Source organism: Pristis pectinata, chromosome 4, assembly GCF_009764475.1.
Source record: "Pristis pectinata isolate sPriPec2 chromosome 4, sPriPec2.1.pri, whole genome shotgun sequence".
NCBI classification, from domain to species: Eukaryota; Metazoa; Chordata; class Chondrichthyes; order Rhinopristiformes; family Pristidae; genus Pristis; species Pristis pectinata.
The window spans coordinates 98,446,646-98,590,824 of NC_067408.1; the positions used below are offsets into that span (position 1 = coordinate 98,446,646).

Here is a 144,179-nt window from a genome sequence, read left to right on the forward strand (position 1 = left end):
TGCAGGCTGCCATTGAATGTTCTTGTATCACTTTGCAGGTAACACCGGCAACATGGAGATTTATTACACACAGAGGGATCTCACTCCATCACTGCCCAGCTGATGAGTGCCTTACACAGCAAATCATGCAGGTCAGTGCCCAGCAATCTGACAGCAGTCATGATGATTTCATTCTGCGTCAGTCTGCTAAGTGATTTGCATCTGAACAAACCATAGTGCGGCTAATGGTTCACATGGCTCTTGCACAACCCAAGCACATGTGGGCACTAAGGATACTACCAAATGTAATATGATAGGATGGACTATTGATGTGCTCAAATAATAAATCCAATGCCTAGACTGCTTTGAAAGGTCCCTGCGATAACCCACAGAGGGGGTCTCATGATTGGTGCAGGTCTGATTTATACAGTGCATTGTTGCAACCACATGGGCTCAGCCATCCGTTAGCAACTGTGAAGCAGAGGAGGAAGGTGCGAGCGTAGGTGGTGCAGGGGAGAAGGGGGAAGAAGGCAAAGGGACTTACACAGTCTGCCTGGGCCGTCCCATGGGCAACTGATCCTGCTGAAGTCTGAATGAACACCACGCCAATCTCCCATTCAGCAACAATCACTCATCTTGCCGTCTCACTTGCCCTGAAGGATGACTTTAAGCGGTGGCCTAGCTGCCCGACTTTGGACCACGCTCACAGCATGAGCTGCAGCAGTCTGGGCTCGCTGGTGGACTGGTAACAGCAAGGGCTCTGGCAGTGTGGCAATGCTGGGATCTTCAGGAGAGCCAATTTGTGCTGTACTCAACCACAGCCGCTCCCTGACTCAGCAAACCCAATGTTCCGGTGGAATGAACTGCGGTGATACTATGCAGGCCACTTTGAACACAGGTGCCTGTAGCAATGATACAGTGTATCCAAGCTTCCAGAACTAAACTCATGATGGTCAGAACTTATGCAATTTCCTCCCTTGCTGTTTTTAACAGCCTCTGATATATTTTATCTGGGCCTGGTGAATTAGCCACATCCAAACATGATACAGTAAAACCCTGGTAATCCATTATCTGGCCATTCTGAAATCCTGAGTGTTCAGCATCTGGCTCACCCAAGTGATGTTTACCATGTAGCCCATACACTCACCGGGGCCTTGGTTCCCATGCCCCCTTCTACTTATGGAGGCCTGGGTTCCCGCATTTCCTTCCATTCACTGGGACTCCACTTCCCTTGCTCCCCTGAAGATTACCTGGTTCTTTTTCCCATGCTCCCTTTAAACTTACCAAGTTCACTAGAAAAATTAAGTACAAAAGTTAGGATGTCATTGTACAGCTGTACAAGACAACACTTGCTATATTGTGTGCAGTTCTGGTTGCCATACTATGGGAAGAGTGTAAGTAAGCAAGAAAGGGTGCAGAAAAAATTCATGAGGATGTTGCTGGGACTGGAGGGCTTGAGTTATAAAGAGAGACTGGATAGGCTGGGACTGATTTTCATGGAGCGAAGGAGACTGAGAGGTGACCTTATAGAGGTTTATAAAATCATGCATAGATCAGGTAGATTGTCAAGAGTCTTTTTCCTAGTGGAGGAGGTCTAAAACTATAGTTGAGAGGGGAATAATTCAAAGGGAACCTGAGGGACAGGTTTTTCACACAGAGGGTGGTGGGTACGTGGAATGAGCTGCCAGAAGAAGAGGTAGAGGTGGGTACAATTACAATGTTTAAAAGATGCTTGGACTGAATGGAGGCAAATGGGACTTGCTCAGGAGGGCACGTTGGGTGGTATGGACTGGTTGGGCCGAAGGGCCTGTTTCTGTACTGTATAATTCTATGATTGCTTCCTTTGCTGCATTCAAACATTGTGTGCCTGCCACTCGTGCTACAAAAGAAGCTGTGACATTGACCACTGGTTGATGTGTTGGGGTTGGGTCCACATGTGCGCCAATGGGGTTGCTCACCAGTTCTGTGCTGGAAAAGATGGACTCTGAGCTCGTTACAAGCTGTTTGCAATAACATTGCTGAATTCCCCCTGCTCCTTGACTTTAAATGTAGGCTTTATGGCAGTTCTGCCAATGCAGCAAACATTTCATTCTGCATACCCATCAGCTTACATCACGATGAGTACACCGTCTGCAATATATGAATCAGAAGGGACTGCAGAATGATTGGGATGAGAGAAGGAGGATTATTTTGAGAATACTGTCAACATGTACAGTTTCTGCCCAGACAAACCCCATCACAGCCAGTTCAATTACATCCAGCACTGGCCCTTCCGTAGACAGGACATGCAAGTATACCTAATCCCCTCTGGTTACCTCCTGCTGTCTCAGTTCATACACAACCTTACCATGCAATTGAGAGGGAAGTGTGTTGAAAGGTGCAGTGGAGGAGGTACCTGTTGCCATTGACTAGCTGCCAGTCTGTGCAAGCTATGAAACTTGAGTGTGAGGTTTGCGGTAGTGTAAGAGGATACTATATCCAGATTTTCAACAGACTGTCTGATAGGTTTTCTATAGTAGATTATCACACGAGGTCAGAGAATGCAGAGTGAGGGGATGAATAGCTGAATGGGTTGCTATCTGGCCACAGGAGAGAAAGCAGAGAGTGGGAGAAGAGGGCAGCCGTTCCTGGTGGAACATGGTAAGTAGTGATGTTCACAAGAATCAGTGCTGGAAATACCACTGTTCACAGTCAATAATTTAGACCCTTTAATCCAAGTTTGTAAATGTTACCAAACTGTGGGAATAGTCAATACTGAGAAGAGATTAACAAATTACAAGAGGACATTAATACATTTAGTGAATGGCAAACAATTGGTAACTAAAATTCAACATAGATAAATGCATTGTAGTACATTTTGGTGGAAGAATGGTGAGGTCACTTTACCTGGAAGTTAGGAGTCAGGTAGGGCAGAGGAACAAAGGGATTTCAACAAGGCCATATAAAACTAAAACTGCATTGAAATTTTGTTAGACCACGGTACCAGTACTGCTTATTGTCCTGGTAACAAAATCATAAAATGGAATAGAGGCACTGGAGAGGATAGAGTGAAGATTTATGAGGATAATACCAGAAATTTGCAGTTATACATATTAGGAACCGACGAACAGACTGGGTCTCTTTTCTCTTAAGGAAGGAAGAGTGAGAAGTGACCCTAACAGAGGTAACACAGGCTTATATCATTCCTGTATATCTAATAGGGAATTTCTTGTCCAAAGACTGGTGAGAATGTTGAACATAGTGCCTCAGGGAGTGGTTGAAGCAACTAGAATAGGTGCATTTAATTGGAGGCTGAAAAAGCACTTGAGGGAGAGAATATACAGATAAATTTAAATGAGGAAAGGCAGAAGGAGGCTTGAGTAAAGCATAAATGCTGCCATGGATTGGTTGGGCCAAATAGCCTGTTTGTGTACTGTTTATCCTATATCCTATGTTTGTACAAGGTAAAGGTCACAGCATAGGAGGGTAAAATTGTCTTATAAATGTGTAACCAGAGCAGTCCAGGCCTGGACTAATTGTTGCTGTGCCACACCATAAGAAATGCTGTCAAATGGTGAACTTACAATAAACGTCATATTGTTGCTGCTAGAGTTAGACTGCAAGTTGAAGAGAGTGATTCACAGGGTCCAGATGAGGATGTCACATAGTCGGGCTACCCAGGCTGGATAATCACTGATGTTGTTCAAACCATAATATTTCATTGTCATTTCCATTTCTCATTACTGCTGCAGCACACAGATAATCAGACCTTCTAGGGTCTATTAAGGAACAGAGATTGATCTCTGAGCAAGTCTGTTGATATGCATTGCAAGGTTATGGCTATAGAGGAATGCAACCATCCCTTTGCCTTCATAGATGCTGCTTGAGATTTTCCAACGGTTTGTTTTTTGCTCCAGATTCCATCATCTCCAGTCTCTTGTGTCTCCAACATGGAGATTCTGGCAATAGAACATAGAACAGTACAGCACAGGAAAGGGCCCTTCGGCCTACGATGTCTGTGCTGACCATGATGCCAATACAAACTAATCCCATCTGCTGCATGTGGTTTAATATCCTTCCATTCCCTGCCTGTTCTTGTGCCTGTCTATATTCCTTTTAAACATTGCTATCATATATGCTTCCACCACCTCCCCTGGCAGTGCGTTCCAGGCACCAATCACTTTCTGTGTAAAGTACTTGCCTCGTAAAACTCTTTTCAACTTTCCCAATCTAGGAATAAACAGCTTTTAGAGTTTATAAAGTTTGAAACAACAATGACTATCACAGAAATCTTGCAAGAAGTATTATCATTCAAATTTTAACACTGAACCACATCTGGAGATTTACTGCAAATAAGCAACAGCATCATCAATGAGTGACTGGAATTATAAAAGCACTCAGCTTTAAGGTTGTTTATTTATTCAAGCAGACAGACAACCTTGTATTGATTCAATATATATTCCATCTTTGGCATGTAAAAGATTTGTTTCAATAAAATGCTACAATTCGGTCAGATATTACAAGGTTGGACTTAAAGAAAGTTAATTTCCTAAGTGTAAGGGGTAATTAGCTGTAGATTGGTAAACTAGATTATAAGGTTTAACAATACATAAGAAATGGGAAATATTTAAGAAAACACATTATAATTCTCAATGGTTGTGTATTCCATTGAAAAATAAAAAACTTAGTGGATAATAATTACCCATCCATGGCAACTAAAGGAATACTGTTAGCTTAAAGTCTGAGCTTTCATTTGCTGGGAAGCATAATAATTGAACCAGTAGCAGATGACCAAAAATTAGCGAAGAGAGAGATAATGGAACATGATTGTAAACTCACAAGAAATATGAAAAAAGTATGTAAGAGCTTCCAAGCCTTTGGTTAAAGGAAGACAGTAACAAAAATAAAAGTAGTTCTGTAGATACAAGGGCAAAAGAAATTACAAGGGAGATAAAATGCCTGAGCCATTATCAGAAGAAAACCGTATCTGACACATTTTTGAGAGTGTTACTAGCAAGTGGTGTGGGGGAATCGAGTGAACATAATATATCTGAATTTTCAAAAGGCATGTGGTAAGGCTTTTCACAGAAGGCTGCCACATAAATTCTCATTTGGGTTTGGGGCAGTTTCTTAGCATGAATCGGGAATTAGTTAAAAGATGGAGGGAGGAGAAATAAATGTCATTTTCATGTTATACGGCTGTTACTAATGTAATTAATACTTAACTCTGAGATACGTATTGCTAACTTAGATGAAAATACAGAGTGTAAAATATCCAAGCTTGTGGTTGATGTAAAGCTAGGAAGGAAAATGAGCTGTGAGGAAGAAACAAACAACCAGCAAAAGGATACAGACAGGTTAAGTGAGTGGGTAGCATGGTGGCAGATGGAACAAAATGTGGAAAAATATGAGGCGAGAACCAAAACAACAGAATACTTTATAAGTAGTGAGAAACTAGTAAACTATCTCAGCCATGACATTATTAATGGTGGAGTAGGCTCAAGAGACCACATGTCTCAACACGTGCTCATATTTCTAATGTTCTTATGTTCTTAGACATGTTGGTGCAAAGAGAGAGATCAGTGCATGCTGTTTCATGAAACACTCAAAAGTAACACGATGATATTTTAAACAATTAGGAAGTCAAATGGCATGCTGGCCTTCATTGGAAAATGGACTGATAGAGAAAAAAACTATTTCTGCAATTGTACAGATGTCTTTGGTAAGACTATACCTGCAGTACTGTGTGTTCTAGTCCACATACCCAACAAGGAATAAATTTGCCTTCAGGGTGGGGCAGTGTAAATTTGCTAGATTGATTTCTGAGATGAGAGATTGAATTAGATAAGAAACAGAGCAGGAGTAGGCCATTTGGACCCTCACACCTGTCTGCCATTCTTTTACCTCAATGTTATTTTCCTGTGCTAACCCCTTAATGTCCAAACAGCAATCATTCGCTGAGTTGAATAATCTCACTAACTGTACTTCCACACCCACCTTGGGTAGAGAATTTAAAAGATATACTATCCTCTGGATGAAGAACCTTCTTCTTATTTCAGTCTTAAATGGCTGATACCTTATTTTGAGACTGTGCCTCGTGTTTCAAGATGCCCCATACGGGCAAATATCATTCCTGTACATAGTCTGTCGAGCCCTTAAGAATTTTGCATGTTTCAAAAAGATCACCTCTCATTCTTCTGAACTATGTAAAATATATAGGCCAAGTGTGCTGAATCACTCTTCATATGGAAAGCCTCCCATCTCCAGAATTAATCTGGTGGTCCTTCATTGCAAGTATATCCTGGTTTAGGTAGGCTAGACCAGTACACAATGGGTTTGTTTTTGTTGGAGAACAGGAAGCTGAGGGGGGAGCTGATAGAGATATATATAATTATGAGGGGCATAGAGAGTGTAGATGGCAGGAAACATTTCCCTATGGCAGAGGTATCTATAACCAGAAGACATAGCTGTAGGGTAAGAGGTTTAGAATAGATCTGAGGAAGAATTTTTTCATCAAGGGGATGGTTGGAATCTGGAATGCATTACCTGAATGGGGTGTTGGAGGCAGGTACTCTCACAATATTTAAGAAATATCTGGACAGGCACTTGAAACATCAAGGCATAGAAGGTTACGGACCAAGAGCTGGTAAATGGGATAAGTATAGATGGGTTCTTAATGGTCAGCATGGACGTGGTGGGCTAAAGGGCCTGTTTTGGTGCTCTATGACTCTATGACAATAATCCAGATGCAGTCTCACTAGGGCCCAACATCATTTCAATAAGACATCTTTACTCTGTATTCAAATCCTCCTGTGATAAGGTTCAACATACTATCTACCTTCTCAATTGCTTGCTGTATCTGCATATTAACTATTAGTGATCCATGTACAAGAACACACAGTTCATCTGAACACCGATACCTTTTAGTCTCACACCATTTTTAAAACAAGCTCCATCTTTCTGTCTTTTTAACCAAAATGGGTGAACACACATTTTTCAAATAACATTCCAACCACCATGTTCATTCCATTCACAGCTGTCTATATTCCCCTGAGACCCACAACCCACACTGCCATCTAGCTTAGTGTCATCAGCAAACATGAATTTGATCCATTCATCCAAATTACTGAATAGATTGTGATCAGCTGGAACCTTGGCACTGATCCTGGTGGTACCCTACCAGTCAGAAACTCCCAACTCAAAACTGATCCATTTATTCCTACTCTGTTTTCTGTATGTTAACTAGACCTCCACACTGGTAAATTATCACCAATCCATGTGCTAACGTTATTTATTAATCTTTTGTATGGCACCTTCTGAATGTCGAAACACACCATGTCCACTGATTTTCCCCGAATCTGTTCCGACAGTTACAACCTCAGGTGTAATTTCCCTTTCATAAATCCATGTTAAATCTGCTCAATCATGTAGATTTCCAGCATTTCCCCACTGCTAATGTCAGGCTAACTGGTTGTACTTCAATGTTTTCTTTCTCTTTCCTTTCTTAAATAGGATTACGTTTCTATTTTCCAAGCTGTGAGAGTTGTTCTAAAATCCATGGGAATTTGGAAGATGGACAGCACCACTGCACAGCAGGTTTGACTCTGCCCTCTGGCCCTGTCTTTGTGGAATTTGCTCATTCCCTCTGCTATCTCATTGGTTCTCCCAGGTGCTCCAGTTTCATGGAACATTACAACACAGTACAGGCCCTTCAGCCCATGATGTTGTGCCAACATTTTATCCTGTTCTAAGATCTATCTAACCCTTTCTTCCCATATAGCCCTCCACTTTTCTATCATTCATGTGCTTATCTAAGAGTCTCTTAGATGTCGTTAATGTATCTGCCTCCACCACCTCTGCCAGTAGGGTGATCCATGCGCCCACCACTCTCTGTGTAAAAAACTTGTCTCTGACGTCCCCCCCATACCTTTCTCCAATCACCTTAAAATCATGCCCCCTCGTGTGAGCCATTTTCACCCTGGGAAAAAGTCTCTGTCAACTCTATCTATGCCTCTTATCATCTTGTACACCTCTACCAAGTCACTTCTCATCCTCCTTCGCTCCAAAGAGAAAAGCCCTAGCTCGCTCAACCTATCCTCATGCTCTCCAATCCAGGCAACATCCTGGTAAATCTCCTCTGCGCCCTCTCTAAAACTTCCACATCCTTCCTATAATGAGGCGACCAGAACTGAACACAATACTCCGAGTGTGGTCTAATCAGAGTTTTATAGAGCTGCAACATTACCTCACAGCTCTTGAACTCAATACCCTGACTAATGAAGGCCAAACACACCATACGACTTCTGACAACCCTATCAACCTTGAGGGATCTATGGACGTGGACCCTAAGATCCCTCTGTTCCTCCACACTGCTAAGAGTCTGCCATTAACTTGTATTCTGCCTTCAAATTCAATCTTCCAAAGTGTATCACTTCACACTTTTCCGGGTTGGACTCCATCTGCCACTTTTCAGCCCAGCTCTGGCATCCTATCAATGTCCTGTTTGTAACCTACAGCAACCTTCTATACTATCCACAACACCACGAACCTTTGTGTTATCTGCAAACTTACTAACCTACCCTTCCACATCCTCATCCAAGTCATTTATAAAAAATCACAAAGAGTAGGGGTCCCAGAACAGATTCATATGGAACACCACTGGTCACCGACCTCCAGGCAGAATATGCTCCATCTACAACTACCCTCTGTCTTTTATGGGCGAGCCAATTCTGAATCCACACAGCCAGTGTCCCTGGATCCCGTGCCTCCAGACTTTCATGAATGAGCCTTCCATGAGGAACCTTATCAAGCGCCTTACTAAAATCCATATACACCACATCCACTGCTCTACCTTCCTTAATGGACTATTTCTACGTTGTAAAAAAGTAAAGAAGATAACCAGTATATGCACCATCAACAAACCATCTCTTAAAAAATCTTCTGATGTAGGTCATCAGGTTCTGGGGATTTATTGGCTTTATGTACCCTTCATTTCTCCAATAATATTTTCTCTGTAATGCTAATTTCTTTCTGCTCCTCATTCACTCTTGTCTACACAATTGGCTTTTACATACTGGGGATTAGAAGAATGAAAGGTTATCTCAATAGAGTCTATAAAGCCCTGAGAGGAGTTGCTGAGATATTGTTTCTTCAGGCAGCAGAATTCAAAAGTAGGTTGCCTGATCTCAGTATAATAGTGTCCATTTAAGATTGAGTTGCATATTTTCAAAATTCTCACCCAAAAGAGAGCTGTAGATGCTTTGTCAATGAATACATTAAAGAATGAAAATGAGACTTTGGACTCTAGGGAAATCTGGGGATTGTTCAGGAAAGTGGACTTTAAGGTATGGGTTTAACAATTATTTTATTAATTAGAAGAGCAAGCTCATGGAATCAAGAAGCTAGGCTACTTCTGCTTTAATTGTTTATGTTCTGAATAATTTTACCTTTGTGTGATTGCTCCATTAACCACTGAATAAAGTATCAGTTTACACCTCCTGCCATTATGAAAAGTTCTGATGAAGGATCTTCAGCCTGAAATGTTAGCTCCATTTCTCTTTCCACAGATGCTGCCTGACCTGCTGAATGTTTCCAGCAATTTTTGCTTTTATTATGAAGCTACTTGATTCTTGATTTTGAGCTAAAAAGGCCAGATTTAATCTTTCAGCAGTAAGTACTTACATTTCACTGTTTAGATTTACATTACTTTCCATGATTAACTAATTTGTGACACTGTAGTCAATCACGCATGATAATACATCAAGTAATTGCCTGGATATTTGTGAGACAGACAGATTTTGCTCATAATTGCTGAGTATTTGGCTTTGTAGGTTATTTTGTTGGTTGCTCGTGGCCATTTAATGAAAAACAAAAGTTTATTTACTTCAGCCTTGTGATTTATGTCAAACATTTTATGCCAGCTATAATAAAGTCAGGACAACATGCAGAGTAAAGTAAAATCACTCGATCCACAAGTGCCACCCCCCCACCCTGACACACACAGAAAAAAATGGTAGCTTTAAGCTATATATCATTGGAAGTTTAAAAGGTCAAGCCGCCCTCTGCCAACGTGAAAGTGATTAAGTTTAGTGGACCTGGAAATGTTAAGCTGTTTGTACTGTGGCAGCAGATGGTGAATACTCTCCTGAGAATACTGTTTTGCTTTCCCAAATTTCCTATAAAGTAGGGGCTCTATAGCAATAACAAAAGAGTATGTATGTTTACTGGTACTTTGTAACCTCCCTATCTACGGGCTGCTTATTACCTACTTTGTATACACACACAAAAACTTAGGCCCCCCTGCCCAATACTTATTCATCAACCAACGTCACTAAAGTAAGATTGTCTGGCCATAATCACTTTTACTGTTTGAGGGAGTTTGTTTTGGACAAATTGGCTGTCATGTTGCCTACATTATATTTCAAAAAAATTTTCATTGGCTCTAAAGAACTTTGGGATATCCTGAGATCATAAACAGCCTATTAAAATGCATACTTGAATTCATTATCAATTTTTACCAATAACATCCTTTGAAAATATGTATCATTGGCAAAGCTAGTATTACAGTCAATCCCTATTTACCCTTGAAAAGACAGTGGTGAAATTTCCCTTGAACTTATGCAGTTGTGTGGTGAATGTGCTCCAATCAGTAGTCCCAGGATATTGAAATAATAAGGATAAGGCAACAATCAAATATGTCAAAGTCCTGTAAGGAATAGGAGCAGAAGTGAGCCATGGGGCTGCTCAAACCTTTACTATCTACATGCCTGGAAGGTACTGTGCTTCTAGACATCTGCTATTCTTACCTTTCCATGCAGGAGGTTATGAAAGTGCTGTCAATGAAATTTGAGTGAATTGAATCAGTGCATCCTGTGAACAGTACACAATGCAACCACAGTTTATAGGAATACCAAGCAAATTACCAAACATGGCAGAAAATCCTGGAATTAGTCAGTAGGTCAGACAACATCCGTGGAGCAAGAAATAGAGTTAATGTTCCAAGTCAATGACCTTTCATTAAAACAGATCAATATTTTAAGTAACCTGCCCACATTGGTGCAGTTTCTCTTATTATCTTTACTGAACAAAATGATTGTTCTGACTGTTCTGTCTTATTAGGGGAGGTTAAGTAGACTCTTGAGTTTTCATTCTCTTGAGTTTTGAAAAATAAGAGGTGAACTCATTGATCTTATGGGCTTCACGAGGCAGACACAGGATGACATTTTGCCTGAAAAACAACAGGTCGGACAGCATCTGTAGAAAGAAAAACAGAGTTAACGTTTCACCTCAAAGACTCTTCAGAACAGAGTTCTTGACCTAAGTCATCAACTCTGCTTTTCAGATGCTGGCTGACTGGCTGAGTGTTTCCAGAATTTTCTGTTTTTGCTTTAGATTTCCTGCATATACAGCTTTTTTGATTTTCAGAGGTCACAGTCTCAAAGTAAAATGGCTGGCCAATCAAGACGTGTCTCCACCTAGAATGTAATGAATGCTTTGAATTTACTTTCCAAGGGGCTGTAGAGGCTCAGTGACTGAATATATTCAAGACAAAGATCCATAGATTTTTAGATATTAAGGAATATCTGGTTAGTGCAAGAAATAGGCACTGAGGTGATAGATCAGCCATAAGATATATTTCACTGTGTGTTTCGATATACATGTGACTAATAAAGATATCTTATATCATCTTATATATTATTTAATGGGAAAGTAGACATGAGGGACCAAATGGCATACTCCTGCTTCTTTTTCTAATGTGAAATTGTAAGATCGATGTTTCAACTTCCTACTCTGCCACCCCTTCTAAATATGATCTAAATGAAAGGAACTAGTTCAGTTTGATTTTTTTTAACCAGCATCTTCAGTATTTTGCTTTTGAGTTGCAGATATGTTGGTCCAATATAACAATTTCAGGCAGTGAGGTTCTTCTACATTCTGCTTTCCTGGATCTTTCAGGAGCCAACATAAGCCATTCTTTCCTTTTTCCGTTCACTTCTTACACAGTGGAAGGTAGCTTCTGAATGTTTCTTGAGAAAGTTTGGTTCACCTTGATCTTCCTCACCCCTGCCAACCTCCACTCCACAATGCTCCGGATCCTCCACCTCTTTCGCAGGTTGGACCCCCAATGACCTGAGACTTCATTTTAAAAAAGAGGGAAAAAAATAACAAACCCTGAGCTTTGTGGGGATTTAGAGGATTTGGGAGTGCTAAATTGGATAGAACTTTGGAATAAGAGAAGGTTGATCACTTTGCTGGGATTATACTATAGGCTTCCCAGTAGTCAGAGGGAATTAGAAGAACAGGTATTTAACCAAATCACAGAAAGGAAAAGAGCAATAGGGTTATAATAGTGGGCGATCTTAACTTTCCCGATATTGATTGGAATTGCCTTAATGCAAGGGGCTTAGATTGTATGAAATTTGTTAAGGGTATCCAAGAAAGTTTTTTGAGGCAATTTGGAGATAGTCCTTCTGGAGACAGAGTATTACTCAACCTTATCTTAGTAAATGAAACTAAGTAGGTGGCGGATATATCAGTGAGGGAACACTTTTGGAACAGGTTGTTATGCAGAGAGATAAGATTGTCCCTCAAGTTAAGGACTTGAATTGGGAGAAGGCTGATTTCAATAGCGTAGGAAAGGACTTGGCGTAAGTAGATTGGGAGCAGATGCATGCAGGTAAAATGACAGTTGACAAGTATTTTGAAAGAGAATTAGTTAGAGTTCAGGACTAGCCTGTTCCGGTAAGGGTGAAAGGCAAAGATGGTAAGATTAGGGAACCTTAAATGACAAATGACAAAGGTTTGATTAAGGGGAAAAGAAAAGAAACATATGGCAGGTATAGGCAACAGGAATTGAGGGAGTGTCTTGGGAATATAGAGTGTGTAGGAGATAACTTAAGAAAGAAATTAAGAGGGGGAAAAGGGGCCATAAAATATCCTTGGCAAGCATGATTAAGGAGAATCCCAAGACATTCTGTAAGTATATCAGAAGCAAGAGGGTAGCCAAGGAAAGAGTGGGTCTATGTGTGGAGCCAAGCAAAGTCTGTGAAGTCCAAAGTGAAAACTACTCGTATGTATTCACCAAGGAAAAGGACATGGAAGATAGTGAGTTCCGTGTTAGGAAGGAGATTGTTAGATGTCATGGGACACATAAGGGTTGATAAATCCCCAGGGCTGGGTGAGATCCATCCCACATTGCAAATGGGAAGCAAGGGAGGAAGATAGCTGGGGGCCCTGAAGGAGATTTTTTACATTAGTCACAGGTGAGGTGCCAGAAGACCTGGAGGATGGCTAATGTTGTTCCTTCATTTAAGAAGGGCAGTAGGGATAATCCAGATAACTACAGGCTGGTGAGCCTAATTGTTGGAGAAACTCCTAAGGGATTTATGTACATTTGGAAAGGCAGGGGTTAATCAGGGATAGTCAGCATGGCTTTGTGTAGGGAAATCCTGTCTCACTATCTGAGTTTTTTGATTGGGTAACTAAGAGACTGATGAAGGTAGAGCGGTAGACGTTAGTAAGGCATTTGACAAGCTCCTGCATGGTAGGCTCGTCTAGTAGGTTAAGGTACATTGGATCCAAGGTGAGCTGTCTAATTGGTTTTATAATTGGCTTGCTGACAGGAGGCAGAGGGTTGTGGTGGAAGGATGCTTTTCTATTCACCAGAGGGATGCTTGTCGTTTGTGATTAATATCAACAACGTGGTTGTGAATGTAGGAGATATGATTCATCAGTTTGCCAATGACACAAAAGTTGGTGGTGTTATGGATGGAGAGGAAGGTTGTCTAAGGCTACAGGAGGAGATGTATAAGATTGAACATTGGTCAGAGCATCAGCAGAGGACATTTAATCCTGACAAATGTGAGGTGGTGCATTTTGGGAAGTGAAATAAGGGTAGGACATATACAGTCAATGGTACAGCAATAAGGAATGTTGATGAACAGAGGGACTTTGCAGTTCGAGCCCATAGTTCTCTGAAAGGGCAGCACAGGTAGATGGGTGGTGAAGAAGGCATATGGCATACTTTGCCTTCATCAGGGCATAGAATAAAATAAAATATACAAGTTGAGATGTTGCACTTTACAGAACACTGGTCGGACTTGGAGTATTATGTGCAGTTCTGGTCACTACATTATAGGACGAGTGTGGTCATCCTGGAGAGAATGCAGAGGAAATGTTGCCTGAATTGGGGGACTTCAGTTATGGGGAGAGATTAGATAGGCTGGAGCGAATGAGACTGAGGGGTGACCTGATAGAGATACATGAAGGCACAGATAGGGTAGATAGTCAGGATGTTTTTCCCATGGGAGGAGTATCAAAAACCAAAGTCTTCAAGGTGAGAGAAAGGAGTTTTAAAGGGAATTTGAGAGGATAGTTTTTTTTACACCGAGAATGATTGATATCTGGAACTCGCTGCCAGAGGAGGTGGAGGAGTCAAATATTATCATTATGTTTAAGAGACATTTATTCAGTCATTTAAATAGGCAAATCACAGAAGAATACAGACCTAATGCAGGCAAAGGGGATTACTGCAGATGGCAAAAAGGTTGGCAAAGATGTAGTGGAGCAAAGGACCCGTTTCTGTGCTGTAGAATCACCAGTCGTAGAATTATACATTTCGCTAAGATTCACTAGATACAAGCTTTTCCTCTTGCATGGGGTTCTGGATAGGTTTGTCCCACTGAGACAGGGAAAGGATGGTAGAGTGAAGGATCCATGATTGACAAGAGAGGTGAAACATTTAGTCAAGAGGAAGAAGGAAGCATACTTAAGAATTTAGGAAGCAAAAATCAGACAGGGCTCTTGAGACTTATAAGGTAGCCAGGAAGGACCTTAAGAAGGGACTTAGGAGAGCTAGAAGGGGACATGAGAAAGCCTTGGTGAGTAGGATTAAGGAAAACCCCAAGGCATTCTACAAATACGTGAGGAACAGGAGGATGACTAGAGTGAGGGTAAAACCACTCAGGGATAAAGGGGGAAACATGTGCCTGTGGAGACAGAGGAGGTAGTGGAGGTCCTTAATGGATACTTTGCTTCAGTGTTTACGAGGGAGAGGGACTTTGACGAATGTGACGTCAGTGTAGCAGATTAGCCTGTTCTGGAGCATGTCAAGGTTGAGAAAGTGGCAGTGTTGGAGCTTCTGAAAAACAATAGGATAGATAAGTCCCCGAGGTTGGATGGAATATACCCAGGTTACTACAGGAAGCAAGGTAAGAGATTATTGGAGTATTGAAAATGATCTTTGCGTCCTCCCTGGCCACAAGAATGGTACCAGAGGATAGGAGGATGGCAAATGTTGTTCTGTTGTTCAAGACAGGTAATAGGGATAATCCTGGGAATTATAGACAAGTGAGTCTTGTGTCAGTGGTGGGCAAACTATTAGAGAGGATTCTTAGGGACAGGATTTACAAGCATTTGGAGAAGCATAGTCTTATTGGGGATATTCAGCATGGCTTTGTGAGGGGCAGGTCATGCCTCACGAGCCTCATTGAATTCTTTGAGAATGTGACAAAGCACATTGATGAAGGTAGAGCAGTGGATGTGGTGTATGTGGATTATAGTATGGCATTTGATGAGGTTCCTCATGGAAGGCTCATTCAGAAAGTCAGGAGGCATGGGATCTGGGGAAGCTTGGCTGTGTGGATTCATAATTGGCTTGCCCACAGAAGGCAGAGGGTGGTAGTAGATGGAGCGTATTCTGCCTGGAGGTCGGTGACTAGCGGTGTTCTGCAGGGATCTGTTCTGGGACTCCTACCCTTTGTAAAGTTAATAAATGACTTGGATGAGGAAGTGGAAGGGTGGGTTAGTAAGTTTGCAGATGACACGAAGGTTGGTGGTGTCGTGGATAGTGTAGAATGTTGTCGTAGGTTACAACGGGATATAGATAGGATGCAGAGTTGGACAGAGAAGTAGCAAATGGAGTTCAATCCGGAAAAGTGTGAAGTGATACACTTTGGAAGATTGAACTTGAAGGCAGAATACAAGGTTAATCGCAGGATTCTTAGCAGTGTGGAGGAACAGGAGGGATCTGGGGTCCAAGTCCATAGATCCCTCAAAGTTTCCGTGCAAGTTGATAGAGTGGTTAAGAAGTCATATGGTGTGCTGGCCTTCATTAGTCAGGGTATTGAGTTCAAGAGCCACGAGGTAATGTTGCAGCTCTATAAAACTCTGGTTAGACCGCACTTAGGGTATTGTATTCGGTTCTGGTCGCCTCATGAGAGGAAGGATGTGGAAGCTTTAGAGAATGTGCAGAGGAGGTTTACCAGGATGCCACCTGGATTAGAGAATATGTCATATGAGGAAAGGTTGATTGAGCTAGGGGTTTCCTCTTTGGACCATAGGAGGATGAGAGGCGACTTGATAAAAGTTATAAGATTATGAGAGGCATAGATAGAGTGGACAGCCAGCACCTTTTCCCCAGGGTGGCATCCATTTAAGGTCAGAGGAGGAAAGTTTAGGGGAGATGTCAGAGGTAGGTTTTTTTGCAGAGTGGTGGGTATCTGGAACACACTGCCAGGGTGGTGGTAGAGGTTGATACAATAGGGGGATTTAAGAGACTCTTAGATAGGCACATGGATGTAAGAAAAATGGAGGGTTGTGGGATGTATAGGAGGGAAGGGTTAGATTGATTGTGGAATAGGTTTATATAGGTCGGTACAACATCGTGGGCTAAAGGGCCCATCTTGTGCTTGACTGTTCTTTGTTCATATCTTGAGGCTCTGTGATCAAATTGCTTGATAAACTGAGAGGAGTACTTTTACAAATAACCCAGGCTGATGTTATAGAATCCTAGAGTTATACAGCACAAAAGCAGGCCCTTTGGCTCACTGGGTCTGCAATAACCATCAAACACCCACCTAAACCAATCCTATATTAATCCTAATTTTTTTATTCTCCCCACATTCCCATCAACTCCCCCAGATTCTACCGTTCACCTTCAGACTAGGGCCAAATTAACCTACCAAGCTGATGGCCTTGAGATGTGGGAGGAAATTGGAGCACCTGGAGGAAATCCAGCAGTCACAGGGAAAGTGTACAAGCTCTAAACAGACAATGCCTGAGGTTGTGTCACTGTTCTATTATTCCTAATTTTGAACAGGCATTTCAGAAAAATTGCACACACAATATTTCAATTAATAGTTGTTAATGCCTACAGAGTTAAAATTACCTATGATATTTTTTAAAGGTACTCTATAACTTGTACCATAACTGTGCAGAATTGCAGAGATCATTCCAGGAAGTGGTGCCACGATAAAATTCTCCAACTAATTAACATACTCAAGGGACAGAATAATGGTGGTGAGATTTGCTGGTTTAGAGTTACTTACTGAGAAATATAGAATATGCAGCTCTGCTACAGGCCATTTAGACCAGCCAATCTGTGCCTGCTCATTGACCAGCAAATATTCTTGATAATTCAATGTGTTCAGATTGTTTGGCAGATAGAATGGGATACACATCAAGGAAAGGGGCAGTTGTGGCAATTCATACATTGATTTATCGGACAGCACAGGATGGAATACAATCCATTAACAGCTTGTGGCAGCATGCATTTGAAATCACAGTTGGATGGCTGCCAATCCTAATGTGGCTATTATTTCAATTAGCACTATTTTGGAACAAATAAATGAACCAAAGTTTTGCCACATTAAGAGGATCAATCCAATAACAATAAAGCCCTTCCTTGTTTTGCTTAAACTATTTGTTCTGAGGGAAGAAAACTAAAAGTTTCTGAACTAAAATGTTGACATATTTATATTGTTACAGGAAGTAGTCATGCATTATACAGAACAAAAGTTTTCCTGTATTACTGTGCAACTACTGTAGCTTAATGGTTGTAAGTGAATGGGAAGCTATTAGATGCAATCTTTCAAATGTTACTGAATTCAATTTTTATGAGACAATATTAATATAATTAATCTCACAATTTTTCAAAACCTAGCTCAACATTTTGTTTAATTACAGACTTTCTCTTTTGGATATTGGTGAGGGTGATTGTTCCTCGGGAGTGCAGCTGGAGTCAGCTGCACCAGAGGAAGAAAGAAGAGCGGGAAAACAATAGTGACAGGGGATTTAATAGAATAGACAAGTGTTTCTGTGGCCATAGATGTGAGATGTAATGTCATTTCCCCGATTCCAAGGTCAAGGGTGTCTTGGAATGACTGTAGATCACACTGACGGGAGCATATGGTCCACAATGGTATTGACCACCAAGATAGAAAGGGGCATGAAGTCATTCAAGCAGATTTTGGGGAGGTAGGAAGATGTTTAAAAACCCTGATTTAAAAATTTGTAATCGCAGGAATACTTCCATTGCCATCTGAAAGTGGAAGTTAGAAATGTACAAAGCAAACAGGGTCACAATATGAAAAAATATTAAAAAGTCAAATTTAAAGGCATTATATGTAGCACACTCTGCATCTGTAACAAGCTGAATGATTTAGTAGCACGAATAATTGAAACTGGATATGATGTAATTACTCATACAGAAATATGGGTGCAGGGTGACCAAAGCTGGGAACTAAGTATTCCAAGGTACTCCTGGACAGGCAAAAAAGAAGAGGAGATGGGATAGCATTGTTAATACATCAGTACAGTGTTCATGATTTTGGCTGTGCAGACCATGGAATAGAATGAGGGTACTAGTTAAGATCAGATTAAGCTTCTTTGTCTGCGTAATGTGTTGCCAATGGCAAAGCCATGGGACATGCCCAGTAGGCCAGACTACACAACTAAGAAGAAATATTAAAAAACTGAGCCAAAATGATGACAAGCAGGAATAGCCTATTCTGATACAGACAGAAAGAGAGAGTGAGTTACTTAGATTTGGAGAATTCAATATTGAGTCCTGTAGGATGCCCAGATGGAAGATGAGGTGTTGTTCCTCAAGCTTTTGTTGTAACAGTGCAGGATGCCACAGACAGAAAGGTCAGAGTGGAAGTGGGATGGGGAACTGAAGGGCAGGCAACCAGAAACTCAGAGTCACCCAATCTGCATTTGGTTCCTCCACACTATAGGAAGGATATGGTTGCACTGGAGAGAGTGTAGAGGAGATTTATCAGGATGTTGGAGGATGTTAGTTATGGGGAGAGATTGGAAAAGCTGGACTTGTTTTCCCTGGAGTGAAGGAGGCTGAGTGGTGACCTGATAGAGATATAAGGGCATATATAGGGTAGATAATCAGAATCTTTTTTCCCTTGGTTGGGGTATCAAAAACAAAAAAACATATGCTTAAGGTGAGAGGAAGAAGTTTTAAAGGGGATTTGAAGGTAAGGTTTTTTTTACATAGAGGGTAGTTGACATTTGGAACTCACTGCCAGAGGAGGTGGTGGAATCAGATAAAATCACTACGTTTAAAAGACATTTAAGATGTGTGCTTAAATAGGTAAGGCATAGAAGAACATGGACCTAGGGCAGGTAAATGGCATTAGTATAGGTGGGCAAAAGTGTTAACATGGATGTGGTGGGCCGAAGGACCCATTTCTGTGCCCTCATGACTTCCGTGTAGAGGAAACCACATTGTGAACTCTGAATGCAGGACACTAGATTGGAAGAAGTGCAACTGATTCACCGCTTCATCTGGAAAGACTGTTTGGGTCCCTGGGTGGAGGGAAGAGGTAAAAATCCTGATGTTGCACCTTCTGCAGTTGAATGGGAAAGTGCCACAAGAAGGGGAGTGGTAGGCAGGAGTGGAAGAGTAGATCAGGAAGTCATACAGGGAGAAATCTCTTCAAAATGCTGAAAGGGCAGGGATACGTGTCTGGTGGTGGAACCTTGGAGCTGGTGGAAATTGCAAGGGATGAGCCATTGAATATGGAGGCCCATGGGGTGGAAGGTAAGGACCACCGGAACTCTGATCTTGCTCTGTCCAGGAAGTGAAGGGGGAGAGCGGAAGTGTGGAAAATAAGTGAGATTCTATCGAGAGCGCTGTCCACAGAGATAGTAGGGAAGACACAATTCAGGAAGAAGGAAGATGGTTTAGAAGCACCCATGTGAAAGGCCTCATCATCAAAGCAAATGTGATGGACAATATTCAAAGTACTGCGGGAGTCTGTGGGCTGGTATTGGATGTTGGAAACACAAGAAACTGCAGATGCTGGATCTGGGGTAAAGAAACAACCTAGTGGAGGAACTCAGATGAAGGGTCTCGACCCAAAATGTCGACTGTCCATTTCCCTCCACAGGTACTGCCTGACCAGCTGAGTTCCTCCAGCAGTTTATTTTATGTTTTGGATGTTGGTGGTTAGCCTATCCTCTGAAGTAGACTGGCCATCATTACTCACTACAAAATGATAACCGGCCAGTTGTGCCTATCATCATTTTGGCTCAGTTTTCCTTTTTTTTGATTGTGTGGTTTGGCCTGCTGCACTTGTCCCACAGTCTTACTATTAACAACATAGGCAAAGAAGCTTAATCTGATTTTTAACTGTCACAGTAGGTTGTGGAGTATAGCACTGGGACCCATTTCAAAATAAGAGATAAGTAATTTAAGACAGAGTGAGGAGCAATTCTTCACTCAGAAGTTGGTGGATCATTGGAATCTTCTGCCCTGGATGGTGGTAGAGACTCAGTTATTGATTATATTCAAAAAGAGATTGATGGATTTCTGGATATTAGAAGAATCATACGATGTGGGGATAGGGCAGGGAAATGGTGTTGAGGTAGAAGATTACCCATGAATGGTGGAGCAGGCCCAAATCATCAGATGGCCTACTCCTGCTCCAATTTCTTATGTTCTTAATTAATCCTTGTCATTTGCGTTTTTCTCTTAATATTTTGTGTTAATGTTCAACAGCCTTTTTAATTGACTGCCATTTGCACTTGCCATTAGTTCCTCGCTTTGTAACCTTCTCCAGCCCGTTAATCTATGCACTTCTTCTATTCTTGTTTTTTGAGCATTCTTGGTGTTAACAGTTGCATTGGCCCTAAGCTTTGGAACTTACTCCTGAATTTATCTTCCACATTTTCTACTTTTATGGCACTACTTTAAACCCTTTTTGATCATGATTTTAATGACCAAGATGTCAACCCTAGCAAGTGTCTTGACATAGTTTACTACATTAAAGAAATAGGGAAATTGGATGATATTTCCAGGGTCCAACAAGGGTACTAAGGGTAATTCACTTCCAATGTAGCCCAAAATATCATGCCAGAAAATCTCCTCCACCACCCATGGTTTGGGTTCTGTCGGTACTCCCCATCTAGTTGCGTTTCTCAGATTGCTATCAGCAGGTTACCACAGCATTATAACATTTTTATATTGCTTAAGAAAAGGTAAATGAAATAAATACAGACAATGCTGGAAACTCTCAGCAGGTCAGGCAGCATCTATGAAAAGGGAAACAGAACTACTGTTTCAGACGAAGGGTCTTCGATCTGAAACATTAACACCGATTCTTTTTTCCATAGCTGCTGCCTGGCCCGCTGAGCGTTTCCAGTATTTTCTGCCTTTATTTCAGTTTACAATATCTGCAGTTTTTAAAAAAAATCTATTAGAGGTGATAATTTCTGCACCATTCCCCAAGAACTGAGGGATGGCTTGCACAGATGTAGCCCTGTTACAGAGCATCTGGGAACAAGGAGAGGGGGGGGGCGAGGATGGCACACCATGTCCAACCTGGAGGAGTGTGTCCAGCAGACGGGCTGCATTGTGGGATGGGCGGAAGCGGAGGAAGTGGTTGACCAGTGATTGAATGTGATTGAGAAGTGAGTGCGGACCCCGCCAGCCAGCGAGCGAGCGGGCGAGTGAGCGCAGACAGCTGCAGCGCGATCGCTGAACCACTCCGCCGCATTATGCCTTCCCTTCCCCTCTCGGCATGGAGGCTGGCACCGTGAGAGGAAAACACAACAGAAAGACCGGTATCTTTCTCTGCTTGATTGCGACATTGAGCAGCGCGGTCGGCCAGAAAGGTGGGTCCCATATAGAGCCAGCGTGTGTAAAACTCCGGGCTCTTCTTCCCCTCCTAGTTTTCCAGTCGGTGGGTAATTGGGGTGGGCTGCTGATGAGTTTTATTTTACTTCATTTGAGTGCAGTTTGTGCTTTTTCCAAACTGGTATTTCTGCACTTTTATCTCTCCCTTCCTCCCCCCCCCCCCCCGGTGAAATTGAAGTGAGCTTTTTTGGAAGAGTTGAGAGATTGAGCAAAAGCGGGGGATGGGGCTCTTCTGAACATTTAAAGTAGTAGGATCTGTTTTCTTTTTATGGCCTATAGGCCAATTTTCTCTTTCCAGTTCTCAGGCTTTCTGCTTGAGTCTCATTTGTGGGCTGTTACATGGTGGAGGTGTGTTATATCTGAACGGTGTCGTTTTAAGGTTTGTGGCCATCATTGTTTGGTTAATAACTTGTCAAAGGTAATTAATCTACAACTTATCTGTACCTGCTTTCCTTTTCTACGGTGTCACAATCAGTACGCCAATTCTAGAAAACAGGTTTTCAGTGGATTAGTTTTGAGTAAGGTTTCCTGCATTATAACAGTGATTACACACAAGCGGAATGTTATTCAATGTAAACACATAGCATTTTTGACACCCTGAAAGGGATATGAAGTGGCATGTATATGAAAATCCGTCTTTTCATTTGAGATGCTATAAGGGAATGCATTGTCAAACTGTAATTAAATAACATCTCAATGATTCAGATTCTGACATACACTGCAGTTAAATATATGCAGTCTAAATATAAATGTGGCTTGAAGTATGTTAAGATAGGTTACATTTTGTCCCAAATATGCTTTTGGTGGCATTGTTCTGCTGTAGAACTGGAACTGTTGTCAAGAATCAGTAATGCATATGTCAGCCATGGCAATTTTAAAGGCATGATAACATGTACAAGAGGAAAAAAAATGTCAGTGTGGGTGTGACATTTAGCTACTATCCAGATACTGGATTAACTCTTTGTAATGAGCAATACGTTAAAAGGATAAATTTTGTACTTTGTGTCTATAAGTATTCCATTCTTTCAGCTCCCCCGTTCCGTCCAATATGCTAAGGCTTCCCTCTTGACTCCAGTTCACCAATCTTCATTTCCATATCTGCACGTAGCTAGCAGCTGTGACTTGATTAGTAGTACAGTCGCTGTTGAGTCGGAGGGGCATTGGTTCAAATTTCCATTTCAAAGACTTACACAAAACTTAAGCTGATACTCTAGTGCCTTGTATGCCAAAATCTGCACATGCTGGAAATCTGAAATAAAAACACAAATCCTGGAAACCCTTGCCAAGTCAAGCAGCCTGGAAGACAGAGTTAATGTTTCAGGGCAAAAACCCTGTGTCAGAGTTTTTGACTCCTGGATGATGTCTTAAACCAAAGCCCTACCTACCTCCTTAAGTAGACAGAAAGATCTAAAGGGACTGTTTGAAGAAGAGCACACTCCCTCCCCTTCCCAGTTCTATTTTCTGGCCATATTTTATGTCTTATTCAATGGCTCCAATAAAGAGTACTTGGTCATTATTATTATTTCTGTTGTGCACAACTTAGTCTTCATATTTCACATGAACAGTGATTGTGCATCTTCAAAAGTATCTCCTTGGCAGTAAGTTGTATTGGAGTGCTCTTAGGTTGCGAAAGGTGCTGTATAAATATAAATCTTTATTTTTCTTTTACAGTTTTTCAGCTATTCTGGTATCTTCTTTCTGTCTAGGTACCTTGAAAGTTCATTTGCTTTTGCTGTACTCTGACTCCCACTCAGCTGATGGCAGGTGCACTTGGGCTTATCTAGGTCCTGATCTCCATCTTTATGCCATCAAACTATTGCTCCCCTCTATAAACCAACTCCCTAACCCTCAACCTCTGACATTGTAGTTTGCTGGATCAGTTTCTTTGACACACCTGTATGTTTCAAGCCAAAGGAAACATAACCTCTACTCCTGCTTTCGACCATCTCACACTACAGCAGACGTGGAATCATTATTGCAGATCTGCAGCAGATTCATTTACGGTACATCTGCTCTACTCTGCTGCAGCCAAATTAAACTGGTACTTGCATACAAACAACAATGCCTCATACTCCAGAATCTTTTGACACTACCTAATTCTGAGTTGTGTGACTGTACTTGTTTTATGAGAGTTTTGATTCAGTGGCCAAGAAACTGCAGGAGACACTAATTCAGAAAACCCTGCCAATTTCACTTGCTGTTATGTCAACTACTTTTTTTTGCAAATGATTTCACAATTTAAAGTAAATTGCTGACTTTTTCAAAATAGTTTTAAAATTATTTTAAAGTAAGACTTGTTCAGTGCTGCAACCCTGAAGTGGCATGCCTAAAGTTACAAGCTTTAAGATTCAACTCCTTGAAGTCTGCTCTATATTATTCCTGTTGTCCCCAGCACACTATTTTGAAAGAGCTTAGAGAACAGCTGCATTACACTTTCCTTGTACACAGTCTTTAAATTGCGAGAATAATTAACTCAGTAGCTAACTACATTAAAAAGTAATTAAATTGCACATTGCATTCCAACAGTTTATAATACATTTAAAAATCTGTATGTGCAGTACATTGCCCCAAAATTTTCTGTAACTGGAGAACAAGTAATGTCTACCATTAGCTTCTCTTGGTTTAATCTCCATGTTACTTTATCCTGCAGGTGGCTGTAAGGTAAAATAATTTATTCTCAAATCAGGCACAAAAAAGTGCAGGAATGTGGTGAAGGGAATTGGTAGGAGTGTTGGTTTCAAGCAGAGGTGTTGATAGCAAAGAAAGAAGAGTTTTGTGGAAGGTTAAGGTTTGGCGTACTGTTCCATGTATCTGAGTTGGTTGTGGACTTTTAATGGGCAATTATAATGTCAAGAGAAAGAAAGTATGGCATTTTTAAGCCAGAAAATAGAATAATTCAGAAACACAGATAATTTGTTTAATATAAACTTATCAAAAAGCTGGATTACTAAACTACACAGGAAAACATTGTTGAGTACTTTCTGGATGTTAAGAGGGAGATCATAACTTTTTCACCAGGATTGACCTCCTATAAGAATTTCAATGTTTTCACTATATAACACATTGAATTAATTTTAATATGATTCAATGGCTCTGAATATTTTGATACTGTTAAACATTTATTACACATCCCTCTAAACCTGTCGGTTGAATGGCATCTAAAAATATATTAAAGTGTTGTGAGTACATCAGCTTTAAAAAAAAATCGAGCCAAGCTGGCCATCAAGCAAAAGAGTTGGAGTGGGAGCAGTATTTTAAGATTTACCAATTATGGAGAGGCTGAAACACAATTTTGAATACATTAGGTGAATTGCATTACTAACAATGGATATTTGCTCTAAACATTGCATGTTTGATATCACATCCAAGTACCTTAGGAACCATGTAAATAATATTCCATTCTGTATTTGTGTAAGAGTATTTCACATGTAACTGGTTCAATGTCAAATATATTTGCCACAAAAGTGCACTGAATCTGATAGGTTATTCTTCTTTGTTTTGTGGGCAAATTCTTCGTATTTTCCATTGAATCTTGATTTAGAGGAAAGAATTTTAAATTTTTAAATTTTTATTTACAGCGTGGTAACAGGCCCTTCCGGCCCAATGAGTCCTCACCACCCATTTTAAACCCAAATAAACCTACCCGTACGTCTTTGCAATGTGGGAGGAAACCGGAGCACCCGGAGGAAACCCACGCAGACACGGGAGAACGTACAAACTCCTTACAGACAGCGATGGGAATCGAACCCCGATCGCTGGCGCTGTAATAGCATCACGCTAACTGCTACGCTACCGTCATTTGGCCTTAGAACATACACCCTACTATTTGTGAGCTCTCACTGACTGCAGGAAATGGTGGTTGCTAGATTAACATTAATGTTCATTTATCTAATGTGGTGTGAATTTCATACCATTACAATATTAAACTTAAATTCAGCATTTTTCTTGGGAATCATGTTCATGTGGGGGCTAACAACTGAAAAAAAATGGTATAACAGAATATAATACAAAAGCAAAAACTACAGATGATGGAAGTCTGAAATTAAAACAATGCTAGAAATACTTGACAGGTAAGTCTGCATCTGTGGAGAGAGAAACAGTTAATGTTTCAGGTCAATGACCTTTCTTCAGAACTGGGAATAGTTAGAGATGAAACAAATTTTGAAATGTGAAGCAGAGAAGAGAACTAAAGGGAAGGTGAAAAGCAGGAGAGGTGATGGAGCAAGGTGAATGAAGATCAAATCAGTGGTGATAGAGTTATATTGTCATAAAGCATGGAAACAGACCTTTTGGCTGAAAAGCCTGTGATGACCATCAAGCACTCACTTACGCTAATTCCATTTTTTATTCATCCCATATTCCCATCACCTCCCATTAGATCTTACCGCTCACTGAGGGCAATTTACAGTGGTCAATTAACCTTTATGATGTAATTGCAAAATAATCAAAATTACTGGAGGGAAGAGTAGAAGCTGGAAATCCAGAATAAAAATGCACGTTATGATCATTATATGAAATTGGTGAATTGTCTGGCAGACTGTAATACAGCTCTTTAGAAGATAAGATGTTCTTCATTGAGCTTTTATTGAGCTGCTTTGGAACAGAGTACTGTGAAGAGGGCAGAGATCAGAGTGGGATTAATATAGAACGTTAATGTGACAGGCAGCTGGAAGCTCAGAGTCATGCTTGTGGTCGGCAAGTGGGCATCCAATCATTGAATAAGATAAGAACTCTGTACAGTGCACTGTAATATACAGGAGTATAGTTCTGAGTCTCTTGGTGTTCAAGATCTGATTGTTTGAGATAACATCTTCCCAGATATAAGCACATACTCAAGTCTGAATCTTCTAAAGGGAGAAAGGTTTCACCATATTATATTTACTTAAAAAAAAAGCCATGAGTGATGCAATATCCTGCAATTCATCCATTATTCTTTGGTAATATATACCTTAGGCTATGGGAAACAGAGGCAAGGCAACTATGATAAAGTAATAAATTTGAAGATATGCTGTCCATCTATTTCAACCACAAGTAGCAGGCCAGAATAGAGGAAAGAAAAAAAGGATGACAGGCAGAAATGGGGTTTGTTATATATAGAAAGGAAGAAAGAGCATGTATTCTGAAGTTACTGGACAAAAGTAGATGCAGGGCGAGGAAGAGGAATGCATACAGTGTGGCAGCGATCCAGATTGTTTCTGCAGGCTTGGAGGAGCAGGTCAAAAATATTAAAAAAATTTTCTGCTGAGCTCTCCTATGGTTGGACTGCCAGTGGGTGTTGGTTTAATTAACTTGTCTGCCTCTGAAACCCATTGCTGCCTTGTTATCCATTATTCCAGTACTCTCCTGGCTGACCATCTACCCTCCCTAATCCGTGTGTTGCCTGCTTGTTCACATCAAATGTTCACTCGCCATGACTGTTATACTTCACTTTCTTTCCCCAGTTGTACAATTCTTATCTGTTGTTTAAATCCCTAATGGTGTTTCCCTTTCGCCCAAAACTAGTTGAGCCCTGCAACCTTTGTAATTACTGACATTTTGTGTGTCCCCCAATTTCCTTTACTCCATCATTGGTGGCTAACCCTTCAACTGCCTAATCCCTAAACTCTGAAAATCCCTTATTTAATCTCTTTTATGTTACTTTTAAGGTGCTTTTTAAAATGTTCCTTTTTGACCAGTCTTTTAGACTGATATTTCTTCATGTTCCACGTTATCCAATTTTGTTCAATATCACTTGCATGAAGCTCCTTGGAACTTGCTGCTGTATTAAGTATGGTATTTTGCCATTGTTTGATCATGATTAAAATCTAAACTATCTGTTTTGCAGCCCAGCTAACTTTTCTTTTCCATTGATTCAGTGGGGGGTGGGGGGGGGGCAGAAAACATCTATGATAAGCATCACAGGGTTTCAGTCTGGGGAGATAGCACAGCACAGGATTTGCCTATTGCTGTTCTAACATGACAATCCACTTTTTTTTGCTTCTGGTTAAACAGATGTTTATCCCTTTGATTCATACGGGTCATGTTTGGAATTTGGGGCGGAATAAGCATCTGCCTTCAACATCATTCCAACTGGAGCACACCCAGTAACAATTATATTAAAGTCATCTGTATGAAATATCTTATTAACTATGAGGAACTGTTAAACTGTTCCATACAACCAAAAACAGCTTATTAAGCAGCCCAGTGGCATTTTATTGAATATATTATTTTATTAAATTGAAAGGGATACACTGCAGCTGCCATCTTTTTTTTTAGAGAGCTAGCTATTCAGCTCATGGGATCAGGCACATTATTCACTTATCTTCAGAGAAACAGCAACAGAATAGACATTGCTTGAAAACACATAGCTCTTTCTAAAGTAGTCAAGCACCCTCATGCCAGTTTTCATCTGGTGTCATTGATGCCATGATTTCAACTGGAGAGTTAAAAGTAATCATGCAGTTGACATCAAGTGATTGTTTGAGGAGGCTACCAGTGAAGACAGAGTTACAGGAAGTGACTGATCTTTGCTGAATACTGTTCCTTGAAAGCCAGATTGAGTCTGATGTGCAGTGGAGCATGGGCTATTTCTTCTCAGCTTGTGGTGACTTGTTCCTCACAACCAACATAAGGGAGAAAGAAGTGAGGCACCAGGCAGCTCCAGGGAATCCTTAGCAAAAGACCAGACCATGCAGGAAGTGGACACGTTCATCTATCTTGAGACTACATTTTCATGTGCAATGTACATAAATCAGCTCCAGAATTGATAAAACCAATGTGGCTATCAACAAACTATGGGCAAGTGTGTGGAAGTGCAGTGGAATCCGTCAACTAGCAAAACTGAAAGTCTACAAAGCTATTTCATTGTTAGGATGTACAAACGTAAACTCTGGGTAGTGAATAGATGCCACACTTTAAATATGAATTACTTTCACATGGGCTCCCTGAGGAATCTAATGAGGATAAAGAGGTAAGGTAAATTATCAGACACTTAGGTTCTCACATGAGTAGAAGTTCCAAGCATTTGCACTACAGATTGATGAGATGAGCAGGCTACGTCACCAAGATGGCAGATTACCGACTGCCAAGGAAACACTTCCATTGCAAAATAAAATGAGGGAAAGCATTCTTAGGGCAGCCAGAGAAACACTTCATAGACTCCCCAGTTTTGAAACCATCTTTGAAGTCTTTCAAAATTGACTGGGAAGTTGGGAGATTGGGGGGCCAGGGAGGTGGTGGGGGGGGGGGGCCGCAGGGGTGTTGGCAATAATATTGCTCGTAATCATTTCCCTTGGCAAAGCATCATCCACACTGAATGGATTGCTGAGGCTGAGCTGATGCACAAATAGCACAGGTTTTACGACACTGGTATTTCTTCTGTTAGTCACGCAACCTAAATCTGTATCTCTTGCTTAATGTGTCACAAACAGTTCAAAGTACAAATTGGCCTGATCATCACAGTCATCCTTCAATTCAAAGAGCAAGCAAAAGAAAATTTTATATGATTGGCTATCATGCATTGAAAATGCAATATCTTTCTATTAAATTGATCAGTGATCTTAAAAAGGGCAGTGAACTAAATCATGAAGATTATATATACTGTTGGATTTGTGTCTGCCGATTTTCTAAACTGTATCAGGTTTGTTAAAAAATTTCTTGATGAAGAAGGTCTAAGGTCCAACTTTACTATCCTGGTAAAGAGTGGCAGCAGGAATGAGGCTGGAGGTTTAAATCATTATAGCAGTCTATCTCTATTAAGGAAATTACAACACATAAATGATAAGAGGAAAGCTGTTTGCAGACCTAAAGTATATTGTTTCTTCAGAGCTTACCACACTATCAACAGCAAATTATGTAAGGTTTTTAATGTACCATAGCATTTCACAAGAGCATTATCAAACAAAATGATCTTAATCTGCAAAAGCTTGGTAGTTCTCAAAATGTACATAAATACTGTAAGGAAAAGTAGGTGGAGAGGAGGAGCCATGTCTTGAGGGAGCTCCCGTGGGGGAGCGGCCAGAATTGAAGGATCACAGATGTCCTAGAGATTTGTAGACATGGAGGAGACTGCCGAAATAAACGGGAAGAAGATGCGGAGGGATTGGAAAACACAAATGAAAAATTTTAAATCGTTTAGCTGGGAAGTGATGTAAGTCAGTGACCACAGGGATGAAGGGTGAGGGATGAGTTGGACCCTTGCCACCCAACGCGAGCTTGACAATCCCTAACTCTCTGCTGGTTTGAGTTGGGTATCAATATAATTATAGGTTCCTGGACTCACATTGGATTTTAATCTTATATCCAAACATTCCTCCAGTGTAAGCTATGACACAGGCAGGAGAGCTTTGATTCTGCTCGTGTTTACACGTCATGTTACAATTTACATTTGTGCCGTAGGAAGCATCCTATCTAGATGCATCACAGCATGGTGTTGCAACTGCTCTGTCCAAGACCACAAGAAATTTCAAAGAGTTGTGAATGCAGTCCAGTCCATCATGCAACCAGTGTCCCCTCCATTGACTCTGAATAGTGTGAATATTCCTGTTGCCTTGGGAAAGCAGCCAACATAATCAAGGACCTGTCCCAACCCATCGTTCTCTCTTCTCCCTTCTCTTGTCGGGCAGAAGATACAAAAGCTCAAAAGCGTGCACCACCTGACTCAAGGACAGCTTCTATCCCGTTGCTATCATATGGTAAAGATGAATTCTTGATCTCCCAGTGTACCTCATCATGGCCCTTGCATTTTATTTGTTTACCTATACTGTTCTTTCTCTGTTGTTGCAGCATTATATTCTGCATTCTTTTTCTTTTCCCTACCTCAATGTACTTATGGCATGATCTACCTGGATGGCATATAAAGTTTTTTCACTGTATCTCAGTACATGTGACAGTAATAACCAATACCATATATACAGCCAATATGTCACTTGAATGAAATTTTGCCTATTTTTTATTTGAATCAGTAATAACTGCTTCCACCATCTCACCAGTGGGCCACTCCTATAACTTGTGTTATTGCATACTTTGCTATTACACCCACAGATTGAATTTACCCCTTTCAAATCACTGTGCTCTAGTTCTTTTGTTAACAATGTGATATAGGTTGCTATACCTCATATTATCTGCAGACTCTTAAAAGTAGCATTTTGCGACATCTGTCAACATAATTAATCCTGATAGTATAATTCATTGATCATCTGTCATTCGAGTAAGTTGTGTGTTCTTTCACTAGCTGCAATATCACTTCAGTCCTTCAGTGAGTAGAATACTACAATATTCCAAGTAATGTTGTACCAGTGATTTATAAACTGGCAGCATGATCTTACTATTTTGGCTCAAAATGACTTTTTAATGCATCGCAGCAACAGGTAAGTTATGCTCACTGCCACTGAGACTTTTGTACCATAACTTGAATTTATCGCAAATCAGTACTCCTAGATCGCTTATTTTCCATGCATGTTATTTTCTTTCCACTTAAGTATTAAATCTTTCTGATCTTTATGTCCCCTTTTAAAACTGGCATTTGTCTACAGTGCCTTTCATCTTCTACATGTCTGCCCAGTCATCAAATTTGTATAGATCCACTTGCAGTCTATTCCGTTAAGTTCTGCAGCCTGGTGTCTACATCTGCATGGAATTTCCTGGGAGCTAGCTCCAGTGTGGTCAGCTCTATCATCACTACTTTGTTTTTTTTATAATTCACTGCTGTCTGGATACAAAAGTACTTCTTGCCCATATGTTGTTGCCATTCTTTTAGAAGGTTTTAGCTACATTTTGTCTATACTTTACACATGCTGGGACAGGAAGGGCTGTAGTTTGGTGGTGCAGGAAGGGGGTGTGTTGATTCCTGTATATGGTGACATAGTTTATAAGCTAGTGTCATTTGAGCTGGTGTCTATAAGCAACATTCACAAGTCCGATGAGGTTTGAGCAGGGGTTTTTATTCCTATTTTTTGATGTGGCATCACTGATAAGGCTAGCAGTTATCGTCCATCAATAATTGTCCTTGAGAGGGTGCTGTAGTTCCACTGGTGAAAATACTGCCAAATGCTCTCTGGGAGGGAGTTCCAGGATTTAGACCCAGCAATTATGAAAGAACAGCAATATATTTTCAAGCCAGGATGGAGTGTGGCTGGGAGAGAAACTTACTGGTGATGATATTCCCATATATCTGCTCAACTGATAGCATCAAGGTTGCAGGTCTGTGCGATGCTATTGGAGTAGCCTAGGTGATGAGATAAGATATTTATTAGTCACATGTACATCGAAACACACAGTGAAATACATATTTTCGCGTTACTGAGAATGTGCTGGGGGCAGCCTACAAGTGTCGCCACTCTTCCAGTGCCAACATAGCATGCCCACAGCTCCTAACCTGTACGTCTTTGGAATGTGGGAGGAAACCAGAGCACCCAGAGGAAACCCATGCAGATGTGGGCAGAACGTACAAACTCCTTACAGACAGCGGTGGGAATTGAGCCCGGATCGCTGGTGCTGTAATAGCGTTACCAATGGCATGCAGTGTTGCTGTGGTGTGATAATAGAGAAGGGAATGGATGTTTAGGTTTGTGGCTGGGTACCAGTCAAATGTTCTGCTTTATTCTGGATAATGTTAATTCCTGAATGTTGGGACTTTTATTCATCTGACAAGTGGAGGGTATTCTGACACTCCTAACTTGTCTTGAAGATGGTGGAATGGCTTTGTCAGGAAGTGAATCACTCATGATAGGGCAGGCATGGTAGCATAGTGGTTAACATAATGCTTTACAGCGCCAGAGACCCGGGTTCAACTCCTCCACGCCAACCAAACTTGTCCCATTTGGCCCATAACTCTCTTGTAGCATAATAAATTTGCATAGTCCACAGAGAGGGGATAGATAGTACCCTCTAGGTGATAATGATAGATGAATGAAGAGAAGGTACCCAGAGAAATTCTGAGCTCAAATTCAAACCTTCAGGGAAGAGTGCCATCACTGAGCAAAGACTGACTGAGGCACTTTGCGCACTTAAGGGGTAAGCCAGGATTTATTGCTGCATTTTCTTTACTGCATGATGTTGAGAATTCTCAGTGATACTGAGTTGCATTCATTGCTCTCCCACTATTATCTACATATCTGACAATATTAATATATTGAGGGAGCTTCCATTGCATGGTGTGTTGATTTCCTATGTTTTGTAACTTATTTGTTAGGACATTTATTATTTGTTTTTTCTCAGGTGATGGTTGTGGACACACTGTTCTTGGTCCGGAGAGTGGAACATTTGCATCGATAAATTATCCACAGACATATCCCAATAACACAGTTTGTGTGTGGGAGATTCGTGTACAGCCCAACCAGAGAATTATTTTTAAATTTGGAGACTTTGACATTGAAGACTCTACCTCTTGTCACTTGAGTTACCTAAGACTTTACAATGGGATTGGTTCAGGCCGAAGTGAAATTGGTAAGTAAAACGTAACCTGTTAATGCTTGACTAATCTAAGAGTAACATCTGCAGTATACATAGGGCATACTTAACAATTATGAGATCAGAATGTCTGAACAGGTTTACTGTGAGAGAGTCTTAAAAGGATAAAAGTACTTGGTAGAAATTCAGTTGCATTATGCTGGTTTATATGTACATAATACAGTTGGAAATTGCTTTTCACAGTGAAATATAATAAGTGCAGTTATGGGTCACTTTGTGTCACTCTGGAAATTTGACTGGGCACTTTCTGGGAAACCCTTGACATGATTTCCATGTTGAGGTGCATGCAATAGTGTCACTCTCTATGCAGTGGTCATTTTGGAGCATTGCAAGAGAACCTGGACAGCATTGGCCCAGGACCATCTTGTTGTTGGACACTCTGGAGAGAATCTGATCCTTGTAGTGGGGTACTGAACTAGGATGCTTGTCAGCTAAATGAATTACCTACTTTCATCCTCCCCAATATCACTTAAAACCTGTTAGGTTCTTCCAGTCGTACCTGCTAATCCCCAATCCATCCACTCTCTAAATTCCCATATCCAGAAATGCCAGTCCTGATCCATTCCTCCCCACCAGTAAAATGCTGGTTCCTGGCGCCATCTATCTTAACCATAGCACAGGCTCATTTTGACCCTCTACTAACTCTCTTACCCTCTCAAAACCACCCATTGAAAGGAGTACCAGGCCAAAAATGCAATGGAATAAAGTTCTTAGCGGAGAACTGGTTACCAAGATGTTGTGCCCAGCTGGCATGCTCATTTGGCTGCATTAGTTTCTGGCTAAATGCAAGCAAGATTACAACAGATGTAAAATATCCTTTCGATGTCACCAAAGCTATTTTAAAAAATATTACCACATTAACACTCTTAAAGATATTTCATTAGCTAAATACTTTCTATATTGTGGATAGAAGTCTTTCAAATTTTGTAAAAATGTTAATGTTAGTGTTAAATCAGCAGAGAGACGAATTTGACAGAATGCATAAAGAATCTCTTTATTGAAATTTCATATCCTACCAAATGTTTGGATTGCACAAAAAAAGGTATCACCGATAATGACCAACCTTTTTGTAGGGAAGAATGATTGACAATCCCAAAGGTCCGAGGGCCGCTCGGGTAAACGTGCAAGTCCCAAACTTTGAGAGGCCCTCACACCATCATTCTGACTGCTCTGTGAACTTGGACTCGTGAATTCAGAGTCACAGATTGATTAAAGCACAAAAGTAGACGTTCATCCATTGAGACTGATGCCCACTCTGGGTAAGAGCGATCCATCTCATCCCACATTTCTACCCTTTACTCATGGCCCTGCATATGTGTTCCTTTCAGGTAATCTTCCTGCTCCCATTTGAATTCTACAATTGAATCCGCCTTCACCACTACCTCAGCCAGTGCATTCTAGACCTTAACCACTCAGTGTAACAAAAAAGTGGCATGACTTTTGATTCTTTTGTCAATCATCTTATCATATTAGATCCCGAAGTTCTTGATCCATTGGCCAGTGAGAATGGTTTCTCTCTATCTGCTCTGTCTGTATCCCTCATGATTTTAAATACCTCTATCTGATTTCCTTGCAACTGCTTGTATTCCAAGGACAACAAACACAGAATTTCCAGTTCATCCACAAATTCACAGTTCCTCAAACCTGGATTTTGGTAACTCTCTTCTGCACCCTCTCCAAAGCCTTCATTTTTTTTCCATAAAGTGTGGTGCCTGGAACTGGACACAATATCCACTTATGGCTGAACAATTGTTTTACAAATGTTCGTCATGACTTACTTTTGTATTCTGTGCCTCTATTCATAAAGCTCAGGATGCCAGATACTTTTTAAACCACTTTCTTGACCTGCCCTGCCACTTTAAATGAACTATCCTCATTTACCCCCTGATCTCCCTGTTCTTGAACCTCTTTTAATATTGGCTTCGCCAGTTTTCATTGCTCTTCTCATTCTTCCTATCAAGATATAAGATTTCACATTTCTCAGTATTGTTTCATCTGCTACTGCTCCACCCATTGCACCAGCAACTACACTGGAAACCTGCCTACTATTTCACGCCTCCATTCATTTCAAAGCAGAGAAATACTATAGAAGATGTAGGTAATTTTCAGGCCATTTGCATTGTTTTGACTTTATCAAGTTGACATCAATGTATTTGACTGTGTTTTGTGTTTCTTCAATTATTTTTAAGAACTTTTAATTTCTAAACTTTTAATATTTTTATTTAATAGTATGGTTAATTTTAAATACATGTGAGTGCCAAGGACATATAGAATATTTTGTCAAATTTGATTGGGGGGGGGAGGGGTGGAGGGTGGGGAATGGCTTAGCCGGTTGCTGAAGAGGGAGGCTTTCTATTTTCAGCCTGGGCTTTATGCTCCCTAGATCCTGGCCAATCAGGAATTGGCCTTGGGTTCAGTTGTTAGTCCAGGTAACAGCAAGTAATAGAGTGGGTCAATGCAGATGTTGCCCACTCACTAACATAAGCCTGGTGGGGCCATACCATTGGCCATATGATGTGCACCATGGCTTTACTCTTTCTTTCCTGTGTGTTACTCTTAAATCCTAGTGAAGGAGAGGCAATGTTGACTTTCATCTTCAAGGTGCTGATTGTGAAGCTAAATGATCAGTGTTTACAGATTCAAAAATGGAAGGACGGCCATGAAAGATTGGATTATTATGTCTCATATTCTTACATCATCATGATACAAGTGTTGCTGTCAGATGGTGTAATGGCTAAATACGGTAGCTCCTGAGGCTCCTTTGAGAAAAATGTTTGAATTCAATTCTGTATTCCAGTGAATTCTTCGTGTGTGCATTAAGCGTAAGCAGCTTGCCTCATCAAACTCCTGAATAACAAAGCAGGAAGTCTAATTTTAGCACTAATCTTATTGGTAAATGTCATTATTAAGTTGGAGGGAAATCAGGATCTTTATTCAACTAAAAAAAATAAATAGCTGAAAGCAACATTAACGTAAAGTATCCGAGGGCTTTCAAGAATCTTGAGTTTGAAAAGAGCAATACTTTTGTTTTCAATTGAAAATGTTGGTTAGAATTTTAGATCATAAGACATAGGAGCAGAATTGGGATAATCGGCCCATCAAGTCTGCTCTGCCATTCGATCATGGCTGATTTATTTTTCCCTCTCAACCCCATTCTCCTGCCTTCTCCCCGTAACCTTTGATGCTCTTACTAATCAAGAACCTATCAACCTCCGCTTTAAATATACCCAATGACTTGGCCTCCACAGCCGTCTGTGGCAATGAATTCCACAGATTCACCACCCTCTGGCTAAAGAAATTCCTTCTCATCTCTATTCTAAAGGGACGTCCTTCTATTCTGAGGCTGTGCCCTCTGGTCCTAATTTTATTTGCATTTAGTTTTATGCTTTTTAACGCAACAGAATATTCAACAGGTGCATCTAATTCTTGTGGAGATTTGCAGAGAGTTTTGCTGTATCAGTTACTGAAATCTGATTGAAGATGAACAGAGTGGGTCTTCATTTATTGCCTTCTCCTTTGATTATAAGACCATACTTTGTAAAATGTTTTGTCTCCTCACTGTTAGTCAATGATTTGAAATCCAAAATAATGTTTTGTAGCAAAAATTGAATTATGCAGCATTTTGATTTAAGTAATTCCAGTTAATAGGACACGAACTATTTTTTGCTTGGAAGGTAATTTAAATATACTGGCTTTGAGGTAGAAAAAATAGACTTCTACATAAGTTGACCAAAGTGGAGCTGACATTGCCTTAGTCTATAGCAGAGTCTTGGCACTGTTTGGCCAATAATTTTGGTGCATGGATCATCTAAATATTTCAAATATGAATTGAGTATTTAAAGTGTCCCAGAGTATTTCAGCTGAGTATATTCAAGGGAAACTTTTGGCTTTTCATGAAGCAATCCTGAGTGGTCTATAAACTGGGTAATTACTTTTTTTATATTGTATTAAAGCTAGTCTGCAGTGTTTACATGATATTAGCAAAAGCATAGCTCATTGTAATATTAAAGCATACAATCTGCATGATTTGGGTTCAGTTCCTATTCTGCACTGAGCTGTTGATCTCAATTAATGGAATCTTATTATATTATATTTACCCCAGGCTAATGAAAGTTAAACATTTGGGTGTGATTACTAGTCCTGGCTGATGCCCAGTGTCTTGGTTGAAGATGTATTTTGGTAACAAGTCAATCAAATTCTGTGCCCCTGTGATTAAGTAGTCTGCCAGTGTTCTTCCTGAAGTCATATTTTTTTGACTGTTTTCTTCAGTGAGAGATTGGAATCAATTCAAAACTAAGAAGAACTCTATGCAGAAAAAGGTCAATAATTTTGGGAACAGAGGGACAGAGATGTTGGTGTGGAAAAAGTTAGTGACCTTCTGCATAACTTATTCATTTGTACCATGAGCTTTTGGATTTTCCTTCACGTTTTTTTTAAACTAAGCTTCAGGCTTGATTAATATAATAAAAGAGTTTCTACACTGATTTATGATCGTTACAACTGTAATTGAAAACTATTTCTTTTTGTCTTTTGCCTGAAATGTAATGCAATCAGTTTGTTTTCAAAAGTTTTTTTATTCATCTCTTGTTGATTTTCCAGGTAAATACTGTGGACCTGGAATTCAGCGAGAAAAGGTTATAGAATCAGAGAACAATGAAGTCACTGTTCAGTTTATGAGTGGGATTCACATCTCTGGTCGAGGGTTCCTTGTATCATACTCTACATCAAATGAATCAGGTATTTTAGGAGTATTTTATATTTTGATTTTTCCTGTTTAAACCATTTCCAGGACTGATTTATTACACTTATGTTCTTGATCACAAAATCTCAGGGGTGACAAAATCTCTAGCCCAGTGTCTTCCAGGGACTAAGAATTTTAGTCAGAAACATATTTCAGTGAATTAATTAATGCCAAGAATGGTGAGATTCAAATTGTGCATAAAAGTACCCAAATTTTACTTCAGATAGTGGAGTTCCTATCTTAATGGGTTTGTACTGTGGCCTGCTGTCTGTGGGGAAGAACAGGATCTGAGGCAGTACACAAGTTTTATTCACTGCGGCTTCTGCTACATGATTTATTGTAACTACTGTTAAATGGTTCAAGCACAGTAGTGCTTTCAAATGTAAACAGCAATCTTGCAACATGAGATTAAATTAGGAATAAAGTCTGCTGGGACTGAAAATTGAAATGGGTTAAGTAGATAAAATCTAGAAATAACGATAGCTGCCTCATTTTACCTTATCACAATGAAATGCTTCAAAGTGCTTTATATTATAACTATTATGTAAGAAAACAAAGAATCCATTTTATACCAGCATGGTGCTGCAAACAGTGGAAAAGATGAATAATTGGTTAATTTTAGTCATTTTAATATTATAAGGGAGAATAATAAGCAAGAGGCAATGCCAGCAAGAATAGAGTCTGGTAGCAGGACAAACTAACAGAACATTCACAGAAGTCCAGGAATTAATGGCCATTAAAGTAGCTAAATGCCAACAGGCCTGGAACAAAATGATCTAGTCTACTGTCTTTCAGGCCTGGATTCTCCTAAACATGTTCAAGTTATGATTTGGGGTGACTAGGTGCTGGATTTTCCAGTCAGATATCTAGCGTGGCCTTATTTACACTTAGAATTATTGAATGATCTTTATTTTCTTAGAACCTTGCAATCTTTCACCTACCAACCATATCAATTCATTGTTGACTGGAAACTTTTCATTGCTAAGAACTGTATGAACCATTTATAAGTATTGATAACACTTCGACAAATCTAACAAGCTTGACTTAATTGTTATAAGAACAGAAAATGCTGGAAACACTTAGCGAGACAGGCAGCATGGACAGGCAGCATCTGCAGAAAGGGAAATTAAAGGGAAGTTAATGTTTCATGTCCGAATTGGAAATGAGAAAATAAGTTGGTTTTCAGTAGCAGAGAAGGTAGGGAAGGAACATCTTGAGTGTTTACAGCATTTTTTGTTTTTGCATCAATTTTCCAGCATCTGCAATTTCTTTTTGATTTTCATTCATTTATTTTGCAATTGTTTTTTCTATGATTGGAAGGAGTACAGGCAAGGCAGTAATTCCTCTGTGGCAGTTTTCTTTCAGAATTTTAATGCAACCTTGCAATGTTAGTCTGCTTTTATCCCTGAAGTGACTCACTGCAGTGTTTTGCTGCTATTAAATTATATTGCAGTGTACTATCAAGTCTTGAGGCAATTAAAATTAACATGAAGTACAATGTACTTGAAGGCAAATTGTGATTACACAGTATGTAGCCTTGAAACCATTAATGTACTTATGGTGCACCACATCCTAATGTGTAGTTGTTGAGTTTTCCCTGCACTGTAACCATATCCACAATTACATGCTGTGTTGGACATTCACAGCTGCTGAAATCCAGCTGGACTTTCTTCATTCACACCCATTCCTTTCACACCGATTTCTAATTGCCACATCTCTAGGCATCTCATAAGACATCAAATCAGAAATTATATCCTAGTCTCTGAATGTTCAGATTCACAGATGGAATGCATAAGCTTGTTATTAGCATTGTTGCATTGTTCATCTTGTGTTATAAGATACTACAAATGAGTTGGATGAAGTTCATTGTAATCTTTCCAGGCAAAACTGGATCCTGGAACTCTTGTGTTGGGTATTGTACATAATCCACTTACTTTTTCATGTTCAAAGGACATTTTTTGAAGATTAAAAACATAAATACCTTGATCATTACAGGTCAGCCCAATAGATTTTCTGGTTTTGTTTTTAAGGTATTACCAAGTGGGATTTAAGGGCCCCCTCAGAATTAGAACCTTTAGATAAACATATCTTCAGTGAAATTACTACAGTTTGTATGGTAGATGTTTAAACTGGATTTCATGTGCAGATTCAGGGAGATGTGGAGCATCAGATTTCTTTGCTGTTATCTGTAATCATGGTAACGCAAGAAACTGCATCAGGAGTATGTCAGTCAGCCTCTTATGCCTGCACCACCATTCAGTAAAATCATGGTTAATCCAGTCATGGTCTCAACACTATTTTCCTGCCCACTCTCCATATCCACTGTCTCCTTGGTAGTTTAAATGTCTGTCAATCTTGATGCCCATGGCTTTGTGGAGTAGACAACTGCAAAGATTCATAATCCTGAAAGAATAAATTCCCCCTCAGCTCCCTCTGAAAAGGACAACCCTTTATTCTGAAACTATACCTCCAAGATATAAAGGAAACATCCCTTCAGCATCCACCTCGTCAATCTCCTTCAGAATCTTATATGTTTAATTAAATCACCTCTCATTCCTCTATACCAATGAGTCTATGCACAACCTTCCTATGCCATCCCTTTCATCTCAGGAATTAACATTCTCTGCACTTCCAATGGAAGAATATCATTCCTTAATTATGGAGACCAAAATTGTAAATTGTGCGCTCTCACCAGCATCCTGTAAAGTGGTATCAAAACTTCCCTACTTTTAAATAATGGTGATACACTGGTGGAAGTTACCAGACCAGTAATCCAGAGACCTGGATGCACAATCCAGATACCCGGATGCACAATCCAGATACCCAAGTTCAAATTCCACGTAGCAACTGTGGAATTTAAATTAGATTAATAGTATGGAATTTGGAAAGTTTGTAATAAAGTTATAACCAGAATGATTTAAACATCTTTATATGTACTTGAAAAGGAATGAATATAGAATTTAAAGAAAGTCACGTTATAGTTTCTAATTAAATAAAACTTTAAAAACTACTTTAAAATTTGCAATGTATTTTACTTAGCTGGTCACAATGTACTTCTCCAATGAAAGCACCTCTGACTCCTATTCAAGTTCCACATCTTTTTTTTAGGCTGGCTGTACTACCAGTAGTTTCAGGTAGAAATAAAGCCTGGTATCAAATTATGCCCACCAGTCTTTTAATTTGTGGCTGTCTAAAGTTCCTGAATATCCATCTCCAACAGTACAAATGACATCTGTGTGGTTTCTACAATGATATGCTGACATATGGCTCAAAAAAACCCTGATCTTGCTCCATTAGGCACTTAAATGCATCTGTAAGCAGATGTTCAAATGAGAGGGAACCCAGGCCAAGTGACTATTTCTTGACTCATTTTTGAGAGCCAGAAAAGTGCATGATCTGAATAAATATTTGCTACTTTTCAGTAAGATGACTTGGAGCAAACAGAACATTCTTTCACTTTGAAATGACTAATAGCATCAAGCTTGCTTATCGGTGGCATTAAATGTATTGCTGATGGTCACTCAGCTGCAAATTGATTTGACATTAGAAGGAAATCTCTGCAGTAACACCATGACTTTCCCATTTCCTGTATTGACTGTCCTGTGACCTCTCTGAGCTTGAACTGCATTATTAGTGCTAATTGAGGCATATTTAACAGCAGTGTTTAGAGCTGATGTCCACTGGGAACTAAATTCAGACTGAGCAACTTATGCCTTAACAGCTGCAGTAACTCTGACAGATGGGATACAATCAGCTGCTTCCAGAGGCAAACCCATATCACTCAAACACAAGAAAGCACACTACACCCTTCCCTTATATTTTTTTTTCTATTTGAATGATGCAATAAAGCAAAATGCAACATTTTTTTAAAAATAATGTTGACGTGTATTTGATGAGAGTACTGAACAGCTTAAGTAGTAAAATAAAACAATGGTGAACCACCCAGTTGTTTAAACAATATGAATAAGACTAATTTGTACTTTGGCTCTCCTCAGAATATATGATGATAGCCTAGGCATTCTTCCCTCTGAGTTAGAAGATTGTCTGTACCATTCCAAAATCTTGAACACTGAAGAAATATGATCTGCAAAGGAATTTGGGCATCAGCTTTTCATTTAGATTTCCAGCCTCTGCAGTATTTTGTTTTTGTAATCTAATTTATACTTCAGTGAACTGTCTGGGACGTAACAAATATCTGGGATGTAACATGCTTTTGAAGATCTCATCTTTCACATGAGATATTAACTTGAAGCCCCATTTACCCAGGTAGGTGAATGCAACCAATCCTCATGAATTTTGAAGAGCAAGGAATTCCATCCATCCCTCACCATCCCTTCTTTTCCCACCTGGTGTTCTGGTCGGCTTTTACCCCTCAAACAGCATCAGTAAAAAAAAAAAAAAAAAATTTTGGTCAAAAATCTCAAGGCTGCTTCTGGAAACTGCTTTGCAGAAATTGAATGTTAAATCTCATTTCGTTATTACAGTGATTATGTATCTTGTGTATTTCATTGACTGAAGATATTTGGGATGTCTTGAGGGAGTGCATATAAAGACAAGTTGATTCTGTGTCAGCTTAGCTTTACTAACTGATTTGCTATGTATCTTCTCTTTTTTTAACTTCTGTTACTTAGTTCAGACTTGCATTTCACTTTTGTTTTTATAAAGGCTTCATCTCCTTGATTGTGGTCTTCTCAGCTTTGCACAATGTAGCCTAGGCTGTGATTGCCTGTAGTTTATTTGTGTGGAGCATTACAGTCTTGACAAGGGGCTTGGAAGCTGGGGAATATTTGCTGGATAATTGTTTTCCATTACTCTCCTTACATTAGGGATGCTCAGATCTTTGAAACATTACTGCCACCTTGACTGAGGTCATCTCACTCACATTGTATGATTATATTCTCTATGAAATTGTAAACTTACAGTGAAAGGCTAGGTAGTTTTGAAATGTTTTCAACCAAAACTTTAACATTTGCTGACCTTCCTGTAGAAATTTATTGCTTGATAAGAGCTCAAATTCATTCAATGTAAAGCACCTTTTTGGGTGCTTGAAAAAAATTGTTATTTTAAAATTGATGTTGATTAGTTAGTTCACTGGAGTGGTGCACAGGCCCGAATATTCTGTGCCCTGGAGGAGTAATATGCAGGGTTATACAGTCACACAGCGTGAAACCAGCCCTTTGATCCAGTGAGTCTGTGCTAGCCATCAAACACCCAGTTACACTAATTTCATTTTACTCTCTTCACATGTGCCCTTCAACTCCACCCAAATTCTATCACCCACCTACAAAATAGGGGCAGTTTAACGTGGCCAGTTAACCTACCAACACCTACATTTTTAGGTGTAGGAGAAAACTGGAGTACCTGGAGAAAACCCATGTAATCACAGGGAAGACATGTAAATTCCAAGATCAGGATTGTACTTGGAGCATTGAGCTGATGTTTTCCCAATAGTGAGGGACTTGCGTTGTGCTGAACCAGACATTGTATTAAAGGACAAGCTACAAGATTGGAACTCTTGGGCATTCAAAATTACTTGGTCATCAGGAAAATGTAAGCAGGCAGTGATTAGCAAATGTACTCCAATTCTCATTTCCCACTGGGAAATTACTAGGGCAAGCAGAAGTGCTGATTTTTGTTTTATTCTCTTTCTGCTTTGAATACACTTTAATTCTTCTCCCAGTCTTTCCAGAATAATGCAAAACAAGCAGGGTTTTGCTAGCTGGGAAATATCAGAAACAGCAGTTTTTTTAATCCATTGGGGCATGTGTGTTGCGTTGAAATTTATTTTGATCTTGTATATATTCTACTAACTGAGGAGTATGTACAAAGTTATCTCTCAGTCTAAATCCTAATGTTTTACTTTCAAAACTTTTCTTTACGTTATGTTTTATTTGCAGGTCGGGGCTTCTGTCAGTGGAAAATGTATTTGTTGTGCACAATTGTTGGACTTTACATTAAGAGCAAACAGTTTGTGTCAGTCAGACTGATCGGCAGTTGTGAAATGTGAGCACATCCAGACATGTGCAGCTTCCATATAGCAATACAACTTAGTCACTCTGACATTGTCCTGTAGGTAGGAAATATGGGAAGATTTAAATTCCACCCATTAACAGTGTAATCTCAGAGCCCTGTCTGACCTTGCATTAGCAATATTGGTTGCTTGTCATTTTATTTAAAGTGTCTCAATTTATCATTTTGTTCTATGATACCTTTGCTATTCTACTGGGAAACTGAATTATACTGTGTATTTTTTTTAGAAAGCACCGAAGTATAAAATGAAGTATACTTGTATTTTGTACTAAAAGTATATGATTCGTGGTTGCTTTTCTTTTTCCACATATCTTTTTCATATGCTATATTCGTGCTCACAGCCTTTCACAACTGCTTTTGGAGTAAGTGTTGAAAGAAGTGTAGCGTGACGTTATGTGACTGCTGTTCTGCTGCCTCTTTTGTTTAACTCCAATTGATGGAAGATTGGAAATACATTGTGTGAAAGGTTGAAGGCCCAGAAATTGGATCAGACTGTACTGTTTTATGTAGACCTGCTAAGTTTGCAGTGTATTTAGCAGAAATGATGAGCCTATTTCGAGCAGAAATGAATCATGCATTACGTGGGTGAGGACAAAAGAGGTGTCCTTGAACAACAAGTCCTTTGTATATACAATTAAGAAGCTAGTTGAGTTTATCTTCTGTAAGGTTGGTTTACCAAGCCCAAGGGTAATGCCTGCACCAAAGAAGCTAAATAACTTTGCTGAACATGAGGAGCATGAGTCTTCCTCTTAATCCCAGATCAAACAATCCAATCAGCTCTCATGACTTGCATCACTTCCAGTCCCTTCACATCTGTCATAACCCCATCACTGTCCACCTTGGGCCTAATTTACAACAATAGTGACCATTGCAGCAAGCACACATGGACAGTTCTTTATTAATGAACTCTTCACACTTTGTCAGAAACTTTATATTCAGGCCTGAGGCTCAATTTCTGGAAAGCCTCAAGTTTACTATTTAGATGGGCTGAGAACAAATTAAACCCTGTTAGGGCCATTGTTTTTTTAAAATCTGTATTAATGATGTAGATTTGGGGGTGCGACCTGCAATTACTAAGTTTGCAAATGACACAAAACTTGGCAGTATTGTGAGCAACGAGGAGGTTAGTGATAGAATTGCAGCAGAATGTGAAGAACTAGTGGAAAGGGCAGATGAAGTTTAATGCGCAGAAATGCAAAGTAATATATTTTTATAAGAAGAATGAGAAGAGGCAATATAGAATAAAGAATACTGTCCTAAAAGTGGAATCTGGGGGTCTGTGTTTATTGAGAGTGGGAGGGCAGGTTGAGAAAGCAGTTCAAAAGACATATGCAATTTTGGGTTTTCAATAGAGGCATGGAGTATAAAAGCAAGAAAATCAGGCTGAATCTTTATAGAACACTAGTTTGGCTTCAGTTGGAGGATTTTGTTCAATTCTGGTTGTCACATAATAGGAAGGAAGGAAGGTTGTTAAAAATATACCAGAATGGTTCCTGAGATGAAGAACAAGAGTTACAAGGGCAGATTAGAAGGGATGGGACTGTTTTCTTGGGAGTATGGAAGACTGAGTGGAGAGCTGATAAGAGGGATGGAAAATAATGATGGGCCTGGACTGCATGGATCATGGGAGGCTGTTCCCTTTGGTGGAGGGTTGAGGACTAGAGGTCACAAGTATAAAATAAAAGGAAAAATAAGTGACATGAGGAACAAGCTCTTTGTACAGCATGTGGTTGGAATCTGGAAAGCACTGCCAACAGATGTGGAGGCAGGTTCCTTTGTGATTTCAAGAGGGAATTGGATAAATATTGTGTGAAGAAAAATGTGCAGGTCCATGGGGAGAGAGGACCAGGGGATGGAACCAGTGAGTTGCTCTGGCAGAGAGCCTGCATGGACATGATGGGCTGAGTGACTGATTTAACCATTCCATGATTCTATACATCAGCTCAAGGTGTCATTGAAATCATTCAGACCTGCCTGAGAACTTTGTTTAAGGTCAGTTTAGCATAGGAAAGCAAGTAGTATATGTAGAATGATTTGAATTTCAAGACTGTCATAATATGAATATAAACTGCATACACAGTTACAATAATATTTCATAAATGAATGCAAGAAAAGAGCATAACAAAGGCAAAAAAAAAACTGTTGCCTGTGTGTGGATGCAGAAGTCTAAGATTCTGAATGAATTTTTGCCTTTGTCTTTGTAGAAGAGAGGGCTGATTATATATTTTCGCATGCAAGAAGAAGAAGAAGAATGTGAAGTATTGGAAATAATATTTTTTTATTTGAATGAGAACACACTTGAGAAAAGCCAGACTTTGTCATCCATTAGCTTTCAGCTGCATGAAAATATGGAGTATGAAGGCAGGCTCATTAGTCCAGCGAATCTGCTGGCTGCCAGCCAGTTGAGAAGTTACCAGGATATGTGGCTTGCCTGCCAAATCCTCTGTGGGTGTCTCTTTGTTTGGATATCAGGATTTGCCATCATTGAGGAAAATTTATATACCTTAATAGGAATAAGCTTGACTCTGTAAACCCTTAAGGACCATTGTGTTTCAATTAGCAGAAGATGAAGAAGCACCAGCGGTTTCAAAGCTATTGTTTCAAACAGTAAAATAACTACTACTGCTGAAATTCTAAATCAAATGACATTAGAAATTGATAGAAAAGGACAGGTACTTCTTTCAAAATCTATCTTGGTTTGGTTGTGATTAAAGTGTGGATAAGAACTGACGAGCGTTCTGATGGAATATCTTCCATCAGTCCTTATGAACATTCTAAGTTGAAGCTTTGAAGTGCCAAAAAAGCTTGGGGGCTGAGGCTATATATAGGTAGGAGTATGTTGCTCAGGTCTGCATCAACTTGTCAAACATTACCCTAGAATGGGAATCAACCAAATGGTATGCCTGTCTCTTTGTCACTTTGCCATAAATGAGGATATAAGTTCAATATCATTTAGCACAGAAATTGGTCTTCAGAGTGTTGTTGGCTGGTGCAATCAAGCTGCCTTGTGTAAGATCTTGAATTCTACTGATCGAAGATGCCTAGGAGTGAGAAAATTGAGCCTTACGCTAACCTATGCTAGAAGGTTACCCGATGGTCCTAACCTGAAAACCAGAAATCCAGGTGTTGTTTTAGTTGCAGCGAAGTAAGCATTTATTATTGGAACCTCAATATGGTGTATGTCCATGCCCTAAGAGGGAGGATGATGGCAAGGTATATGCACATCTTGTGTAAATTGTGCTCTTCACCATGCCATCTAAAGTCTGCTATTCACGGGGAGATGCTCAAATCCATATTTGTCAGTACTTTGAAAATCAGCTGCTGACTTCCTAGGAACAAACTAATTGGGGATGGGAAAATAGGCAGGTCTCTTTGGGCTAATCTGATATTGGACTTTGCTGGTTCACAGTTAGTGATTGACCAACTAGCTGACTCACTGATAAAACCTGAGAGAAAATGTTGTTAACTGGAGCCAGGACTCTCTCTATTGCAAAGCAGGCAGCCTTTTGAAACAAATTTTTCAATGGGTTAACTGCATGGAAACCATGAGATCCCATCATTCCTGCATAATCTGTATGGTATTTCGTGCAGCTGTTTTCAGTTCTGTTTCCTTTCTCCATCCCAATGACCGTCATCCGTGGTATTTCAAGATGTTTGTAGTCTGAATCCTGGAGGATTATTATATATCTCCATTAATTTGAGTTCTTGCTTGCTCTTTCCATTTGTGGACATAGCATGTTTCATGATATCAATGGGATCTGAGTATATTAACAAGGTCCTTTAATTCCTAACCTTGTGATCTAAGCTACGTCATGGGTGATCGTCAAGTACAGGCAATAATTATTGGAAGCTCCATCCCTCAGACTTTGGAAGCCTGGCAGCTAAAGGGATGGAGGCATTCCCAGTTCAAAAAAGTATGCTTCTGGTCCTGCACCTCAAGTAAATCAGCTCCATTTTTCTCAAACCGTAAAGAGCTCTCCATGATCAACTGATACTTTATGGTTGCTTACATTTCACCCTGTTCAGTTCTGAGTTGCCACTGGAGAATATTTACTGTGATAGATCTGTGGTTTAAGAATCTGTTGTGTCCCTGAATAGGGGTTGCTTGTTTAGAAGACTTGGCCAGATTTCTTGTTGCATTCTTCAGTCTCAACTACGCAGGAGATCTCTAGATTTACTCCAATGCTTTGTGCTTTAGAAATTAGTAATAAATCTGGAAGTAAACATTTCAAAATTAATTTATAATTCATTGACTAAATCCTGTTGTAGTATTTCAGCCCTGTTACAATGTCAACCAGTCACACATGTTGTATGAATGTTCTGTCAGCACAATTTGTCCCACAGTTTAAAATCAAATGTTAAAATAGTTTCTTTAATTTATAGTTTCAGAAAGATAAAATTTTTTTACTTTCAAAGATGGATCTATTTTCAAATTTTTAGAAAAAACATCATGACATACCAAAAGTATATTAGGATTCTGGCTTATCATTTTTTTTATCCTAATTAAACAGAAATACTTAAGAATTCCTTCACAATATCCTACTGTTCTAGATCCATATATGAAACTGGAGGATGCCTGATCAAACACACTAACTGTAGGTACCTCTGAAGTAAGGAATATGAGCTTGGACCTTTTGAGCCTGGTCTGCCATGCTTCTGCCGCATTACCATTTTTCAGTGCTATCCACTCATCCCTTGATTCACTTTAATGCCCAGAAATCTGTCAATCTTATTTTGAATGAACACAGCAACTGAGCTTCAATAGCCATCCTGGGTGGAGAATTCCAAAGATTCACCATTCTGTGAGTGAAGAAATTTCTCATCTCAGTCCCAAATTATCAAAACATGCCCCCTGGTTTTAGACTCCTCAGTCCTCCCTCCCTCTAGCCCATGAAAACCTTCAAGAAGTTTCAATGAGATGCTTCTAAACTCTTAAAGAATGCAGTCCCATTCACTTAATCTCTCCTCGTACGCCGGGCTTGCCGTTCCTGAAGCCCACCTCGTGAACCTTTGTTGCACTCTCTCCATAACAAGTACATCCTTTCCTAGCTTAGGAGACCAAAACTGGATTGAGATGTAGAATAAAATTCATTCTCACAGAGTTTGTGTGTGGGGGCAGAAAAATCAACACAAAATTTATTTTCTTCCAACTTGTATTTCTTGATGTATGTGCAGATGACGCAGCTCTGCATCATCGCAATATGTCCCATTTTCTAGGAATGCAACCACCTCCCCAATGCGGAAGTCACATTTGATTTTAACATTTGATTTAACATTTAACATTTGATTTAAAAGCACTGATAATCTGCTATCCAACTATTTGGAAATCCCAATGCTTTGGCATTTAGTTCACCAGGTGATGTTTCCCTTGCTCTCTTGAAATTCACTATTGGCCCCAATTCCCTTGCTCCCTTGAAACTCATTGGGGCCCCAGTTCCCATGCTTCCTTGAAACTCATTGGGGCTCCAGTTCCCATGCTTCCTTAAACTTATCAGGTTTACTAGAAGGTTTATTAAAATACTGTATCACATCTAAAAAGATGAATTAAAAGTGTGTTGAGATATTAATAGGAATAATATGTAATAGTCAAGAAAATCTGCATTCCAGCACAAAAGTCCTGAGGGTGCCACATTATCGGAGCTATACAATGAATGACCCCACATTTTCCCATATTATATTCCATCTTTCATATCCTTGCCCACTCACTCAGCTTGTTCATTTCTCTCTTCCATACTCCTACTCCCACCTTCAGTATTATCAGCAGAGTTTATGAAAACGCTGTAGTACCCTAATATCACAGTCACGTAGTTTGAGAACAGTCTGTTTACTTCCACTGTTTTCTGTCCAATAACCGATTCTCAATCAATGTCAAAATGTTACCCCAATTCTGTAATCAACCTCCTGTTTAGGACCTTGTAGAAAGCTTCCAGAAGTCTAAGTCCACCATATTCTCACATTCTTCTGTTTTATTTCCCCCCCCCCCACCCTATCTCCTTTATCTATTCTACTAGTCACATCCTCACAATGAAATCTAACAGATTAGTCAAGCATAGTAATCCTTTCATAAATCCACGTGCACTCTGCTCAATCCTATTGTTCTTTTCAAGGTGTTCTATTATTACATTCTTCAAAAATAAATTCCAGCATTTTCCCTACCACTGTTAGGCTGACAGTTTCAGTAATTCACTTACTTTCTTTCTCCTTTCTTAGATAAATTTGCTACCCTCCAGGAACAATTTCATAATCTACAAAACCTTGGAAGACCAGTGCTTCTTGTATCTCCATAGCCACCTCTTGTAGAACTCTGGGTTGTAGATCATCACATCCTAGGGATTTACCAGCCTTCAAATTCACCAATTTCTCTGACTTTTTTCTTTGACTGATAGTTATTTCCTTCAGTTCCTCATTCTCTTCAGAACCTCAATTCTCTAATATATCTGGCAGGTTCTGAGCAACATGGCTTTTCAATGTCTTACTTTTTGGCGTCCATGCAGCAAACCAAGGTGATTCAGTGATACATCTGTTAAGTAAACCATTGGGATCACCTTCTTATGTGGTTAGGATGAAACCACATATATCAACTACTCCATTACAACGTGGCCCTATTAATTCAGTTTAATGTTTCCATCTCCCCTGTATAATATCAGTAGTCAGTACATGCAGTGTACGGCTTGGCCATTCTGAGGCAACCAGGTTAAGTGCATAATGCATGTTATATTCAAAGTGAACTGTTTGAGGTGGATATCAGAAATTCCCCAAGTTCCTGTCCTGGGCATTACATCATTACACATGAAACTGTGATGTGGCTAAATGGGCCATTCCCTTCATGATAATATACAGATGAAAGTTCTAGTTAGACTACATTAAGCAGAGCATCTGCCAAGACAGCTTTACTGGAGTGTTACAAGAGGGACTGAACCCTCAAGTGACTGCCGTTTTAAAGAAATAGACGTTGAAAATATACATAGGTACTACCTATGTTATGCTGGACAACCCCACCTCTAACTTTCTAACAGTCAAAAATTTAGGCTGAAATCACAGTGAAGTATACAGGGAAGTTACATGGTTAGATGTGCTATTGCTAAGTTAAATCATTAAACCAAGGCTCTGTAGACCCTCTTTGTTGGATGTAAAAATTCATATGACATTATTTCAATGGACAGCAGGATTGTTATCCAGTTACACTGTACAATATCTATCATTGTTTAAAAAATGTTTATATGGTCATTAACATATTCTGCTGCGGAACCTTACTCTGTGCAAATGGCTGCTGCATTTCGTATATTGCAATAATAGGCATTCAAAGCGCTTCATTAACTAAAATACTTCGGAATGTCCTGAGGTTGCCTAAACTGCTAAATAATTACAAATCCTTTTGTTGAAACCAGGCAGTGTAAAGTTGGCTGTGTTGCAGTCAGCGGCCTCAGGCAAATCCCACATTAATTTCCCTTATCTGTTTATAGCCGATATTGAAGTTAGATTTTGATTTGGAAGAAGAAGACGTATATTCCTGTTCTCTAACCCAGAATGCTTCTCAAAAATATAAAAATAGTGGTATAGTAGCTTACTAAATGTTGAATGCTTCTTTGCTCAGTTCTGTTTCTGTGGTTGTTTCAAACAATAACATTTGTACCTGTACATTCTAGTGTGTGCCCCACAATGTCTGAGTTAACTAGTACACTGTTGCAACAATAATAGCAGTCATTCTGAAATTCACGTTTGGAGTATCTAAGTACTAGAAGAACTTCCATCTGTATATTTTCCCTCCTCTAAAGGAGTTCCTTTTTGTGGCAAACACTGTTATGTTTCTCCCATGCAGGGGAATTAATACCTAATGACAGTAATTTTTTGATGGTTAGTTAGATGTCTCATAGCAAAGATGAAAATTGAAATTTAAAGCGTGCTGCACTAGACATCTAATATATAGCCAGTCACTCTCCTAACTAAATTTTACATTCCCTATCATCTGGAATGTTCTTTTTCTTGCCTAAAATAAAGCTTAATGATCCAGGAACTATAACAGATTGTTCCTGCATGCTGGGACGTGGCTCTCATCTGTGTTCAAAGACAGGCAGATTGTCAAACCATCTCCATGTACCCTCATTCTGCCTTAAATCTGTGAGATTGAGGGCTTCAATCAAAGTTGTTCCCTTTGATATGTGAGCATGAGGTTCACAAATGTATACTTCCTCAGCTGTTGTATGAAGGGAATGCAAGAATGGAATGTTTAATATATCAAGAGGAAATGAGAGACCAGTGCCACAGGATAGGGGAAAAATCAGAATCAGGTTTATTATCACTGACATATGTTGTGCAATTTGTTGTTTTGCGGCATGCAAAACATAAGAGCTACTATGTTACAAAAATAAATAAATAGTGCAAAAGAAGAATAATGAGGTAGTGTTCATGGGTTCATGGATTGTTCAGAAATCTGATGGCAGAGGGGAAGAAGCTGTTCCTAAAGCGTCGGGTGTAGGTCTTCAGGCTCCTGTACCTCTTCCCCAATGGTAGTAACACAAAAAGGGCATGTCCTGGATGGTAAGGGTCCTTAATGATGGATGCTGCCTTCTTGAGGAACCACCTCTTGAAATGTCCTCTGTGGTGGGGAGGGTTGTGCCCGTGATGGAGCTGGCTGAGTCTACAACCCTCTGCAGCCTCTTTTGATCCTGCGCATTGGAGCCTCCATACCAGGCAGTGAGGCAACCAGTCAGAATGCTCTCCACCGTACAGCTGTAGAAATTTGCTAGAGTCTGGTGACATACCAAATCTCCTCAAACTCCTAACTGAAGTAGAACCACTAGCGTGCCTTCTTTGTGATTGCATCAATGTGACAATTGTATCAAATTGACAAGCAAAGAGTGACAGGTTGGGGCAGAAAATGAAAACAAAAGTATGCAGCACACAGAAAATCCAGAGGTAGTAAAGACTGTAAGACTCAAAGCTTGGCAGTCTTTATTCGAATGCATGTAGTATTTGCAGTCAGATAGCTATGTTGATAGGGCAGATAGTTATTACGGAAATGTGCTTGCAAGATAACCAGGATGGTATATTCAATATTTCAGGTTATATGTTATTCCAAAAGAATGTGCCAAAAGAGAAGAAAGGCAGAATAGCGTTGTTAATAAAGGAAGGTACCAGCACCGTGTTCTGCCATGATATTGAGGCAGTAGATAGTAATGTAGAATCAGTTTGGGTTGAAATCATGAATAGCAGGAGAAAGAAGACACAGTTGGGAGTAGTCTACAGGCCCCCAAAATATGGCCCCTTGATAGGCTGGAGCATAAATGGGGACATATTGAGGGCATGTTTGAAAGGAATTACAATAATCAAGAGAGATTTTAATTTATGTATGGATTGGATGAAACAAACTGGCAAGGGTGTCATAGAAGAAGAATTTGTGACTACGTCAGAGATTGCTTCTTAGAACAATGTTTTGGAATCTGCCCAGGAACAGGCTATTTTAGATTTGGTCACAAGTAATGAGGAAGAGATCCTGTGGTTAAAGATCTGCTATGACCACCATATCACAGAATTCCAGATGCATTTTGTGGGTAAACAAACACCACAGGACTGAAACCACTGTCTTCAACTTAAATAAGGGCAATTATAATGGTGTTGTCTATGGTGGATTGGAAAATAAGCTAAGAGACAGGTTAATAGCTGAACATTGGCAGATATTCAAACAACTGGTCCATAATCCTCAACAGGAATTTATCCCAATTACCAAAAGGGATTCCACAAGTAAGAGGCACAATCTGTGATTGACAAAGGAGATCAAGGATAATGTTACACTGAAAAATATTGCATACAAAGTGGCAAGGGCTGGTGGTAGGCCAGGGGACTGGGAAGTTTTTTTTGGATTCAGCAATGAAAGAATAAAAAGCTTATAAGAAGGGAGTGTATAATATTAAAGCAAATCGTAATAATTTCTGTGGATATACAACTGGGAAGAAGGCAGCTAAAGTAGGTTTGGGACCTCTGGAGAACAAGCCTGGAGGATTAATAGCAGGAAACAAAGAAATGGCAGATATGTTAAATCAATGTTTTGCGTCAGTCTTCACCTTCTTGACTTATTAGATTCTAGAATCTGTAGCCTCTTGTGTCTCCACTTGTCACCTTCCAGCCTCTATCTCTTCCTCTACTCTTCCCTACACCCCCCACCCACTTCTATCACCAACCATCCACTGTCTCCCAATAACAATCCTCTCTCTCCCTGCTACCACCTCCCCCCCCCCAACCTGAGTCCATCTGCCCATCATCATCATCCTCCTCACCTGTTTCCACCTATCACCTTCCAACCCCTGCCTCAACCCTCCCTCTCGCCTCTTTATACTTGCTATCTGCCCTCTACACCCTCTTCTTGATGCAGGGTCTTGACCTGAAACATTGACCGTCCTTCTGCCTCCACAGATACTGCCTGACCTGCTGAGTACCTCCAGCAGTTTGTTTTTGGCTCTTCCCAGGATTCAACAAGCTAAATCCTGGGAAGAGAATGCTCTCCTATCAGGAGAGACTAGACAGTTGGGATCTGTATTCCTGGGGGTTTAGAAGAATGCAGAGTGACCTCATTCAAATGTACAAGATCCTAAAGGGTCTTGACAAGCCAGATGTTGAGATGTTTTCACCAGTGGAAGAGTCACCAACAGGGGGATATAGCTACAAGATAAGGGGCCTGTTGTTTAAGACTGAGTTGTGTCAAAAGTTCTTTTCTCAGAAGGTACTGAATCTCTGGAATGCTTTGCCCCTGAAGGTGATGGAGGCCAAGTCATTGGATGTATTTAAGGTGGAGATATTTGAAGGATTGAGGAATTGAGAGTTATGGGGAACTGGCACAGAAGAGAGTTATAGCCAGCATAGATCAGTCATGATCATATTAAATGGCAGGGCAGGCTTGAGAGGCCTAATGACCTACTTTATTTTCTTGTGTTCTTCTTTTCAATGACGTGGGCCCCTATGTGTTGCAAAGAGCACTCCATCACCATGGTCTGAAATTCTTGTGTTTATACTTAGCAATCCTACCTTTGTTTACAAATTTGCTTCTTTGTCATTTTTGTAACCAATCTGGTCTTGACAGTAAATTAATTGCTGAGAGAAATTGATAATTTTTAAGCCAAAAAAAATGTAGATTAAAAATCTACTTCAACCAAAGCTGATAAAATATAAATCAACAGCATCTTGCATAAAGTAAAACAGATCCAGAGGCAGCTACGTCAAGGACTGATGCAATTGAAAGTTCACCATATTAACTGTTCCACATGGCAGTCTCTCTGATGGTATGAAGCGTGCACTTATCATTTCCATGGTCAGTGCTATTTGCCTGTAATCCTGCTGAATACTACATTTTGAACTTCCTGTCAGTAGGTTATTTGGCTCATGTTATTCAAAAAGCTCTCGTTGCTTGTTTAACCTACAAGCAGATGTTTTCAGCTAGATAGACCACAATAAATGTGCTTTTGGCTAGAGGTTGGACCACAGATTTGAACAGAAAAGAAGCTTTACTGCAAGATATTTTACTGACCTTTCCTCGACCTACCAACCCTTTGTTTGTGTCCTGGTGGAAGACCAAATCTGAGTGAAGCCAGTTGGCAATGGCTGGATCTTTTTCAGCCTGGGGCTAAACTGTAATAAAAGCACAGCAGCATGCTGTAATAGTTTTGTGTATGCTTCCACTGCTTTGCCCGTGATATCAAATGTTTACATGCAGTTGTGATGGTGTGACTTTTTTTTCTGTAACCCTGTGGATGGACCAGTCCTAATCCAGTGTCCCAGTGGCAAGCTACAGCATGAAATATTTCCACTGGGCGTTCACAGGTGGGTTATCATTTTAATGCCTGCCTCTTTCATCCTGATGTTGTGACAATGTCCATATCTGTTTACTTTTAGCTCATTGCCAGAACTTTTGGGAATCTATTTGCATTATGGTCCTTAATATAAATTCTCATATTTGGAGTTAGAATTTAGTAAATACTTTGTGTAGTTATGATCCTGAGCAACATTTCTCAATTTTTCTAATAAGCAAACGAAACACAGTAAAAAAAAAATTTACTGGATGAAAAATTCTGTCAGTTTTGCCTTGTTTGTTAATTGACATAAAAGTGCTGATGTGTCACTTGATGGAAAGAGGTGGGAATGAGGGATTTTATTACTGAATCCCATTTCTGTGTAGGTCTGCATTTCACATTTAGTTAACAGCTGGTGCTATCCTAAAGCCAACCATGATGTCAGCTGTCTTTCTTCCTCCAAGCCTGTCCCTCAGAAGCAAAGATGAACTGCTTTAACCTTGGTTCTATAGGTTCTGAGCCTCTATCACAGATGGGATAGAAGTGTCTCATGGGACAGATATTTGGGTAGTTTGTGAGGTTGTGCATTCTTTGTGTTTTACACTGGGCTTTCATGTGGTCCTAATGGATAGATGAGGTTCTCAGTGAAATTCTGAATGCAAAATAGTTGCTGTCTGGTGGTGATTATTGAGTAGTTTAGTTGTGGAGAAAGTATGCACTGAGGTTACAGTCTTAATTAGCTCAGTCTGGAAAGTCCTCGTTGCTTGAATGAATAATAAAAAAAAACATTGGAGAAAAATAGTTGATTTTTTTTGTTTAGTTTTTAAAACAGGTGACTTGAAAATGTTGCCTCTTCAGTAAAGTATAAAATGGAAGACATGCAGCATAAAAATCTCTTGTTTTTAACCAAGCACCAAAATGAATCCCAGACCATTGTAAGACCCTTCAACATACCACTCCACATGGAAGACTTGGCAGCAGTGGCTACTCTGGAGGAACTGATGCAAATTCTAATGGATAATATGATGCTACCAGTTTGTCCTGATGATATCTACATGGAAAGAAGGCTGAACACAGGAATTAGAAACCTCCTCCTTGCAAAGTTAATATCAAGAATAAATGGGCAAAAAGATTGGCATGGACATGGTAGGCAGAAAGGCTTTTTTCTATGCTGTAGAACTCTATAACTGTAAAAGTGATAGAAAACTATTTTGGTCTAACCACCCAGATTATGCTGTTGCCCCTATCCATGTTCAGAGAGCTTGGACCTAGACCTTTTAGCAGACAGTAAGCTTGTGAGTTATTTTTTCATATTCTGGGATGACCGGAGGGAGAACCTAATGGGAACTCCTCATATTCTTGAACAAGCAACTTACTGTGATACAGAATGGATTGTTAGTTTTGGTTCTATATCATTTTTCAGTCATTCCAGCGTCATGGGCATTGTTGTCAAGGGCAAAGTTTATTGCCCATCCTTCGTTGGCCTTGAGAAAAGTCTAGCAGTAAACAGAAGAAAGTATTGGAGAGAGCAGGAAAATCAGACTGCAATATTGTATGTTCTGGAAAGAAGGTTTGTCTCTGGTCATATACAAAATGCAAATTACACTATTAGGCACCAGCTATAATCACTACTGCATGTTTGGCTTTAACTTCAGTGGAACTAACTACTGGTTGGAGAGCAGAACCACTGGTCAATACTCTTGCCATGCTTTGCACTGGTGACTGAAAACACATTTCTCCCCTTCATGTTTCATATCCAGAACATTGCCATATTGAATCTAGACTGAAGTATCACATAGAAGAAAGGTATTCATAGAGCTGAGAATAATCCAGAGTTTCTGCTATCTGTTTTGTCAGTATTTTAACATGTTGCATGAGCTGTTGGCATCTTATACTGGTGACAAACTGCCACCAAAGGATATTGGGGTCAGAGGATTAAAGACTAAAGGCACATAGATCTCAAAGTCAAAATCAAAACCAAAGATAAAACTGGAAAACAGGGTGTCAAGGTAAATATTTTAGTGCTTAAAGCAAAGGTGTGTCTTCACAAACTTTAAGCTCACAGCATGTGTGCACAGCTTCGAGCTGCTTTGTGGTGTAATAAAATAAAATTACACCACAAAGCATTTACATTTACTCACCCTAAGTTACTCTAACAGCAGCTCCCAAACCTATGACTGGCACTACCAAGGAAGACGAGCAACAGCCTGATTTTTTTTTTCCCCTCCGAGTCTCATACTGTGTTGATTGAGAAATATATTGGCAGTCATTCATTGTCACTGGGTCTAAATCCTTTCCAGCTCTAAGGGAGTACCAACACCAGAAGGGCTGCAGTGGTTTAAGAAAGCTGCTCACCATTACCTTGTGGGCAAATAAAGATGAGTAATAATTGCTGGTCATGCCAGCAACATTCAGAACCTGATAAATGAACAAATAAATCAAAAATTAACAGTTGGGCTTGGTTTTGTGTCAGAAGTCTTACTTGAAAATTCTAAACATATTAACCACGAGCAGTCCACCTCAGAACTTGAGCTGGGACTTTAAATCCTATATTCTATATTCATTCAATTAAAGGATTTGTAAAAGAAGTGCACTCTCCAGCTTCTACAATTTAAAAAAAATTTCTGTGGGCTGGGCGTGAGCACAATTTGCACAGATCTCCTAGTAGGAGAAGAAACAGAATGCTCAAGTACTCAGGAGGCCAGGCAGCATCTTTGGAAAGATAAACAAATATTATTTAAGTTTGACCTTTCATCAGAATCACTTGCAGAGGAGGATCTGCTGTAGGAATTGGGCTCAATATCACTTTCCTGTTGGTAAGCTTGTGGGGAGATATACCGGGACTTACAAATCACTGGAGCTCTAATGTTACTCAAGTATAACACTGACCTTTTAGCATTATTGGCAGTAATGGAGCTTGTTAATTAGCTAACCAGTCATTTAACTATATTGCACAGAGAGTGGAAAAATCTGTTTTCTTTCTTTTTCAATCTTTTTATTAATTTTCAAATTAGTACAAAATAATATATATAACATTAGTAATTATACATATGGTGCTAAGAGATCAGGATAGCAATCATAACAGTTAAAACATATAATCACAAGGAGTAAAAAAAAATCTAGACTTCCCGTTCTCTTATTAAGTGAACAAATACAAAAGGAAAGATTGAAAAGAAATAAAATTTAATTATATGAAAGAAGAATCCCCAAATCAAAAAAAAAATTGGTAATAAACCAAAAAAAACCCAGAAACTTAAAAAAAAAACCTGGACTGATATTTCTTCAATTAAAAAGAAACAATACTATGTTGTCAACTCCTCTCCTCTGCATTCAAGGGTTATTGAGAGGGATCTGAAAAAGGTCAGCTTATATCATATGGAAATATTGAGTAAATGGACTCCAAACTTCCTCAAATTTAAGCGAAGGATCAATGGTACCATTCTTAATTTTTTCTAAGTTTAAACATGCTATAGTTTGAGAAAACCACTGAAAAGTGGTGGGAGGCATTGGATCCTTCCATTTGAACAAAATGGATCAATTGGCCATTAATGTGACAAAGGCGATCATACGACAAGCAGAAGCAGACAAATGGCGAGATTCCATCATTGGTAACCCAAAAATTGTAGTAATAGGATGAGGTTGTAAATCAATATTCGATACAGATGAAATCATGTTAAAAATATTTTTCCAAAAGGGGACAGGACCAAAACATATGTGTCAGGGAAGCCACCTTTGAATTACATCTGTCACATATAGGATTTATATGATGATAGAAACAGGCTAACTTGTCCTTGGACATATGTGTCCTGTGAACCACCTTAAACTGTATCAAAGAGTGTCTAGCACACATAGAAGATGTATTAACTAATTGAAGAATTTTCTTCCATGTCTCTGTAGGTAAAGGTATCTGGAGTTCTCTTTCCCATTCGTTCTTAATTTTATCAAGTTCCTCTGAGTGTTATTTTCATAATCCGATCATAAATTATTGCTATCAGGCCCTTCTGATAAGGATTAAAACCTAAAATTTTTTCCGAAATTTCAATTTTATATGGTGTCAGAAAAGAAGGTAAAGTAACTTTTTAAAAATTTCTAATCTGTAAATATCAAAAAAAAAAATGTGATCTAGGCAAATTGTATTTATTAGACAACTTTTCAAAAGATAAAAAACAATTGTCAATGAATAAATCTCGAAAACATGTTATACCCTTCATTTTCCATAAGAAAAAAGATGACTCAATTCTAAATGGTTGAAAGAAAAAATTAGATTGAATAGGACTTGATAAATTAAATTTATTCAATCCAAAGAATTTACGAAATTGAAACTATATCCGTATTGTATGTTTAACTATTGGATTAGTCACTTGTTTACTCAATATAGTAAATGCAAAAGGGAATGAAGCTCCTAAAATAGAAACCAATGAAAATCCCTGCACTGATTCACACTCAAGGTGTACCCAACAGGGACATTGAGTTGCATCTAAATCTTGTGCCCAGAAAATTAAGTATCTTATATTAACTGCCCAATAGTAAAATCTAAAATTAGGCAAAGCCATACCAACACCCTTTTTTAATCTTTGTAAATATTTCTTACTTAACCTTGGGTTTTTATTCTGCCATATATATGAAAGAATTCTGGAATCAATAGTGTCGAAAAAGGATTTCGAAATAAAGGTTGGAATCGCCTGAAATAGATACAAAAATTTTGGTAAAATATTCATCTTAACTGCATTAATTCGGCCAATCAATGATAAAGAGTATGGGGACCATTTAGTGAATAATTGTTTAACGCAATTAATTAAAGGTAAAAATGTCACTTTAAATAAGTCCTTGTGTTTCTTGGTAATTTTAACACCCAGGTATGAAAAATAATCAGTCACTAGTCTAAATGGTACTTGCCTATAAATTGGGACTTGCATGTTTAATGAGAAAAGTTCACTCTTATTAAGATTTAATCTATAACCAGAGAAAACACTAAACTGAGCAAGTAGTGATAATACTGCTGGAATAGATTTCTCCGGGTTAGAGATATAAAGTAACAGGTCATCTGCATAAAGAGATATCTTATGAGTCCCCTTTCCATGAGTAATACCAAATATGTTAAGAATAATGCCCAATGGCAATTGCCAAAGGTTCCAAAGCAATATTAAATAATAAAGGACTCAAAGGGCAACCTTGTCTAGTACCTCGAAAAAGCCTGAAGAGAGGGGATCTCTGATTATTAGTAAGTATTGAAGCCATAGGTTTGTGGTAAATCAATTTGATCGTGGATATGAAATTTGAACTAAAATTAAATTTCTCAAGCATGTTAAATAAATATTCCCATTTGACTCTATCAAACGCCTTCTCGGTATCCAACGAAATAACACATTCTGGAATTACAGATGTTGTTTAAACCCTTCGATAGATAGATCTGTGTCGAATCTTGCACTTCCTAACAAATCTGCTGTTTTTATCAACTCCTTTTAGAATTTTAGAAGTTTGGAGATTTCTACACCCAAATGATAAAGAGTTTTCGTTCTTTTTTCATGTTTATCATAATTACTCTAGGATTGATTACTTTTTTCTTGATGCATGATTAGTTCCACTTGTTACTGACTGTAAGTACAATGCAATTGCCATTTCGGATCATGCGCCATTGAAATTATCAGTTAAATTAATGGTGCTAGACAATGGCGACTCAATCCTTCTTTATTGCAAGATTTAGACTTTGTTCATTTTATTAAAGAACAGATTTCCTTTTTCTTCTCAACTAATTTTACTGAAGAAATTTACAGTGGGATATTATGGGATACTTTTAAAGCTTATAGCTGCGGTCAAATTATTTCGTACTCTGCTGGACTGAAAAAACGAACTAATAATGAATTACGTATATTGGTTGATAAGATTAAAGAAATCGATTTTAAAAAAAATACTCTGTCCCTAGTTTGGAGCTCTAGAAAATGAGAACAGAACTTCAATTACAACACAGTTTGTTATTAACATCTCCAATTGAAAATCAATTACTCAAAACCAAAAGTCAGTTTTATATACATGGTGATAAATCTGGTAAATGGTTGACCAACCAACTGAAAGCTGTTTCAACTAAACGTCAGACTATTAAAGTTTGTAAACGAGATGGTAACTACACGGTAGACCATGATCAAATTAACAAATCTTTTCAAGTATTTTATACTTCTTTATATCAATCAGAATCTCCGGAGGATTCTACATTAATGTATGAATTTTTAAGGAATTTGAAGACTCCGAAATTATCACTTAATGAACGTTTATTATTAGATGCACCAATTTTGGAGGAAGAAATAAAGAAAGTAATTTCTTCAATGAATTCGGGTAAAACACCCGGACCTGATGGGTATACAGCTGAATTTTTAAAATCCTTTTCTGACCTTCTCTCTCCCTGGTTAGGTAAAATTTTTAAAGACGCCCTATCAGTGGGTAAATTACCACAATCTTTTTATGAAGCAACTATTTCTTTAATTCTTAACAAGAAAAATCTGTTTTCTGACATGATGTAACTTTGATGTGCTGAACACTATCAGGATCGGATCAGTTAACGTTGTTCTTCACCGTAAATTTGTGACACAAAATCCTTCAGTTTAACACTCGGTGAGGAACTTCCATATGAAATTGTATGATAGATGAAACAAGGTTGTAACATTACCTGATGGATTTCAGTAATGCTCAGAAAGGTATGCCGAACAGTCACCTACTTATGTTTCCCGTAATATACAAAATATTATTGCATTCTGTTATGGGATATTTGAATTTTTTATTCTTGTTCACAGTAAAATCTAAATAATCTACGATGAGGCAATTTATTTGAATGCATGCAGTGTTGTGCAAAGATCATACAAAGGCTCATATTCACTCGACTACAAATATGTACCTGTTCTCAGTTTCAGTGGTGTCTGCTTCTGTTTTACTGAAGGGAATAGGTGAACCAAATAGTTTCAGTTCTCAAACTGATATTGCAGCCATATTATTGTCAATGAAACACACTTTAGGCATCACCTTCAACTGTCCTATTCCTTAGGTATAAGTAGCCTCACAGCAGTATCGTCTACAACCATAGGTCATCTTCCATATATCCATTGATATCGTGCATTTACATCTCACTGGCTCCAGCATTGATTTGACAGCCTCTACCTACTGTCTAACAGTGTGTCATTAAATTCTGGATAAGGCAGAAATTAATATTTAAGAGCCTACATATATAGCTTCCATTAGTAGACTGAGAGCTTGATTTAGTACATGGGACTATGATATTGTGGCTATTACAGAGACATGGCTGACATCAGGGCAGGAATGGATATTGAATATTCCTGGTTTTCAGTGTTTTAAAAGGGATAGGGAGGTGGGGAGAAGAGGAGGAGGGGACATGATACTGGTCAGGGACACTGTTACAGCTGCAGAAAGGGTAGATAATGTAGAAGGATCCTCTCTAGAGTCAATGTGGGTGGAAGTTAGGAACAAGAAAGGGGCAGTTACCCTTCTTGGAGTATTCTATCGGCCCCCTGGTAGCAGTAGGGATACTGAGGAGCAGATTGGGAGGCAGTTTTGGGAAAGATGCGAAAATAACAGGGTTATTATAATGGGAGACTTCAACTTTCCAAATATTGATTGGCACCTACTTAGTGCCAAGGGTTTAGACAGGGCACAGTTTGTTAGGTGTGTCCAGGACGGATTCCTGACACAGTATGTTGACAGGCCGACAAGAGGGAATGCCATATTAGATCTAGTTTTAGATAATGAACTGGGACAGGTGACAGATCTATCGGTGGATGAGCATTTGGGGGACAGTGACCATTGCTCCACAACCTTTTGAATGGTCATGGACGGGGATAGGAGCAAAGAGGACGGGAAGATATTTAATTGGGGAAAGGTGAATTATGACGCTATAAGGCAAGAACTTGGGAGTGTAAATTGGGGTGACATTTTTGAAGGGAAATGTACTATGGAGATGTGGTCCATGTTCAGGGATCTTTTGCAGGATGTTAGGGATAAATTTGTTCTGGTGAGGCAGAGAAGGAATGGTAGGGTGAAGGAACCGTGGGTGACGAGAGAGATGGAACAACTAGTTAGGAATAAGAAGGCAGCATACATAAGGTGTAAGCAGCAAGGATCAGACAGGGCTCGTGAGGAATGTAGAGTAGCAAGGAGGGAACTTAAGAAAGGGCTGAGGAAAGCGAGAAAGGGACATGAAAAGGCTTTGGCGAGTAGGGTTAAGGAGAATCCCAAGGCTTTTTCTCGTACGTGAAGAGCAGAAGGATGGCTAGAGTAAAGGTAAGTCCGATTAAAGACAAAGGTGGGAAGCTGTGCCTGGAAGCTGTGGAAGTGGGTGAGGTTCTCAACGAATACTTCTCTTCAGTATTCACCAAGGAGAGGGGTCTTGATGATGCTGAGGACAGTATTGGTGAGGGTAATGTTCTAGAGTATGTAGATATTAAGAGAGAGGATGTGTTGGAGCTGTTAGAAAATATTAGGACAGATAAGTCCCCGGGGCCTGACAGAATATTCCCCAGGCTGCTTTGTGAGGCGAGGGAGGAGATTGCTGAACCGTTGGTTAGGATCTTTGAGTCCTCGTTGTCCACGGGGACAGTACCGGAGGATTGGAGGGTGGGGAATATTGTCCCCTTATTCAAGAAAGGTAGTAGGGATAGTCCAGGGAATTACAGGCCAGTGAGCCTTACATCTGTGGTGGGTAAGCTGTTAGAAAGGATTCTAAGAGATAGGATCTATGAGCATTTAGAGAATCATGGACTGATTAGGGACAGCCAGCATGGCTTTGTGAAGGGAAGATCTTGCCTCACAAGCCTGATAGGGTTCTTTGAGGATGTGAGCAGGAAGACTGATGAGGGTCGTGCAGTGGATGTGGTCTACATGGATTTTAGTAAGGTGTTTGACAAGGTTCCGCATGGTAGGCTTCTTCAGAAGGTCAGAGGCCAAGGGATCCAGGGAGGCTTGGCCGTGTGGATTCAGAATTGGCTTGCCTGTAGAAAGCAGAGGGTTGTGGTGGAGGGAGTGCACTTGGATTGGAGGGCTGTGACTAAGTGGTGTCCCACAGGGATCGGTTCTGGGACCTCTACTTTTTGTGATATTTATTAATGACTTAGATGAGGGGGTGGAAGGCTGGGTTGGCAAGTTTGCAGATGACACAAAGATTAGTAGTGTTGTGGATAGTGTGGAGGGCTGTCGAAGCTTGCAGAGGGATATTGATAGGATGCAGAGCTGGGCTGACAAGTGGCAGATGGAGTTCAATCCAGAGAAGTGTGAGGTAGTACACTTTGGAAGGACAAACTCCAAGGTGGAGTACAAGGTAAATGGCAGAATTCTGGGCAGTGTGGAGGAGCAGAGGGATCTGGGGGTTCATATCCATGGATCACTGAAAGTCGCCTCACTGGTAGATAGGGTAGTTAAGAAAGCTTATGGGATGTTAACTTTCATAAGTCGGGGGATCGAGTTTAAGAGCCGCGAAGTGATGATGCAGCTTTACAAAACTCTGGTTAGGCCACACAGAGTACTGTGTCCAGTTCTGGTCGCCTCATTATAGGAAGGATGTGGAGGCATTGGAAAGGGTGCAGCCTGGATTAGAGAGTGTGGTTTATGAGGAGAGACTAAAGGAGCTAGGGCTGTTCTCACTGGAGAGAAGGAGGATGAGCGGAGACATGATAGAGGTATACAAGACATTGAGAGGAATAGATAGAGTGGACAGCCAGTGCCTCTTTTCCAGGGCACCAATGCTCAAAACAAGAGGGCATGGCTTTAAGGTAATGGGTGGGAAGTTCAAAGGAGATGTCAGAGGGAGGTTTTTCACCCAGAGAGTGGTTGGTGCATGGAATGCGCTGCCTGGGGTGATGATGGAGGCTGATACATTGGACAAGTTCAAGAGATTGTTAGATAAGCATATGGAGGAATTTAAGATATGTGGGAGGAAGGGGTTAGATAGTCTTAGGTGTGGTTTGAAGGGCGGCACAACATGGTGGGCCAAAGTGCCTCTATTGTGCTGTATTGTTCTATGGTTCTATAGTAGCATTGTATCTTGCTCCTAAGATACCACTGTTGTTTTCCCAGGCTACTGACTGGCATGGTGAATGTGGGTATGAAAATCATGTGATGCTGTTTTAAATTTTGAATTGTAATATTGGAAATTCATTTATAATTTTAGATATGTGTGTGTGTACTCATTCTATAAGATGCAAATAATGGTTGCAATTCCTGTGTTGGTTTTGCTTAGTTTTAAATAATGGATTTTCTTCCCCACAGATCTAATTACCTGCTTAGACAAGGGGAGCCATTTTTCAGAGCCTGAATTCAGGTAAGGATTAATTTAGTGGATGGTACAAGGGTTTAGTTTTGAATTCCTTTCAAATAAATAAGCTGCAAACATTTTAAAACTGACTAATGGTTTGGTTCAACTTTCTATAATGTGCTCCATTAATATGAGCAGCAGTAGTTATTATTTACTGAATTACATTGAATTCACGACACAGAATCAAGACCTTTTGGGGTTTTCCACCATGTGAGCAATCTTATCTGCCTTCTCTATTCCCATGTGTCTCTTGCTTCCCTTTCCCCATCTATAGACCTAAATGGTGAAATGTTTTCTGTTTCCCTGGTAGACCATTCAAGGTCTTCAGTGTTATACGGGTGTCTCCAGATTTATTTTCTATATATGTTACATTTAGGCTTATAAATATTAGTTGGCATTCTAGTTATCTCAGCCTTTCTATTTCTTTCTGCCTTTTCCTTCAAAATGTTAATCCAATTTTATCAAAGTGCTCTATTATCTCACAGCTGTAATTAAATAACTCCAGGTTTACAGCTTCTGAGTCCAATGAGCTGTTATGCCGGGCAGTGCCAAGTGAAAGGTGATATGATGTATGAAAAACGTGGCCTCTGTGAATGTCTGGGGAGAGGTGTTCAGCAGTTATACTGGGTCTATCTCAAGGAGGAAGATGAAATGATCACCAGGCACTCCTTCACATTACCCAGTATTGGTTCAAGTTTTATTTAGTCATTGATGAAACATGGCTGTCACTAGCAATGTAATTGCTTCCCCCTCCCTTGAACATAGCTTGCCATTTCAGGCGGCAATAGGTGAGTCAGAACGGATAAGAATGACAGATTTCCTTTGTAACGCTTTTACATCGCCAGCGACCTGGGTTCAATTCTGCCGCTGTCTGTAAGGAGTTCGTACATTCTCCCCTTGTTTCCTCCCACATTCCAAAGACGTACAGGTTAGGAGCTGTGGGCATGCTATGTTGCTGCCAGAAGAGTGGCGACACTTGCGGGCTGCCCCCAGCACATTCTCAGTAACGCAAAAAGACGCATTTCACTGTGTGTTTCGATGTACATGTGATTAATAAATAAATATCTTGTGTCGATATGGTGGTCACCATAGGTGATATCACCTGCCATGGTGGATAATTGAAAATGATTCTAGTGCATTAACTTAACAAGTGTGCTACTATAACAATGCAAGATTGACTGTCACACTTGGGGAATTCTCAGGACAGAGCAAAAAACACAGCCAAAAAATTGCAATTTTTGTATTTGAACCTATCGTACAGACAGTGATGCTAACTGTACTTGTGGTCTTCACTTCACCATCATTATGTGTTCAGAATCCAGTTGTATTAGAATTGTAAATCCAGAGTTCTCATTCATTGTGTATTGATATCCAGAATTTTGACTTTTTCATTTTTGAGATCAATGAGTTGCAGGCACTTATGGGAATTGATTTATTATTGTCACGTGTACAGAGGTACAGTGGAAAAACTCCTTTTGCATACTGTTCATACAGATCAATTCATTACACAGTGCATTGAGGTAGTACAAGGTTAAACAATAACAGAATGCAGAATAAAGTGTAACAGCTACAGAGAAAGTGCAGTGCAGGTAGACAATAAGGTGCAAGGTCATAACAAGGTAGATTGTGAGGTCAAGAGTCCATCTTATCATACTAGGGAATTGTTCAGTAGTCTTATAACAGCAGGGTAGAAGCATCCCTGATTGCTCTCGATAAGGTGATTGTGAGCTGCCTCCCTGGATTCTTTCTGGTGAAAGTTCTGGGGAGGGATTTGGTTATTTGGATCCAGTGATGATGAGGGACCAGCAATACACATTTCCTTGTCAGGGCGATGTGTAACCTGGATAGGAACCTCCCAGGTGTTGGTGTTCCAATACACCTACTGCCCCTCTCTTCTTGCTGGTAGAGGTCGCAGGTCTAGGAGGTATTGAGAGAGGAGACTGGACAAATAACTGCAGTGCAGCCACTGTGCATCAATTGTAGAAGGAATGGATATTAAGGCTGGTTGATGGAGTGTCAATCAAGCAGGCTGCTTTGTCCTCAATGGTGTTGATCTTCTTGTGAGTTCTGGCGTTGCACTCAGCTGAACAAATAGAGAATGTTTCATGCTCCTGACTTGTGCCTTGGTGGAAAGATCTTGAAGTGTCAGGAGATGAGTTACTTGTTACAGGATACCCAGCTTCTGGCCTGTTTCCAAACCCACGGTATTCATGTGGCTGCTTCATTGAATTTCTGATTAATGGTTACGCTAAGGATATTGGTGGGTGGTCAGCAGTGGTAATTCTATTAATGTGATTTTGAAGTATAGGTGGTTAGGTCACTCTTGTTGGAATAAGTCATGGCCTGGCACTTGCGTGGTATGGGTGTTACTTGCCACTTATCAGTTTATGCCTGGATGTTGTCTCGGGTTGTCGGCACTGAGGCATGAGTTGTTTCATTCGCTGAGAAGATGCGAATAGAATTGAATATTGTGCAAACATCAGCAATTTTGACTTTATGGTGGAAAGAAGGCTCTTGACGAAGCAGCTGACGATGGTCGGGCCTACCACGTTGCCTTGAAAGCCTCCTGCAGTGATGTCCTGATGCTGGGATAATTGACCTATGACAACCGTAAGCTATCCTCCTTTGTGCAAGTTGTGATTCCAATCACTGGAGTGTTTTTCCTTTGATACCCTTTGATTTCAGGGACCTTGATGCCAAAATCAATCAAATGCTGGCTTGATTCATAGGGCAGTCACATTCACTTCATCTCTGGAATTCAGCTTATTGATCTGCTTTTGGACCAAAGTTATGGTGAGGTCTGGAGCCTAACGATACTGGTAAAACCTAGACTGGGCTTTGTTGAGTAGTTTATTGGTGATTTGAGTACTGCTTAACAACAATGTTGGCGACAACCTTCATCATTTTGTTGATGATTGAGAGTAGACTGATTGGGCAGTAATTGGCTGGATTGTATTTGTCCATCCTTTTGTGAACAAGACATACCTAGGTAATTTTACTCATTGGGTGGATACCAGTGTTGTGACTATAGAATTACTTGGCTAAAAGTGCAACTAATTCTGGAGCCCAGGTCTCCAGTATCACAACTGGAATATTGTTTGGACCTGTAGCCTTTGGTGTATCGAGTGCATTCAGCTATTTTTTTTGATAATATGAGCAGTGTATTGAATTGACTGGAGACAGGCTTCTGTGATGGTGGGAATCTCCAGAGGACACAGATGGCTGATCTGTTTGGCATTTCTGGCCAAACAAAATTGCAAATGCTTCAATATTTCAATATCCAAAATGCTTCTAGTATTCATGTGAGGATTGAGACGTTCTTGGAGCCTCCTTCTATTAATTGTTTAATTGTCCACCACTCGTCACAACTTGATATGGCCTGCAGGGTTTTGATATGATCCATTGGTCGTGAGATTGCTTAGCTCTTCCATTGTCTGTTTTTTCTACTGTTTGGTACACTGATAGTCATCCATTCCAGCTTCACTGGGCTGGCACTTCATTTTCAGGTATTTCTGGTGCTGTTTCTGGCTACCAATTCTGCACTCATTGAACCAGGGCTGACACTTTATTCTGATAGTAATGGGTGAGGGTTATGGCAAACCATGAGTTTACAGATGTGGTGATGTGCATTTCTGCTACAGTTGATGGTCCACAGTCCTGAAGGATGCCCAGTTTTGAGCTGCCAGCTCTGTTCTGATTCTATCCCATTTAGCATAATTGTGGTGCCACACAACACAATGGAGGGTGTGAACTGGGGCCTTGTCTCCATGAGGACTGTGTGGTGGTTACCAGTACTCTCATAGACAGATGCATCTGTTATAGGTGGATTCACAAGGAAAAAGTCAAGTTTAGTCAAATAAAATTAAATGGATGAGCACGTATTTTTCTGAAAGAATTGTTAATGATATCTGCTAACAGTTACCTACAACAGACCCAATCTGGCAACTGTGTCCTTTCATACCCAGCCAGCTTGAATGCAAGGTGACATTATTGAAATGTATTCACATTTCAGATTCTAGTGAATTGGAGTCAGGATATGCATTGTCACCAAGTAGATTACATTTGATATTAATATGAATAAGAATCAGATTTATTATTGCTGACTTATATGCCATGAAATTTGTTGTTTTGCGGCAGCAGTACAGTGCAAGGACATAAAATTACTATAAATTACAAAACAAATAAATAGTGCAAAAAAAGGAATAATGAAGTAGTGTTCATGGTTTCATGGACCAGATAGGAATAGTTTGATATTATAAAACATTAGTGAGTAGCTGTTAAATATTGGACACATATTCCAATAAACATAAAAAATAGGAGCATGAGGAGGTGAATACCCTGCCGTTCAAAAAGATCATGACTGATTGACCATGGCCTCCAGTTTCCTGTCTGTTCCTAGAACCCATGACTCGCCTGTAGTCTAAAAATCTATCTCATCCTTGAAAACGTTCAATGACTTCACCTCCACAGTCCTCTGGCGAGAGAATTCCAAAGAATCATAATCCTTTGAAAGATTTCCTCTTTATCTCCCATCTTAAATGGACAATCTTTTATTCTGAATCTATGTCCCCTAGTGCTAGATTTCCTTTCGAGGGAAAACTATCTTCTGAGCATCTGCACTGTAAAGCCTTCTCAGAACCTTACACGAGTCACTGTTACAGGAAGAAAAAGTTAAATGGATTAGCATGTTTTTTTTAAAAAATCTGCTACTGATATCTGCTGAAATAAATTAGTGGTAGTATTCTTTCCACTGAAATGTGGAACTAGTTACTGTGATTGAGCAATGTGTGGTTATTTTGTACTTGGTCTGCACTCAAGTCATTGAACTCTCTTGTAACTGATGTGCAAGAGTCTGGTTAAAGCTATAAAAATTATAGAAATTGAACTTGCTGCAATTTTCAACGATTTCTCTACAAATGAGTTGGAGTTCTTTGAGGTCCCATAAACTGGTCAGCATGGAACGCCCTTTCTAAACCTGTGCCATACATGTTTAGTATTATTTTACGATTTGGTACACACACATTTGGCAAAAGTAATTTTTTTTATTTGGTTGATCTTTTTTTATTTTATTTTGATTTGCTTATATTTTTTTCTCATCAAAGCATCAGAGAGCTTTGAACTCATTTCAGACAGATTGGTTTTTCAACTGCCATTCATCTGAAATTCCTCCCTCCCTCGGGAAATTTTGAGGATAAGGAGAAGTTGCTGAGGGAGGTCCAACTGACTGAGTTGGGCTGGTGGGTTGCATAAATCTGATATTTCTTCTATAAGCCCTAACTGAGTCACTTAGACATTACAAAAGAGATTTGATTTGCTCCCAGCACTTAAGAGCATGGAATTGCCAGATAAAAAAAGGCCTGTCCATCCAGTTTGGCTTTTTGTATCACAGAATTATTAAGGATATAATGGGCAGTTGACTTGCAACAGCTATCAACCTTCTTCATTTAGTTTACATCAGTCACAGAAACAATGAGGTAACTCCAAAAGTGGAAATCTTCAGGAACCATGTACAACATTACCCATTCCTCCCACACACACGACATTTACAGATTAACCAGGGACTCATTTCCTCAGCTCAGATTTGTGTCCTCAAATCATGTGTCCTCTGTGTATGTAGAGGAACAACAATATGCTGAACAACTTTGATCCTGACTTACGACCCTGAAATTAGATTGTGTTACAGGAGATAGAGCTTAGTGGAATGGTGTCATGACATCAACCTTTCCCTCAATGTCAGCAAAACTAAAGAGCTGGTCATTGACTTCAGGAAAGGGGGCGGTGTACATGCACCTGTCTACATCAATGGTGCTGAGGTCGAGAGGGTTGAGAGCTTCGAGTTCCTGGGAGTGAACATCACCAACAGCCTGTCCTGGTCAAATCATGTTGATGCCACGGCCGAGAAAGCTCACTAGCGCCTCTACTTCCTCAGGAGGCTAAAGAAATTTGGTTTGTCCCCTTTGACTCTCACCAACTTTTACCGATGCACCATAGAAAGCATCCTATCTGGATGCATCACAGCTTGGTGCGGCAACTGCTCTGCCCGGAACCGCAAGAAACTGCAGAGAGTTGTGGACACAGCCCAGCGAATCATGGACACCAGCTTCCCCTCCTTGGACTCTGTCTTTACCTCTTGTTGTCTTGGTGTAGCAGCCAGCATAGTCAAAGACCCCACCTACCCAGGTCATTCTCTCTTCTCTCCTTTTCCATTGGGTCAAAGATACAGGAGCCTGAGGGCACGTACCACCAGACTTAAGGACAGCTTCTACCCCACTGTGATAAGACTATTGAACGGTTCCTTTATACACTGAGATGGACTATGACCTCACGATCTACCTTGTTGTGACCTTGCACCTTATTGCACTGCACTTTCTCTGTAGCTGTGACACTTTACTCTGTACTGTTACTGTTTTTACCTGTACTCTGTACTAACTCAATGTAACTGCCCTGTTTAATGAATTGACCTGTACGATCGGTTTGTAAGGCAAGCTTTTCGTTGTACCTAGGTACAAGTGACAATAATATACCAATACCAATACCAATCAGGTTTCTTATTACTGACATATGTTGTGAAGTTTGTTGTTTTGCAGCAGCAGTACCGTGCAAGACATAAAAATTACTATAAGTCACAAAAGTAAATAAATAATGCAAATGATGAATAACATTGACAGAGGGTGTAATCTTCTTGGAGAATCTGACTGCTGTAAAAAATCTCAACGGGTCTCCAGCTAATTTCTCTGGGATTGTAATGTCTCAGCAGACAAGAAGGCGGTTTCTTCTTTCAGATCTTATTTTCTTCTGTGGCAATTTTTTTAAATGACTATTTCATTCCCTATTTAAGGAGTTATTGCAGCAATAGTTAGCAAACAGTGAATTTTATATTCTAGCTATTCATTGTGTAAAGAATCTTTTTTTCTAATTCCCTGCTTTGTTCTGGTGATTTGTTTAAAATGTGCCTTCTTTGTCAGCATTATTTCTTGATTATCTCCTTAAGGACTACCTGGTTGACATTTTGTTTGTTCCTTATTTTCAGCAGGTACTGCCCTGCTGGATGCTTGACTCCTTTTGGTGACATCTCTGGAACTATCCCTCATGGCTATCGTGATGTAAGTATAGGAAGAGAGAGCAAGCTTATGGTGAAATCCTCCATACATAGTGCACCACTTGGACATCCATCTGTACTATGATACCTGCAGTTGAGTTGGTTATTGTTAAGAAAATATAGATCATGCCTTTCTTTTTGATATTCTTTTTGCAATCTGTAGCTGAATGTTGCTTTGTAACATTACATTTTTAAATAACTGGGATGCCATAAATCTCACTACAGAATGTAAATTGTACCCTTGAGGATCAGATCACATCAGTCCAAAATTTGTGTGTTTTTTTTTACTATCATTCATCTGTGTCCTTTTGCCCTGCTCTCATTATAAATTGCATGGTTTCTGTTTTTTTCTGTTTACATATGAGGTAAGGGAAAAGTTAATTGGCAATAAAATCACCCAGAGAATAGGTAGGTGTTAGAGCCTAATGGCCTTTCCTTGACCTGGGTTCAAAAGCAGAAATAGTCATTTAGATCCTTTTTCATTTCATGTTGGCAAGGTTGATGTTCATTTTCTCCCCTCTTCCCTGTGTTTTATTGCTGACATATGTGACAGAGCAATTAGAGTTGTTTGTCTAGATATGCAGCTTCTCCTTTCTACTGTAAAAAAAAATGCACAATGCATAGGTATGGTCTAACTGCATACATTGTGACTTGCATTCTGCTATTTTGGCTAAAAGGCTCAGCTTTCTGTTTTGTGACTGCCTCTCTCTCGCACTCAAATATGTTAAGAGTCTCATTCACATAATATTTTATAAGAAACAATCTATGTGGTTAATTATATTGAAGTGAGGTGATTATTGTGTTTCCCCCATTAAGTCCAATGACAATAGTTGGGTAGGTTCATTTGCAACCCACATGATTTCAAATATTTGTTGTGTTCAGCTGAAGTAATGACCTAAGAAGTCTCTCCCTTAATGTTTTCTACAGCTTGTGACACATGCAACTTTACTCACTGTTAGAGAGCTTAGCTTACACCCCAAGGAGCATAAAATGAATTTTGTCACCCATACATTTGTTGTTGTGAGTTCTTGTTAAGGGCAATGTGACTGTCAATACACAAAAAGTGCTGGAGGAACTCAGCAGGTCAGGCAGCATCCATGGAGGGAAATAAACAGTCGACTTTTCAGGCCGAGACCCTTCATCAGGACTGGAAAGGAAGAGGGCAGAAGCCAGAAGGTGGGGGGAGGGGTAGGAGTACACGCAGGCAGGGGATATTTGAGATCAGGTGATAGGCGAGTTTAGGTGAGAGGGAGAAGGTAGTGGGAGGGGGAGAAGATGTAATAATCTGAGAGGTGATAGGTAGAAGAGGCCGAGCGCTGAAGGAGGAGGAATCCGGTAGGAGAGGGCAGTGGACCATGGAATGGGGGAGGGGAGGAGAGGAGATGGACAGATCATCAAGGGAAGGGAGCCTTGGGAATAAGGGAAGACAAAGGGGGGGGGGGGGGGGGGGGGGGGGGGGGGGGGGGGGGGGGGGGGGGGGGGGGGGGGCGTGAGAAAAAGAAGGGGTGGGTTACCGGAAGTTAGAGAAATCGATGTTAAGGCCATCAGGTTGGAGACACCCAAGGCAGAATATCTGACTGTCACATTGCTTTAATACTCCATAAAAAAGCAAATCAAATTCGGCTAACAGTCAGTGCACACATTTAATCATATAATTTAGTTCATGGGAGCTGAAGTTAATGATGCTTTAAGATTAATAAATTATATTTAAATTTTGGAGAATGGTAACTTTCAAGTTTCCTTAAAGTAATCCAGGATCAGGCACCTTTGTTAATTTTTCTGTTAAAATTGCTCTTTCCTGTTGACCATTTCCCTCTACCCCTCCCATTCCTCCCTCCACCACCACCATTTTTAAGCCTTGAAACATTTGGAACTGAAAACTTCTTGAAAATTACATCAGTGACAACTGACCTCCCACAGGATATTCCCAGCAACATCCACTGTTTTACTTCTATTTTACTTCTATTACTGGTGCAGTAGGGAAATGGGTTTTAATGAAGAAATGCAAGTATTTCAATACCCTGTAGCAGCACCCATTAGAGGGATCCTTGGGCAAACCCAAAATTAGCATGACAAACTATTAGGACTCGTATCTTAAATGAGAACAATATAGCATAGGAACAGGTCCTTTGGCCCACAGTGTCTGTGCTGGCCATTCAAACTACTCCCACCTGCCTGCACATTGTATTGGTTTATTATTGTCACTTGTACTGAGGTACAGTGAAAAACTTGTCTTGCATACCATTCATACAGATCAATTCATTACACAGTGAAATGAGGTAGTAGAGGGTAAAAACAATAACAGAATACAGAGAAAAGTGTCACAGTTACAGAGGAAGTGCGGTGCAGGTAGATAATAAGGTGCAAGGTCATAAAAAGATAGATTGTGAAGTCAAGAGTCCATCTCATCGTATAAGGGAACTGTGCAATAGCCTTATAACAACAGGATAGAAGCTGTCCTTAAGGCTGGTGGTATGTGCCCTCAGGCTCCTGTATTTTCTGCCAGATGTGAGAAGGGAGAAGAGAGAATGTCCCGGGTGGGTGGGGTTTTTGATTATGCTGGCTGTTTCACCAAGGCAGTGAGAGATATGGATAGAGTCCATGGAGGGGAGGATGGTTTCAGTGAGGTGCTGGGCTGTGTCCACAACTCTCTGCAGTCTCTTGCGGCTCTGGGCAGAGCGGTTGCCATACCAAGCCGTGATGCATCCAGGTAGGACGCTTTCTATCGTACATTGATAAAAGTTGGTGAGTGTCAAAGGGGACATGTCAAATTTCTTTAGCCTTATGAGGAAGTAGAGGCGCTGGTGAGCTTTCTTGGCCATGTCATCTACGTGGTTGGACCAGGAAAGGCTATTGGTGATGTTCACTCCTAGGAACTTGAAGCTCTCAACCCTCTTGACATCAGCACCATTGATGTCGACAGGTGCATGTACACCGCCCCCTTTCCTGAGGTCAATGACCAGCTCTTTGTTTTTCTGACATTGAGGGAAAGGTTGTTGTCATGACACCATGTCACTAAGCTCTCTATCTCCTTCCTGTACTCTGACTCGTCGTTGTTTGAGATACGGCCCACTACGGTGGTATCATCTGCAAACTTGTAGATGAAGTTAGAGCAGAATCTGGCCACGCAGTTATTCCCTGTCTGTTCATATGCCTGTTTAAATGCTGCTTAAATTTTGCTGCTATATCTGTTTCCACTATTTTCTTCAGCAGTGCATTCCAGGCACCGATCACTTTCTGTGTAAAAAAAAACATTTGCCTCGTAAATATCTTTTAAACGTTCCCCCGTTAGCTTAAAGCTATGCCCTCTAGTATTTGACATTTCCACCTTGGGGGGAAAAAGACTCTTGACTATCTACCCTATGTCATAATGTTATATACTTCCATCAAGTCAACCTTCAGCCTCTGACGCTTCAGAGAAAACAACTCAAGTTTGTCCAACCTCTCTTTATAGCTAATACTCTCTAATCCAGGCAACGTCCTGCTGAACCTCTTCTGCACCTTCTCCAAAACCTTCACATCCTTCCTATAATCTGGTGAGCAGAACTGCACACACATGTGGCCTAACCAAAATTTAATACAACTGCAACATGACTTCCTGACTTTTATACTCCAGACCCTGACCGACGCTGTACACCTCCTTTACCACCCCATCTACTTGTGTTGCCACTTTCGGGGAACTATGGACTTGCAACCCAAGATCCTGCTATACATCAGTGCTCCTAAGGGTGCTGCCATTTACTGTATACTTCCCTCTTACATTTGACCTTTCAAAGTGCAACACCTCACACTTGTGCGGATTAAAAAATAAATCTGCCATTTCCCAGCCCACACTTCCAACTGGTGTATATCCTGCTGAATGTTTTAGACAACCTTCCTTACTACCCACAACTCCAGCAATTTTTGATGTCTTATCTTTTCCACATAGTGGCACATAGTTGGGAAACTTTGAGAATTCAGCAAAGGAGGACAAAGGTATTGATCAGGAAAGGAAACGCATTAACGAGAGTTGTGTAGCAAGAAACATGAAAAGAGATTGTAAGAGCTTCTGAAAAGGAAAAGATCAGCAAGTTAATGTGGATCCCTTACCAGTTGGGACATAAGAAATTATATTGGTGAATAAGCTGAGAGCACATCTGGAATATTGGAAGGGTATATTTGCAAAGGAAATTGATTGATTTCTGGGTTGCCAGTTTCTCATTTGAGGACAGATCAATCAGACTGGCTCTCTATTCTTGAACTTAGAAGAGTGGAGGAGTGATCTGATTGAAACATACTAAATTTTTACAGGGCTTGAAAGGTAGATGCGGAGCTGATTGTCACAATCTCAAAGAAAGGAGTTGATTTTTCAGGACTCTGAGAAATTTCTTCACCCAGAGGGTAGTAAATTTCTATAATTCTGTACTTAAGAGGGCTCTGAAACCTCAGTTGCTGAGTGTATACAAAACAGAGATCTGCTTTTTAGATATTAAGGGAATCAAGGGATCTAGCAGGTAAGTGCCACTTTGGTAAAATATTAGTTGTGATCTTATTGAATGGTGGACACACTTGAGGGCCTAAATGGCCTGCTCCAGCTTCTGTTTCATATATTCTTATGTTCTACCTTCAAATGTCTTAAAAGAGTATCCTGGGCATCTCATTGACTCTACGAAGTGTCTTCAGAATTCCTAAACAAAAGAAAATCCCTTTCATGTTGTGTTCAGTTCTGGTCACCTCATTATAGGAAGGATGTGGAAGCTTTTGAGAGGGTGCAGAGGTGATTACCAGGATGCTGCCTGGATTGGAAAGCATGTCTTATGAGGATAGGTTGAGTGAGCTAGGGCTTTTCTCTTTGGAGCGAAGGAGAATGAGAGGTGACTTGATAGAGGTGTACAAGATGATAAGAGGCATAGATCAAGTGGACAGTCAGAGACTTTTTCCCAGGGCGGAAATGGCTAACACGAGGGGGCATAATTTTAAAGTGATTGGAGGAAGATATAAGGGGGATGTCGGGGGTAAGTTTTTTTTACACAGAGAGTGGTGGGTGCATGGATTGCACTGCCTGCAGAGGTTGTGGGGGCAGATACATTAGGGACATTTAAGACACTTAGATACATGAATGATAGAGACATGGAGGGCTATGTGGGAGGGAAGAGTTAGATAGATATCAAAGCAGGATAAAAGGCCGCCACAACATCGTGGGTGGAAGGGTTTGTACTGTGCTGTAATGTTCTTTGTTTAGCCAAGAGTGGCTTTCTAACATTGCCCTGCATAGGTAAAAGAGAATATTTATACCAGAGATAAAAGAAAATACTTCAAAATATTTGATGTGTCTACCATTCAGTCTGTGGAATAATGAATTTGAATCACTTTCATTTGTGAGTAAAATGATGAATATACTGGAATCAAGTTGGTCTTCAACATCAGCACATCTATAGTGAACTGTGGTAGCTGATGGTGATCTGAGCAATTGGAGCATTTATTTAAGCTATACAGAAGCACTCACGATGAGGTTTATCAGATCCTGCTTCAGAACTTGCACAGAGCCAGCTGGACTCCAGCAATTTGCAGGCTTGAATGAGTCAATTGAGCTGAGGGTATTGATTTTGCCCAGACTTCCCGAGAGCTTATTTCACACATTCCAGAGACTGGACACATCAGCTGCATTCATGAAATACCCAAAGAGCATTCAAAGGTTAATCAAATACCAAACCAATGGTGTCATTTTAATCATTTCTTTATTCAGAAGCTCTGAAGAATATCCCCAATGAATTCACTTAGTGGTACTAACCCTTAGAAATAAATCGTACAAAAACTACCCAAATATCTCCTTTGGAAAACAATAAAATTTTCTAGTAAAAGAATACTTTGAAGTCTGTGAAGTCCCTGCTGTCCTGCACTGAATGTGCCTATTCCTCTGCTCTTTCATCTTCAACTTCTTGCAGCAGCTGATTAGTCCAAATCATGATTTTCATGTAACTGTAGTTCCCAGCCAGTGGACATGGCGATAACAGCATTTATGTATTGGATCTGTCCTTGGGTGAGATGTACTGCACTACACTGGCAAATGTACGTTTTGATATTGTGTCTGATTCTGTGTGTTACTCAGTCTTGCCATTTTAGTTCCTTAACTACTGGCCTGCTGAGAATAAGTGACATTTAATGATTTATCATAATGAAATGTCAATGCTTTATGTAGAGTGAACTACGCTTTAAAATTCATAATTGTTATTGTAGAAGAGTGGAACCAACATACAGCAGGCTATTTGGCTTGGTGCCTCTTTAGAGGAAATCTCCATTTAGTTCCTTTTTTACTTTTAAACCTATATCTCAGAATCAGAATTAGATTTATTATCACTGACTTGCATGACGTGAAATTTGTTGTTTTGTGGCAGCAGTACAGTGCAAAGTTATAAAATTACTATAAATTACAAAAATAAATAGTGCAAGAAGAATCTCTTCATCGTGGGCCGAAGGGACTGTACTATTGCTGTACTGTTCTTAAAAAAAAGGAATAACATACAACAGTACAGCACAGAACAGGTTCTTCTGCCCACAATGTTGTGCTGACTTAGCTAATCCATCCTACCTACAGAATGCCCATATCCCTCTATTTTCCTCTCATTCATGTGCCCATCCAAGCCCCTCTTAAAAGCCCCCAATGAATTTGCCTCCACCACCCTATCAGGCAGTGCATTCCAGGCATCCACCACTTTCTCTCTGAGTGAAAAACATACCCCTCACGTCTGTTCTGAACCTACCCCCTCTCACCTTAAATACATGCCCTCTGGTATTGGATCACTCAGTAATGGGAAAAAGATATTGCTTGTCCACCCTATCTATGGCCCCTCATAATTTTATACACCCCTCAGTCTCCGCCGCTCCAGAGAAAAGACCCCAAGCTTGTCCAGCCTCTCCTGATAGCACCTGCCCTCTAATCCGGGCAGCATCCTAGTAAACCTCCTCTGCACCCTCTCTAAAGCCTCAATGTCCTTTCTATAGTGAGGTGATCAGAATTGCATGCAATACTCTAAATGTAGCCTGACCAGAGTTCTGAGGTAGTGTTCATGGACCATTCAGAAATCTGATGGCGGTTTGTTTCTGAATCATTGAGTGTGGGTCTTCATGTTCCTGTACCACCTCCCAGATGGTAGTAACGAGAAGAGAGCATGTCCTGGATGTTGAGGATCCTTAGTGATGGATGCCACTTTCTTGAGGCACCGCCTCTTAAAGATGTCCTCGATGGTGGGGAGGGTTGTGCCTGTGATGGAGCTGGCTGCGTCTACAACCCTCTGCAGCCTCTTACAATCCTGTGCATTGGAGCCTCCATACCAGGCTGTGATGCAACCAGTCAGAATGCTCTCCACTGTACATTTATAGAAATTTTTAAGTGTTTTTGGTGACAAACCAAATCTCTTCAAACTCCTAATGAAGTAGAGCCACTGGCATGCCTTCTTTGTGACTCCATTAATGTGGGCCTGGGATAGATCCTCTGAGATGTTGACACTCAGGAATATGAAGCTGCTCACCCTTTCCATCGGTGACCCCTCAGTGAGGACTGGTGTGTTCTCCCAACTTCCCCTTCCTGAAGTCCACAATCAATCCATTGGTCTTGCTGATGTTGAGTGTGAGGTGGTTGTTGCGACACCACTCAACCAGCCAGTCTTTCTCACTCCTGTACGCCTCCTCATCGTGTCTGAGATTCTACCAACAACAGTGGTGCCATCGGCAGACTTCATCTCCATCATCTCTGAAATTGTCACCTCTGAAAGTTTCTATGTAATTAGCTACTTCCCTGTTGTTAATTACCACAGAATCTCCTTCCAGCACTGCGAGACAGTATTTTTCAGATAATTACAACTTCCTGCATAAAATAACTTGTATTTTCCCTCTTCTGCCCCTCTCCACCCCACTTTATTGCTTTGCCAATTATTTTAAATCAGTGCCCTTGAGCTAATGACCTTCCTGCCAATGGAAACAGTTTCTCATGATTAAAACCAAATTGTAATATTTTTGAACATCACAATTAAATCTCCTTCATTGTTGTTCTGGGGAAAGCTATCCTATTTTCTCTAATTCCTTCACACAGCTGAAGACCATTTTGACCGCACTCCCTCCTCTTTCAAAGAGTGCATTTTTAAGTACTATTTAAAATTTCATGCAAACTAACTATTTGCAATTTCAATTCTAAATAATATTTACTGATTGAAAACTCCGTTATATTTCAAATCTTCCATCGGGTAGAAGATACACTTGCCTGAGGGCACATACCACTAGACTTGAGGACAGCTTCTACCCCATTGTGATAAGACTATTGAATGGTTCCTTTATACAATGAGATGGACTATGACCTCACGATCTACCTTGTTGTGACCTTGCACCTTATTGCACTGCACTTCTTCTGTAACTGTGACACTTTACTCTGTACTGTTACTGTTTTTACCTGTACTGCATCAATGCACTCTGTACGAACTCAATGTAACTGCACTGTGTAATGAATTGACCTGTACGATTGGTTTGTAAGACAAGCTTTTCACTGTACCTAGGTACAAGTGACAATAATAAACCAATACCAATACCAAATGGAGCAAATTGAAAAATGTTAAAATCTGAGGGGAGAAAAGTTAAAAGCGTTTTAAACTGGATCTGATAAACCCAACAGAAAAGTGAAGACGGCAGGCAAACACATCAAGTACAGCAGAACCAGCTGAGTCAGAAGCTTCCAATCTGTTGGGTCATTTCAGAGTGGAAAATGCAATAGTGTGTAATTCAAATTCTGCCATTACTCACTCTGATATGATGCTTGTTTATTCTAGATGTGGTTTCTTATAAATGTGATGATACAGTGACTGGTTCTGTTCAGCCCAATGATATGTGGTCACACTTGCTAACTAGCAACATTCCTTGGAGAAACAGCCTGTTTCAAATCTTTGTTTGAATCATTCCCAGTGGTGAGACTCAATGCAAATAATTTATCTTGCGTTTTGACAGTGTTACTGCAGATTGGTTTATGGACATCTGGAGAAGATGCACTGCAGTTTATCATATTCCCTTCACCAGCTCATTCAGTGAAATTTAAAATAAATGGCTTAACTCCTGCCTTAAAATAGCAGACAAATGAGTGTCATGTGAATGCATGTGTTTATCCTCATTACAGTAATTTCTGCCCTTGATTTAGGAAAATTTTCTTTTTCATCTGACCTGCAAAAATCCAGTGTGGCCAGAGGGAATATGATGCAAATGCAATAAAATTTCAATGCAGTAATATTTAAGACTAACAGAAAAGGGTGCATGTTAGAATTTTCGGTCTGCAAATGTTTGGAACCAAGCCTCATTACATGCAGAGCAAATTCTAGTCCATATTTTCAATGTGGGAGTTAAAAAGTTAACTCCCACATTAAAAACATCTCACACAGGAATGTTAAGTGCTCTTACACATTGTTTGCTTATTGTCTCTTTTTGTCAGCATTCTGATACTGTGAAACTGGGCTAAGGCATGAACAATACTGTTGTGAAATGTCTTTGTCCAGGAAAATGCAAGACCGTGACCTTCTCTAGTAAGGCGATTCTAACCATATCTTCCTAATACCCAATGGTACTGAATTTTCCATCATCAATATCCTGTAGGATCTCCATTGAATAGAAGCATAGATTAAATACTGTGGCACCAAACACAGTGTAGAGGTTTGGTATTCTGCCCTGTCTTACCTCTAGAGCCCCTAAAGCTTTTCAAAAACCTTTCCGTCTACCAGGTATAAATCAGGGGTATGATTGAATGAGTTGGGCCGAAGAGCTTGTTTCCGTGCTGTATAACTATGACTGTACTTCTATGAATATACTGCATGCCTGGGTGAGTGTAACTGCAATAACCATTTAGCTCAACACCATGTCTGGATCCAGTGACTCTAAGTTGACACTGCATCCATCAGTGGTATTAACTCGACCACTATTACACTGTGTCTGCTATATGTACGTTTGTAACAGTTTACCAGGGCTTGCATAATAGTGCCATCTAGATTCATGTCGAGCACGTGTAGATGGCGCTATCTGCAAATTTCTTCCCGGTCATGCAATGTTCTGACTTGAAAATATAAACCTATCCCTACATTATTGCTGGTGCTCCCACCTAACAACATTATGGAGTGCCTCCATTCAGATTGAAGGAGGCAGCTAACCATCACATTCTCAAGAGCAATTAATGCATCAATTTTTTTTAAACAAAATTGCCATGTAGCTTTGTTACAACCTCCTTGCCCCAGTCTCGGTTGCACAAATGCTTTTGTCTGCCTTGCATATGTTGTTCTTTCTGCATTTTAGAGTTGATCTCAGAGTTGAAATGATAAAAAAAACAAAGGCCAACTAGTTGTGTGTTTTTTTCTTCCCCAGCCTCTCAAACCAATTTTAATTGTTGTTTGTCCTAGAAACTTGCATGCAAGTAGTCGGTTGAAATGGTAATTTCAGCAATTTCAAGAGTTAGCATTCATTCCGTCCACCACCAGTGTACAATGGCAGCTGAAAGAATGAATGCTAACAGTTACAAAATGCATGTAATTACTTGCCCAGGCAAGTCCAACATCGTCTTCCAAATCTACAGCCTATATCATCAAGAAGAACAAAGGCAGCAGCTGCACAAGAACACCACCACCTACAGATTGCCCTCCAAGATACACATCATCCTATCTTGGAAATGTATCACTGATCCTCCTTCATTGCTGGGTTTAAGTCTGGAACTCCCTCTCCAACAGCACCACGGGAGTACATTCACACCGCAGCTGTTCAAGAAGGTGGTTCACGACCACCTTCTCAATTGATGGGATTGACAATAAATTCTGCCTTGCCAGCAATGCCTGGATCCCGAAAATGAATAAATGAGTAAGAAAGTTTTAAAAAATCAATTCCACAAGATTATACTTCACTCTCACCAACCACAACAAATAGTTACTGAAGTAATTGCAGACTTTAATGTACCACTGTCCTTTCCATAGGTTAGTCACTGTTGGTGAATCAGATCTTCCTAAACTTTATTTGCCTTTTATTAGTTGTTTCCATTTGTCCTGCTATCATGATTTAATTTGTACTAGTATTCTGTTGTAGAAGGCTTTACATTGTTTATTTGTTTAGCTCTATCTGTTCTTCCCTTAAAACCATCTTCTCAAGGGCAATTAGGGATGGACAATAAATGATGGACAATAAATGTTGGCCTTGCCAGTGAACCCAGGTTCCAAATATGAATGTTTTTTAAAAAAAAATTATCAAGTACTCTGAGAAACTTGTAGTGAATTATATTATAGCATATAATATTGAACAGTTTTACTATGTCCATTAAACATTTCATGCATGCTTAGGAACAGAAAATGTAGTTGGTCAATTATGAATTATGAAAATAAGCCATGAAAGATTAAACAAGTTAATCCAAAAAAAAAAAGTTTCTCTAAATGCTGGAAATCTGTAATGTGAGAAATTCCAGCACTTAGAGAAACTTTTTATTTTTTTTGGATTGACTTGTTTAATCTTTCATGGCTTATTTTCATAATTCATAATTGGACCAACTCCACGCAACTAAATAAAAATGGCACAACATTGTGGGCCGAAGGGTCTGTACTATGCTGTAATATTCTATGTTCTATGCAGCAATTCATAGACAACGTTCAGAGGCTGATTAACGGCAGGTAACATGCACGTCACCAAAAATACACTGATGCTTTTGTTATTCTAATACTTGCACACACTTGTGTAAAATTACAAGATGCCTTATAAACGAGAAGCTGTGCTGCTACCTCTTACTATTGGTATTGGTTTATTATTTTCACTTGTACCGAGGTACAGTGGAAAATACTTGTCTTGCATACCGTTCATACAGATCAATTCATTACACAGTGCAGATACATTGAGTTAGTACAGAGTATATTGAGGTAGTACAGGTAAAAAAAACAATAACACAGAGGAGAGAAGAGAGAATGTCCCGGGTGGGTGGGGTCTTTGATTATGCTGGCTGAGAGGTATAGACAGAGTCCATGGAGGGGAGGCTGGTTTCGGTGACGCGCTGGGCTGTGTTCCCAACTCTGCAGTTTCTTGCAGTCCTGGGCCGAGCAGTTGCCATACCAAGCCGTTGATGCATCCAGATAGGACGCTTTCTATGGTGCATCGATAAAAGTTGGTGAGCATCAAAGGGGACATGCCAAATTTCTTTAGCCTCCTGAGGAACTAGAGGTGTTGGTGAGATTTCTTGGCTGTGGCATCTACATGGTTGGACCAGGACAGGCTATTGGTGGTGTTGCTCCCAGGAACTTGAAGCTCTCAACCCTCTCGACCTCAGCACCATTGATGTAGACAGGTGCATGTACTGAAGTCAATGACCAGCTCTTGTATTTTGCTGACATTGAGGGAAAGGTTGTTGTCATGACACCATGTCACTAAGCTCTCTATCTCCTTCCTGTACTCTGACTTATCATTATTTGAGATACGGCCTACTGCAGTGGTATCATCTGCAAACTTGTAGATGAAGTTAGAGCAGAATCTAGCCGCACATTCATGAGTTATAGGGAGTAGAGTAGAGGGCTGAAGATGCAGCCTTGTGGGGCACCAGTGTTGAGAATAATCGTGCTGGAGGTATTGCTGCCTATCCTCAATGATTGCGGTCTGTTGGTCAGAAAGTCGAGGATCCAGTTACAGAGGGAGGTGTTGAGTCCCAGGTCTTGGAGTTTGGTGATGAGTTTGCTTGGAATTATAGTATTGAAGTGGAGCTGTAGTCAATAAACAATAGTCTTAACGTATGTGTCTTTACTGTCCAGATGCTCCAGAGTTGAGTGTAGGGCCACTGGCGTCTACTGTAGACCTGTACGGCGGTAGGCGAATAGCAGTGGGTCGAGGTTGTCTGGTAGGCTGGAGCTGATGCGTGCCATGATCAGCCCCCCAAAGCACTTCATGATGGTGGATGTCAGAGCCACTGGTCGGTAGTCATTGAGGCATGTTACCTTGCTTTTCTTCGGTACTGGGATGATAGTGGTCTTCTTAAAACAGGTGGGAACGTGAGACTGAAGCAGGGAGAGGTTAAATATCTCTGCAAATTCTCCCGCCAGCTGATCGGCACAAGATCTGAGCACTCGGCCAGGGACACCATCTGGGCTAGGTGCTTTCCTCAGGTTCACTCTTCAGCAGACTGATCTTGCGTCCTCTATGGTGACCACAGATTCAGTTGCGTTGGAGGCTGTCAGGGTGAGTGGTGACAATCCACTTCCCTTCTGTTCAAAATGCGCATAGAATGCGTTAAGCTCATCAGAAAGGGATGCGCTGTTGTTAACTATGCAGCCTGTCCTTGTCTTGTAGCCTGTTATGGCATGTAAACCCTGCCATAACTGACAGCTAGTCCGGGACTCTTATTTTGAACCGGTATTGTCTCTTGGTATTCCTCATAGCTGTCTGGAGGTCATACCTAGATTCTCGTACAGGTCAGGATCACCAGATTTGTGTGCAGCAGTCCTTGACTTCAGTAGCAGTGGATCTCCCGGTTCATCCATGGTTTCCGGTTTGGGAACCACCCGTATTGTCCTCTTTGGTACACAGTCCTCTACACACTTGCTGATAAAGTCTGTGATGGTGGTGGCATACTCATCTAGGCTGGAAGCTGAGTCTTTGAACATGGACCAGTCCACTGACTCAAAGCAGTCACGTAGAAGCTCATCTGTATCCTCAGACCAGCACTGCACGACTCTCTGTACTGGATCCTCCCGTTTCAGTTTCTGTTTGTATGCAGGGAGAAGGAGCACAGCCTGATGATCCGATTTACCAAAGTGAGGACGAGGGTGACTCGGAACGCATCTTTGGTTGTATAGCAGTGGTCAAGGGTGTTAGCGCCCTGGTGGGACAGGAGACATGCTGGTAGTACTTTGGTAACACACTCTTGAGGTTGGCCTGGTGAATTCATCTGCAAAGATGAAGAGGGCCTCAGGGTATCCTGTCTCAAGGTTGTTGACCACCGAGTGTAGCTCATTGAGTGCAGGCTTCATGTTCGTCTCGGGTGGGATGTAGACTGCCATCAGGATAGCTGACGTGAACTCCTGTGGTAGGTAGAATGGTTGACACTTCACTGTTAGATATTCCAGGCTGGGTGAGCAGGAGCTCGCCGGGACTGTCACGTCTGACCACCACAAGTTATTGATTAAGAAGCAGATTCCTCCGCCTCTAACTTTGCCCAAGGACGCTGTATGGTCCATTCGATGAATTGAGGAGCCTCAGGTTGAATGGCACAGTCAGGTGAAGCAGGTGTAAGCTGTGTTTCAGTGAGACATAACTCACAGCAGTCCCTCAGTTCTCTTTGGTAGGTCAGTCTTGCCCTTAGTTCATCAACTTTGTTCTCAATGGCCTGGACATTAGCTAGTAATGGGGGGGTCTTGTATCCATGCTGTTTCAGCCTCACCTGCAGCCCAGCCCTTTTACCACGCAACCAAGGTAAGCGGCTGCGACTCGTTGGTCCTGGAGTGGAGTCACCTGGTAAGTGATGCTCAAGGGAAGACCTGGGAATGGATGGTAAGCAGTTTCTTCTGGCCAGACTTTGAAGACCTGGAGCAGATTCCCCTGGACTGGAAGGTAAGTGACTGCTAGTGAACGGATTTGGAAGACCTGGAGCAGATTCACCTGGACTGGGAGGTAAGCTTGGAAGACCTGGAGTGGATTCAGCTGGCTTTTGAGGTAAGTTGTTGTTTCCATACAGGCCTACAGGTCCTGAAGAGGAGTGAGCTGCCCCAGCAGGTAAGTGGGGATGTCTAGGGGGGCCTTGGCATCGGGACTCGGCTCCAGGTGCTCCATAGGGTCAGGCTTCTGATCTAGAGGGGCCCCAGTGTCAGGTCCCGCCATCGGGCGTCCCCGCAGGTCGGTCCTCAGGTCAGGCCTCTTGTTGGGTCAGACCCTGGGACTCAGCCTCCTTGGGTCGGGCCACTCGTTGTGTCCCGCCTTGGGACTCGTGGAAGTGCATAGCTTGTGTTATCATGAGATATTTCCATGAAGCTGCTCTGTCAACAATGTGTAGGAGAGGTGATATGGACCTAGATTTAAAGGGAGGCTGGCATTTAACTAATCAGCCTATGAACTGCATTTTGTAATTCACTTATTTATCTCTTTGCCAGTAACATATTAAAGTACGAAAGTTTACTTCTAATGAGTTGATGTCTTAGGCATGAGAGATGGAAGTATGACCCAAAATCCCATGGTCAAAATAAGTTACATTAACCAACTTGTTCCTAGTGTAAACATAAGGAAAGAGTCATGGAACTGCCCAGAAACCTGGATGTATCAGTATATGCACTGTCCAAGCACTGTGCAATCAAAAGTTGGAATGATTTCTTAAGTACAGATTTTTTAAAAAAAAAGCAAAAAGATGTTTAGTTTTAGCTTACATTGTGATTAACAAGAATCTAACTTACGTCATTAAATTACAATATAAGCCAGCAGCATTTTTTTAAGAACAGGAAAAAGTCATTAGGTCTATCATGCTTAAGGGAAAAATTTGCAGGGTTCTCCCAATTTCCTCCTAGTGGAAAATTTTCAGAAACCCTGGAAAAACAATATAAATAAGCACTTTTAACCATTTATACTTGTCCCTTAAGGTTCATCTGATGTTTAGCAGGAAATTGAGAGAATCCCTCTGGAAATTCCAAGATGTTAGTTTTTCTGATTGATTTCCATTGCATGCTGTCCTTTCTTCATGTATCCCTCAATTTTTTTCCCTTCCAGGAATTCTGACTAATTCTTGGAGGTCCTCCTTGGTGATTTATTTCCACAAATATGTTAACTTTTGTGTAAAAACAATTAATTTAATTTGTTTCTTATTCCCGAATCCCCACCTTTAACTGATTTCCCAGCTATTAGAATCCTGGGTTTCCAGCATTGTGAGTAATTTGTCAAGATCAACATTATCTAAATCAAACAAACAATGTCTTTAAAAGAAAGAAACAACAGCCAAGATTCAAGCCTGTAAACTATTGTATAGATCTGCAGTGAGTTGGTGTGCGCAGTGAAGGTTGACTGTTGTTTCTTTTCCAGTCTTCATTGCTATGTATGGCTGGTGTTCATGCTGGTGTGGTGTCGAATTTTCTGGGTGGCCGGATCAATGTTGTGATCAGTAAAGGCATTCCATACTATGAAAGCACTCTTGCAAATAATGTCTCCTCAAAACTGTAAGTACAGCAATTAAGAAAAAAAAATAATGCCACCCTCTCTCTTGGAGAGGGGAGATTCATAATCCTTTAATATCTACATGTATATAAACAGGGGAAAATATCTTGTGTTTGTGTGAGTAAGAGTAACCGCCAAGAATTTATGGGTTGGTATTGGATGAAAACTTTGGAACTTAACAGCTAAGAGCTTATCCATTCCCCTTGACCCAGCAGGTTTACCTTTTCTCCCGTCCACCATTGGACACCCAACCCCCCATTACAACTATCCACATCTTTGCTGGAATCAGGCATCACCCATCAACAAGCCTAAGATCTGGAAACTTTGACCCCACTCCTTCTATGCTACCACTAACCCAATTGTAGGATGCTAACTGATTTTGGTCTGCAGACTCCTTTGCATTCCCTGCCTGGCTAGCTAACAGGCAGAGAACTTGCTGGAAAGGAAAGGCACATTATGACACTAAAGCTGCTGAGTGTTCAGGACCATGCCGAATGTTTCATCTTTCCTCTCCTACTTCCTGGTCATAACGCCAGCTACAAGTCAACATTGGACACAGAGTTAGTAGAATCATTGAAAGGTAACAACTTAGAAGGAGGCTTTTCAACCCTTTAAATCTATGCCAGCCTGCTGCAAGAGTGATGTATCTCATTCCACTCCTTCTTCCTTTCCCCATAGCCCTGCGTTTTCTTTCAAGTATTGAACCAATTCCCTTGGAAAGCCCTGGTTGAATCTGTCAAACAGTGCAATCTTGGTGTGAACCAGTCATTGCATAAAAGAAAGAAGTTCTTTGTCTTTTTTGGTTCTCTTGACAGACATGAAATAACCGTATCTTCTGGTTTTGACCCTTTGGTTAATAGGAACAGTTTTTCTTTACGCTGTCTAGACCACTCATTATTTTTAACGCCATCAATATTCTCATCTCTAGCTTCATTTGCATTTCCCTGGAGTATATTTAACTTTATTAACATGTCTGTTATCCATGTTAAGGTCAGAAATATTTTCTGTTACCCCTTCTCTCCATCATCTAGTTCAGTGGCATTACCTCTGCAATTCTACTTGCATTTCCCTAGTGATAGCCAGAAAATCTTTACCAAAGGCTTCATTTCTTAATCTCACTGATAACAATTATGTTCCAAGAGCTCAATAGAATGTATGCTTACTGATAACATCAAAACATCTGCCCATTTTATCTGCTAGCATGATGTCACTTCTATTATATATATAATTTCTGAAATACATCTCAATTTAGAGTTGTATTCATCTCTGTTGGTATATTCCATGACACTGAGATTGAATCTCTAGAGACTCTGCCTTAGAGACTGCCTTAATCCATGTACCATTAATGTTCAGTAGTCCACATTTGAATGTTTAAAATGAATGCATGTATACTAATTCTACTTTATGCTGGTGTATAACTTAATCTTATCAGTTTCCCTAATTTTGCAGAGGACCATTATCAGCTAGTCTGTTTACATTCAAGACCAATGGTGAGTATACAATCAATATAGCCATCTTTAATTTTCTGTGCTACATATAGCTTTAAGTATTCAGCTTCTCATTTTAAATGATGAAGTCAATAAGAAACTCATGGTTTTGCTGTTTGTAAAACATTATTATTTCCTGTTTTGATACTACACCAGCTCCTCCCTCCAAAATACAGACACCTAGGTTTACAGATATAATTTTCCCATTTCCTTCTGCCTATTCCAGAAGTCTGTGATTCATGCTGGGTACAGTTCCAAGGGATGTGGCAAGCCTGTAGTACCTTGCCTAAGTATCTATTTTAGGTGTACAAGTCTGAACTGTGAGTATCATTAAACAACTTCACATCACTGCCCAGCCCAATCTACTGTTTGCTCATTATCGACATGCATACATATTCCAACAAAATATAATTAGCTGGGACTTGGCCAGCTTTTCTTTCCCACTAAATAACACTGGAACACAGAGGTCAATTCCAGTGTTGTAACTATTCTGTTAGTTGAACACTGGTCATATCCAAGAATTCTAAGTCTTTGTGTCAGCATTTACTAATAGCCAACAAAACCTTATCTGTTTATCTAGCTATCTATTTACTTATTTATTGGTCTTGGTCAATTTTTCAGTTCATGGGGGGAGAGGACAGCAGTTGGAGCTATCTCAAGATTTGATCAGATTGAAGTAGAATGTAAAAGTATTTAAGAAAGCTTGAGGTTAATTCTTTGTTAGGTGTTCTCACCTTATCTCAGTTTAAATTGTGGTCCTCTTTCATGTTACAAACACTTTAGAAATAAAGAAGTTCCAGAAAACAAGCAGATTCTGAGGGGTCTTTATCCATTGGGCATTTGAAGGATGAATGACCAATTAATTTGCTCAGGAGAGAGGACACTGATTTTTATCTGGGATGACACTGAAGATTTACCTGGTATTGAACTACTTTCTCCTCCTTGGCTCTAAACAGAATTATAGTCTCATCCAAGCAAAATTCTGCCTTATTAGAGGATAGTTTGCCTACTAGCCCAGCTACAGTAATGGGTAATTCTTATATCAATATAAGATGCTGGCTAAACATGCTTGTCTTTTTATCTTGTAAGGATTGATCATAAAATAGCTGATGATTTCAAGTGTTTGTTATATGGTCTGTAGGTTGCTATGGAACATTGGGAATGGAGTCTGGTGTTATTAGAGACAACCAGATCAATGCATCTTCAGTTCTGCAGTGGCACGATCCTTCAGGACAATTCCACGTCTGGGGGCCAGAAAAAGCACGCCTGAAAAAACCTGGCTCCCCCTGGGCTGCATTTCACACTGATGAAGCCCAGTGGCTACAAATAGACTTAAAAAAGGAAAAGAAAATAACAGGTAGGTTAACAGTAATTGTGTTGCCAATAGAGATTAAACTTATGTCCCGGTCTCTGGTCCAGATGCAGTATCCCAGTGAGGAGACCTTGTTTAATGTTCTTCAGTTGTTCCATCGGATGGCCTTAAATTATAAATCCCTTTATGGAGAAGCTGGTTATGCTGTAAAATCTGCATTCCAGCTAATTCACATCTTAAAATTATAGAATTGTTATGACATAGAAGGAGATCATTCAGTCTATCAAGTTTATGCCATCTCTTAGTAGACGAGTCCCATCAGTCCCATTCCTTGGCTATTTCCCTATAGCCCTGCATTTTATTCTCTCTCAAGTGCCTATCCAATTCTCCTTTGAAGGCACTGATTGATTCTGTTTCCTCCACCCTTACAAGAAGTAAATTCAAGATCATAACTACTTTTTGAGTAAAATGAGTTCTTCCTCATATCCCCCTTGTATCCTTTGCCCAAAAATATAAATCTGTCACATGATGCTAATGGAAGCAGCTCCTCTCTGTCCACTTATCTAAAACAGTATTAATAGAGGCAAAGCTGTTTATTAGAGAAGAAAACACAAAACTGGACTTTCCATTGTGATAGAGTTCTGTCATCTCAGATCGCCACCAATTTTACTGCAGGTGCAGTTTCCTGTAGGAGAGAAATGCAAGCAATGATGCATTGGTGCCAAATAAGCAAGAGTTAATTTACATATTAACACATTTGATAAGTTTTGGATTTTAGTGCCTGACACTTCAATATCCATGATGTTGGTCTGAAGTTGTACCTTTGTAAAAACAGTGCATCATTGGTTCCCAAGCCCTAATTTCTGGAATTCCTGCTGTATCCTTAGCTTCCTTTAAGTACTTGTGCAAATCTACAACTTATTTTTCCTAATATCACCTTATGTGATTCACTGTCAACTTGTGTTTGATGACAATGCGCTGCATTGTCTGGTGAGGGTTTACTTGGTTAAAAGTGTTCTTTAAAAACTGCTGTTGTTACATTCCCAGGAAGTAAGCTGTGTACAGTCATTGAATTAAAGGGAAGGGTAATCCAGTACAGTATTAAACTCTTGTTACATTTGTTCTATTTCTTCCCACCTCCATCTTCCGCAAACAAAATGGATTCCCAATGACAATATCTCTATTTGGAATGCTTGAAAGAAAAGGATAATGACCGGCAAGGGGCTGCCAGGAAGGCCAGGCCACGTGAAAGATGCTGCCACCAGTATCCTTCCTCAATCTCATGGCAACTGTTAATACTGTTAACTGCTGCATCCTCCTCTCACTTTTTTCTCTACAATTTATTTTCTTGTTCCGCTCCAACCTGTTGCCATCTAGTGTATAGTCTTTATTTTCCCATTTGATGGCTTTTAATAATTAGCTCATTTTCATTCTTGGCTACATTTTCACTGATAATGTCAAATAAGAATATAAGATCATACTTTCCCTTGTATGCTGATGACATCTGCCTCAAGTCTTGCTGGCCCTTTTTATCAAATTCATGGCTCTTATCACTTTTTTCCAACTGTTCATCAGATATTAAGGGCTGGACAAAGCAAAAATATCCTATTATGTAATGTTGGCAAATCCAAAACAGCATTATTTCATTTCTAGCGTCACCTTAGTTGTGTCTCATCTTCACACTTTCATTGTCAATATCATAATCTATAATGTCTTTGCTTCATTGCAGGAGTTCTCCATTGATCTATTGAGTAGTCTCATCATTTGTATTGTTAGCAAACCACACCGTTCAGAATACCTTCACCCATGTCCATAGTTGCACCAAGGCTTGCAACTCGAGCAGTTGTGCACTTGAACTCCAGTCTTTCCATATTGTTCCAGTGAAATGACTGTGTACAACTGTTATGCTCCCTCTCCAGAACCTTCTATAGCCGCCCCATCCTACTTCTGTAATACATATGCACCCTGCACTTCTCTAATATCAAATTGCATCTCAGTCCCCTTGCCATCAGTGTGACCTTGCTTTAGCCTCTTCTAGTCCCATTCCATCTCTTTATTTTTATTCTGCTTGGTGTTCACTGCATCATGGTGCTTTTGGCTTCAGAATTTCATCTTTGAAATTTGACCAAAGACTTCATTTTTGTCTTTTTTTTTATTGGATATGGAATTTGAAACTGACAAATACAGGCTAAAAGGCCTCCTTTCTGTTCTATAACTTTTCTGTTTGAGACCAACAGAAACAATGAACAGGGACAGAAGTGGAAGATGCCTAGCTTGGTGTAGATCACTTAGGGAAAGACAACATGAATTTAATAAAGGGAAGTCATGTCTAATTAACCTGATAGAAGTCTTTGATGAAGTCATGGGGGTTAATGACGAAAATGCATTTGATGTGATATATATGGACTGTCAAAATGCATTTGATAAAGTGCATTAAACAGGCATGTCATCAAGGTTGGCTGGGTAACAGGAAACAGAGTAGTAGAGAAAAGTTTTTCTTCAGAATGGAGTTGTCCAGTGGCAGGTATTATGATCACCACTTTTCTTGATAGATATTAATGATTTTTTTTATATGGAGCAATTTCCAAATTTTCAGATGACATAAAACCTAGAGACATAGTGAACTGTGAGGAAGATAGTAATAGACTTCAGGAAGGTATAGTCAAGGTGTGAAAATGGACAATTTCGTGGCAGATAAAAAATTAATGCAGAGAAATATGAAGTGCTACATTTTGATCAGAGAATGAGAAGAGGTCCTTCAGGTTCAAGTTTAGACCAGAAGGTCAGATTTAAAAGGAGTGCAGAGACGTAGAGATATGAAAGTGTATGTGTATAGTTTGATGAAAGAGGTGGAGCAGGTTGAGAAAGTGGCTAAAAAAGCAATAATGTCTTGTACTTGCTAAATGAATTCTAAAGGAACTTACAAAGAACCTTTCTAACGCACTGGTTTGGCTACAGCAGGAGTGTTGTGATCAGTTATGGTGCCAGGTTTTTAAGAAAAATGTAAAGATTTTGGAGAGGGTGCAGCAGGGATTTACTAAAATGATTCCAGAGATAAGGGAATTTAATAACGTGGATGGACTGGGGAAATTGAGTTTCTTGTCCTTGGAACAAAGGGTATGAGGAGACCAGAAGAAGGATTTAAAATCATGAGGGATAAAGACAAGGTAGTCAGGATTGAGACAGGGTAGTCAGTACACTAAGCATTTCAATAGAAAAGTGCTCTAGGGGATAGAGAATGAAGATTATTGGTAAAAGAACCAGAAGTGACATGAGGATTCTTGTGTTTTAAATAGTGAGTGGGTTAAGGCCCGCAATACAATGCCAAGGGTGGTAATGGGGGCAGATTTAATGGTAACGTTCAAAAGGAAACTGAATAAGTATCTGAAAGGCAAAGGTATTTTGTAGGGCGAAGAGGAGAGAGCTGATGCAATCAGCTGGATTTCTCTTGTATCTTGCTGGTACATACTCGAGGGGCCAAATGACCTGTTTCCATGCTGTAACAATTCTGTGACAGGTTTAATGTCACTCATGCATGCACTTCACTTGTCAACAGTTCTGTGCATCTTGAATTTGTTGTGATCATAAATAGGTTTATGTAGTTGCTTCAGGATTGATTATTGCTCATATTATTTGTAATGTTATCAGCTGACTTTGAACCATCACTATAGAAAAACACACAGGAGTTTCCTAGAGCATTGAATAGAAAAGCTGCAAGAAGCAGTAATTAGGAAGAATTATTTAGACAAAGCATTGGGTTTTAGGCAATGAGCAAGATGGAGGAATTAGATCAAAGTTTTAGAGTAGGGATGACTGAAGGTGTGAAATAAGAACATATTCATTTGTGTACAGTACCATTCACACTGTGACAATTTGTACAGTACCATTCACAACTGTGACACATCCCAAAGTAATTTGGCACTTAGGCATTATGGATAAAACAATGGCAATGTTCTTTGGTGCAAGCTTATTGATTAAATTCTTTTTGTAGATTAATGAAATAGAACAAGGAATAGACTACTAACCTAGCCTCATTAACTTGAACATCTAACATTTGAAGTTGGTTTATTTCTAAGAAATGTTGTTTCCATTCTCAGGTATAATTACTACAGGTTCCACCCTGGGTGAATATGCTTTTTATGTCTCTGCATACCGAATCCTCTCCCGTGATGAAGGCGAGGATTGGAAGGTTTATAAAGAAGCCAACAGTGACCTGGATAAGGTCAGTACCTTTAAAGCACATTCCTGTTTATGCAATAAATTGGTCAGGTCTATATGACATATAATGTCAATTCATAATATTAAAATCTGAACAATGTACATTAGGTACTTCAATAGAAAAGTGATCTAAGATTTTGAAATTGGGTAAGTGACTTCCTGCATAAAATTTTTAATATTTTGTATAAACATACTTGGGATTTTAAGATCAACAGGAGTTTTGTGAAATATGCATTCATGAGTAGGCAAGAACAAAAAGTGCATTTCAGAGTGTTTGACTTTCATTTTTGGTTTATTGATCATAGATTTATCGTACTTGTGACTTCCTTTGAAAAGTCAGTGAATCAGAATCTTGAGACTCAAAGTCACTGATGCAAACAAAAGATGACTTTTCCAAAATCTAGATATTTTGGCTGCAGTTTTCCATCTGTTTATCCCAATGGGAAGGAACTATGTAACCAATATACTTGTGAAATTTTTGATAAACCATTGCTATCCAACAAGTACGCATCTGGCTGCACAAAGATAATTTGAAAACACAAGTTCTTCCAGCTGTTTATTTTTTGCACAAGCATATCTCGCTTGGATATAACTAAAGAAGCCGCCTTACAAGTAAACAAAATTGTTGATTAATAAATGAAAAATGAGTAATAGACACCAAGAGGAGCATGTTATCTCTATCAGTATTTTAGTGCAAATGCATGAGTACTGTATCAACAAGTGCTCATAAGTATTAAAGTGGTAAGACAGAGAGTAGACTGTTTGCGTGTTTTATTTCCTTGGCTACTGCTTATTGATTATTTCTTAAAATCTTGCATAACATTCAGAAAGAGATGTATGACGGTCTCATCAGCAGCACAGTCATTTTGAGGACACCGTGCAGTGATGTGGAGTCACCATAGTTCCTGAAGGATCTGAAATGAGGTCCCAGTTCCCCAGCAACCCAGCAGGGTCTTGATGGTTGTTTGAAATTTCTGGTAATGAGGCACATGACTGCTTGGGGAACAAGATCCAGGATTTCCTTTTCCTGCAGAGCCTTAAAGGCCACTGCTTGATTGACTTGGATTCAAAGATGTTCTTCTGCACCAACCTTTTTTCTCCATGGACAGGTGATATTGGCACAGTTGAGCTGAATGGTAAATTCCTCAGCAACATGGCCAGACCCATCCTTAACAATTTAAATGGGAATAATGTGTGAGAATTTCCTTGTAAGAAAGCTTCTTTAGTTATATCCAAAAAATAAACTGTGCAAAAAATAAACTGCTGGAAGAACTCAACAGATCAAGCAGCATCTCTGGAGGTGAAGGGAAGGTCGACATCTGAGGTTGAGGGCTTGCATCAGGACTGAGAGCATAATTGGGTGATGGGCCGATGGAAAAGGTGAACAATGAGAGAGAAATGGGAGTGGGAAAGGAACACAGGGGGAGTGGGTTACCTGAAATTGTTAAATTCAGTGTTCATACCATTGGGCTCCAGGCTACCCAAGTGAAGTACGAGGTGCTGCTCTTCTAGTTTGCGTTTAGCCTCCCTGTATCAGACAGGTTGGTGTAGGAGTGGGAAGGGGAGTTGAATTGACATGCAACTGGAAGCTCAAGATAGCTATTGCGAACAGAGCACAGGCACTCTGCAAAATTGTCATCTAATCTATGCTTAATCTCACAAATGTAGAGGAGGCCACAACATGAACACCAAATGCGATAGAACAGGTTGAAGAAGGTGCACGTGAATCTCTGCCTCATCTGGACAGTCATTTTAGATCCCTGGATAGTGGTAAGGAAGGAGGTGTCGGGAGGAGTGTTGCATCTCCTACAGTTGCAGGAGGAAGTGTCAGGGTATGGAAAGGGCAGGGTGTGAAGTGGTAAGCAGACCAGGGAGTAATGGAGAGAGTGGTTACTGCAGAAAGGGGAGGAGAGGAGAAGATGTGGTTGGTGGTGGGTGTCCCAATGGACATGCTGGAAAAACATGATATGATGTATGCAGAGGCAAGGCAGTGAAAGGTGAGGACCAGGGGAACAGTTTGTTTGGGGAGGTGGTGGTGAGGTGAGATGATCGTAATGCAAGTGAGGGCTCCATCTACTACTGCAGAGTGGAAGCCATGTTTCCTGAAGAAAGAACATTTCAGAAGTCCTAGAGTAGAAGATCTCATCTTGAGAACAGATGTAGTGGAGAAACTGAGAGAAGAGTACGGCATCCTTACTGGACACGGGGTGAGGAGGTATAGTTGAGATAACTGTGGGAGTTTGTAGGTTTATAGTAGATATCAGTGGATGGTTTGTCTCCCAGTAAAGGAAGAGAAGTGTCAGAAACAGTCCAGGTGAATTTGAGGATAGGGTGGAAGTTAGTGGCAAAGGTGCTAAAATTGATGAGTTCCACATTTAGGTGCTGCAGGAAGCAGCACCTAATGCAGTCTTTGGTGTTGCAGAGAAAGAGTTTGGGAGGGGTGCCAGTGTAGGTTTGGAACAAGAACTGTTCCACATAGCCAACATAAAGATATGTTTGTACCTATTAACTCTACAGGCTTGCTGTCTAGAAAATAAGATGAGGCCAGATAGGAATCTGTAGACTACCTTAAGTAGTCTTTTGATCCGATGGAAAGTTTGGAGAAATATCTAGTCCTAAAATTCAATCACATAGTGCTGTTTATTTCAGGGCTTTGAGAAAAGCCTTGGAGAAAAACATGAAAAAGATTATTCCCAGCTCATTTCACATTACTCTAGAAATTCAACTGGCACTTCCCACTGTAAGTTGTTCTTGCCAATCTGATGCAATTTCTGCACTAGACATGCACTTGGCAGTAATTCCCTGTTTAACACCCCTTTGAATGTTGCCCAGGAAATTAGTGCAAATTACTTCAAGGAGCAACTACCATAGGTTACTCCCAGAACAGCCATGCTTTGCCATGCTGACAAGAATCTCACTAAGGTAATTCCTTTTATCTTCTGCCCCCACACCCAACAACATTTCATAGCTACCACCCTGACCATTCCTCTCTCACTCAGATGGATGCCTTGATTTTCGCCCAATACCTTGTTCACTGTGAGGCACCATTTCTGGCCAGCTGATACTCCACTCATTTCCACTCATCCCATGTTCTTATTACTGAACAGCATGGACATGGTGCTGAATACAAATTCTATCATTGACCAAGACTGCTTGCCCTGAGAGTAAACTCAAAGCATCGCAGACACTATTGCGTTTCACTTAAAATGTACTTGTTCTTGAAAGTTACGTTTCTGCACAGCATTTGCAGTTCCATTGAACAAGCTCAAATCTAATACCTGCTGTTCTTTAGCTGTTGGCTAGATGAAAAGAAAGAAATGTTATCAGCGACATTGCTGGCTTAATCCTGTGTAACATTTGGTTGGGATTTATGATGGTTGCAGAATGTCTGTGGGGGTTTTCCCTGACACCACCAACCCCCTACTCTAATCTTCTTAGCTTGAATATGGTGACTATGGTAAAGAAAAAAAACAGAGGAAAAAATGAAATAACAAAATAATAAAAAGAAACAAACGTACTATAAGAAAGAAGATGTAACTAATTCACATTTTAAAAATTCTTTTCTCAGATTTTCCAAGGAAATGCTAACAATTACCAAGAAGTTCGGAACAACTTCATCCCACCTATTATGGCCCGTTACATTCAGATCAATCCAGTGCAATGGCATCAGAAGGCAGCACTGAAAGTAGAGCTATTGGGGTGTCAGCCATTCCAGCCGTCTTTGGGTAAGGCTCCATCAAAATACCAGGTGAACTCAAATTATATGAAATTGGCAACTTTTAATATCCATGGCATGATCTTTTCTGGTGATTAAATGTATCAGTCTCCTTCAAAGTTGGAGTGCAACAGAACTTCTATTCTTAAAGATGTTAATGTGCAGAAATCCATCTTTGGGCTATAGCTTGCTATATCTTATGTAGAAAGCATTGAAAATATGGCTTGTTTGGTAATGCCAGATTTGGCATAGCACTAAAAATAAGTTCTTCCAATGTACTCCTGCTTTAACTTTGACAAGAACAGGTATAGACTAGGCCAGTACCAGGATAAACCTGGGCAAGGCCTTTTATTAAGAGTTCTTTGTTGGTTTATTCAATGTAAAGCTTCCATCCATGCAAGACGTGGTCATCCATATAGAATGATTGAGGGGAGCGAAGTAAGTAGGAAGCTGACAGTGGTTGGTGGACACACTCTATGAAAGGCATTCTACCTAAAGCAATTGTCTTCATGATTTTTCAAGCAGATTCACTTTGGCAAAACAATACTTCAATGCGAGAGCCATATTAACTGCAAAGTAAAAAAAAAATGCCTCCTACTCCTTAATAGTTTGTGCTCTCACTCATATTTTCTTCTTTTATTTCCCTCTCTATCTCACTTTACCTGATTTTGCGCTGGATTGAACTTGTCCTGCTTTATGTGAACGGCACACACCAGGCCAATTTTCAATATTGTCAGATAGATGCCAGGGTTGTAATTGTATTAGAACAGCTTGGCTAAAGGTACTGCTAGTTCTGGAATGTAGGTCTTCAGTACCACTCCTGGGGTGTTACGTGGTCCCAAAGTCATTGTTGTATCCCGTGGAGTAAATCAAATTGGCTGAAGGCTGGCCGATAAGAATATGGGCTAAACGTTGGCATATGAGACTAGCTCAGTGAAGGCAGGTTTTATTCTTTTTCAGTTTGAATGTAGCAGGCGTGGTACAACTGAGTTGCATTTAAGTCACCAAGTGATGTAGGTCTGGAGTCACAGATAGACCAGATCATGTAAGGATGAGATAGTTCCTCCTCTGAAGGATATTAGAAAACCAGATGGTTTTTACGTCATCTTTGTTGTTGTTTTTCCAAATTCCAGATGATTAACTAAACTTGAATTCCACAGCTGCCACGGTGGAATTTGAATTCAAGTCTCTGGATTGATAGTTTAGGCATCTGCATTACTAGTCCAGTAATTTAACTAGTGCGCCACCACCATACTCTTATATATTCTTTCCTTCATATTTTTTTAAATGAAAAGCCAAGGATGGGAATATGATACTGTTTTTCTCTGAGGCACTTTTTTTTTTGCCAATGGTTTGACCTTAGCAAGTACAGTGTAGTTGCAATGGATGCACTCTGGTCTTCTGTTCTCAAATTGTTGAATCCATCTGTTTCAGGAGTACAGTTGCAATCAGATATTTGTGAATGATGGTGTGGGAAGTGCTTTCACTGTTGCAAATGTGGCTTGAGCCTCTGACTGTGCAAGAGTTGGTCTTGTAGTCAGTTGTTTCTTTAGGAAGGTACAAAACCATAGAATTGCTTCCAGGGTACAGAAAAGAAAACTGGCATTTTCAGCAGCATTATCAAAATATTTAAAACATTTTCCTGGCTGATTATCCAAAGTTAAATCATATTTACTGATATGTGTTGCAGCTCGAGCTCCAGCTCAATCTCGACCTCCTTTGCTCAGCACAGAAATCACTCCAAAGTTTGACAAAACGACATTTACACCAGACATCAAGAATAATTCAGTGACTCCCAAAGTGTCCAAAGGTAAACCAAAGCCACCTAAGATGTTCTTTACTGATTGAAACATTGATATTAATATCATTCAGGATTGACCTCTAAAACACCTAGTGGAAATACTAATAGAAAAATAAGATTTATTATCAATGGATAAAATAAAATGTGTAAAATAATAGCATTATTAGATATGTAGAAAGTCATGTCCGTTGTAACTCTTTTAACGTCCCTGATGCAGTTCTTAGTGTAACTGATGTTTGAGTGGTATGAGAATTGCTAATATATATGGTAGCGTGCAAGTTTACACTTATTTAAGGTCAGATGATAGAATTAGACAAAAGGGCTTTGTAAATAGTTGTTATTCAATACTCAGGCAATGCACCATGCAGCAGAACATTCCACAATAATTGGAGCAGGCCACTAGTGTTCATTTCACCAGAAAAAAGATAGATGTAGTTGTGAAATATGTGCCTTAAAGTACTAGTAAAATACTAGAAATATAATTCCATTTAAACAGCGTTCAAGATATCATTTCAAAGCAGTAGTGTGCATTAAAGGAAATATCATGAATTTTGCATATGATAAAGTAATGTTTTCTAGATTAGTAGAAACAACAGAAGTACAGAATTCAGTCCTAGTTAACAGTGAAAATTCAGCCAATGGACATGATTTGTTTTAATATTCAACTATTTTCATGGTAAGTCTTTTCTTGATTAGATTTTTTTCACCCTTCAAACCTCCTTGCGTGAAGATGATAGCCATTAACTAAGTGTGATTCCCCAGAGGATGGCACACCAGACCCTCCCAGTTGTCCACTATTGGTATATAATACAAATTATATACCAATAGAAACTGAACCTTTGATACCAATAGAAAATTTAATAGTGCAGAAATTGAACCTCTGGTCACCACAATTCCATTCAGGTCAGCTGTTCCAGCTGAGATCAGTTTACACAGCACCACACGAAGATTTAATCTGGGTACTTCACTTGACTAAATTAAGTTATTCAGAAATATTCCCATGCCCCATTGTTAATCCTTCAGGTCAGGTTGTATGGCAGAATCCCAAATGGAATTCAGTTACTTACTGTTAACCTACTGTTTTTAAATGCTTTTATATTCAAAGTGATACTGTAAATCAGCAGAATGGTAATCCAGAGAATTCAGTCAAGTAAAAGGATGTTTTATTTTATTGACCACAATTACAGATTGCAATAAAATTACAGAAGTTCAGATGCAAAGTTTAACCACTGTTTGTTTCAAACTATGGCTTGCTGGGTAAATTTCTCCAGTACAGTATATGCCACAAGAAAGCAGTTTATAAATTCATCCCCAGCTGTATTTTGACATTATCTTAGATAAATTATAAGAGAGCATTCTTACAAAAAAATTCCTTTATAAATTATTTAATTCATCATCAGCATGCAAGAGATGATATACACCATTTGAGGTAAACTTTTTGTCTGAAACAATTGCACATGTTGAATTAAACTTACTAAACAGGTTTATAAAATTTAAGTATTTTTCCATAATTCTCTAATGCTTAAGACTGATCATATATATTCAGTCCAAGTGTGCAGAGTATTATCTGATATGATTTGAATATCTACAATATCTATGCAAATATAGCTGATGTTATTGAAGTTTTCACTGCAATGCACTATTAAAGATTGTGAATGCAAATTTTACTAGCTTTCCAGATACTTCAACTGAATTTTAAATACAAACTGTTAAGTTTTGATTTTCCAATTTAAGCATAGAAATATGAGATTGCTGGTCTTTATTTTTTATATATATATATAAAAAGTTAGTTTGTACTTGGCTGTGGCTGAATTGCAGCTGTTTTCAATGGGTTTCAGATGTGGCGTTGGCGGCTGTCCTGGTGCCTGTATTAGTCATGGTGCTTACTGCTTTTATACTGGTCCTTGTATGTGGCTGGCATTGGAGAAACAGGTGAGCATGTGGATCACCAAAGCACTGCAATCACATAAATAAAATTTATATACTTTAGAAAAAAGAATGAATCACCTTGTTAAAACTATTGGAATATTATTCCTACGGCCCCAGTTATCGAATAGTTAGATGCAAATTTTTTCATTAAATTGCATGTTTGTATGTTGTAAGAAAAGCGGAAACTAACTTGCTGTTCTTAAGAAATGCATATAATAAAACTATAGAAAAATTATAACTTTGCTCATTAATTTCTCTGCAGTCACAATATTTTCTTTTTGTGGACTCTACTCATGTCTACATGTACAAACTGTTTATTGCTGGGTAATGTACATACATTTCCTGTCTGATGCAGTATGTATAATACCTATGAAATATTAGTCCCAACTGTACAGCTGATAATTGAAGTTGTTTCTGTTATAGAAAGAAACCTGTTGAGGGACCATACAGCCTTCCTTATTGGGATCGAGCAGGTAGGTGTTGACTTTGGATAAGATGCCTTCATCATAGTGAGTATTTAGAGAAACTAGTTTAGCATTTCTTCCAAAATACTGATGATAATGCACTGATGTATCAATCCAACTTGGGTGTTGAGTTCTGCAGTGGCCTTCAGTGAACTTTCTGATTGGCAGTTGCTAAGATACAAAATGACTGCATTGCTGTGGCAGTGAAAAATATCTTCAGACCATATTAGTAAAATTATAGTGTTTCTCATCATTCCCTAAGTAAAATTCATGACTCCTGTCTAAAGTTTATCCACATGGGTTCTGTGGCTACTTTTTCTTTGGAAAAAATTGAGAAATGGAGGTACAGGGATAAGGATCACAACAGAAGTGCATTAGGAAAATGATCTTTGGATTAGGTGTGATAGGCTGAATTGATCTATCTCCACCATTATGTCTGCTTGTTGCTAAGTGCAACTCTCCTTATAACTATCATAGTTGCTGATGTTATTTAGAGAACAAAATAAGTCAGTTTTGCTCTTCTAGTCACAATGTTACTAACTGGGAATTATGGTACAGGCTGGTGGAAGGGAATGAAGCAGTTTTTGCCCGCAAAGAGCGCTGAGCCTGATGACACTTCCGTGCGCTACACCAGCAGTGAGATGAACCGGCTGAGAGCCCGAAATGGCAGCACAATGATCCAAACAGAACCTGCAGGTATTCCAGAAGGATAAACATAAGGGCTAAATTGTAACTAAAGGCCTAATGCCACAAAGCTGCTCACCATAACATAATGTTAATAGTACCTATGCTTATGGTCAAAAATGCAGAATGAACTGATATACAGCAAAACAGCTGCAGTTTTCAATCACCTTTCCTATCAGACTATTTATTGCTGAGAATATAGCACATCTCTCTTGAGGGCTGCATCTGGTTGTTGGAAAGTGACGAAATACATTTTGCCTATCATTGTTTTCCTCTTTTGCTTTAATTTCAATTCTTTTCCCTCCATAAGGTGTTTTCTATTGGTTGTGTACTGATCTGCAGAAATGAATTATTCATTTCGTCCAAAGTCTGCTCATTAGTGATAGTCTTGCAGTAATAGCTGATCTCATTCTCACCTGATAATGGTCCACAAATGTAGATACTGATCAGAGAGCCATAGCTGACACTTGTACTTCCTAACCCAAGGCTACTGAACCCTCATTTCCTTTGCTGCTTTAATTCTCTTATGTGGGAATAAGATGCAGAAAACTTTCAATACAGAATATTTTCTCTTAATCATAGAATCGTACAGCGTGGAAACGCCATTTGACTCAACTTGTTCATGCTGAGCAGTGGATACCTTTATGAACCCCATCACCCAGCTCTAGGTTCATAGCCCTCTATGCCCAAGCAATTGAAGTGTTCATTCAGACACTACTGAAATGCTGTCAGCGACCCAGCTTCAATCACTTACTTAGGCAGTGTACTACAGGCACTTGCTACTGCATGAAGAAGGTCCCCCCCTCATATCCCTTCTCTTCCCCTTACTCTAAATCTATGCCCTCAAGTTTTGTCTAGCTCTGATATTGAGAAAAGATTACAGCAGTCCACCCTATCTATATCCCTCATAATTTTATACACCTCAATCATGTCCCCCCTTAATTTCCTTTGCTCCAGGGAGAAAAGATCTAGCTTCTCCATTTTCTCCTCTTAACTGAACTACTCCATCCCAGGCAACAACCTGGTGGATCTTCTCTGCACCCTCTCCAGCACCATCATATCCCCCCTATACCTTGATGACTAGAACAGCACAGAGTACTCCAGCTGAGGTCTCACCAAGGTTTTATAAAGTTGGGAGCATAATCTCCCTACTTCTGGATTCAGTGCCTGACTAATGAAGGCCAGTCTCCCATATGCCTTCCTAACACATTGTCTACCTGTATTGCCACCTTCAGGGATCTATGGACCTACTGTTCAATACTCCCTCAGACCCTACCATTATGGTGTTTGTCCCAGCCTCATTAGTGCTCCCAAATGCATCACCTTGTACTTGTGTGGATAAAACTCCATCTGTCATTTCTTAGCCCATTTCACCAAAACATTGATATCACTTTGCAGCCTAAGGCTACCTTCCAGACTCTCAACAACTCCACTGATCTTGCCTTCTACATCCACATCAAGTCATTCACGTATATTAGAAACAACAAGGGTCCCAGCCCCCATCCTTGTGGGATGCCAGTAGTTACAGGTATCCAATCTCAAAAACAGCTTTCTACCATCATCCTCTGTCTCCTATTGCCAAGCCAATTTTGGATCCATTTTGCCAACTTGCCCTGGATCCCATAGGATCTAACCTTCCTCCAAGAATTTTCCTTGATCTTTTGCTCTCTTGTCATCCCCTTTCGAAACTCATTGTCTGTCGGTGACAATCTCGGCCTATTCCTACTATACTGACTACCGTATCTTTCTGACTCCAATGGTAGTTCATACTTTTAGGTGTTTTATCTCTTAAGGTACTGCTCACCTTCTTGTTCAAATCTGCTCTGATCTTTCCTCTATTCCTGAAGATGTTGTTGTCTCCCAAATTCATGCCTATTTTATCTATAACTTTCTGTTTGAATCCCTTCAATCAAGTTTTCAGCCTGAACAACTCTGATCAAAGTCACAACTGATATCCTATCTAATTGTGAGAAGAATAATTCATCCATCCTCATTGACCTGCCTGTGATCTTTTAACTCATTTATCATAGCATCTTGCGCCCAGACATTTCCACTCTCATTCAACTGACTTTCCATTATTTACTAATGCATCATGGAATCACCAACAATGCTTTCTCTTTGAGGTCCTATATAGTTTTCTTAAGTGTTCAATGGAGCAGGAGAGAATCCATTGTTCTCCTTAACCATTCATATTTTTCATCCCTGACCGCTACCCCTCTCCTTTTTATACTGGCTGTCTTCCCTCTTCACTCTCAGCCCTGATGCAGGGTTTTGATCCAAAACATCAACAGTTCCTTTTCCCCCCTTAGATGTTGCTCGACCCGCTTAGTTCCTCCAGAAGATTATTGCTGGAGTCTTATACTCTCATTTTGTAACATGTTCGCACTCCACCCTTGCAGCAGCTTATCTGCTGAAACCTTTATTATCCCAGACTTGGATCTGCTGGTCAGCCTCATTCCACTTTTCTTGGTCTCTCCTAGAATTAAGAGCAGTCATCTAAAACTCTGCTTCATGTCCTAACTCCAATCCCACTCCTCCCTCTCAGGTAATCAAACCATCAACAAAAAAACATCTTGCCTATATTTTCTAATCCCTCTTTGGTCTCGTTCCTTCTGATCTTAGTAAGGTCCTTTATCCTTTGAATCCCATACATGTGGACTCCTCAGATTCCAGTCTCTTGTTCATTCCAAAATTGCATCCATCTTTTACAACTGTGACTTCATTTCTGTCAAGCCCTACACTGTAGAAACACATCCCTCTCTAAATTATCTCACATTTCATTGCTGTTCTTTAAGATTTCCCTTAAGTTTCTAGTTTTTTAATCAAGCTTTCTGAATTTTTGCTCCAGTATTCCCTCACGGCTGAACTTTTGTTTGATAATTAGCCTATGAATAACCTTAAGATACTTTGTTTGAATAGAATGATAGTTACATTTCTCCTCCTCTAACATGTCCAGACTTGTGGAAGAGGAATTCAGCTTTTGACATTGTCTTATTTCTGTTAAGCTTCATCCACCTTAGTCTCATGGCATTGGGGTCAAACACTTTTGCAAAACAATTTTCCAACTGTTTCTATCTCAATCAAATTATAACACATGCATATGACATTTGCTGTTTAAACCATGACTGAATTTCAAACAAATGTGAATTAACTATTGCTGAACATTCAAATTTAAGTATCAGCTGTTTGAGAGGGTCGGATTTTATAAAGATGGTATTAAAGAACATAATTTGTAAGTTGCTCCCGGGAACTGATGTTATTGTATAGGCCAGAGAATAAGATCAGTTGTCAATGAAATTAAAAAAAAAATAAATTTACAGGACAAAACTATTTGTTTTAAGCCAGTCTTCTTTCCAAGTCCCACTAAGTTAGTTTTGCTAGAGTTGATGATATGTCCTTGAAGTTGTTTCCCCTCCCACAGTAATTACTCTTGCGTTATATCATGGTGTTAGCCTTATCCAAGTATCCCTAAATCCTAGTTCTTTAATTAAGATGTTTGCTTGTTACTCCTAACGCTCCAATATTCTCTTATGGCTCCACAAGCTCATGGAGTTGATTTCCCCTTTCCCACAACCAGCTCTGATAAATAAAATTTTGAGAGCTCTTCATCAGATTATGTTCTTCATGTCCATATTTGCCCTCCAATTTACACCCTACACACTGGTGTGGAGCTACAGTTGGAGGTCAACAAACTTTGGGTCAACAGCCAATTAAGGAGAAACAGTGGCACAAGCATGTTGCTATCATGCATTCTCAACTCAAAGTAAGATGCTAAACTATCCCACAGAAGAATTTTGTTTCAGCTGGATTAGAAATGGAGATTTATTTAATAGTAGTCCTGCTACTTCCTTCATCTGGAGGATGGCTCGTCTGTTGTGACACTTGCTAATTTTCTAGTTATACCACAAGGTGACAGGAGAGAGGCTGAGGATAACCCTCATTTCTCAAACTATTATTACTTGGACTGAAGTAGTCAGGTCACCAATGCCTGTACATCATTTCAGAGGGATAATCATACATTTTCATGTGTTTTTTTTTGTATATAGATATGCCCAGCCACTTGTGGCAGGAGTTGCAGGAACATTACGACAAAGGTCGACTTTTAACCAGAGGAAGACTCTGAAGCAGGATACAGTGATCCAGATGGCAATGGTCACTACGATGCACCTGTGTCAGAAATTTACCATGCCTATGCAGAACCCTTGCCAGCTTCAAGCCCTGAATATGCCACTCCAATCATTATGGAAATTTCTGCTCACCCAACAGGAACCTTGGGATCTGTGGCCTCCTCCACCTTAAATCAGCAGTGAGCACAGGGCCTTCATTGGTGGGTAACATAAGCACCTCTTTACCCCAGACTGAGGGCCCTCCTTCTGAACAGATGGGATATGATACACCAAAAGGAAAAATACTCCCAGTTTCTGCAGAGGAACAAGTATACCAGGTACCAAATAGTGTATCACAGGTACCAGCAACGTTAGATGCTGAGTGAACCTCAGAAAGGGGACGTTGTGCAGAGGGTACTTTGGTGGGAGAAGGAAGTGAGTTCAAATGACCATTCCCACATTGAAAGAAATGATTGTCCATAGCTAATGGATAGGCATTGCTACCATGGTGATTGCTGAGAAACTGTTGCCTATTACCTCTAATGGATGGAACATAGAGTCTTAAGTATTGCTGTTCTATTGCATGTGCCTGGAATGTAGAAGTTGATTCATACTGGCTTGGTATTTAATGTCATCAGATACCAAAGGGGTTATATAATACATCACACTAAAAGACAGAAATGATTTTGATTCTGTCAGACCTTCAGGTTCAGTTTGCCTCATTTCTAATTGAAGACTAGCTATTGTAGCATCTCCACTTGAGAAAGCCTTTTCAGATTTTGATACAATAGATGAATGCTAAGTCTGAGACTTTTGGTGCTTTCCTTGAGTATTGTGACTAGTGTCATCTGTAAGGCTAGTTAGTGTAACACCTGTGTTTCAACTAAGATTGGTCCAGCTTTGGTTTGACTTTCTTGAATCTATCACACAACATTGACTGGTTTAAAGGTAGGTATATTTCCTGGTCTGAGTTTAGTTTTATGAAGAAACTGACCTGGTGACATAACCCTTCAGAAGACAGTCTTCCAGGTCATTTTATATCAAATGTCAAAATGACCATTTATGCCCTTATAAAAGTACAGCTGGAAAAGTAAATTTCTACTCATCTCTATCCCATTGAAATTAAACCAAGGAATGCATTACATTGCAGTGCCTTTGTCTTTTAATGATAAGGAAGGATTTGTCTTAATGTTATATTTTTAATGCTATTTATTCTACTGGATCAAGGGTACTTTGTTTAAAACCTTGTCCACTTTCTAGGATGCTTACAGAACAATTGGTGCTAGCCTCTTCTCCATGACAGTGTTTCTCTGTTTATTTACTGTAGGCTGAGCACTGCAGCTAGTTAAATTATTTCTGATTTGTTTTGCAAACCCCTCACATTCCTGACTGTTTTGGCCAAAGGTAATTATTTTTCTGTTGAGTTGATGCAGTTACAGTGCTGCATATTGCTGTTTTAATGATTTACCCACCATAATGCTGCAGGCATTGAAAATAAGATCTTGCTGCAAATTAGTTGTAGTATTGAGAGAAAGATGGAGATAGTAGACTGACACAAGATGCAAATTTCTTCCTGAAACCTTATTCAAGTAATTTGACTGCATTAATAATGAAGGGTTGTAATATCAAACATGTGGTAAATGCTTGAAATAAAACAAGATATTACAAGGACCTTCACTCCCACCTCCATTCCTTGCATGCCTGAGAGTCTCATGTCCCCTTGGCAACTGAACACCAAGTATTGACCAGAATAGCCATAGACTTTAGGCTGAAGCTTCAGTGAGCTTTCAGACTATCAGCTCCTGGCACAAAGTCTCGCTGAAAAACAGGACAAATTGGAGACCAGTATATCCAATTTTCTGAAGAAAATTGCCAATTGAGTCAGATTCCATCTTGGCAGGAGTTGCCATAAAATCTACTGATTTACAATTAATCATTTTGTTTATTCTCTCTCTATCTCATTCTTTCCCTCTCATTACCTAAACCACAGTCAACTATCATTTCTCTTTGTCCCTGAGGCTGTTTGTAAAGAAAGTAAATGATCATTTAAGCATGTCACCTTTACCAAATTTCTGTAAATAATAGTAAGAAATAAGTTCCAATCCAAAGGACATTAAATTACAAGTTACTGCAATTAATAAAATGATTATCTAGTCACTAAGGTAAAGAAACATGAGAAAAGACACTTATTTTGCACTTCCTATCATTTACAATTTGCTAAAGGTTAGTATTGTTTCCATTTAGCACTGGATCCCCATTCTATTGTCCTGCTGGTGACAGATCACAACAATGTATTTTTTTTCCACCTTAAAATGGCATTTGTCATTAAAACCCCTGGTATGAATCAAATCTCTACAAAGATGTACTTCTTTTGTTGCCTTGACTTGTACTGTAGTCAGTATATTATTTGTATATTTTGGTAGAATTTAGAATGTATACATAGAATGGAAGAGATTTTTTTGATTTGATATGTGATTGAAATGTATGTTCATAGATTACCAGATGAGTAACTGACTGATAGAAAATTATTGGAACCCTCAGTCTCAACTACATTATTTACCTGGTTGAATCTTTCTTGTGCTCCTTTGTAATGGCTTAAATTCAGTCCAGACTGTAAAATGGTGCTGGATTGTACTGTTGCAGAAGGGTTGAGGCCATTTGTTTTAAAATAGAACTTGAAGTTTATTTCTCGATATCTAAATTTCACTGAAATTTAACATTTCCTTTTAAGAGTTCATCAAATGGTGCATACATTCAGAATAAATGGTGTTACATGTGAGGTAAGAAAGACTAAAGTATTGATCTTCACATCAGCCTAATGAATTGATCTAAAATAACATTTCAGGTCACAGTCACAATTAATGAGATGCATTAATATAATAAAACAAAAATGCTGAAGATATTTAACGTGTCAGGCAGTGTCAGTAGAGAGAGAAAAACAGATAATGCTTCAGATTGAACTGGAAAAGTGAGAAAGAGGTGTGTTCTAAGTTGTAGGGAGGGGTAGCGTGTGTCTGTTTTTGCCTCTGAGTACAGATTGTTCAGAATTGGAGGGTGAAAGATCAGGAGGATAGATTGGTTTAGAAGAAAATGAGTGGGGGAGAAAGGTCCTGAACATGTGTTCTGAATGCAACATTTGTGTCTTCTTTTAATCCATAGTTAATTGTCTGAAGCGTGCTTGACCTGGAAGGTTATTTTCTGTCCAGTGGCCAGAAGGTGAAGCTTTTCTGAAATTGGATCTTTACCTTTCTATAATTTTCAGTAATGAAAATCATGTTCTATTCAAGTCTTATCAGTCTGCCAGTCAATTATTTTACATATTAGCTCAAGATAACTATAAAAAATTGAACTTAATTCACAGATTGAAGAACAAGTTATCTCTCTCTTACTTATCAGTGTAAGTGGAGGCCCTCCTCCCTTGGTATCTCGACATTGAGAAAGAAACTTAAGATGTAGTACCTTCCATATTTGATACCTTTTAAGTTGACCAATTTACTTCTTTTTTTACTATTAAAAAAACTTATGAAACAATCTGCAGATTTCTATAAAACGAATTGGATTGAGAATTCTAACTGAAGGTACAATAATGAGATGTGTCCTGCAGGTGGTGCTGTTAAAACCCAGACAGTTCAAATCTATGAAAATTCTCCCAGTGATGGACAGATGATAATCTTCCTGGTCAACCACACTTGCATATTCTGCCTGAAAGGGTCATGGAAGTAGTTTTAATTATAACTTTCAAAGGAGTTGGACTATACTTGAAAGGAAAATATATTTCAGAACTGAGGGGGTAAAAGTAGGCGAGCAAGACCAACTGATAGTCATTTGAGAGAGCCAGCAATACACAGCGGGCCAGATGCCTGTTTTCCCCCATCTAGTTATATGCCTATCTCCAATTTGGATATATCGAGATTAATAAGGGCCATTTGGAGTCTAGAAAGCTGAAGATGAATGATGAAAGTACTCAGATCAATTCTCTGTTAATATTAATGGCCTACTCAATTTAGTAGTGCTTTTGTGGACCAACATTTCCATATCACAAGAAAAAACTTGTTATTTTGATCAAGAATATGTTCCGACTTACCTGCTGGATGATCTATACCAGAGCAGGTACATTGATTAAATGAAGGAATAGTCAAATAGGATATTTTGAAAATGTTAAATTGAGGAAATTTAGGGAAGTAGCCAGGAAATGTTTCTCCACAGAAATGTAATTCTCTCACTGCACTCCTTTATTTTAGTTCCATTCACATACTCCACACCAATGGCTTTAATATTTCAAAACTCCATTTAACCTTTGTTTTTAAGTTAATCGGTGCTCTTCAGGTGGTCACTCAATGGGCCAAATGGCCTAATTCTACTCCTATATCTTATGGTCTTCAACGTTCATAGAATGGAAGCTGATGGCACAAAATTTCCTTATGAGATTGTAACAGTGACAAAGAAAATCTGGTTGAAAGAAGGAACAGTTGAAGTGCCCTGTGATCAGATACTGTCAATTGAAAAATCAGACTGGGGTGAATTACAACTTCAGTTCAGAATGTTCTTCTGCAACAATGAAAATTCATATGAAACTTTTCCATCTCATTGTAGAAGCCTAATCAAAATTATAGAAGTAAATGGGAAAATTCAGTTTTCTTTAAAGCATAGCTAGTTTACATTTTTAAAATTGCCAGACAGGGTACTCAAAAAAAAGTATCCAAACGAAAACTACTTGTGGTAATTATAACTGAGACAGTGGTTTCGTCAGGTCTTCAACAGCCTCATTCAGAAGTAGAGGTCAAGTTGAGAACAATGTGAAAAAGGAGCAGATCAAAAGATTGCTGATGGCTGACATCTTCTAAGAGAAATTCAACCAGTGGACTGAGGGTATTTTAATGAAGAACTAGAGTGTGAGTGCACAGCCCGTGTTTGTTACAAGGTACGTACTTATGGAAATGAGAGCCCTACTGAAATGCCACAGAAAGACAACTACTGTTACCACAAGGGGGGGGGGGGGGGGGGGGGGGGGGGGGGGGGGGGGGGGGGGGGGGGGGGGGGGGGGGGGGGGGGGGGCTTCCTTATTCTACAGTGTTTTATGAATCGTGCTGTAAGGAAAAGATCTTTCAAAGTGATTTATTTCTGTGAAATAGTAGTCTTGGTTAGTATTTACTCTACACTTTAACAGTGCAAACTGGCATTCTTTCAGTAGGGTGTAATTGCCAGCACAACATAGTATTTTCTGTTTTTTTAACAAAGTATATTTTGAATCTGTTCATGGAAGAAGAGGTCATTTCACAAAGAACTCCCCTGGTGCCCTCTGTTGTCTGGTACCCCCCAGAATTTACTATATGTTGCATTCTTTTCCTAGCCTGTAATTGCCAATGCAACAAAATATTTGCTGTAATAAATACTTCTTTTAATCTGTTTGTAGGAACAGTATTTCACAACAAAAAACCATCTGACCTTCCCTCTATTGTTGCCCAATCAATCTAGTTCTTCTCCCATCTCTTATCTACACAGTAATTGCAATTTATTAATTTCTTTACCATTATTGTTTTTAATCCAGCTTTGTGTGTGCATTTCGGTTTTTTAAAGGTTTGTGAAAACTTTTTAAAAAAAAAACGACTGTAGCTGAGTTTATTTTACTCAATCAGTATAATTCAGACAAAATCTGAACAAAGCCTGGAATTTAACATTGGAACATTACATTAAAAAAATAAATTCAGTGCACAGGATCACTGGTCTCATAACTGCACAAAATTAGTTAGTCAAACCAATGTGTGTGGCCATGCACAGTGATTTGTCACCCTCTGTCTTTTGTAAGATGCACCTTGTTATTTTAATGTTAATCACTGAATTTGTGCTGAAACTGCAAGAGATGTTTCCTGTTAGAAGATTGTGAGAGTCCTATTATTACAGCCTTGTCTTCACCTCATTATTTTTAGTTAAGACAATCTTTCCTGGTTCAGTTTTTATAAAACAAAACATGCATCAAGTTTTCTGCCTTAATTTTTGTATTGATATCAAAAAAACTGCTTTATTTGAATTTAATGCAGACAGTTCTACACAATGTAGAAGCCATTAAGTTTATTCATTTTACTTATACTTTTTAAATAAATTAGTGCGAGTACTGTACTGTCACAGTTAAAAAAGAACTGTTGATTCAAGTGAATTCTTTCTATAATAAAATAACAAAGAAATAATGCTTTATTATAATGGTCTTCATTGCTTCAGATTAGACAACAAAAGAGCAGCTTGGCTATTTTTAAATTGTAATTCAAAAACTCATCAGGCTCTGTTGGTAAAAATATATGTTTTCTAACATAGAACTCTGCAACAGGAAGATGCTAACATCAATTCCAAGTCTAAACTAAGTTTACTAAACTGCACATAGGCTCTAGCATTCTTTTCATATTCACTGGCTTTCTTTAAATGTGGAGGGAAAAAAAGAGCAGACTTATGTTTGATGTCTGTCCAATGCTAGATAGCATAGTCTATCTGCATAGGGCTCACACATTGAGATCGTGCCTTTGTTTTTGAAAAGTCCTTCATTGGCTGTACAGAATTTTGGGATGTCTTGCATTTGTGCAAGGAACATCTAATCATGTGAAATGGAGGCACTCACTGAGCCACATCATCTGATCAACACCTTTAACAAATGAGAGGAGAACATTGAAGGGAGGGAGTCAACACATTGGTCAAGGGAGCAAATGAGAGAAGGTCTACTGCTTATTAGGTAATTATTTTGACAATTCCATGGACTTCATATTTTGAATACAATTAGACAGAATGTTTGGACAGAAGGCACTGAGCAGAGGTGGCCTCTGCTGGAGCCAAAAAGAGATGGATCATTCTTCCCAATTCCCCCATCCCCCACAAACTGGAAGGACCTGAGGGCATTAACAGTAAAGGAGGGGAGGAGAGGTGATGGATGAAGAAAGAAAAACTTGGAAGAAAATCCCACCCGCAAGGAGAGTTGGATTTCCAGCAGTAGTCAGGGGTCCTTGCCTCAGTGAATGAAGCCAGCATAACTTGAGGGCCTTGTGACATCACTGCTCATGCAGATAACCTCGGGAGATTATATGCACAGAGGACTTAGAAAAAGAATCTAGAAATGCACTAGCAACTTAGTACATTTGATAAAATTCTTTTGGCTGGCATCATGCTCCATCTGGTCAATCAACTGCACTATTGCCATGGATAAATCAGGTTTGAGGCTTTCCATGAAACACAGCAGGTCACAGGTGGCAACAAGGCAGTGGATCCTGAGGTCCTGCCCCAAGGTCACCTGTTTGGACCACAAAAGTGATGGGCATTGGCCATCTCCAACAAAAGAAAGACTAACCACCTACTCTTGACAGTCAATAGCATTACCAATACAAGGACCCTCCAACATCTTAGGGGTGACTACTGACCAAAATTCAACTGTACCAGCCACACATAATATTATGTAGACAAGAAGGCTGGCTGATCCGACACCTTTAAGCCTTAAGCCTTGCCGCCAAGTCTGGGTCATGATGGAATTCTCACTGCTTGCCTGGACAAGTGAAGCACCAGTAGTAGTCAAGAAGCTCAACACCATCCAGAATGAAGCAGCTGCTTCATTGCTACCCCATCAACCACTCTGAACAGTCACTCCATCCACCACCTGTTTCCTCTCCAAGTCACACATCATCGTGACCTGCAAATATTTTGCAGTTCCTTTCTTGTTGTTCTTTCTAAATCCTGAAAATTTCTTATCCAACAACATTACTGGACTACCTTCCCCAGTATGACTGGAGTGATTCAAGGTCACTACCTCCTTCCCAAGGGCAGTTGAGGATGGGCCTTTCCAGCAAGGCTCATATCCCAGAAAATTAAATTAAATTTTAAATTTAAGTTTTATTTACAGTGTGGTAACAGGCCTTCCGGCCCAATGAGTCTGCGGCCGCCCATTTTTTAAACCCAAATTAACCTGATTTAAACAAATTTTAAAAAAATAAGGGTTCCATGTTAATAACTTAAGATCAAGTAAGCTGAAGTAAAACAAACTACTTGGACTTGCCTTTTCAATCGAGATCGGTGATCCGTTCAGTTGAGTGCCAATTGTGCCATAGACATCAATTATCCCTGTAACTGCACTAACCTTTTGTGGTCCAACTGAATTGGAGGTCATGCTGTCACGGCCTGTCCACAAGTGCAGCAATGTATGAAGAGCATTTAGGCTTCAGCAGCAGATGCAGAGACCCCAATCCCTTGATGGCCTTCTGATACGTGCTGCCAAAATCCTTTTCTACTGTTTCTGAGTAATTGTGATAATCAGTGACATTTAAAGAATTGAAGTAGTTTCTAATGACTTAAATCTAAATTTTTAGATAAACATTTAATCCCAAATTATTTAAAAACACCATAAATCCTTTTCCATTCAGGTCAGCACTCCTAGATAAACATGAATGTCTTCCACCATACAGTCCACGGTGTGCCAGTGATAGAGCAAAAGATTAGATACAATGGCATCTGAACGCCAGCATATTCTGTCCTTCAATGCAGCTGTCAGGAATGTGCTGACATGCACAATGCAATTAATTGGTGCCTCTTTTGAGAACCACTGCTGGAAAATGAGCACGAGTTGGGCAGATATAACAGTTTCTGCTTTTGGAACAGTGCAATAGCACTGCTGTGCAGAACTACGTTTAGTTTTTCAATATGATCAATATATTAAAATAAATCAACACAGGAATTCTTTAATAAATCTAAATGCATGATATTACACAATAATATAACAGAAGCTTCCAAGTTCTCCAATGTTTACAAGTCACTTGCCTTCAACTTGAAGACCCCTTGCAGATCGCACACCAACATGCCAAGGAAGTACATCACTTGTTTGATTCTTGTTACGTCTAATTCCTAGAATTACCTACAACACACCACTGTGAGAGTATCTTCATCAGAAAAAGCTCCAAAGGAGTTGGCTCACTGCCACCCTCTCAAGGGCAATTAGGAATGAGTGATAAATACTGGCCTTGCCAGCAATGTCCACATCCTGTAAATTATCTCCACCCCATGTTGCTGTAAACATGGTTCTCATTAACTGACTATTCAAGTGCTTTCCTCACTGGCTTCCTATTTTTGACTCTTTGAAAGCATTCAAAAATCAGCTGCCTCTGTTCCAACTTGGATTCCAACCAGCCACCTGTCACTTTTAAGTTCACTGATCACCCTCTCCTTGTCTCAATAGTTCCCTTCAGATCCAAAACCATCCAAATTCTTCTAAATTCGTGAACAAAGTAAAAACTATATTCTGCACCCTAAGGCATCTTACCCATTCTCTAGGAAGCAGGTTCAGATTACTGGGAAGGAAGTTGAAGTCTCAATTTTTGTGGCATGCCTGTAAGGTCATACTCATTGAGAATGAGGATTTTATGGAGGTGGTTGCAAGTGAAGAAAAATCCAGGGGCTGTCTTTGCTCATGCGACTGATCATGGAGCAATGCCAGCCTTGGCAGAGAGTAAACCCCCATAAGCAGCCAGAATCTGAGGTGCATATTTTAACCAGTTACGTGCTGGGCAACCTCAAGGTTGTTGCGCAGGTTGATAGGGTTGTTAAGAAGGCATATGGAGTGTTGGCCTTCATTATTTGGGGTATTGAGTTCAAGAGTCGCGAGGTGATGTTGCAGCTCTTTGTACTCTGGTTAGACCACACTTGGAGTATTGTGTTCAGTTCTGGTCACCTCATTATAGGAAGGATGTGGAAGCTTTAGAGATGGTGCAGCGGAGATTTACCAGGATGCTGCCTGGATTGGAGAGCATGTCTTATGAGGATAGGTTGAGCGAGCTAGGACTTTTCTCTTTGCAGAGGAGGAGGATGACAGGTGACTTGATAGAGATGTACAAGATGATAAGAGGCATAGATCAAGTGGACAGTCAGAGACTTTTCCCAGGGTGAAAATGGCTAAACATGAGGGGGCATAATTTTAAGGTGATTGGAGGAAAGTATAAAGGGGGATGTCAGAGGTTAAGTTTTTTTTTACACAGAGAGTGGTGGGTGCATGGAACACACTGCTGTCAGAGGTTGTGGGGGGCAGATACATTAGGGTCATTTAAGAGACAGATAGCCACATAAATGATAGAAACATGGAGGGCTATGTGGGAGCAAAGGGTTAAATAGATAATAGAGCAGGGATAAAATATTGGCACAACATCATGGGCCAAAGGGCCTGTACTGTGCTGTAATGTTCTATGTTTAAATAGAATCTGTGTGGGAGTTTCAGGGGAAAGCACAGAATGATACAGCACATTAGGCTGATTATGCCCATGTTGACTCTTTGAGTATTTAAACTTTAGTTATATTGCAAAATATAAATTTTCTCTTTTTAAAATTATTTTATGCAGCTTTATTTTAAATATATAAAATAGAAGTCAACTTTTAAAGAATAAAGGAGTAAAATTTCACATAGAAAGACCAGTCTGAAAGTGTGACTGGATAACAGTTGACATTATCAAAGAAATTCATCTAAAGCACCACCTACTGGCCTGATTGGTAACTGTTTTTCCATTGAATTTACTGCAAGAAGGGAGGGGATTTCTGCAGAAAGTGTGAACAATTTGACCTGCCATACCTACAAGAGCTGCAGAAATCACAGAAACACTCTCACGTACACTATTGTTTCCAACACTTCCATGAGTCTTTTGCCACAAGAACAAGAGACAAATGGATAACTCCCTGCAGAAATTAAGGAGATACCAGGTGACTGAAGATGGCAAATGTGGTCCCCCTTTTCAAGAAGAGCAGCAGGGAAAAGCCTGACAATCACAGACCTGTGACCTAACATAAGTAGTCGGAAAGACAGACCCGTGGAAATGTTGGAACAACGGTACAATGGTGGTATTGGGAACAATTCTCAGGGACAGGATTAATGATCACTTGGAAAGGTAAGGACTGATCATAGGTGAATTTTTCTGAGGAGGTAACAAAGCGCATTGATGAGGGGAGTGCAATAAATGAGATTTATATGGAAAAGTTCCTACATGGGGAGACTGGTCCGAAACATTAGGGCCCATGTGATCCAAGGCAAGTTGGCAAATTGGATCCAAAATTGGCTTGGCAATAGGAGACAGAGGGTGATGATAAAAGGCTGTTTTTGCGATGGGATGCCTGTGACCAGTCATGTTCCGCAGGGATCACTGCTGGGACCCTTCCTGTGTGTAATATACATGAATGATTTGGATGTGGGATGTAGGTGGCATGATCGATAAGTTTGCAGATGACACAAAGATTGGTGGAAATTGATTAGTGTGAGGTGATACAGTTTGGGAGCACTAATGCGGCTCAGACATACACCATGAATGGTAAGGTACCTAGGGAGTATTGAGGAACAGAGGAACCTTGGTGTGCAAGTCCAAAGACCCTTGAAGGTGGTAGATATTGTGGTCAAGGTGGCATATAGGATACTGGCCTTCGTTAACTGGAGCAATGGATACAAGAGGAGGCAAGCTATGCTCCAATGTTATAAAACTTTGGTCAGACCTCAACTGGAGTACTGTGTGCATCTCTGGTCACTGCACTGTAGGAAAGATATGATAGTGCCAGAGAGGTTGCAGAGGAGATTCACCAGTTGTTTGCCTGGGATGGAGGACTTCCATTTTGAGGAGAGACTGGAGAGGCTGGGTCTGTTTTTCCCTGGAAAGGACGAAGTTAAGAGGGGACATGGTGCAGGTACATATTATTATGAGGGGTATAGATATGGTAGACTGCAGGAAACTTTTTCCCTTATCAGAGGTGAATAAATCTAGAGGACATAGGTTTGGGGTAAGAGACAGATTTAGAGGGGATCTGAGAGAGACCTTTTTCCACCAGGAGAATGATGAGAATACCTGGAATACACTGCTTGGGACAGTATTGGAAGCAAAGTCACTGACAGCATTTGAGAAATGTCTACATGAGCACTTACATCACCTCGGCATAGAAGGCTATGGGCCAAATGCTAGAAGATGGGATTAATATAGATAGGTGCCCACTGGTTAACGTGGACATGGCAGGATGAAATGGCCCGTTTCTATGCTGTTTGACTATGACTATTTCCAATGGAGCATGTGGCTCGCGAGAATTTTAGCATCTTATAGAAAATACCTATCAATATTAGCAGAGGACACAATAAATAGCAGAGAAATAATAGTGGGGGCTTTCCTAGGGTTCCAATGATTTTATTCATCTTGAGAGAGATCAAGTTAAATCCCTTTTCACTGGGTTATTGAAGAGGAACTGGGTAACTTAACACAATATATTATAAAATTAACTAATAAAACATTTCTAGACTACTTTTCCTAGAGTTATTTCATTATGTTTTCCAAGTATTTTATTTGTTTTCATTCTTGGCATAACAGAAGCTATTTGAGAAACCATCACACATCGGATTAGATATATTCTTCACATAAATACAAAGAGCACAACAAAAGTACACTAGTGTTTTTAAATGAATCTTGTTTCTCATCTAGCTTTACATATAATTACATATGTTTTCCTCTTTGGCTACCTCTACTTGAATTCTGGCCAGGAAAGTTACATTCATTATGTGATTGGATTTCCAATTAAATTACATTATTGGAACTGACATTAACTATTCCTCCTTGAAAATTGACCATGATTAAATGATAATTTCAACTGAAAGTTTTACATTTAACAATCCAATTCAATAGAAATGATGTGCACATCTTATTTATTTTTAATGATTTAATGATTAGTAAAGAAGATTAGTCGTTCCTCTCTGATAAGGTTTTCTTAGTTTAAACTAATAGTTCAAAATCCAGCCAAAGGGCTCAAGTCTGATAATCCACAATGAATCTCAAATCATGATTGGATTGACTCAGAGACATTAATCTGACATCTTGTGTAATCTAGCAAATCCATGTAATTTTGCAATATCCTTATATTGTGTCCAAAAAATAACGAAGAGTCCCTTGTCCAACACTCATAACAATGATCATCTCAATCAAAGAAATCCGCCAAGATTAGTCCATAATGTACTTGATAGCAAATCCCAACATTAACTACTAGGCTTTTTAAAATAATTAGTTGGCTATTACAAACAGCAGTGAGGTGTCTGCTTGGTCTTGAATTCCCAAGGCATGGAAGGCAACAGACCATGTGCTGGCAAATGGTGATGAGTGTAGAAGGGCAACTGATAGTTGGCATTGTCATGGGGCCAAAGGAGCTGTTTCTATGCAGTATGGCTCTCTGACTATACACTGCTGTAAACAAACAATTCTTGCAACCAATTATAACATTTTCAGTGTATTTTACAGCAAAGATAATTAAGAAATGTCTTACCTCCTTATCAGTTCACTCATTTATTTTGATTAAGATGGGAGACAATTGAATCAATGGCAGCATCTAAATTTCCCTAATTCAAATGAACAGATGTGTAATCCAGTAGTTTGCTGGCAGTTCAAGGTGTAAAATTGTCAACATGATAGATTTTCCATTGCTACAATGCAAAATCCATTTAACACATAGCGGAAATCTAAAGAATAGAAAGCTTTGAGTATTTGTATTGATTCTCATTTTAAACATAATATTTAAATAATGTATTCATATAAAGGCCCTGTTCCACATTATAAGTTTCCTAAAATCATGTTTTAAAATATTACCAGTGTTGGTTGCAATATAAAAATTGATTTAGGAGTGATAAAACAACTTGTGTTACATATTTTGGGTTTGTTTGAAATGCTTTAGGTTATGCTTTATAGAAAAAGTCTGCACAATAACTTGGGTCTGAAGACATGAAACTAACTGTACTTCAGGGAATCATACAGGCCCTTTGGCCCAACTTGTCCATGCCAACTGTGTTGACCAGCAAGCTAGTCCCATCTGCCCCTGTTTGACCCATAGCCCTCTAAACCCCTCCTATCCATGCACTTATCTAGATGGCTTTTAAATGTTGCTAATGGTTTCTGCCTCAACCACTGTTTCTGGCAGCTCATTCCAAATACGCATCAGCCTTTGTGTAAAGAAGCTGCCCCTGAAGTCCCTTTTAAATCTCTCACCTCTGATCTTAAACCTATGCCCTCTAGTTTTTAAGCACCCCCACCTGGGAAAAGGACTATGTGCTTTCACCCTGCCTATGCCCTTCATGATCTTGTACACCTCTATCAGGTCACCCCTCAACTTCCTATGTTCCAGGAAATAAAGTTCTAGTCTATGCAACCTCTCCTTGTAACTTAGACCCCAAGTCTGGGCAACATCCCGGTAAATCTTTTCTGCACTCTTTCTAGTTTAATAACATCTTTCCTATAACAGGATGACCAAAACTGTACACAATACTCCACGTGCAACCTCAGCAATATCTTATATAACTGCAACATAACTTCCCAACTCCTATACTCAATGCCCTGACTGAAGGCCAGCATGCCAAACACCTTCTTCACCACTTTATCTACCCATGACACCACTTTCAGTGAACTATGAACTTGCACTCCTAGGTCCCTCTGTTCCATAACACACCGCAGGGCTCTACCATTCATTATACAGGTCCTACCCTGGTTTGATCTCCAAAAACGCAATAGCTCACATTTATCTGGATTGAAAGCCATTTGCCAATCCTCAGCCCACATACTTCGCTGATCCCCCTGTAATTTTCATATCCTTCTACACTATCTACAACACCACCTATTTTACTATCATCCACAAACTTACTAACCATGCCTTATACATTCACTTTCAAATTGTTCAAACATTTAAATAAGTATTAAATAATAAATATCGTGAAACCAAAATCCTCAAAAAAATTTCACATTGTGGTTCTTCAGAATAACTGACGTGTAATAAATGGTCTTCTCAAAGCATACAGCACTTTTTTAGTGTACGTGGTAGAACACAGAACAGTACAGCATAGAAACAGCCCCTTTGGCCCACAATGTTGTGCCGAACTAATTACATTAGTAACAAAATGCCCAACTAAACTAATCCCTTCTGCCTACACATTGTCCATATCCTACCATTTCCCTCACATTCATGTGCGTCTCTAAGAGCTTCTTGAATGCCCCTATCATATTTGTTTCCACCACCATCCCAGGCAGCACATTCCAGGCACCCACCACTCTCTGTGCAAAAGAAACTTGCCTTGCACATCTCCTTTGAACTTACCCCTTGTCACCTTAAATGCATGCCCTCTGGTTTTAGACATTTCAACCCTGGGAAAAGGTACTGGCTGTCTACTCTATCTATGCCTCTCATAACCTTATAAATGTCCATCAGATCACCCCTCAGCGTCTGCCGCTCCAGAGAGAACAACCCTCTAATCCAGCAGCATCTTGGTAAACCCCTTCTGCACCCTCTCCAATGTCTCTTAATCCCTCCTATAATGGGGTGACCAGAAATGAATGCAATACTCCAGATTGTGCCTAACTAAAGTTTTATAAAGCTGCAGCATAACTTCCTGACTCTTGAACTCAGTGCCTCGACTAATGAAGGCCATATGCCTTCTTTCCACCCTATCAACCATGTACATTTTCATCCAGGTCATTTATATACATCACAAATAGCAGAGGTCCCAGTACGGATCCTTGAGGAGCACCACTAGTCACAGACCTCCAGCTAGAATAAGTCCCCTCGACCACTACCCTCTGTCTTCTATGGGTAAGCCAGTTCTGAATCCAACAGCCAATTCACCATGGATCCCATGCATCTTAATCTTCTGGATGAGCCTCCCATGAGGGACCTTGTCAAACACTTTACTAAAATCCATGTGGACAACAGCCACAGCTCTGCCTTCAGCGATCACCCTTGTCACCTCATCAAAAAACTCAGTCAAGTTGGTAAGGCACGACTTGCTCTGCACAAAGCCATGCTGACTGTCCCTAATTCGGCCATGGTTTTCTAAATGCTCATAAATCCTATCCCTAAGTATTTTCTCCAGTAACTTCCCTACCACTGATGTGAGACTCACCAGTCTATAGTTACCAGGATTATCCCTGTTTCCCTTCTTGAATAATGAACAACATTAGCTACTCACCAGTCCTCCGGGACCTCACCTGTGGCTGCAGAGATATTGGTCAAGGGCCCAGCAATCTCATCTCAATAACCTGGGGTATATCCAATCAGGCCCGGGGACATCCACCTTAATGCTCTTTAAGAGACCAACACTACCTCTTCCTTTATCTCAAAATGCCCTAGCATTTTAGCACGCTCCACACTAATCTCCCGATCCTCCACGTCCTTCTCCTTGGTAAATACTGATGCAAAGTACTCATTGATGACCTCACTCACATCTGCTTCCAAGCACATGTTCCCTCCTTTATCCTTGAGTGGTCCTACACTCTCCCTAGTTATCCTCTTGCTCTTGATGTACGTATAGAATGCCTTGGGATTCTCTTTAATCCTACTTGCCAAGGACGTTTCATGGCTCCTCCTGGCTTTCCTAATTCCCTTCTTGAGTTCCTTTCTGGCTTTATAATCCTCAAGTGCTCTGTTTGATTCTAGCTTCCTAAGCTTTACATATTTTTCCTTTTTCTTCTTGACTAAATTCATCATCTCTCTCAACATCCAAGGTTCTCATACCTTGCCATCCTTCTTACTGGAACATACCTGTCCTGTACTCTGTGCAGTTAGTCCTTATCCACATGTCAGACGTGGACTTGCCCAAAGACACTTGTTCCCACTTAATTCTCCCTAGTTCCTACCTAATGCTCCTGTAATTTGCCCTGCTCCAATTTAATACCCTCCCTCAAGATCCATACTTATACTTATCCATAGCTACCTTAAAACTTAAGGAGTTGTGGTCCCAAACTATTCTCTCACTGAAAGGTCGGTCACTTGGCCAGGCTCATTACCCAACACCAGGTCTAGTACGGCCCCTCCTCTCGTTGGACTATCTACATATTGATTTAAGAAACCCTCCTGGATGCACCTAACAAATTCTGCTCCATCTAAACCTCTTACACTAAGGAAGTTCCAGTATATATTAGGGAAGTTGAAGTCCCCCACAACAACAACCCTATTAGTTTTACATCTTTCCGTAATCTGCCTGCATATCTGTTCCTCAATGTCCTGGTGGCTATGGGGGGGGGAAGGGGGGGGGGGGAGGAGGGGGAGGGGGGGGGGGAGGGGGGAGGTGGGATCTGTAGTACAAGCCCATCAGAGTGATTGCACCTTTCTTATTTTTGAGTTCTAGCCATATAGACTCAGTTGATGAGCCCTCCACTATGTCCCCTCTGTGTACAGCTGTGATATTGTCCCTGATCAGTGGTGCAATCATCCCCATCATCCCCTCCCTTTTACCTCCCTCTATCGTTTCTAAAACATTGAAACCCTGGAACATTAAGCACCCATTCCTGTTCCTCTCTCAACTAAGTCTCTGTTATGGCCACAACATCATTGTTCCATGTACTGATCCATGCTCGAAGTTCATCACTCTTACCTATAATACTCCTAGCATTCAAATATACACACTTCAAATTGTCTGTCCCATTGTGTCTATTACTTTGCCCCTGCCTGTTTTTACTGGCCCTGACATCTACCTTCCTCTCAATCCCTCTAATTTCTGACCCAGTGCTCTGGTTCCCACCCCACTGCCAAACTAGTTTAAACCCTCCCAAGTAGCACTGGTGAATCTCCCGGCCAGGATATTGGCTCCCGTCCAGTTTAGGTGCAACCCGTTCTTCTTGTACTGGTCACCCCTGCCCCAGAAGAGGTTCCAATGATCCAAGAACCTGAAAACCCTGCCCCCTGCACCAGTACCTCAGCCACTCATTCATCTGTTCTATCATCCCATTCCTGCCCTGACTAGGATGTGGCAACCGGGAGTAATCCAGAGATTACTAACTAGGAGGTCCTGCTCTTCAGCCTCTTTCCTAACTCCCTATACTCACTGTGCAAGACCTCTTCCCCCCTTCTACCTATGTAATTAGTGCCAACGTGCACCACAACCTCTGGCTGCTCACCATCCCCTTTGAGAATATTCTGCAGCCACTCTGAGACATCCTCAACCCTAGCACCTGGGAGGCAACACACCATCCTGGTGTCTCTTTCGCTGCACAGAATCTCCTGCCTGTCCCCCTAACTATCGAGTCTCCTATCACCATTGCTCTGATAGGAAGTGTGAGCCACAGAGCTGGCCACAGTTCCACTGACCTGGCTGCTGCTGCTGTGCCCTGATAGATCATCCTCCCCAGCAGTATCCAAAGGGGTGTATTTGTTGCTGAGTATTATGGCCACAGGGGAGCCCTGCACTGACTGCTTACTCCCCTTCTCCTGGTGGTCACCTATCTATCTGAAGCCTGTACCCTGGGTGTGACCACCTTGGTAAAAGTCTCATCTATGAGGTTTTCAGCTTCCCGGATGGTCCTGAGTACATCCAGCTCCATTTCCTTGACCTGGTGAGTCAGGAGTCAAAAAACATTCTTTTTAAAATGTTTGTTTACTGGGTACAAGCTTCCAACTGTACATAAAGCTGCATATGTCCTGTCTAGATAACAAATAATAGTGAATTGGGGTGCTTTTTTGCGTAGTGTTATATTTCTGAACCCATTAACTGTACTTTCTAGAGGGTCCTGAGATTTGAACCTACTCTTGTACTTCAAAGATTGAATGGCTTCAGTGCTTTAAGGCATGTACTAAATTTATTACATCGGAATAGCTGACAATAACTAATTCTGAGTAGTTGTAGTCAACTCTTTGTCCTCAGATTAATGTATTTGCTTTTTATTCATTCCAATTAATTCTTAACATTTCCTCTTCACACTGAATTACATATTAATTTATTTTTATCATCTAAGATTTCACCAGAAAAATCCAATTTTGGAAAGATTACTAACATCAGAAAAAAGTTACCAGAAAAATTACTGACACAAATTTCATGACTCAAATTCTATGCTCTGATAATTAGACATTCTGATTTGGGGAGAAAAGTGACATTAGAAGAAAATGATTTAACTTGACATGACTGCCTGGGCTGTCTGTACTGTGGATGTACCATTTAGACAGCTAATCCAAGCACCACTGCATACCTAACAGCACTATCCTTCAAAGAGCTTCTGGACAGCAATACAAATTCAGACACTGCTTTACATGGCTAGAGGGCAGCATTGGTTCACCTCTATCCCATCAAATCCATTTGAAGAATCATTCCTTTTTCCTTTTAAGGCTTTAATGGCCTTCTTTTCAAAATAAAAATGCACAAGCTGCTAAGTGAACTTCTGTGATTATCATTAAGATTGGCAGTCTTACCTACTGGCTACTGCACACTGCCTGTCTCAGCCTCCTCAATTTAACCTTAAGCCACTCACCAAAGAGAATCCAGCCCTGCTTATATGTACCAAGTACATTTATGCCATTTTTCTGAACTATTTATGAACCTCATGCGACCTTATATGTGATCTGCACTGTCTGGATATGTAAAGTCCAAATCAATGTGAAAGGAGTATGATTTTTTTTTTGCTTCAAGCTTGCTTTTCCAAGTACGTCTATTTTGCAGGTAACATTCCACATATTATTAGGGCTTTTAAATCTGCTGAACCATTCCCTGATAATTTTGCATTACACAGACACAAATGGTTCTGAATCTATTTGAAGTAATAGTCCAATATGGTATATAAAGGAAAAGAAATGCTGCAGTATTTGAAGAGCTGGAGGTATTGCTTCATGAGTGGAGATTGTCCTGGACTGCACACAGATGCACCAGATTACTTAAATGCAGCAACTAACTGAATGAAGGGTGCATTTGCAAAGGAACCAACTTGGGTTTTCTCCACAATTCAATAGGATAAGAATTAGGTGGTTCCTTTAGGAGATGTGTGCTACAGCCTAAACACCCCCCACACTCCACTGCATTTAAAGATCAGGAGTGAAATTCCAATGGGGATCTCCTGATCATCATAACTTTTGAGTTGCATTGTTTATCCAGGATTTCCATGGATTTTCTGCCAATTCTACCAGGGTGGAAATGTCAAATACTCAAATACATACCTTTAAGGTGAGAGGGGAAAGTTTAAAGGAGATTTGTGAGGCAAGTTTTGTTTTATATTCAGAGAGTGGTAGGTGCCTGGAATGTGCTGCAGGGAAGTGGTAGAAGCAGATAATGATAGCAACGTTTAAGAGGCATTTAGACAGGCACATGAACAGGCATTAACAGTGTAAACACTGGGATATGGGATTCTGTGAGTTAGACAAATTTTGACAAAGTTTAATTTGCTTAGGCATCAGGGCAACAAAACATCATAAAACATGAATGGAGGGATAAAGATCACGTGCTGGCAGTTGGGACTAGTTTGAAACAGCATCGTGGTTGGCACAGATATGGTAGGCTCAGATACGGTGGGCCAAAGGGCCTTTTCCTGTGCTGTTCAATGTTCTGTAATTATTAGGGGAATCCCTACAGAAATTCACCTTATGAAGTTTTTAAATGATTCCACTTATCTACCTAATAGTCCATTCCAATTATTGATCAAACTTTATGTAAACAATGATTTAAATAAATCAGACTTAAGTTTGCCTGTTACCATTTTGAACTTTTATCCTCGGTCAATTGTCGGTTGTTCATTTCAGCTAGTAAACTTTTTTCTAACAGTAACTCCTTTTATACCTCGGTTAGATCATCTGCCAAATGCTTCCTTCCAATTTGAAAAACCAAAGGAGATTAAATAACCAAATAGCCATTCACATCTCTAATTAGCTTATGATCTTTTTAATTTCCAAATAATCGAGCCATCTAACACTAGGAATCACATAACCTCAGAGATTTATGGAAATGGTTATTGCACTTACTTAATGAAGGTCTTTCCATCTTTCAAAGACTAGTGTGGCAAGTTGGTGAAAAACATGAGATGTGTGACTTTCAAGTTAAAGGATCTGTTAAAAAATCTCATTGAGTCAGATGGCTGTGCTTTCAAGTTCCACTCCAGAGATATGAACACCTGATCTAGGCTGAAACCTCAAGAGTAGTACTGAACAACTGATGGAAATGCCATCTTTAAGGCTAGACATCAAACTGTCTTGAATGAATGTAAAAAAATACCATGACAATTCTCAAAATAACAGTAAAGTTATTTCTAGTATAAACTGGCCAATGCTTATCCATCACCCAACAATATTGAACAATTTTTTAGTGAAAGGTCATCAACTTGAAACATTAACATTGTTTCTGTCTCCACAGACACCATGTGACCTGCCGAGTATTTCCAACATTTTCTGTTTTATTACCTTTATTCCCATTCCTGGGATCTTATTGTGCTCAAACCAGCTGCCAAATTCTTACATTTCCTGCCAAGTGCTTTGTAATCTTCTGAGTTTATGAAAGGTGTGAAATATATGTGAATTCTTTAACTCAAAAGCAAAACGTGGCACACTTCTGGAAATCTGAAATAAAAATAGAAAATGCTGTGGATATTTAGCAGGTTATGCTGGATCATATGGAAAGGGAAACAGGCTTAACGTTCCAGGTAAATGACCTTACAGAATTAGTGCAAAGTCTTTGTATTTTTCACATCCAAATCTGTCTTTAATTATAAATTTAAGTAACTTCACCCACCTGATTTTAAATAGACAATTCAAGACTACTTCGGGATAATGTCCTTAACCAAAGTATAATGAAATGCTTCAACAATAAATTTTTCCTATTAATTCAATAATATTCAGCTTCAGTCACAATTTCTCTCACAACTTCCTTGCTAAACTGCAGCAGAACTTGAGACAGCACACCATGTAAAAGATGCATTCCATCAACTCACCATACTTCTACATTGCCCTCCTCTTCAATGACCACTACTACTGAAAAGGATAAGAGAAGTAGTCCCATCAGAACACTATTACCTGCATTTTCCTCTCCAAATAAAATTCAATCATGGCTTTGAAATACAAATGAAAAATAGAACTGCAAACGCTAGAAATCTGAAATAAAAAATGAAAATGCTGGAAACAATAGGTTCAGGCAGCATCTGTGGGAAGAGAAATAGGGTTAAAATTTCAGGTCTGAGATTCTTCATCAGAACTGGGAAAGAGGGAAAACTAGTCTTAAGCTGCAGAGAAGGCAATGGGGAGATGGATAGTACAAAGTGAGTATCTCTGAGGGTTAATGTAGTTCAGTTAGAGTCAGAATATCCATCTTTGTCTGAGTTACATGTGCAACAGGTGGCTCCAACAAGATCCCACCAACAGACACATATCCCCCTCCCCTATTCCTTCAGCATTTCAAAGTGATCACTCTATTCCAACTTCATGGTCTGCTCTTCTGTCCCCCACCAAGCATGTGCCTTGTGGCACTTTCCTATGCAACTGCAGGAGATGCAACATCTGTCCTTTCACCTCTTCCCTTCTCACCATCCACGGACCCAAACTGTCTTTCTAGGTGAAGCAGTGATTCACTTACACTTCTTCTAATCTAGTGTAGGCAATAAATGCAACCTGCCCAGCAAAGCCCAGACAGAAAGGAAGGATTTGTCAAAAATATTTAATTTGTCAAATTTTTTTTTGGACAAAATTTGGAAAACACCTCCACTTAATGAACTTTTCAATTATGTAGATTTGTTCATGGAATGTTGACTTCACTAGCATTTGCCTCCCACCTCTAACTGCCCCTGAACTGAGGAAGGAGTTAACAGTGAAAACAGCAGGATATGGGATTCTCTGAGTTAGACATATTTGACAAAGTTTAATTTGCTTCGGAACCAGGGCAACAAAACATCAATAAAACATGAATATTACTTGACTAAAGCAGGCATCTGCTGTGATTGCAAGTGATCCCAGAATCTTTGTTCACCCGTTACTCACACGCACTCTGAATACACAGTCAGATCCTGACAAACATATAACTTTGCCAGGAAATACTATAGCTCGGTCAGGATCATACATCTCCTAGGATTTCAAATAGGTGAGTCATACTTCTCTTATCCTCTGTTTAATCTACACTAGATTTATGGGCAATGCCATGTCCTGATAGAAAATAAAACGTCCAGGCGGCTTGAATGTATGCTTGACAGGCTATTGACAATGTGCCAATAGCTTTCTTGTCGATTAAACTGCACAAATAACAAATGTTTCTATGGGACGCTTAGCATCACATATTCTTTTTTTTCCCCACTGGCTGCACAAAACTATATCTACAAGCACCTGTGGATAACTGATAAAGAATGAAGCAATAACATTTTGAATGTTCATATCAACAGCCTGTACTCCAGGTTGATGGTTTCCATTCATAGCTTTTAATCAATACTGTGACATACTGTGTGAGACTGCATCTCATACTAAAATAAATCATATTACAAAGGGTACAGCGATGATCTAGTGATTAAGTTACTGGGCGAGTAATCCAGAGGCCCAGACTAACAACCCAAAGAAATGAGTTCAAATCCCAATGTGACCACAGTAGAATTTAAATTAAGAGTTTATCAGAATCAGAATCGTTTATTATCACTGACATAAGTTGTGAAATTTGTTGTTTTGTGGCAGTAGCACAGTGCAAGTACAGTACATTTTAAAAATATTTATGACTACAAAGCTGCTAGGTTTTCACAAAGATCCACCTATTTCACTAATGACCTTTGAGGAGGAAATTTATCAACATTTGCTGGTCTGGTCTAGGTGCAACTCCAGACCCACAGCAATGTAATTGACACTTAAAACCCAGCAAGCAACTCAGTTATATCAGAACTATGACATTAAATCAGGAAGACAGAGGGTGAAGGTTGAAGGGACTTCTTTGGGCTGGAGGCCTGTGAGTAGTGGTGTTCCACAGGGATCTGTACTGGGACCTCTGTTGTTTGTGATGTACATAAATGACCTGGAGTATGTTGATGGGTCGGTTTTTAAGTTTGCAACAAAACCAAGATTGGTGGAGTAGTGAATAGTGTAGAAGACTGGTGACAGATACAGTGTGATATAGATCAGTTGCAGATGTGGGCAGAGAAATGGCAGATGGAGCTTAACCCAGATAAACGTGAGGTGTTGCACCTTGGTGAGACTAATGTCAAGAGGCAGTACCCTCTTAAGGGCAAAATCTTTAACAGTGTTGAAGAGCAGAGGGACCTTGGGGTGGCAAGTTCATGGCTCATTGAAAGTGGCTACACAGGTAGATAGGGTGATTAAGAAGGCTTATGGAATGCTTGCATTTATTAATTGAGCTATTGAGTATAGGAGTCAAGAAGTTATGATGCATCTCTATAGAACTCTGGTTAGGCCACATTTAGAGTATTGCATGCAGTTCTGGTCACCTCACTATAGGAAGGACATCGAGGCTTCAGAGAGGGTTGCAGAGGAGTTTTACTAGGATGTTGCCTGGATTAGAGGGCATGTGCTCTCAAGAGAGGCTGGACAAACTTGGGCTCTTTTCTCTGGAGTGGCAGAGGCTGAGGGGTGATCTGTGGAAGTGTATAAAATTATGAGGGGCATAGATAGGGTGGACAAGCAATATCTTTTTCCCATTATTGAGCGATCCAATACCAGAGGGCATGCATTTAAGAGAGGTTAGTTTCAGAAGAGACATGAGGGTAAGTTTTTTTACTCAGAGAGTGGTGGATGCCTGGAATGCGTTGCCTGATAGGGTGGTGGAGGCAAACTCATTGGGAGCTTTTAAGAGGGGCTTGGATGGGCACATGAATGAGAGGAAAATGGAGAGATATGGGCATTCCGTAGGTAGGAGGGATTAGCTATGTCAGCACAACATTGTGGGCAGAAGGGCCTTTCTGTGCTGTACTGTTCTATGTTCTATGAAAAGAATGAAACCAGCCAGACTACCCAGCACTGATCTTGGCAGTGAATTTGGACAATGCAAGGTTGCACTCAACCTTGTCCACATCACCAGAAGCTCAACTGGACCAGCCCCATAAATATAGTGACTATGAAAGCAAGTCAGAAGCTGCATATTCCGATTCACCTCTTGTCGGCCCAAAGCTTGTCTGCCATGTATGAGGCACGAGCCAAAAATGTGATGAGATACTCTCCATTTGCCTGGATAAATGCAGCTCTCAACAACACTCAAGAACCTGTTAGCATCCATTTGGTACCCCATCCAATGCCCTAAACTTTCATACTGACACTACCAGTGCATCATGTCTGCAGAGTATGCCAACTACAAAATACACCGTAGTGTACACCATCTACAAAACTGCATTTCAATAACTCAGCTACGCTACTCTGAAACATCTCCCAAACCCACAACCTCTACCATGAATAAAGTCAAAGGCAGCAGGTGCATAGGTGCATCATGATCTGCAGGTTCTCTTCCAAATCACACATCATTCTGATCTGGGATTCCTTATTGTCATTGAATCCAAATCCTGTAATTCCTGCTTAGTAGTATTATGGGTGTACCTTCACCAGAAGGACGGAAGCAAATTCAACAAATGGCTCACTACCACCTTTCCTTTCCAATCAGGGATGGGCAATAAATGCTGGCCTTGCCCATGATGCTCACATCCCAAAAATGAATAAAAGAAAATTACAGGCTCTGTAAGCTCTAAAACTGTACTGAAATCTCACTGCACAATTGATGAGCAGAGCAATTGCTAAACTACAAAAAGAAAGAAACTCCATCTATTTTACCTTCAACCATCCTGACAGTCAACGGGATTGTTAATTACTTCTGAATGCAGTTTGTCAAGTTCAGTCCATGACATTAATGTGCCTTCTGTCTTTGAACAAATGTCTAGGCTTGAGCAGAATTGCGCACTGGAGACACGAAAGAAAGAAAAAAATGACAATCAGCTAACACATTTGTTATGTTACTCATTTTAATTTACCTCGTTTGCATTTAACTATAGTTAATTACAGTGTAAGATGGAAAAAAAAGCTGCAAATGTTCACCAAATCAGTTAGCATTTCTGGTGAGAGAAATAAAGTTAGTGTTTCAGGTCAGTGACATTATATCAGAATTGGAGTAAATGAAAGATAAGGAACTTTAAAAAAAAGGGGAAGGAAGAAGAGAACAAAAGGGAAAATCTGTGACATGGTAGAATATGGCAGTGATGAAATGATAAAATGGACAATGGTGCAAGGCAAAAGAGGATGGTAATTGGGCAAATAGAGAAACAAAGGATCGGTCCAGCAGAATAGATGGGAATAGCAGAAACACTATCAAAAACTATTGAATACACTGTTCACTTTGGAAAGCTGTAATGTGTCTAAGAGTTTTCATCTTGCAGCAAGTTTAGTTGAGTTTCCTTGAAGTATGTAGGAGCCTGAGGACAGAGAGGTCAGAGAGGGAATGGGACAAAAAAATTAATTGATAAGTGGTCAAAAGTTTGGGGTCACACTTGTGGATGAAACAGTGGTGTTCTATAGAGCACCCAATGTCTTCTGGCTACCCAAGGGTCCCAATCAATTTTTCCAGGTGAAACAGCAATTTGCTTGTTATCATTTCACTCTACTGTACTGCATTTGCTGCTCACTTGTGTCCTCCATCTACACAATGGGACTAAATGCATTTGAGTGACTCTGCTGGAAGAGGCTAAAGAGATTTAAAGTAATTATTTCTTAAAACAAAGCTTGCAAATATATACGTAGTACATATATGTAATTAGAAATTTCATGAAACAGATTTCTATTCCCCATATTGACCCAGCCCATAGAATCTTTCTTCCTTTCAACTTTAAAATTAGATAAGTTAAGATTTCTAAAGGAGAAGTTGTACATAACTTAAACATTAGTTACCTGGCATATTAACTTCTAATCTTTTTATGTCTCTCTACTTTTCTGCCTTTTTTCTTTCCTCTCGGTCTTCATTTTATTCATCAGCGTTCCCGAGTGAAAAGATACACAGACATTCTTTCCAAGGCCTCCATCAATTGCTGAGAAGGTTTAAGAGAAAACTACTTAGGTAATCTTTTCTTTACCCTGACAGGAGTCACTTGCAATGATTTGAATTACTCTGTGCAGTTCCACCATAATATTAGAGTTTCCTTTGGGAAAAGGTGATTGCCAATTGATGGTTGCAGTCATTACATTTAAAAATTGCCTCTAATAAAAAAAACACCTTCGTAATATAAACCAAGAAAACCTACTCAACCCATTAGTACAAAAGATTAACAAATATATTAAGCAATGCAATTCACATAAAAGGAATTTTAATTTGTCTGAATATTTGCAGATTAAATACGGACCCTAAAGAGAGAGAAGTTCAATTTGGCTTTGTTAAAATTATTTTCAGGAAGAAAACTTACCTGAACTTAGTTATTAAAGCTTAAGAAAGAAGTAGTTTGGTTGTGCTTGGTAAGGCCCTTTAGACTAAAACATTCTAGCAGTGGCAATGAAAATTTACCAAATGGTACAAAAATAACATGTACCAGCATGGGACCCAGTTCACAGCTATTCTGAACAATACTGACAGCATTACATTACCATTAAATGGGCGTATGCTGCTCAATCCTCTTCCTGTAACACCACCTTCAAAATTTAGGGTACATGGTTAATCACTGAATTAGCATTTGTGAAATCTTGCCACGTGTTATGTGGGATTGGAAGAGCGAGCTCAGGTGGTGATGGAGAAAGGAGGCCACAAGGGAGCTTGGAGAGCAGAAGATTCTCTGGAGGATTAGAGGGCAGGGGATCAGCAATCAGAGATCGGCTGGGGAGATTGACAGTACTGTCAGAGAGGAATAGTCAGCATTCTTGAAAGATGGGTTTGGGAAAAGCAAGACTCCTCTTCCTGGCTTCTCAATTAGGTATTTCATATAAATGTGTACATTTCAAAGATTTCCATTTTTGCAGTCCTTGGATAGACATCCAGCTGTGTCCTGTGGATCTCTATCTTTTTCCATCACTAATATGATGGATGGTGTACTGCCAACTGAGAAAGAACATGGTGTTGCTGCCTGGCAAACTGGGGAATGGGCAAGCCTGATGAGATCCAAAATCTCAGTCCTGCATGGATTGATTTATATGCCTGTGACTTATTGTTTTGATACTTTTCGTAATACACAAATTGATGTAAGACAATTCAATACGTCAAGTGTTGTGGACTCCTTTTCAGGCAGCGGACCGAGCGAAGTACCAGACAGCTCCCTGAACTGGCAAGGGGGAATATTCTTGTCAGGATATCTATCCTAACATTTTCACTGTGTCCACAACGGCAAGGATTATCCATATTGAAAAGGAAAAGAGACTGCTATGTTATTAGCTTGGGTTCAGTATCATCCAGATTTTACAGGTGAGAGGTTACTTTTCTAGTTTGCTGGGAAATATCATATCTGTCTAATGTTAAATGGTATGTAAAGCACAGTTTGACCTGCATTGTTAGTGAACTCAGCCAGAATTGAAACTTGTTGAACCCTTGGCCAGATTTGGTATTGGTATTTGGGCTGAAATTTGATGTCTAAAGTTACCATGTATATGCTGACTGATATCAGCTACCCCTTTAGGAACAGGTTAACAGATCACCCACTATATTTAGTTGTAAGGCTGTGTTTTCCAATAGGAAGGAGATCTGTAAATCCCTTTGTGTGATGCAATCATCACTGAAATCCTCAGAAGTTAGGAAACAGTGCACATTAATCAAATACCGAAATGTAACTGAAGTTTCAGTGATAATTAAAAGATAATTGCTCTGCTAGCTCTTCATGAATATTTCAAATATATAAAAAAATCACTTAGTTCCTCATAGAAGTGTTAAAACACAAAGAGGAGCCATTCAATGCATCAAGTCGATGGCTGTGCCCTATGAAGCAATTTATTCAGTCTCATTTTCCCATTCTTTCCGAAGGCTTTGTAAATTATTTTCCCTCATGCCTATCAAATTTCTCTCCTGAAAGTCCCAATTATTCCTGCTTTCACCATCCTATAGTTACATTCTTATAGCTTGGATTCATCAATAAAACTGACATTTGCATTCGGCATTATTGGAGTATTAGGATTATAAGCTCAAGTCACAGGAGCACCTTATTTTATTGGCAAAAGTGACCAATAATTTTCTGGTCCTGCTGCAACTTGTACATTTCATTGAAATCAATTAGCAATATACTAGAATTCATTTTAGTACTGATGACCACTGCAGAATTAGTGATGTGGTCGTTAATACGAGTAGTCACTGACTTACCAAGTTCCAGCACTAAACCCAATTAAAGTAGCAGTCACTGCTCACTCTAGTAGTAAGAACGACTGAAGTGCAACTGATCGCTGAGCTATTGGTAACACTGATAACATAAGGTTCTAGACAATGACATGTACATGGAGCATCTCCAGGGGCAGTGGCTTGAACTCAGGGTGTTTGGAGCTGTAATCAATGTACAGATCGTGACCAGGTTACAACAGGGTTCTGATCCTCTGAATTATTCATAACCCAAACAATTCTCTAGTTGGAAATGTGGCCACGAGCTGAGTTCCCACACAGCAGAAGATGCCTCAGCCCCACAGCAGCTGGCAAATCCATCCCGTCGGTCTCCCAAATGCTTGTTCGAATGAATGGGCTGTACATAAATTGGGCATTTGTAAGCTCGGGAGAACCTGTGCTGCATTTGCAAAGCTCAGGACTTTATGCATAGCATATTTAGGGAGGGTGTCAAATTAAGAGTGCACAGACAGAGAGGGTGACTACCAAGCAGACTGGGAGGAGAAGGCAGGTTAGTGTCATTTAACAACAGATGTCCTCTTTGGATTCTGGCGAGGGCGATGGCTCCTCTGAGGAGCCAGGAGGCATGGCACCATAAGTGCCTCCCACTACACAAAAGAGGAAGAATAAGAGAGCTGTTGTAATAGGGGGATTCAATAGATAGGGGACAGACAAGTATTTCTGTGGCCATGTAACATGACTGCAGGTTGTCCTTCTGGGGCCAGGATCCAGGATCCAGGATGTCACCAAACAGCTGACAAGCATAAGGGGGTGGGTGCAAAGTGAGAGGTCATGGTTCACGCTGATACCAACCAAAGTGTTAGAAAGGGCAGTGAGGATCTGCAAGCAGATTTTAGGTTTAACACTGGCTTGGGTGGGGGAATGGGATCTGAGAAGAGAGTCAGGAGGGAGAGAAATAAGGCTTGAAGTGAAAGGTAGAAATGTAGTAATTAAAATAAAATTCAGCCAGAAAAAAGGCAGGCAGCTATTAGGGACATTATAAGGAAAAGTGTTTAAAGGCCAAATTTTAAAGGCAGCATATCAAAATACATGCTGCATCTGCAACATGTTCGATGACTTAATGGCACAAGTAGTCACAACTGGGTATGATCTAATTCCATTACAGAAACTCGGGCTGCAGCGTGACCAAAGCTGGAAACTAAATATTCCAGGGTACTCAACATTCAGGAAGGACATACAAAAGGAAAAGGAGGTGGGATAGCGCTGTTAATAAGGCAATGACACAAGTACAGTAGTTAGGAAGTATCTTGGCTCAGCAAATTGAGGTATAAGAATTGGAATCAGTTCAGGGGGAAAAAGCAGCAGCTGGGGACAGAAAGCATTGGTGAGAGTTGTTTACAGGTCCCTAAGTATTGATCTATAGGTCTTGGTATAAATGAGGAAATTAGAGGTGCAGGTAACCAGGGTAATAGAGTAATTTTGGGGGCTTTCAATCTACACGTACAGTGGGAAAAAATCAAATTAGTTCTGACAACATAGAGGTTGAACGTCTCAAAATGGATATGAGATGAACTTATAAATTAGTATTTTTAAACCTCAACTCAGGAACAGGCTATACTTAATCTGATATTATGCAACTAGAAAGAGTTAACTACAATCTATAAAGGAACTCCCAGGCAAGAATAACCATAATATGATAGAATTTTACATTAAGTTCTAAAGTGATATAGTTCAATCTGGAAACCAGGGTATTCACCCTAAATAAACTATAAAGATATGAGGAATAAGGCTGGCTTGGTTAGATTGGGAAATTACATTATTTGGTTAGCATTTAAAAATATACACCATTTGCAACAAATATACATTCCTTTAAGGCACAAAAATACAATGGGAAAATAGCCCAACCATGATTTACAGCAGAAATTAAAGACAGTATTAAATCTAAGGAAAAACTTTATAGTTGTCAGAAAAAGCATTAAGTCTGAATAGTGGATTGTTTTAGAATTCAGCAAGGATAACCAAGAAATTCATAAAGATAAAGAAAGAGAATGCAAAAGTAAACCCTAGAGAAAAACAGACTGTAAGAGCTTCTAAAAGTATCTAAAAAGTAAAAGACTAGTGAGGGCAAATGTGAGTCCCCTATAGATGGGACATGAAATAATTTATAATGGGAAATATGGAAATGGTAGAAAAATTAAAAAATACTAAGTCTTCTCAGAAGATACAAAATCCTCACAGAAACAATGGAGAACCAAAGGTCTAGTGCAAATGGGGACACAAAAGAAATTAGGATCGGTAAAGAATTGTTACAGAGAATTTAATGAGCCTGAACACTGATAAATCCCAGGATCCTAATGATCTACTTAGCAGAGATCTGAAAGAGCTGTTTATGGAGATGATGGATGATCAGTGTCTTCAAAAATTCTACAGATTCTGGTACAGTACCTGCCAATTTTGTAGAGTAGCAAATGTGATGTCACTATTTAGGAAAGGGGAAGGAAAGCAGGGAATGACTTACCTATTACCCCAACATCAGTAATTAGGAAACTGCTCGAATCCACAGTAAAGATGTAATATCAAGAAACTTGGAAAATAACAATATGATTTATTTACGAAAAGGAAATCATGTTTGAGTAATCTACTGAAGTTCTTTAAGGACGTTTCGAATGAAGTAGATAGATGATAGATAGAACCAATAGATGTGGCTGATTTGAATTTAGAACATAGAACAATTACACCACAAAGCTGTGCTGAACATGTCCCTACCCTAGAAATTACTAGGCTTACCCACAGCCCTCTATTTTACTTGGCTCCATATACCTATCTAACAGTCTCTTGAAAGACCCTATCATATCCACCTCCACCACCGTTGTCGGCAGTCCATTCCACGCACTCACCACTCTCTGAGTAAAAAACTTACCCCTGACATCTCCTCTATATCTACTCCCAGCACTTAAACCTATGTCCCCTTGTGGCCACCAATTCAGCCCTGGGGAAAAGCCTCTGACTATCTACCCTATTAATACCTCTCATCATCTTATACATCTCTATCAATCCCCCCTCATCCTCCATCTCTCCAAGGAGAAAAGGCCGAGTTCCCTCAACCTACTTTCATAGGCATGCTCTGCATTCCAGGCAGCATCCTTGTAAATCTCCTCTGCACCCTCTGTTTCCTGCAGTGAGGCGACCAGAACTGAGAACAATACTCCAAGTGGGTCTGACCAGGGACCTACATAGCTGCAACAATACCTCACGGCTCCTAAATATTCAATTCCCCGATTGATGAAGGACAATACACTATAGCGCCTTCTTAACCACAGAGTCAACCTGCACAGCCGCTTTGAGCGTCCTATGGACTCGGACCCCAAGATCCCTCTGATCCTCCACACTGCCAAGAGTCCTACCATTAATACTATATTCCGCCAACATATTTGACCTACCAAAATGAACCTACCAAAATTTCTGGAAGGATTTTGATAAGGTCCCACACAAGCGATTGCTGAACAAAATTACAGCACATGGAAATGGGGGCAATATACTGTAATAGTATGGATTGAGAGTTAGTTAAGAAATAGAAAATAAAGAGCAAGAAGAAATGGTTTTCTCCTTGTGTTGATAGGATGTGACTACTGGGTAACCAAACAGAACATTGCTTGGGGCCCCAGCTATTCAGCATCTATATCAACGATTGCTGAAGAGACCAAGTGTAACATTTCCAAGTTTGATGACGAAATGAATCTAACCACTGCTAATCAGGGATAGCATCAACAGGCTGCAAGAAAGGGAGGACGTCGTGGAGGGATCGTTGGCAGAGTCAGTGTGGGTTTAAGTCAGAAACAGGAAGGGAGCAATCACTCTATTGGGAGTATTCTATAGGCCCCCCCAATAGCCACTGGGACACTGAGGAGGCAGATAGGTAGGCAGATTTTGGAAAGGTACAAAAATAAACGGGTTGTTGTCATGGGTGACTTCAACTTCCTTAATATTGATTGGCACTTCCTTAGTGCAAAAGGTTTAGATGGAGCAGATTTTGTTAGGCATGTCCAGGAAAGTTTCCTGGCACAGTGTGTGGACAGGCCAACTGGAGGAGAGGCCATGCTGAAAAGTAGTACTCTGCAATAAACCTGGTCAGATGACAGACCTCTCGGTGGGCTTCGGAGATAGTGACCACAACTCCCTGACCTTAGTATAGCCATTGCAAGGATGGGGACCGACGACATGGAAAAGTTTTTAATTGGGGGAGGGCTATTACGATGGTATTAGGCAGGAACTTGGGAGCGTAAATTGGGAACAGATGTTCTCAGGGAAAAGCACAGCAGAAAACGTGGAGACTGTTTAGCAAACACTTGCATGAGGTTCTGGATAGGTTAGTCCCACTGAGACAGGGAAAAGGATGGTAAGGGTAAAGGATCCATGGTTGACAAGAGAGGTGAAATATTTAGTTAAGAGGAAGGAGGACGCATACTTAAAGTTTATGAAACAAAATCAGGCAGGGCTTTTGAGAATTATAAGGTATCTAGGAAGAAGTTTAAGGAAGGACTTAGGAAAGCTAGAAATGGGAACGTGAGAAGGCCTTGGCGAGTAGAATTAAGGAAAACTCCAAGGCATTCTGCACGTATATGAAGAACAGGAGGGATGACTAGGGTGAGGGTAGGACCACTCGGGGATAAAGGGGGAACATGTGTGCCTGGAGGCAGAGGGAGGTAGGGGAGGTGCTTAATTAATCATTATTCACAAGGGAGAGAGACTTTGATGAAAGGTCAGCGTAGAACAGGCTAATGTGCTGGAGCATGTTGAGGTTCAGAAGAGGCAGTGTTGGAGCTTCTGAAAAACATTAGGATAGATAGTCCCTGGGGCCAGATGGGATATACCCCAGGTTACCAAGGGAAGAGATTGCTGGGGCATTGATGATGATAATTTGCATCCTCCTTGGCCACAGCAGTGGTACCAGCGGATTGGAGGATGGCAATGTTGTTCCCTTGTTCAAGAAAGGTATAGGGATAATCCTGGGAACGATAGACCAGTGTGTCTTATGTCAGTGGTGGGCAAGCTATTGGAGAGGATTTTTAGGAACAGGACTTACAGCATTTGGAAAAGCGTAGTCTTATTAGGGATAGTCAGCATAGCTTTGTGAGGGGCAGGTCATGCCTCACGAGCCTGATTGAGTTTTTCAAGGAGGTGACAAAGCAAATTGATGAAGGTAGAGCGGTGACATGGTGTATATGGACTTTAGTAAAGTGTTTGACAAGGTTCCCCACGGTAGGCTCATCCAGAACAGTCATGAGGCATGGGATCCATGGGAAATTGGGCTGCATGGATTCAGAATTGGCTTGCCCACAGAAGGCAGAGGGTGGTAGTAGATGGAGAGTATTCTACTTGGAGGTCAGTGACTAGTGGTGTTCTGCAGGGATCTGTTCTGGGACCCCTGCTCTTTGTGAAGTTAATAAATGACTTGGATGAAGAAGTGGAAGGGTGGGTTGGTAAGTTTGCAGATGACATGAAGGTTGGAGGTGTTGTGGATAGTGTAGAAGGTTGCCGTAGGTTTCAACGGGATATAGACAGGATGCGGATTTGGGCAGAGAGGTGGCAGATGAAGTTCAGTTCAGACAAGTGTGAAGTGATATGTTTTGGAAGATCAAACTTGAAGGCGGAGTACAAGGTTAATGGCAGGATTCTTAGCAGTGTGGAGGAACAGAGGGATTTTGGAGTCCAATTCCATAGATCCCTCAAAGTTGCCATGCAAGTTGATAGGGTGGTTAAGAAGGCGTATGGTATGCTGGCCTTCATTGGTTGGGGGATTGATTTCAAGAGCTTCTGCAGCTTGAGTTCAGATAGCTTCTGAAGCTTGAGTTCAAGAATACAGAGTATTGTGTTCAGTTCTGGTTGCCTCATTATAGGAAGGATGTGGAAGCTTTAGAGAGGGTGCAGAGGAGATTTACCAGGGTGCTGCCTGGATTAGAGAATATGTTTTATGAGGAAAGGTTGAGCGAACTAGGGCTTTTCTCTTTGGAGTGACGCAGGATGAGAGGTGACTTGATAGAAGCGTGTAAGATTATGAGAGGCATAGATC

At 40.0% G+C, this 144,179-nt stretch overlaps 1 protein-coding gene across 1 annotated transcript; it reads left to right on the top strand.

The window, feature by feature from the left end:
• The first annotated feature begins 21,646 nt into the window (after nucleotides 1–21,646).
• On the top strand, nucleotides 21,647–112,063 carry dcbld2 (discoidin, CUB and LCCL domain containing 2). The gene is given in 17 exon segments (XM_052015182.1): nucleotides 21,647–21,867; nucleotides 33,086–33,313; nucleotides 37,937–38,074; nucleotides 66,152–66,203; nucleotides 73,228–73,300; nucleotides 89,314–89,447; nucleotides 90,895–90,935; nucleotides 92,074–92,289; nucleotides 96,342–96,466; nucleotides 100,031–100,187; nucleotides 101,868–101,987; nucleotides 103,817–103,910; nucleotides 104,331–104,380; nucleotides 104,930–105,065; nucleotides 109,099–109,157; nucleotides 109,160–109,348; nucleotides 109,351–112,063. Coding segments are annotated over 17 exon segments (2,103 nt in total). The 5' UTR covers nucleotides 21,647–21,773; the 3' UTR covers nucleotides 109,548–112,063.
• The last annotated feature ends 32,116 nt before the right edge of the window (nucleotides 112,064–144,179 follow it).